Source organism: Carex rostrata, chromosome 4 (genome assembly GCF_964058835.1).
Source record: "Carex rostrata chromosome 4, lpCarRost1.2, whole genome shotgun sequence".
In the NCBI taxonomy this organism is placed as follows: domain Eukaryota; kingdom Viridiplantae; phylum Streptophyta; class Magnoliopsida; order Poales; family Cyperaceae; genus Carex; species Carex rostrata.
The window spans coordinates 14,320,911-14,455,846 of NC_135921.1; the positions used below are offsets into that span (position 1 = coordinate 14,320,911).

The 134,936-nt window shown below is 35.2% G+C and overlaps 8 protein-coding genes and 3 long non-coding RNA genes across 13 annotated transcripts; 7 read left to right on the forward strand and 4 right to left on the reverse strand.

Moving 5' to 3' along the window:
- Positions 1 to 1,939: 1,939 nt before the first annotated feature.
- Positions 1,940 to 4,785, forward strand: LOC144553558 (L-type lectin-domain containing receptor kinase IX.1-like). Its single transcript, XM_078301781.1, has 2 exons — positions 1,940 to 3,500; positions 4,107 to 4,785. The coding sequence occupies exons 1-2, from the start codon at positions 1,976 to 1,978 to the stop codon at positions 4,544 to 4,546; spliced, it is 1,965 nt and encodes a 654-aa protein (XP_078157907.1). The 5' UTR covers positions 1,940 to 1,975; the 3' UTR covers positions 4,547 to 4,785.
- A 1,479-nt stretch (positions 4,786 to 6,264) lies between these two features.
- Positions 6,265 to 9,306, reverse strand: LOC144553275 (uncharacterized). Its single transcript, XM_078301372.1, has 3 exons — positions 8,562 to 9,306; positions 8,026 to 8,336; positions 6,265 to 7,908 (listed from the first exon to the last, which is right to left on the reverse strand). Exons 1-3 carry the CDS (start codon positions 9,304 to 9,306, stop codon positions 6,265 to 6,267), a joined length of 2,700 nt encoding a protein of 899 aa, XP_078157498.1.
- Positions 9,307 to 13,966: 4,660 nt separating this feature from the next.
- LOC144553561 (calmodulin-binding receptor-like cytoplasmic kinase 3) lies at positions 13,967 to 17,671 on the forward strand. The gene is made up of 7 exons (XM_078301785.1): positions 13,967 to 14,168; positions 14,509 to 14,756; positions 15,039 to 15,304; positions 15,461 to 15,626; positions 15,726 to 15,815; positions 16,392 to 16,690; positions 17,183 to 17,671. Exons 2-7 carry the CDS (start codon positions 14,594 to 14,596, stop codon positions 17,375 to 17,377), a joined length of 1,179 nt encoding a protein of 392 aa, XP_078157911.1. The 5' UTR covers positions 13,967 to 14,168; positions 14,509 to 14,593; the 3' UTR covers positions 17,378 to 17,671.
- An 11,727-nt stretch (positions 17,672 to 29,398) lies between these two features.
- Positions 29,399 to 33,615, reverse strand: LOC144553563 (putative monogalactosyldiacylglycerol synthase 3, chloroplastic). Of its 2 annotated transcripts, XM_078301787.1 has the most exons (8): positions 32,901 to 33,615; positions 32,335 to 32,507; positions 31,221 to 31,382; positions 31,002 to 31,143; positions 30,349 to 30,573; positions 30,198 to 30,260; positions 30,006 to 30,080; positions 29,399 to 29,917 (listed from the first exon to the last, which is right to left on the reverse strand). In XM_078301787.1, the coding sequence occupies exons 1-8, from the start codon at positions 33,267 to 33,269 to the stop codon at positions 29,651 to 29,653; spliced, it is 1,476 nt and encodes a 491-aa protein (XP_078157913.1). In that variant the 5' UTR covers positions 33,270 to 33,615; the 3' UTR covers positions 29,399 to 29,650. The 2 variants fall into 2 exon arrangements, with proteins under 2 accessions (XP_078157913.1, XP_078157914.1); XM_078301788.1 differs by lacking the exon at positions 29,399 to 29,917 and having other exon boundaries at positions 30,043 to 30,146; positions 30,183 to 30,260; positions 32,901 to 33,613.
- LOC144553564 (uncharacterized) lies at positions 33,308 to 91,434 on the forward strand. The gene is made up of 7 exons (XM_078301789.1): positions 33,308 to 33,324; positions 89,482 to 89,614; positions 89,923 to 90,047; positions 90,277 to 90,373; positions 90,491 to 90,600; positions 90,842 to 90,916; positions 91,054 to 91,434. Exons 2-7 carry the CDS (start codon positions 89,545 to 89,547, stop codon positions 91,102 to 91,104), a joined length of 528 nt encoding a protein of 175 aa, XP_078157915.1. The 5' UTR covers positions 33,308 to 33,324; positions 89,482 to 89,544; the 3' UTR covers positions 91,105 to 91,434.
- On the reverse strand, positions 40,092 to 42,004 carry LOC144552908 (uncharacterized). Its single transcript, XR_013511266.1, has 2 exons — positions 41,912 to 42,004; positions 40,092 to 41,319 (listed from the first exon to the last, which is right to left on the reverse strand). It is a non-coding gene; the product is annotated as an uncharacterized LOC144552908 (long non-coding RNA).
- On the forward strand, positions 56,022 to 56,716 carry LOC144552381 (uncharacterized). The gene is made up of 3 exons (XR_013511098.1): positions 56,022 to 56,158; positions 56,289 to 56,468; positions 56,562 to 56,716. It is a non-coding gene; the product is annotated as an uncharacterized LOC144552381 (long non-coding RNA).
- Positions 56,773 to 57,391, forward strand: LOC144552431 (uncharacterized). Its single transcript, XR_013511140.1, has 3 exons — positions 56,773 to 56,851; positions 56,986 to 57,081; positions 57,242 to 57,391. It is a non-coding gene; the product is annotated as an uncharacterized LOC144552431 (long non-coding RNA).
- LOC144553559 (hydroxyproline O-galactosyltransferase HPGT2-like) lies at positions 59,638 to 62,429 on the forward strand. The gene is made up of 12 exons (XM_078301783.1): positions 59,638 to 59,929; positions 60,096 to 60,159; positions 60,289 to 60,338; positions 60,453 to 60,634; positions 60,724 to 60,784; positions 60,873 to 60,945; positions 61,078 to 61,201; positions 61,317 to 61,404; positions 61,521 to 61,571; positions 61,657 to 61,728; positions 62,003 to 62,115; positions 62,215 to 62,429. The coding sequence occupies exons 1-12, from the start codon at positions 59,754 to 59,756 to the stop codon at positions 62,235 to 62,237; spliced, it is 1,077 nt and encodes a 358-aa protein (XP_078157909.1). The 5' UTR covers positions 59,638 to 59,753; the 3' UTR covers positions 62,238 to 62,429.
- On the forward strand, positions 79,749 to 85,630 carry LOC144553562 (pyrophosphate-energized vacuolar membrane proton pump). The gene is made up of 8 exons (XM_078301786.1): positions 79,749 to 80,155; positions 81,932 to 82,506; positions 82,710 to 83,089; positions 83,172 to 83,258; positions 83,625 to 83,955; positions 84,377 to 84,787; positions 84,967 to 85,026; positions 85,143 to 85,630. Exons 1-8 carry the CDS (start codon positions 79,915 to 79,917, stop codon positions 85,347 to 85,349), a joined length of 2,292 nt encoding a protein of 763 aa, XP_078157912.1. The 5' UTR covers positions 79,749 to 79,914; the 3' UTR covers positions 85,350 to 85,630.
- A 1,564-nt stretch (positions 91,435 to 92,998) lies between the features above and the next one.
- GUS3 (glucuronidase 3) lies at positions 92,999 to 97,831 on the reverse strand. 2 transcript variants are annotated; one of them, XM_078301790.1, is made up of 9 exons: positions 97,393 to 97,831; positions 96,374 to 96,410; positions 96,076 to 96,259; positions 95,584 to 95,732; positions 94,387 to 94,620; positions 94,093 to 94,282; positions 93,849 to 93,974; positions 93,648 to 93,747; positions 92,999 to 93,557 (listed from the first exon to the last, which is right to left on the reverse strand). In XM_078301790.1, exons 1-9 carry the CDS (start codon positions 97,636 to 97,638, stop codon positions 93,186 to 93,188), a joined length of 1,638 nt encoding a protein of 545 aa, XP_078157916.1. In that variant the 5' UTR covers positions 97,639 to 97,831; the 3' UTR covers positions 92,999 to 93,185. The 2 variants fall into 2 exon arrangements, with proteins under 2 accessions (XP_078157916.1, XP_078157917.1); XM_078301791.1 differs by having other exon boundaries at positions 96,374 to 96,435; positions 97,393 to 97,826.
- Between the last annotated feature and the right edge of the window lie 37,105 nt (positions 97,832 to 134,936).

Consider the following 134,936-nt stretch of genomic DNA (forward strand, 5'->3'; position numbering starts at 1 on the left):
CATTTTATGAATCTAAGGCAATGCCCACAATACCTCTCTCTCTCTCTCTTTTTAACTTAAACTATAGTTTTAAACCATTTTACAAAAAAAAAGGTGGATCGTGGGCATTGCCTTAGATCCATAAAATATGAATCGTGATCCGTGCCGACAATCATACTATATTGGTTGAAAACGAAGTACTTTATCTGTTTTCGTACATCTAAATTTTATAATTACTATGAATAAAAAATTCTCGATAGAAAGAGACGGCTCTTAAAACTAAAAAGAGAGCGCATGAAAAAAAATATTTCGGTACTCTTCTGAAAAATGATATAATTTTGAGAGAGAAAGTACGGAGATAAATAACGGAGTGAGGGGTAAGAAAAATGATATAATTCTGTTTCGACATAAAAAAAAAAAAAAATTCGGTTTCATTTCCGTCTTCTGAACTTGAATGTATATTATGTATTAGACGAGGTAAATGTTGGGAATTGTATATTAATTTTGGATAAGAGATCGACACAGAAATCATGAAAGTGGCAAGCAAAGATTAGATTGTGAGGCTGCCTTGCAATTCGGGGAAAGTTGGGACACGAGTTGATCCGTTGATGTGAAATTTAACGACTCAATATTTGATAATTCAGATATCTCACTTTCTTTGTAATTGTAAGGCAAGAATTTAATTTGCTGTTGACTCGAGTCAACATCAGAGAGGTATTATTTATTTATTTATTTATTTATTTTAACTTTTATGAATCAACTAGACAACAATTTCTTCAATCCCAAGTTTTACATAAAACACAATTTCTTTTTATAAATATAGAACAAGAAGTTTTTTAACTCAGAAAAGGAGTTTTAGTTGGAGAGAATTTCCTGTTAAAATCTTATTTTTTTGAACAGGATGCCGTGTAAAATATTTCTGTCAACTAATTTTATGATGAATTGAAACGGTCATATGGCAATCATTTGACCTCTTTTTAAGTGGGATTTATTTATATGCGGCTGTGAGTCATCTTCAGCAGCCCCAACCGGGAAATAAATCTGTACCGGTACCCCTGTGAGTCATTCATTGGCACACAAACACAATGTCCTTCCGAATCTGTTAAGGATGGGTTCTCTGACATAAAAGTTGACCGGGAAGTCCAAATGTGCTCCGATTGTACTAACAAAATTTTGAGATTCATGTTGGTCATGTTGGTCAGGTGCAGACGACGAAACCCTAAACATTAACTTCGCACGGCTGTGACTCTTAATAATTTTGTTTGCCGTCAACTTTTAACAGCTACTTTCATATAACTATGAAAATCAATGCTCTCTCTCTCCACCGATCTAATAATTATCTGTTCACTTTCGTTTAAACTAGCTAGCTTTTTGTTTTTTCAATAAGAAATGACGAACACAATATTCGCTCAAAGATTTCAAAAACAGTCCCTTTCTACAACTAACTTCCATCTAAACAATCTAATCCTAGGAAATCACTCGTCTATGATATTAAAAAAAAAAAAAAAAAAAAACGGTCATCTGACATCCACTGCAAAATTTTGCTACATCTTACATTGTCTTATTTTCTTTTGAACAAGCTTTGAAAATTTGAATGAAATGGATGCCTCCAGTGAAATTGGTAAAAACTGGAGAGGACCTAATATTGTACAAGGAGCTGACCGGGTCAGAAAGGTCCACTAGTGATCAATCCTTCGTCAAATCTTTAAATAAAAATTAGGAGGTACAAGCCTTTCGCAGCCCCGCCCCACCTCCTGCGGTACCTACTAACTCTTACCACAAGTCAAAATCATTTCCGCGCCTATTTGGATCATGGATCCACTTTGAGATTCATGCCAGATTAAAACGAACGATCAAGATATCATTCTACACGGTACGGTACCGAAGCTCTCAATATGGTCAGCTGATGGCACTTTCTTCCTTTTTTACTAACACACCCATCACCATTCGTTCACCCACACTCTCCTTCGGTCCTTCCTCCTTCACACCGAATGCCATGGCAAGGCCTCATCCCTTCTCTCATCTCGAGCTCATCCTTCTCCTATCACTAATCCCTTGCTCTCTCTCTATTTCCTTCTCTTATCCCACCTTCGATCAAACTTCCCAGGGAATCCAGTACCAAGGCCAAGCCAATTTCTTCAACGACAGCATCCACCTCACCTCAGCCAAGCCGGATTCCTTCGGCCGAGCTGTGTACTACCAGTCGGTACCCATTTGGGACTCTCTGACAAGCAACGTCACCGATTTCACCACATCCTTCTCTTTCATCGTCGATGGATCCGACGATTCAGACGGGCTTGCTTTCTTTCTCGCGCCTTACCCCTCGGTGGCCCCCACCAAGTCGGACGGCACCTACCTGGCCTTGTTTAACGGTTCGCTTGACACCATTCAGCCTAGCAAGATCATGGCCGTGGAATTTGATTCCTCTGGAATTCCGCCGCAATCAAATAATCAGATAAAACAGGATACTGAGATAAATAATTTCTCAGTTACCACTGTTTCCCTCAATGCTAGTGTCAGCCAAGGGATTGTGGCTTTCGCCGTTGTAAAGTACATATATAGCACCAGAAATTTTACTGTAAGTCTCAGTTTCCCTTCTGGTACAGTCGGTCGCCAGAATTGGTCAGTTTCACATATCTGTGACTTAAAGGAAACCCTTCCTTCTGAGGTAGCTGTTGGGTTTTCATCTTCCATGAATAATGGATCGCAACCTCATAGGATTCTATCCTGGAAGTTTACCTCTACTCTAGAAAAATCACAACCAGGTGCAGAAAGGAAGAATGGTGGTAAATTAAGTATGTATTTAGGTGTTGGATTTGCTGTGGCTATATTCTTGTTAGCTTTGGTAGGGTTTGTTGTATGTTGGCGAAGAAAGGTACAGAAAAAGGAGAAAATGGGCCGATACTCCACGGCTATTGACCAGTCAATTCAAGCTTTTGACAGAGGTGCTGGTCCTAGAAGATTCACTTATGCACAGCTCATGCATGCAACCCGAAACTTCTCCGAAGATAGAATACTTGGCAGTGGTGGGTCCGGCGAGGTTTATAGAGGCAACTTGACAGAGCCGAGCATTCAAGTGGCTGTTAAGAGGATATCAAGCTCAGAAAGGGGGAAGAAGGAGTACATATCAGAAGTTACTATAATTAGCAGAATTCGGCACCGAAACTTGGTTCAACTGATTGGGTACTGCCATGAGAATAATGATTTGTTGTTGGTGTATGAGTTCATGTCTAATGGTAGTCTTGACGTGCATCTGTACAACCAGGATCATATTCTTGCATGGCCTGAGAGGTACAAAATTGTTATTGGCTTGGCATCAGCATTGCTCTATTTGCATGAAGAGTGTGAGCAGTGTGTGGTGCATAGAGATATTAAGCCGAGTAATGTCATGCTTGATTCAGATTTCAATCCGAAATTGGGGGATTTTGGGCTGGCTAGATTGATGGATCATGATAACGAGTCGCTGACAACTCGCTTGGCTGGGACGTTTGGGTATATTGCTCCAGAATATGGAGCTTCAGGTATCGCTTTCAAAATCAAAGTCTTTCTTTGTACACATTCAATTCCTCTGAGCTTGGCTGCCATAAATTTGATTTCAACTTTTTGGTTTGACTAGAAATGAATGAGTTTGAGCACTAAAACTGAAACTTTGCAATTTTTATTTGTTAGGATCTTTTTTGTTTTGTTGCTGAAAGATAACTTATGTGTGGCTGCTACCATTGAACCATGTAATTTGACTAGAGAGAGATGACTGGAGCTAGGCATTTTTCTATATATTTGTAATGCTACTTAAATGAAGCCATCTTTTTTTAGATGGTGCTTAATCGCATTTAATACTATAGTTAACAATTGAAATCTACACTAAATGAGGCTATTTGAAAATTCATCATGGTGCCATCAAATATTTGTATAATTCTGTCAATTTAACTTTTCAAAAATAAAGAAAGAAAGAAAAAAAATATCTTGGTGAGGTCAGTCTCATTCTTTTTTAATTACTAGGAAACTGTCAAAGTTTAATATACAAGCATTATTGAGCTGACTTGCGGACCACCATATTTTGAGGCTTTAATGTTTCTCTCGTGATATTACTTCCAGACTAGTTTGAAATTACTATTCTTCTAAAACAGGAAAGGCATCAAGGGAGACTGACATTTTCAGCTTTGGCGTGGTCACATTGGAGATACTTTGCCGGAGGAAGCCCATAACACGAAATGAAAATGAAGAGGCCGATTTGGTGCAATGGGTCTGGAACAACCATGGGAAAGGTGCAGCATTAACTGTGGTAGATCAAAGATTGCAAATGGATTTCGATGCTAGTCGTGCGGAGAGGATGATTGCAGTTGGGTTATGGTGTGCACACCCAGATTACACCCAAAGGCCAACAATCAGACAAGTTATAAATGCTATCAACTTTGATGGATCTGTGCCTGAATTACCACCACAGATGCCAGTTCCTATGTATCGCATGCCCTGCATTTCTGACGAGTCAAGCTCATCTCAGAACCATCAATCAGCTGATATGTTTAGCTTCTCGTCTGTTACAAACTCGGCTGTGTACGGTCGCTGAGTCCCAGGCTCCCAGCTAGGTATCTTTTTCTTGGGATGATTACAAGATATTCTGGCCTTCCTAGAGTAAACATATTTATTGGTTCCTGAGCTTGTAATGTGTATATATATATATATTTCCCCTGGTGATCAACTATTGTAGAACATTTCATTATAATGGATAACACAGTTAGAGGTAGAACTGCTACTCCCTGCTTTTGCAATCAACAACTGTATTAATGCAAAAAAGATGTAAATTTCGGCATAGGTTGCCCTTTATCATAAATTAGTCACTTGTTCCTATGTAGTCGTTGTACTTTTTATTTGTTCAAATCAAATCACTCAAGTTTATCATAAATTAGTCACTTGTTCCTATGGACCTTCTGGGGGGAAATTCGAATAAATGGTTTATAACAAATTGAATTGCAGATATCATTCTCAAATAGATACAAAATTCAGAAAGTTCTGCTGATCCTTTATTTGTGCGATTGAATGGTTGGTATAAATCTTGATTCTTGAACTAACAAGCTGCAAATCTGAAATGGGACTATCAACTATGAATTAGTTTCTCAATTAGATAATGGCATGACCCTTATTTTTCCTCAAAAAAAAAAAAAAAAAAACTGGTTTCACAATACTGTGCTGGTAACGAAATTAATATCAGCTCCTGTTATGAATTAGACCGGGTATTTAAAATGGATTTGCAAATATAACCGTGACAATAACAGCAGCCGAGATAGGGGTGTAAACGGATTGGATATTGTCCGATTTCGTCCGGATCCGAATTAGAAAAAAATACCTAAGTTATCCAATCCGTATCCGTATACGGATCCGAAAAATTATAACGGATAAGAATACAGTAAAACTTTTAACTATCCGTATCTGACCGTTTACACTTTTAAACCATAACAAATGTGCTATATGTTCTTAAATTGCATATAAATATATATTTTGATGAACAATATAACACTATGATATAATTAGTGACTAATATTTTAATAATATAATAAATGTTTTGTAACCAACGTTTACACCCCTAGGCCGAGACAAACTCTGCTTTGTTCACCTCACCTCTTTGCCTTGCCTCGCTGCACAGTATCAATCCGGGTCATGGATCATAAACAATAGAACCCAAGGTCTATGGCTTGAGATTTCACAGGCCCATGAACTTTATAAAGTAGGCCCGGGAACTAATTATGTATTTCTTAATGGAAATTTGCCTGGGCTTCAGTTTAAAAAAAAAAAAAAAACTACACGGACCGAATCCTTTTTTCCTATAAATTTATTCAGACGTTATTATCATTATAATTACATTGTGAAAATTGAGTTAAATATCTATAATATATTCAAGTAAACAAAAAAAAAAGTCTTATATAAACTGAATAACAACACAGATGTAATTTGATTCGGTCAGAATCGGTTCAATTTTTTTTTACAATTAATTATTTTTATTTTTGACTTCGTCATTATTAATTTTTTGTGTTCATCGTTTGATCAAATCATATATAACAAAAATTATAAATTGAATATTACAAATAATAGTAATGACAGTGACACTAAATCTATCTAACATAAATCTGTCGAATTTTTTATTTGTGTAATTCTGAATAATTCTTTTTTTTTTTTTTGATATCCGGGTAGTGACTACCAGGTGTACAATAATAGATGTGTTTACAACTTCATAATCTAAAGAAAAAATAAAAATAAAAGAACAACACCCCCCCCCCCCCCCCCCTTCTCTCAACCAAGTATAGCTACACCTCTACAACATTTCAACCACATTTCTGTCTCTTCCTTGATATCACGCTCCAACAACCATGGTGGTTTGCATTGTCGCCTGAAAATATATGCATTCCGTTGTTTCCACACACCCCATAGAACAGCCATAACCCGGGTCATCCATACCCGTTTAGACTCCCTGCCCACCACCTTGTAACTACTCCAAGATGCCTCCCACAACCTATCTGCCGAAACATCCAATTGCACCAATGATCCCATGCATACCCAAACTTGTCTAGCATAATTGCATTGAAAAAACAAATGGAATGTATTCTCCACTAGATTCATAGAGCACATCACACACGCAAGATCACAATTGAAACCCCGTTTAACCATAACCTCATGTGTAAGAATCCTATTATATAGCAAGAGGCAAGTAAAGAATTTAACCTTTGCAGGGGCATAAGCGTGCCAGAGATGTGCATGCCTCCATTGCTCATGGCCTCCTATAAGAAGTATTTTGTATATAGATGCAGACGTGTACTGGCCACTACCACTCCACCTCCAAGTCAACACATCACCAGAATCATTTAGGGAAGGGATATCATCCATTGCATGTGATAATATGCAAGGCCATCGCGTGATCATCTCCTTTAAAGAAATAGTTTGTTTGAAAGGCCTTTGTACACCATCTTTAAGTGATCTAATGGGTGGCAGTCCCCACGAATCATACCAGTAAGATGCCCGAAGCCCATCCCCAACGGCCCAAATTGCACACCAATGAAATAGGGGCTTAATTCGAACCAACTGATTCCAAAAAAATGAACCAGTAGCCATCCAAACTGCGGGACCACCATCAGAATGCAAACCTCGCAAAGAAGAAGCAATAACTGCCCAAAGACCTTGTATGTCAGAATACACCTTCCACCACCATCTCAAAAGCAGAGAGGTGTTTCTGATAGATAAATTAGGTATGCCTAAACCTCCAAATCTAACTGGCATACAACAAGTTTCCCAATTTAGAAGATGAACACCTCTGCCTTGACCAACCATTCGACCCCACAAAAAATCCCTACACATTTGCTCAATTTTACCAATTACCCATTTCGGAATAAAGAAGGAGGTCATCATATAAATTGGAATACTAGTGAGAACCGATTTAATGAGTTGAATTCTACCACCCCTTGATAAGAATTTACCTTGCCATCCATCAATTCTCATCTGAATTTTCTCCAACAAAGGTACATATGCTTGTCTATTCGGTTTGGAAATAGTCAAAGGCATACCAAGATATGACATAGGCATTGCCGCTTGAGAGCATCCCAGCACAACAGTGGCTCGTCGAATATGATTAATGGATAAGTTAATGGGAAAGAACGAGCTTTTATCATAATTTATAAGTAAGCCCGATACCTGAGCAAATAACCTCAAAGTCAACTTGAGAGTCACCAAAGTGGATGTGTCAGCTGTAGAAACAATTGCTGTATCATCAGCATATTGAAAAGGTAAGATTGGAACCTTAATTTTCCTTGAAATTACAGATGACAGAATAAGACCCGATTTTTCAAGCATTTTCTGTAGAACATCCACAGCGAGAATGAACAACATAGGAGACAACAGATCACCTTGACGGAGGCCTTTCTTATGCTTGAAATAATCGGATACCTGACCATTTAATACAACCCGAGATGAAGATGAATTTAATAGGACCCGAATCCAGGTAAGCCACCTATTCCGGAAACCTCTAGCTTCCATAACCCGAAATAAAAAATCTCAACTCACCGAGTCAAAAGCTTTTGCAAAGTCAAGTTTCAGAAAAATTCCTTTTACCTTTGCATGAGACATGTGTTGCAGCACCTCACGTAAAGCAACAAAATTTTCTGAAATTTGACGCCCCTTCACAAATGCAGTTTGATTAATTGAGATTAATTCGGGTAAGAATCTTGCTAACCTTCTAGCCAGCAGCTTTGAAATAATCTTTGAAATAAGACTAATTATGCTAATCGGCCGGAAATCTTTAAGAAGTACGGCATCTTCCTTTTTCGGAATCATTACTATGTTAGCCGTATTTAGAGCCTCAATATTCATTGTACCTTCATAGAAACCAGAAATTAGAGCTAAAATATCAGATTTGATATCAACCCAATACACTTTAGCAAATTCATTCGGGAGCCCATCGGGACTGTCTCCTCGACCTCCTTGCTTGAAAACGGGTCAGCTAGTGCATTTAGATTCGGCCCCCTCTCATAAAGAACCGAAAGATTAAATGAAGTAACCTGAGATTGCACCCCCCCCCCCCCCCCCCCCCCCCCAAATACCTTTCATATGGCTGAAAAAAGCTTGTTGTATTTGTTCTTGATTTGTTATGAATACCCCATCTATTTCCAAAGAAAGTACCTTGTTCCGTCTCAGACGCGAGGAAGCATAACTATGAAAGAATCTAGTGTTATTATCACCCTCCGATAGCCAACGACATCTAGCTCTTTGCACCCATCTTTCCTCGATGAGGGTAGACAGGTAGTACACATTCTCTATGCATCCTTGTCGGAATAGAAATTCCGATTGATTTAGGTGCCTTATTTCCTCTATCCGATCTAGCGACATAATTTTTTCCTTACAACTCTTGAGCTCCTGTTCTATTCTCCCCAAATATTCAACATGCCAACTACTCAGCCGAGATTGCATTTGGTTTATCCTATTGTGCACAGAAAGGTCAGTAATCGGCTCCACCACTTGCACCCAAGAATTTTTGACAATCTCCCTTGCCTCTTGATACCTTAACCATATTTTCTCAAATCTAAACTGCCTTGGAACTGATTCTAATTGCTTGCAGGTTAGGATCAGAGGTGCATGATCTGAAATAATAACCTCAAAAGCCATTAAATTGATATTTGGATAGTTATCAGACCACTCATCCGTTGAAAAAACTCGATCCAATCTAGAAAGAGTCGGTACAGGCCTTTTATTTGACCATGTAAAAGTTCTATTTTTCAAAGGCACATCAAGCAAAGCCAAGTCCGAGATTAAGTCATTGAATTGACTCATTAACTCAAACCCCCTCATGTCCCCTGATCGATCAACAAGCCATCGCACTAGATCAAAAATGTGTACCGGGACATGCCCTCAAGGAGGCGGCCAACACGATACAATTGAGCAAATTAAGAGATGATCCGGTTAAACCAGACACACGAACATCAATAACAACTTATGTAGAAAATCAACAAACCGCTAACTTGTAGGGTAATCACTGCTGGATTGATGGATCATTCGCCAATGCGGATCAAGGTGGGGCAGCGCACATTCTCTTCACAAATAATGGACTCCAGTGGTACCAATTTGAATTCATAAATCGAGCTTTCTCTGCCTTTCAAACAGAGGCATTAGCATTATTGAGAGCAATGCAGGCAGTCCAATTGAAAGGCATTGACACATGTACCTTCTATTCAGACTGTCAATTACTTGTAAGAACCTTGGATGCAGGGAAAACGATGCAGGCAATACAATCTGTCGATTGACAAGCTTACCACTTACTGATGACAATCAACATTATAATTAAACAACAACCTGACTACATTTGCATTTATACCCCTAGAGAAGGAAACAAACAGGCCCACACACTAGCAAATTGGGCAAGAATAATGAAGACAACAGGCGAGGGATTTACATTCCCACTAGTTAGAGAAAGAATAGCATATGGGATTGGTTGTTAGAATATTGTATAGAAGTTAGAAGATAATTAAAGGATTACATTTCTGGCATTGTAAACTGCTCAATATAAACTCCTGTAATCATTTTCACTGAATCAATGAATACGCCTACGGGCTTTGAATTAAAAAAAAAGAAGCTATAGGAAGTCTGTTATTCTCGGTTGTGTATTCTACTATTTTTATTTTTCTTGCAGCTACACATGCCTACGGACAATTCCAAAAAAAAAAAAAAAATTAGACAATGTTTAGACAATGTTTGGTGTCCACCAAAAAAGTCCACAAAATTAATCAAAATGACATATATGCTATTCTCTATACATTCCATCATACATGACATATGTTCAAATGATAAATTGTCTTCGTTTCATTTGTAAAAATGACGTCAATTGTAATATTAATTTAAGAATTGTGGAGTAATTGATAATTTAACGATATTGACGAATTAGCAATGCTTCTGAAAGTATCACATTAGACTTGATTAATACTAATTTTAAGAATACAATATTAGTAATCACAGAATTATCAATTCCAACAATATTTTTTTTATCATGACAGCAAAGCTATAATTGCAACTATTTAAGTCTTTTTTTTTTTTCATTTATATAGTTTTGATCCAACTATTTAAGTCTTGCACCGGGTTCATTGTCTCGCGTCAGCCATCCTTTTTCGAAAATAAAACCATTAAAGATTTATAAAATTAATTTATATATATCTTTGTTTTAGAAATAAAAATTAATAAACAATCACACGTCATTTATATAAATAATATTGAAAATAAATTATTGTGCGCATTTTTCCTTCCCTAACGTGACACTGGTATTACTATTAAATAAGCAACTTAATTTTTTTCAGTCTGTTGACGCTACAAGCAAAGATTAAAAGAATAAATTTATTTCTTAAGGCAGATGATTAGTTTTAAAGCTCAAGTAACACTTATTATTCACTTTGAAAGCAACATATAACATATTACTTGCCCGACAAAATTAGACATATTCAAGGATTGATAATGTAAATTTCTCTCTACTTTTCAGACTAATATCGTGATTGCGCATTGCAACGAAAACATATTATAAGAAAATAAAAAAAAAACATACAAAATGACATGTATTTATAAAAAAAATTAGACTAAATAACAAATAACACTTAAATGACATATCTACATGTAAATAATATTTCTTAAATGACATATTACGTGCCATATTTTTTTGTATTTTTTAACGTTTCTTTATAAAAATAATCTCATACAAAATAACATATAAAATGACAAATAACGTCCTTTGAATGATATAAAAAATAGAAGAAATTAAGCATGACCAATTAATGATCAATCAATTAAAAAAATTCATAAATGATATTTAAAAAATAGAAATAAATCATAATCAATTAAAATGATAATACAATTTGCATGTGACGAGTATGTGTCTAAATAAATTTATATTTGTATACATAAAAAAAACATCAAAAAGATGCATAAAATCAGAAAAAGACAGATATTTTAATTGAAGAGTTGATATTCTATCAGAAAATTCATCTTACAATCACAATAACCGGTGAATTAAAATATCCACGTGCTTAATATGAGAATGGTGATATGCAAATGGCTAACACCTTCTAACTTTTTGTCAATCGCTTTGAATCTCCGAAGTAAGGAAAATAAAATAATGAACATATATAATTTTTTGATGCATTGCGCAATAAAGTTCGAAGTATGTAGAAGTTTTATATTAATGGTTTAAAGGAGCTTAATCCTTTTTGTCGGTAAATAAAATTTGAATAGCAGCACATTTGTTTGAACAAAATACTTCTCACTTGCTTATAAATACCATGCACTAGTCAATTAAAGAAATTAAATGAACAGAATTAATGATTCTATTATAAAAGAACCGAATCATTAACTCAGTTTCTTTATATCTGTGTGTGCATAAATGTACTGTGCGATAATTAAAATAAACTGAATTATTAATTAGATTTCTTTAAAATTGTAGGTAATCAGATTGATGATTCGTTTTCTTTTGTAGGATCGAAATTTATAAACAAGGACAATCTATCAACTTTTCTATATTATTTTTGATTAATTTAAAAAAAAAATTATCTCCAAACATTTTAGATCTAAAAAAGTCGGTACATGAAGCGAACAGAGGCAAAACACAAAGAAAAGAAAAGAAAAAAAAAAAAACCCTCCCACTGAGCTCATCCCATCATGTTGAGTATCAGATTGAAGTAATGGATTAGTTGCAAGTGCTATCTCCTCTTCAGTGATAGAAGGACGAGTGGTCTCCCGTTTGTGTACATTAGGCATACCTTTTGTTTTTTAGTTTGATGTTTGTGTATTATTTTGTGCTGCTTTCTACCTCTTCTTTTGCATTTTTCTTCTCTTTTTGTTTAGAGATGACTGTCCTGAACCGATTGATTTAGTTTCTAATCTGATTTGATTCAATGTCTTCTTAACTGATAGGTGACTGTCCTGATCTATTCGATTTAGTTTCCGATCTAATTTGGATTCAGTGCCTTCTCAATCCACATGATGCATATACCCGTGCATTTTTAGTTTTAATTAGTTATATATTTTCATAGACATCCGTTGTTTAATCTTATGTAACAACTACTTTGTAATTTTTTTTATAAATACAATTACCTACGAATTTTTAAACAAAAAAAAAGTTGGTACGTGATCAGTCGCATGGAAATCTCGACAGAAAAATTTAGAAAAAAAGAAAAAGAAAGAAAAATCGATCAGATCCAAGTCATCGAACGGTTGAGAGAACTTCCTATACTCTCTGGTTTTAAATGTCCAGTTCTCCCGTGAAGTACAGTACAGTACATGAATCACCTGTAGAGAAAAGTTGGTGGGCCCACCACATGGGGAGAAAGTAATTTCTCCTATTTTTTCTGCGGCGACTGCTATTTCTTTACTCATGATCATATCAAGTTATCAACTTCTAAAGTGCTCGCTACACACAAAACCACATATTCCCAAGTATAGCAAATTGTTCTATAAAACAAAGAGAAATGCCGTTCGTTCGATCGAAATCTAGCACAAATTTAGCAGAATTCAACGATCGAGAGACGACGCTGGTGCACGTGCCGGGTCCGGATCCCCTTTGAGTTTTGGATTGTAACTGTCAGATTCGAATTCGTCGCTCGAGGTTGTTTCGTAATTCAAATTCATTTCTCGGAATGTGTACGCTCCACTCAGATAAATTATCTCAAATTTGAGTCTGAAGCAGCTCTGATATAAAATCCAATCTTTGAATTATTTCATTGGATCTGAGCTCGCACGTGTCCCTCGCCTCCTAAGGCGTGCTCCACAACGGAGAGTAAACCCCTCATTAAAGGGAAGGAAGGGGAGACGAAAGCAGACCGAAGCTGTTTGCCACGGTTACTAGCTCTAGAACGAAGAAATCGGAGAGGAGAGGAAGGGAAAAATGTTGCAGGGGTAACTCTCCGTTGAAAGTTTTCGAAATTCGTACCCCCCGATTCGGAGTGTAGACGGAGTAACACGAGCCGTGTTACCCTCTCTTCATCTCCCGTCCCCTTCCTCTGCACGACAGGTTCTGGAACACACTCCTAATGTCCCAGTTGTCCACTAGATTTAGAATTTAAGAGGCCGGAAAATATTTAAACCCTTAAAAAAGTAATAAAATTGTTAACACATGGCAAAATCTCAAATGCACAGATGTCGGTAAGGACTAAGGAGTAAGGAGCGTGAAAAGTCAACCCTTGGTCTACGGTCTACCCCCTTCCACGCCCCAATGCACCCAATGCACCCATACCATAAGTCATAAGATGAACTTCCCACCAGTTACCTCCCGACACTACGGTCCAAAACTCCACTCGTAACAACTCTGTGGGCGAGAGACTTTTGGGTCAATGAGATCGACCCCACCCAACTCCTGGACCCATCTGTCAGCCAGACAAGCAGTCCACTAGACGAGTTATGAATGCGGCCCCAATTTCCTTTTCCCACTTTACATTATCCGACGTTTTATATTCTTCTTCTGTCTGCCGTCTTTTTCCGAGAACTTGCCAAAGACTTTCCTTCGTTCCGATCAAATAACTTTTTGTTCCTTTTTAGTTTCTCGCTCAGTAATGAGAGGATCTGTGCTTTTTCGCTTTTGGAGGCTGATTTAGAAAGTTGTAGCTTCCTTTCGGACCATTGATCACGTTTTCAGAGTGATATTTGAAGTCTGCTTGGGGCTTCAAGACGATTATTACAAGGTAATTTTTATAGTAAGTTCTTGTTTTACTATTAAGAGAAATTTCTTGGTTTGGTTGGATTCCCTCGGTGACCTCAATTGGTACTGTGCTTTTTGTATGGAACAATTAGCGTTTTAAGTGCCCCTTGTTCTTACTTTTGTCAAGAAATACCATTGTTCTTCGCCTAAGTACTCTCATGTCACAATTTATAAGTTCGAATTGCAAGCTTAAATGACCCAAAGTAAAATTAAAAACATTCCTAGATATGTCTTATGTCCCTATTCACTTAGGATCTTATCTTTTCCCCATTTTTGCCTCTAAGAGCACCGCTGAAATGGTCAAATTTTGTTTTCCTTTCCAGTTTTGCAGATCTCACAAGGCCATGGAGAAATATTTTGCCTCTACTACCAGACTATCATGTTCAGTTGAATAAGCAACATTACAGAATGAAAGACAAGGAAATCAATAATGTAGGTGCGGGGTCGGGTCATTTTTTAATGGGTGTTACAGATACGGTTGTTATGTTTTATGGTTACATTTTCCCTTGCTTGGACTCCAGAAGTGTAAGCGAGGCTGGGGATTCTGTTCGGCGCGGAGAATCAAGTTCAGGTTTGCACACTCTTTCTCATCCCAAATGTATGTCAGTAATCCATATTGTACTGAATCTGGCATCAACCTACTGGATCTTTGATTAAAGTTTTATTTAGTACAGTTTGCTCAATTTAGGGTTATTCAGCCGAAATTGAGCCACTTCAAGATATATAAATGTATGGAGTTGTATAATTGTGGGATTTTAGGCTTAATTGTATCTGTATTTAAATAATGGAAACTGGTATTCATGCACTCAGTTTCTTTTAGCTAGCCAATAATTCCAACACTTTTATGTTGTAGAGCATTGGCCTTCATCTCCTAGTAGATTTCACGACAGCCCACTAAGAGCACCGCCAAGCCCACTAAGAGCACCGCTGAGCCCTTTTAGACTCAACTTTTCTCCACAACAAAGTAGGAGAGATCCTTTGAACCTCACTCTTTCTCAGATATACAAAATAACCCAGAACTTTTCCAAGGATCATATAATAGGTGTAGGTGGTTTTGGATCTGTCTACAAGGCTGAGTTGTCCAATGGTCGTATTGTCGCTATAAAGAGAGCAAAAAAGGTACTTTCAAATTTCTATTTTGTTTGTTACATTTTCACATGCAATGATAAGTCCCATGGATTGTTTAAAAAAATGATAATTTGTGCATATTGCATGGAGCTTAGAATATATACTATTGCCAGTAATTAACACCTTTTTATTTCATTAATTTGGAAGGAAAATTTTGGGGCTCTACAAGCTGAGTTTCGCAATGAGGTTGCTTTGTTAACTCAAATTGAGCACAAGAACCTTGTCCAGTTGCTGGGTTACATCGATGATGCAAACGAGCAGCTCATTATTTCTGAATATGTTCCCAATGGAACCCTAAGAGAGCATTTGGATGGTAATATACATACCTTGTCTTATTTTTTATTTTTTTTATTTTTTTATCTTTACAGAGGTCAGTTTATAGAACTGCTGAACTTATGAGCTAATTTGGCAGGAGAGCGAGGGGGCATTTTAAAATTCAGTCAGCGACTGGGAATAGCAATCGATATTGCCCATGGTTTAACTTATCTCCATAACTATGCAGGTTAGGCTGATGATAATTATAACTTGTTTAGTTTTACTAGTTCTTATTTTGAGAAGTTTGATGTACATGAAGGTGGGACTGCTTTTCCCTTTAAAAAAATAGCAACACTGGATTTTGATTCTTTGATGATCATACACCTAACTGGTATTAACAGCCTGAGCAAAATATATCGGTGCATCACCAGTCTGGTAAGACCAAGAAGTAATTTTCTGTTGAGGGCTAAAGTTAAGGAGGCCTAAGATGGTTATCATGATTTAGGCCGGCTTAAATTATTTATGTTTGGTTAAGGTCAAAAGAAGAGAGAGAGAGAGAGAGGAGTGAAATTTACAATAGTCACAGATAGTGGGCCCAGGATGCAACACAAATTTAAGGCACCTAGAGAGGCGGTTTAGTTTAGGTCAGCCTATTTAATGCTCGTTTGGTGGAATAACTAAGGCGTAAACCCCTTACCCCTTATTCCATGGTGTTAGACTTTAATCATTGCTTTCAGTTTTGGGCAATCATCACGTTCTTTTTTTGGTTGTATATCCTCTCATAGCTATGCTTATTATTATTTATTTTTTTTGTTTAATTAAGAAAATCCTATAATCCACCGGGATGTAAAGTCGTCAAACATCATGTTGACCACTACACTCGGAGGCAAGGTGGCTGACTTTGGCTTTGCTAGGACAGGCTCCACCAAGGAAGGGCAGAGCCATGTCAGCACAAACATTAAGGGCACTGCTGGTTACGTAGACCCTGAGTATCTCAGGACGTTTCATCTCTCTCCAAAAAGTGATGTTTTCTCCTTTGGGATTTTACTTCTGGAGATTTTATCTGGTCGCCGTCCCGTGGAAATAACTAGGAGGAAAGAAGAAAAAATTACTATTAGATGGGTAAGTGCAACCACATGCTTACCAAATATTTGATTAGAAATAAAGGATGAAATGAGAAATCTTGCATAGTCAGGATATCATACAAGAGAAAAATATCCTCCCTTTCCACTAGTAACAAGAGAAGTCACAACTCAATCCAGAAATTAAAGTTAAGCTGACACCTTTTGTTGCATTTGTTAATTGACTTCATCCATGCTCTAAATTAGAGGTGATGACCCAAAGAGCCTTCACAAAATACATTTAATTCCCTTTATCTAGTTTCTTATTGTGTTGGTCAAGAAATGTGTAATAGTTTTTAAGTAAATGTCATTTCCGTCATTTCGGTGGACTACATCTCAATATTTATCTGTTAAAATATTAGATTTACATGACTATTAACTAATAACAACTTTGTTCTGCATTCTTGATTAAAGAGGGACTCTTAATTAAACATTATGTGCAAATTCAGATTTCTCTTCAGCAGTTAATTGTGTGATTTTTCTATTCATGTAGGCCTTTTCTAAGTTTGACCGGGGTAACTACAAGGAAATACTAGACCCCCTGATGCGGGAAGAAGTGCCTGATGAGGTGCTAAAGAGGATCCTCAGCTTAGCTTTCCAATGTGCGGCCCCTTACCGGCGTGACAGACCCAACATGAGAGAAGTCTGTGAGCAGCTATGGAAGATAAGAAAAGACTATAATGCATAATGCAGGGCATAATATGTAATCAAGGAATCTTCAGTAAAAGATCTTTCTTCCCAAAAAAAAAAAAAATGTGCAAATGATATTTTTTAATTTGTAATCCCCTTGAAGCAGGTGTATTGTTTTACTGTTTGTTTGGTAGAAATCATAGTTTCTAATCCAAAACCTTTTTTAGGCTGAACTGTCCAAGGGTTGGTTCTTTTCTCATTAAATTTAGGCTGCACTGTCCAAGATTGGAACACTTGTATATAAATTAAGGTTGATTAGAGTGTTTTTGGGGTTGCCGTGTTGATGTTATTATGTGTTTTGCATGTCAAGCCTGTATGAAGCTAAATTAATTGGCTTAGGAAATCAGTCTCATAAATTATTTTTTGTTATTTTGTTGTTGATTTGTTCGGCATAATTGAATATCTTTAGCTAAATATAAAGGCATAATAAATTGGAATGGTGAAATGGTACACTCGAACGTGAAGGATCTTTACTGCCATGATAGTGATAGGGTTTCGTGGGTGGGTTGAAATTTGGTAATGATAGATATTTTGGGGGGTTTGTTGTGTAATTTGATGCAAAAATCAAAATGCAAGAGATGACAATAATTTCCCGATTCATTACAAAAATTGACAGATAATCTCCATAAGCCCTTTACAAATGCATAGATTTATTTGTCCCAAATTAAACATACATATTTAAGTATTGTACATAAAATTTTGCTAGAATGCATAGATATAGTTCGTTTTTGTGTGTTTGTTCATGTTTTTAATCAATTTGGGTTACATTAAATTAACATAAATCACCAAAAATAATAGATATCTTTATATTCGTCTTTTGAATGTGCCTAATTTTATTCGTGCAAAATCAAACGGGTAATTAAATGTTATGCATATAAGTTCTATTAGAATGCATCTACAATACATCTGTGTGTTTGTTCATATCTTTAATTAATTTGGTTGTATTGATAATCCTAACATCACCAAAATTGACATATATTTTCTATCAAGTATCTGTAGAGCAAGATAATTTATATGCAGGGTCCAGTATCTAATCAGGTTTAAATCTATTATGTATTAACTAATTAGGTATTAAATAAAAAATAACCAACATGCTAAAAAGAAAAAAAATCTGAACATGACATACAAAAAAGAAGTTCAGTAATAGTAACTGTGTGCTAAGTGCTAACCCCTAAATGTAAAATATAAATATATATATAATAAATTAAATGGAAAAAGAGAGAAGAAAATGAAAAGTCATTAGCAAACTCAGTATATCAAGTAACTATGTAACAGTGAAAAACAAATAGCAAATGAAAAGAAAACAGAAAGAAAAAAAAAAAAAGGGAAGGATGTTGGCTTGCACCAAGATAATTTAATATATTATGTTGGGCAGTGAGCACCGAATCTGTATCCTCCTAGGTAGGGGTGGTAACGAATCAAACCGAATTGAATTTACTCTAGTTTGAGTTTGATTTTAATAAGATTCGAATTGAATTTAATTTAATTTGTTTCAAATCGAAATAATTGCGAACTATACATTTTTCGAATTGAAGTCAATCGAATTACGAACTACAAATTTTTTTGACAGTCCTAATTATACCAGTAGTTTATGCATTAGTTTTCTTCTCGCGGAACAAAATTTACACGGTTTTCTTTTACCTTTCACGAATTCACACTAATGGATTATGGGTCATTTCAAGATTTCCTTACTTTTTACGCTGCTGGATTGATTAAAATCACGGTATGGACCTAGTCAAATAAAACTTATTCCATTTTTAATTTGTTACGTTGCTGAAACATTTTCCTATTATATTAACAATTTTGAACTGTGATATAAGTTTGGTTCCTGCATTATTAAAGATTAATGGTTGAATCCATTAGTTGTATTATTTGAGATTCAAACCTAAATAGTTCGCCAATCAATTTCGAACGAATTATATCTAGTTTGAGTTTGATTTGAATAAGATTCGAACCGAACTGGTTTGATTTGTTTCAGAACGAACTAATTTCAAATCGAACTAAACTCAAATCAAACTCAAATCGAATCATGAACTACGAATTTTTTTGCCACCCCTACTCCCAGGTACCTGATTCAACACAATTGAAACGGACGGCCCAGATTTACTCTCAGCAGGTTATTTCTCGGGATGGCGCAGGGGGCAGTATTATTTGCGATTCGTGTCAAGTTAAATATATCAATTTTGGGCCGTCCAATTCAATTGTAGTAAGTCTGGTAACCTGAGAGGATGTGAATTCATGCGCACCCCCTGTTCTCTCTCATTTAAACTTATATGTGGGTCCACTAATCCAAGCCAACCAGTACTGTCAGTAATTTGGCTCACGTGCTTCACGCTCATACAGTCGATCTCTTCTTCTGAAAAAAGAAAATTCAAAAATTAACATAAAATTGCAATAAAATAAAATTTACAGAGGAGAAAGAGAAGAGGGCAAAATTAATTGCTAAAATCTAATTCTTTGTACATAAAGAACGAAAAATAAACTCAACAGGGTAGAACATTTGTTTTTTTCCAGGATAGAACAAAATTCAAAAGCCTAGTACTTGAAAACTAATTTTGAAATTCCATGAATCCGCCTCTAGACATGTGCATGAGTTTATTTAACATTGAATCATAAATACATTAAATATTATGCATACATGATGCTAGAAGGCATTTCCACTGGTTTTATATGTTTGTTCATATATTTAATAAATTTAGACTACATTGTGGCTAGGGGTGCAAACGGATCGAATAGTGGTAAAATCATATATGTATCCGTTTTAATTTTTTGGATACGGATATTAGATGGATACGTACGGATACGGATCGGATATCGGATATCCGTAAATATATGCATAAATATTTTCATAATATATATTAAATTATATGGTATATAACTACTATTCGGATATGGATAATTAAAATTCAAAACCATATCTGTATCCGTATCCGTATCCGCACGGATATTCAGATATCGGATATCCGTATTTAATTTTTGGATATTATCCGATCCGTTTGCACCCCTAATTGTGGCTGTATCTGTTTGACAAAACAATTTCTATTCAGTGTCATTTATGAATACATAAATTTATTTAGATAGATATATTATGTATTGACTTCGGCTATAATGGATCACTTATGCTGATCTAAGCCATTTTTTTAAAATATAAAATTCTTGTGATCCAACATTGAATCCCATAAAATTTTATATAATGTCCTACTGTAGAACTCCATTCTTAAATTTGTAGTTATATTTATATAAAATATTCTGTTGAACACTTGAACCCATCAAACCATTCTTAAATTCATAGATATATTTATATAACATATTATGTTGAACCCAACAATAAATTTGGCTCCTCTCATGAGTGCAACAATACCAATTAGCCTGAACGTAGAAATTAATTAGAAGCACTCAAACTATAATCCGCCTGAAATGCTAAATGTAATTCATGTAACATGCAAGGGTGATACTACAATTTTATCAATCAAACAAATATTTATCTATGTCCCCACTAGGCACATGAAAAAAAACATTCAATTCCATCCGGAAACATGTGCAATTAATAAACCTCCATACCCAAGAGTTAAAAAGAGCCACAAATTTGTATTTATTTATGTAATAAAAGTTAACAAAAATAAATGAGCTGATCAGTGATCACACCAAAAATAGTTTCATTTTGATAAAATTTCCCCCCGAATTGACCGAATCAGAAGAAGGTTTTTGTGGGGTAAATTAGAGGGTCAAGGCAGGGGCATTTCTCTAATCAATTGGGACCAAGATTCTAAATAGCTAGCTATAGCGCCGCTATAGCGGTTTTGGACCCAGAAAGCTAAGCTACGGGCTAAAACTGCGCTAATCAAGCTACGACCGCTATAGCGGTAATAGCGGTCCGCTATGCTACATGGGTTATGATTTTGCAATTTTTTTTTTTTCTGAAAACATGATTTTGTAATTTTAATGGACCTTAATATCTAGATTGGTTTTTTTTTTTACTTTATTAAGCTATATCAATACAATGGAACATGTGCGGGCTATACCGCTATATCAATTAAATTTTGTATCATGCATTAATATATGGTAGTGGTATATTTTGAATATAAAATATATCAATAGTTTTTGAATTAGGGATATTTTGAATGACAATTTGAACTTTGTATTGGTTTAATATGAATAATATTAGAACTTCTTAATTAATTTGATATTTTTTTTCTTGATGAGACATTTTTACTAGGCAAAGCCTTCTATGGACATAAGGACCTATTTGTAAAATGAACATATTTTTATTTTTAAAGTTCAAACAGTCGATCCGAACCGTTTATCTTGTTCTCCATATTAATATGTGCTTGGAGACCAAATTTTACATTTTTCTGATTTTTTTTACTATTTATTAAGATGGGTACAAAATTCAATGGTTTGAATTTGATATTTTTTATACCCATCTTAATAAATAGTAAATAAATTCAGAAAAATGTAAAATTTGGTCTCCAAAGATATATTAATATGGAGAACAAGATGAACGGTTCGGATCGGCTGTTTGAACTTTGAAAATAAAAATATATTCATTTTACAAATAGGCCCTTATGTCCATAGAAGCATCACTCTTTTTACTATTAGTAGAAATATAAAATATAATTTTTGAAATAAAAAAACGCTATTTATAATAGCTTTCGCTATAGCTCCGCTATTCGCTAAAGCTTTTTTTTTTGTCTCCCCGCTACACCGCTATAAACGCTATTTAGAAGCTTGATTGGGACCTAGTTTGCACCCCAAGGAGAGTGGGTGGTCTAGGGGCGCCTAACTTGGAGATTCGAAACATCTCTCTCGTTCTAAGGTGGTGGTGGAAGTGGAAGGCATACACAGACTTTGAACACCTCTGGGCTAATACAGTGAAGGGTCTCAGATTAATAGGCACTCAAACGGATGGTCCAAAAATCTGGATTGTTGGCGGCTCTTTTTTCTGGCAGCAATTGATCAAGCTATCCCACCTTTTCATCTGGAGTACCAACTGGAAAGTAGGTACTGGTACGCAAATCTCCTTCTGGTACGATGCTTGGCAGGACACCCCACTGAGATGCCTAAAGGATGGCCTACCTAGACCGCTTTTTCAGAGAATTTCCTTGAGAGATGCAGAGCCCATAATCAATGATCTATCTCCCGAAACAATTCCATGGCAGACTTTCACAACAGAACCAGATACACTGCTGTGGAATTGGACAAATTCGGGCACCTATTCAGCAAGCTCATTCTATAGGGTACGCTCAATAGGAGCTTTGGTAACTTGGGAATTCTTTGAAATCTGGCACAGTCGCGTACCAGCAAAGGTCAGGTTCTTTGTATACCTCCTTTTGAATGATCGAATTCTGACTCATGAAATCATGCTCAGAAGACACATGAACTGCGAGGGGAAATGTGTGTTGTGTAATACATGCGATCTGGAGACTTCTGAACATCTTTTCTTTTCATGTTCCTATGCAACAAGAGTCTGGGAAGAGGTTGAAGAAAATATGGGACTCAAATTATTGCGCAGGGGAGAATCTGTTTGTCAGACATGGGAGGCATCAAGAACAAATTGCAAAACATTAAGCAAAGGGGAATGGTCAGCAAGATTCATGAGTGTGATATGGGGGCTATGGAAATAACGAAACGAGAAAGTCTTTCGCAATAAGAATCTACCACCTAGACTGCTGGCTCAAAGGGTTATAGAAGAGGGATCCTTATGGATAAAATTTTGTAAAGGGGTTGTCAGAAAAACAGGGATAGGCTAACAGTTAGATGCTTCACTGCATACTGTGCATGATAGAAGTTAGAAAAGAAGGATCTTTTTGCTTAATTTACACGATAGAAGTGGTAATTTAGGCAATTTGATAAGAGATGTAATCGGGTCCTCCACTGCATATTGTGCATGGAGAGCATCAGTTCAATACACCACTTAGTAGCTTCTACTAAGTTTTTCAAAAAAAAAAAAATTAATCTTATTTCTCAAAATACAAAATTAATTTAATCTTTTTTTGACTAAATTAACTTCAACAATTAATGATTGTGATACTTTAACTTATCCTCTTTTAAGATTTTTTTTTTTTATATTGACAAATTTAAATACATCAAATGTTGATTTTTCAAAGAATAATTTTGTTCATCTTAACAAATTTTATCTCCATTTAACTCCTTCCAAACATTTATTTTTTGATAAATACAACCGAAAATGAGACCATCACCAATTAAATACGGACTTGACTCATATTTTTACCCAAAAAATACAAGTCTTGGAACGAAATTTTTTTTCTTAATTATATTTGTCCAGAGTTAGTTAAATTCGGATATTCCGATTTAGATCAAGATCTACTTGGAACAAAATTCCTTTTTTGTCTATTTAAGCTCTCTCTGAGCCTGAGGCGGCCCATGCGGCCATATGCCACTTAAAGGCTACCGCTATTCTCGCCTCGGCCTCGCGCCAAACTTATACTAAAAAATAGTTGACCTTTCCATCAGCTATTTATGTTTAGATCCAGACATGCACGGGGTACTTTAATATTCGTGCGAGTCCTGATCCAGACATGCACGGTAAGTATCTTAACAAAAATATTTTGTTACCTTAGGTTAGGTTAGGGGTGTGAATTCCTCGTGTCCCTTCTTCCGGTTTCCACTTCCGACTTCCGACGACTTGTAGAGTAGTTAAGAACCAAAAAGCTCTTATGTGAATTCAATTGTGAATTTGTGATTCGTAAAACCAACCAAAGACAAGTAGACAACCAAATTCAGCAAAAACAAGAAACCAAACCAGACAAAAAGTACACACACACACAGAGAATTATAGGTGCTCTGATAAAAGCCCCTCCTTTCTCTCTCTCCTCGGTCCATGGAGGAGAGGGATTCAGACAACCAAGCGACCAATCACAATCCTGATATACTACAAGCTCTAGAGGCTCTCAAGCGCGCATCCAAGGAGGTCCAAGTCATTGCCACCACATCAGACGACGGTGGTTCTAACTCTCCTTCTATGAGAGCTCTCTTGGAGCTGGAAACCGGCTCCGACGATCTCTTTGCCGGTGATTCCCTGCTTTGCCCGCTCCGGAAGCTCCTCTCTCAACTCCGGTCACTCTCTGCATCCCTCCCTTTGTCGTCAAATAAGTCAATCGGCGCTTCCCTTGTTGATTCCATCTTTCGTAGACCAAAATCGCCACAGCATGCCATGATTTCACAGGTCGCTGGTTTGATTGCATCTGAAATTCAGTCGTGGATCGACCGGGAAACCCTCGACCGGCTCGTCTCCGCACTGCGGTACCAGTTTTCTGATGAAGAGCGTGCTACTCTCCTCCTTGCTTTAGAAACACGTGCCAGTGAGGGTTTTGATGGGGGGTTTCAAGACATGCTTCTCAAATCAGGTGCCTTTTCTGTTGTAGAATCAGTCCTGGCGGATCCAGGCTGTGCCCAGGTGGTGCGGGATCGGTGTGCCGCTTTAATTCTCGCGCTTGTGCGGTTCAACAAGGATGTATTTGTGGGTCCTGTGTTAATGGGGTCCACAATACAGTCACTAGTCACCATTGGGTCCCCAGCTACTCTTCGGGCACTAAATGGGCTAATTGCTGCAATTAGAAGCCCCCTAATTGATGAATTGCATTCTCATGGCGAGTTACAGAGGTTGGTATTTCTCCTCTCTTCTCCTGATTTAGAGGTTCAGATTCGTGCATTGGAGTTTGCATTAAGAATTGGGTACTTTGGTCGAAAGGAGGCTGTGGAGGCAATGCTGACCGAGGGTTTGATCAAGCGGCTGTTATGCCTCCAGCGGTCCGAACTCGGGGGATCTTTGATTGAAATAGACAGCTGGGATTTCTCCAAGGATGATAGTGGAAAGAATGATCACTGGATTCATGTAGGAAAATTCTTGAAGCTAAGGCAAGGAGGGAATAAACAGTTGCAATTTCTCGAGGCACGGCCATTTGCAAGTGCAGTTGCACGGTTCGCAATACAGATCGAGGTTGGAGAAGGCCTGAGGCAGAGAGAGAGAAGCGAGATCAAACAGGATATTTTGAAACGGGTCAAAGAGGCGGCAACCTCACCCGTCGAGGCTGCCAATGTATTTGCTGAGGTGCTCTGGGGGTCTACACCATAGTGATACTAATCGAGCCAGCGCAGAAATTTGCTGGTAAATTGTCAGGACTAACAAACAGTAGGAACTGAGAGTACCCCGCTGTGCTACCAGTATCACCGAACCATGCAACAATAGTTGTAATTGCAGGAAAGCGGGACCATGCTTTGCTTTAGGGATAGATGGAGATTTTTGGTAAATTTGGAAGGGTTTAGGTGCCAGATAGCCAGAATATAACATTGTCTGTTGGAGGTTGAGGTTGTACATCAGATTAAAGAAGAACTAATCATGATTTGATAATCATGAGATTGGTAAAGCTGGGGTAAGGAGGTTGGTAGTTGTACAAAGTTTTATAGTTAGTTTTATTCTAATGCAATTAATTCAACCAAAAACAAATTAAATAGCAGTAATCAATTTATTTTCCTCAATGTTTTTGAAAGCATATTGAATTGAACTTAGCATAATAATATACTGAAAGGATATTCTGGGGTGAATAATAAATGAAAGTGGGAAACTCAGCTTATCTCAAACGATAATTGGATAATTAGATAGCGATTGGTAGCTAGCTTCATTTTAGCTTACTGGAAACTTATAGAAGAAAAGCTGATAAGTAGATAGCGATTGGTAGCTTCTTTCTCACTGGAAATTTATAGAAAAAAGGCCTGAATTCTCTCTCTCGTGATTGTATAGATTTAGAATTGTGTGATAGATTGTATTGGAGTTTGTAACAACTTTTTAATAATTAATAGAAAGGAGTCACGTTTTGAGGCACTAACGCCACGTGATCTCTTGACTCTTGTCCAGACTCCAGACTACGTGTTCAACTGATTCCATTTTTAACTCTTATCTTATCTTTAAAAATTAAAATAATTCTTTTGATGAAGTCCCCCTTATAATTCTGCTTTCTATTACTTTGATTTTTCAAAATTTAGTTGCGCAGTTGTTGACTGTACAAAAGGGATTCTAAGGATGCTTGGAATATTCCTGAAAATGTAGTGACAAAACGATGATGTTCGGAGAAGGAAAATGGTTATAAGTTATAACTACTTGGATCCCATTAGTCGTAAAGTGACCAACCATTGGAGGATGACAGCCCGTTACCGTAATATAATTAATATTCACAAATCACAATATTTAATATATTTTAACACAAATAATCAAGCTCTCGAACTTTTATTAAAAATACTCAAACTGCCGAAATTTTTATTAATACCCAAAAAAAATATTAAATTACTCAATCTGTCCATTTTTTAGCAGAAAACCGATTATTGTCCCTTCCGGTTACTAAATAACTGAACAAATTCCTCCTTTCCGATAATTTAATCACTGATTCTAAAAAAATTATCCAGTTACTAAATAACCGAAAAGAAGTCATTTGCTCGGTTATTTAGTAACCGGACCAGGTTAATATGGTATATAAATTATAAAGTATGCCAGCTTCCGATTGTTGCAGCTAACTTTGGATTCATTCATTCATGCACAAAATAAATATTAAAAGAAGACAAATTTGTTTTGTTTTGTTTTGTGGTGTTCACCGTTCACCGTTCACCGAGATTGAAAATGTTGGCAGATAAGAGGGCTTCAAACACAGGTTAATTACGAAAATATCCATCTCACGTGGAGGATAATAGACTAAAATAGTGATGTAGCAATGGAAGACTGGAAGGTTAGCTAGCGTCTACACGATTCTTCTGTGCCGATCTTAGTGAGGCCCTCTGTTAACAATAACTGACATAGCTCTAATCAGAGCGTTTCTTAGTGACATTACACAGAGATAATCATATGGAAATTATTCTATATAATAATTTGTATAGAATGACATTTTTCTTAATATATAAAATTTAAAATGATATTTAACAAAAAAAAAATTTTGGAGTGATATTTTTTTAAATTTATCATTTTGAGGTGGCATAAATCTAATTTCTCCTAATAAAAATGTCGGCAGAAAACCCGCAGCAAACGTATCAAATTGAACTTCTCATTTATTCTGTGATTATCGCTCTGTAGTAATTAATGTAGCGGGTTAAAGTATCTGGATTAAAAAAGAAAGAGCAAAAAAGTATGCGGTTGCACACGGGAATTGGCGCAGAAACATGAAACATGGAGGCAAGTGGTGTGTGACATCAGCGATATATCTTGGAAATCATTCTGATGTTCATAATGTGTTTAGTTCTTCGTGTGGCTCGGCGAAATAAGCAATTGTTGCGGTCGAAATACAAGCAGCAAGATTTACCACACGACAAGCAAAACATAGTTTCTTTAAATGTAGACAGGTTGTTCCCGTTCTATGTAGTCATGAGATATACCACTTTTGGTGGTTTTCATTAGTTTAAAGCTGGTGCATCTATTTCGAATGCTGTTCAAGTGCAACCTGAGAAAATGACTCTTTTCCAAATTACTCACTGTTTTCTTTTTATATTTCTTCAAACGGAGCACAAACATGAACTATTATTTTTTTTGAGACAGAAACATGAACTATTATTGTTATGTAATAAACTATTTAAATAATTTGACAGTAGGACATTCTTAAAAGTTACATGTAATTATACAGTGAAATTAACCATGTTAAGATTTTCAGGTGTATCTGCGTTTAGGGGTGATTAATGAGCGAGTTTGGGTATGCTCAATTGCTCATGCTCAACTCATTAAATAAATGAACGAGTTGTTAATGAGCGAGTTTAAGCGAGTTGATAAATGAGCGAGTCGCGAGTTACATAATTTAACAAATTGTCATAGTTCATTTAACCTTTTTTTTTATAATAAAAATCCGTAATAGTATGAGCGCTTTAGGTTGAGGGTTTTGATAAGATTGAGGGCTTTAGGTTTTGCTGATTTTGTTTGGTCTGCCGAATTTGACGTATGATACACGGATTTAATGAGGCAGCGATGATTTAATGAGGCAAAAATTTAGTTTATTGATTTATTTGGAATTGGATGTGACAAATTCTTAATGAGTAAGTTATGAACGAGTTGTGGTATGCTCATGCTCAGCTCATTAAATAAATGAGCGAGTGATGAGCAATTTATTCACCCCTATCCGCGTTACTAGTCTAGCATATAATTTTTAAGTAGAGAACAGAGAAATTTCAGCACAGAGCTCTCTTATTTATCTTATCGGGATATATAAACGAAGAGAGAGAAATATATATTAATTTAACTTGTTCCACATGTCGGATTATCAGGGAAAGAAGATTTTTTATATTTGCTCTTCTCTGCTTAACCTAGCTAGACCTCCTTAAGCCTCCAGACTTAATTTCTTAACTTCAAGCCTCCATTTAAACAAGAATAGCTTAGATAAACGTAACTTGAAATTATCAATTTATGCCTAAATCAAACATGCCTAAAAGAATTTAATTTTTTTAATATATTTTTATTATTATGAGCATTATCATCGTTACAATGATCATATTATTATTTGCCACTATGTTGCCATTTGTCGTGAAATTTCGCTGCATGTTATTTTCTGACGCCTACATAGGCTTTGTTATATATATTAAATTGTGCTTGGAGATTAAATTTTACTATTTTTTTAGAATTTTTGAAAATCACTATATTTCAAAAATTATGGATCATCAAAAACAGCGATTTTCAAAAATTATAAAGAAATAATAAAAATGTTTTAAAAAATATAAAATTTTGGTCTCCAAGCACAATTTAATATGAAGATCAACTTGAACGGTTCGGATTGACATTTTGAACTTTAAAATCACAAAATATAAGTGTGAAGTAAAATACTCGTTTTAATTGGTGAATTATGATTTTTTTGGGGGACGGTATTTTTCACTGTTGATACAAGACCTTTTTTTTTTTTTTTCCTTTTTTGAGGAGAAACCTGTTGGTAGTTTTGATACATAACTCAAACAAGCATGACAAAACAGCAATTGAACACAGCTTTGGATGTGAAAAAAAAATGACCGAGGTACAATCATCAATCAGCCAATATCCATGTAGCAAAAAGAATAAAATGAAATATCAACATGCATAGTACCAACCGTACATACTTCACGAGACTACCAAATCAACACCTACGTATTTTGCATAGTTTGCCTTCCCGTCATACTTTTTTTGTTTTTTACTTGTGGTTTTCTATTTTTAATTTTCAATCCTCTAGGCCGAAGAATGGAGGAACCTAGCTGTACATAATTTTCACAAAAATAAAACTCCCAGAAAGAATCCAAGTTGAAACTATCTTCTTCTTTTTTAAGCAATGGGTAGTTGGTAGGAGGAAGAGGTGATAGGGTAAGCGATTTTAGACAAGGGGCCATGTCCTTGGGCTAGTGAGTGGATGTCTCGAACTATGTCAAAAACTGCCTCAGGCTGGGCCAATTTTAGCGCATTTTCTGACATCCTCTTCAGCTCTTCAGATTCAGACCCAAACCAACTAGCAACTAGTGAGGCTGTCTCTTTCGGGCTTTTGGAGAAGACGCCTGCTCCGTTATCAACCACATAAGGGACATTGCCAACTTCCTGTCGAAGAATTTGAAGTTTGGCATGACATCAACTATCTGCAAAATGTAGTTTATAATACCACTAAAAAAAGGGTTCAAATACATACCTGTCCGGGGATGAAGTCGTTAAGGATAATTGGGAGCCCTCTTATTAAGGCCTCTGCTATTGTACCAGGCCCAGCCTATAATTAAGAGAAAAGGTGTTATAAATACAAAAAACAGCAGGGAAATGGGATGATCACTATATTAATAGATGCAATAGATGCAATAGATGCAATAGATGCAATAGATGCAGATACCTTTGTTATAATGCAATCACATGACCCCATCCATTTCTCCATTTGGGTCTCAAATCCCCTAATCTGTAACATAGAAAGTTTTAATCAGATAACAGAATTGTTCCATTAATATAATATAACCTTGCATTCATTTTTGTAAGGTTTTCCACACCTTGACTGGAATTTTCCACTCGAGTGATTCAAGTGAGGAACTCAGAGTTTTGTTGCGGCCACAAATTACAATGAGCTGACCAATCGGCTTATTCTGCTCCTTGTCAAACAAAGCCTCGCCAAGAGCCTTGGCTGTCTTTTTGACGGGCCCCATCCCTTCACCGCCTCCCATCAGAAGGACAGCTGGCAGATCGGCATCCATTTGTAATTCTTCTCTCAGTTCCTCCTACAACAGTGGTGAAGTAAAATTTTAAAGGGCTGTACCAATAAAAAATTGTTGTGAAATTCCAAAGCATCTCGACACTAAAAATAAAAATAAGTCCCAGTTCTACTGAGAAACTAGATATCGAGTGTTAACTATATTAGTTATATTACAACAAAAGCATTCCGAAACACAAAGCCCCTCTGTCCTTTTCCTTTAATTACACATAATAAAAATGATGCACGACCCCTTGCACAAAGCAAAAGCTTGTTATAAAGGTTCATAGTTTGCGAGTTGAAACAATTGGTAGTTAACCTATTTAAATAAGGATACTTTCGCAAATTTTCTTAACTCTTATCAACGAGCACCATTCAGTTTCTTGGTATGTGTAGGACTCATATGCAAAATTTCCCAGAAACTTCTTTTTCTATGTAAGAAGGTCTATGCCATACCTTGACGAGAACGGCACGGCAGAAGGACGGCCGAATTGGCAAGCCAAAAACTCGAACCTGAGAAGGCTCAAGCCCTTCAAGCAAAGCCCGCTTTGATACCTCTTCAGAGGGGCAGTAGCATCTATTGACACCAGCATGGAACCTGAAATTAATTTCAATTGTCATGGAACCAAATAACATGTGGGATACACTTATTGTATGCAATCAATCTTACTGTACCATGTGGGATGGCATGTATTGAGGTCGGTTATGACAGTGACAAATACGACTCTGTTTTGAAGACCTTGCCATTTGAGCACCCATAAAGGAATATGTTGCATGAGCGGATGCACGCTAATTATTATATCTGGCTTGTATTTCTTAAGGCCAGCCTCCACCTTCCTTCACCACAAGAAAAAAAAAAAATAGAAGAAACAATAAGAAGAATATTTAAGGGGTACAAAAGGTGACCCTTTAAAAAATGTGGTAGGACTATTCTGGGTGCAAGTTGGGCCAAATTAACCATAGCAAATGATGAACTTAATATAAAATTAGATTGATGTAAACAACGGCCTCAAAATGGTCCTATCATTATCAGAGATATTGCTCCATTTTTTTTTTTTTTCGGCTTTCGCCAATTAAGCAACAAGTTGGCTTTTAGTGCAAGTTGGTGGGGGTATGAACAGATCTGGTTTGTTTAAAAATATGCCTAATCACATTTATATAATTGAACATGCCAACATGGAGCATGTTTTCGATCAAGAGCAACAAAGGAGACAGATCTACAATTGATAAATATTAGCAAGATATTTCACCCCACCCCACAGCCAAATGTTTCTAGAGCAACTGTATTCTTTTTTTTTTGTTATAGATCTGTATCTCACCATGCACACCTGGTTCCATTAATGTTGGATGGTTAGTAATTACAAAGACTGTTTCCACTAATTACACTCCGTAATTCCCTAACATTCTCCAAATTTCAATTATAATTTTTAGGAACCATAAGTTTTGAAAACCTAATTGCAGCTTGATGTACTCCTTTCCATCTTGAGCTAAAAATTAAGAGCATGTTAACCACTTTCACTAAAGAAAATGCCCAGGCACATGACACAATACAATTGCCTAATAAGTATCAATTATTTCAAGAATATATAAAAAAAACATTGATACAAAATGCCACCAATTTTACCAATAAAATCCTGCCATACTTGAAGGCATTTTTTCTTATCATGGCCACAGTCTCCATTAAATTCACAACCAGATGAGAAGGTTGCCAATGGCAATGAAGTCTGTGATGGCTACTAATCATGAAATAAAAAATTACAGCGAAAAAGATGAACAAATAAATGCTTACTTGGCGTAGACGGCAGCAAGAGCAGCAAGATAGAGACAATGGACCCAGCGAGGGGATGTGCCATGGAAGGCAAACTTCCATAGTTGGACATGTTTCACCATGAACTTGTATGAGCTCTCCATGTTGTTCAGTGGCCACCCAGCATGATCTTTGCACAGATCCTTGACAAACACCTGCAAATTCAAGATTTAAAAAGTTAGAAACCAAAGACGAAAGGTCAAAACCATCGGACAAAGCTGGCCCAATACATGCTAGCCCGGTTGACTGGAACAATTATTTGGTAAAACATAGTCTCCATCAGGAAATCCCAAATTAAGTTAAATCTAAATTTGTCAATAACTTGCATAATGTGAAATCTCCATGTTCAAATTTGAATTGTGGTGGTGTTAAGGATCAGGTATGAACCACTTTCGAAAAGGGGAACATAAATTATTTACTATTATTATTCAACAAAATCTTCTTGTGGAAAATGTACCCGAAATTTTTCCTCTTTACCTCTTTCTAGACAAAAGGTAAAATCAGAAACGATAGAGCACAAACCAAATAAAAATCGAAAGTTATCTTACCTTATATTCATCACCGTACTCGATCTGAAACGCATTTCGAATTGCCTCAGCTGAAGCACGGTGACCCCCGCCAGTATCGCTCATTAAAATCAAAACGTTCTTGGTTTTCTCAGCTCCGATCTGCTCCAATTCAACAATTCCTTCTTCTTCCTCGCCCCAGCTACACCCCATCTCATCTTCATCGAGGTCGCATGAACCAGTACCACTTGTGCCGATCCCAGCCAAGCCACCACCTTCGCCGCTGTAGGAGAAGCTCTTCTTTCGGTACTTCTTCTTCAGTCTCTGTTGTTCTTGGTAGTCTTGTACGCTCTGTAGCACGACTTCCCTAATGGATCTCCATTTCCCAGGGGTCTGAGTATCGACCGACATGACTGCGGCCGAAGCTTCTCTCCGCTCCTCTCTCGGAGTCTTGGTCTTCTCTCTCTGACGCGCGTGTGTGTGTGTGTGAGAGAGAGAGAGAGAGAGAGAGAGAGAGAGAGGAGAGGAGAGAGAGGAGAAGAGGGAGGTTAGGGCGTTGGAAAGGAAGTTGGGAGAGAGAAGAGAGGTTATTTATATATTCGGGGACCAACGGTTGTGAGCTTGTGCAGAGCTGGGACAATCCGAGCTGGCACCGGACAAATTTGGGGGGAGGGGGAAGACTCAGAAGAATGAATGATTTTGGGAAGGTAAATTTATGAATTATACGAGGAACGAGGAATAATATCTGTTTTAGAGGCCATTCTTATTAATACCTCAAAGAAAAAATGAAAATTTTAAAAATGTCCCTGTCATCTTTTTTTTTTTTTTCAAAATTGTCCCGACCGTCAGGCAGAGGCGGGTCAGTCCACTAGTAGACCGCCCCCTGCAGAGGCGCTCCTCTGTTTTTTTTTTTTTTTTTTAGAGATATTAATATTTTTATTTAAATAATTTTGTGAAGAAAAAATTTTCTTGTTTAGAGTGTACACCAGAAAATAAGACATTTGATATATTTATAAAGTGATGTCGTAACTCTTTACTACGATTTATACATGATACGCGCATGAGATATAGTTATGAAGTTTTCTTAGCCTAGATTCTTAATAATTTATTTTATTCAAATATAAACAAGGAAATATAGTTAGATTGTCTCAATAATGTCAACTTCTTTTATTTTTTTTAGAGAATAATTGGATTATTTGATTATTGTCGACATATACAATTTGCTCGGAGATAGACAAATGAACACAATAAATAGTAAATGCATTTTAAAATAAGTATATGAATAATTCTTGAATAATCTCTTAGGCTTTTGACTAAACAAAATACCGATCGTTGTACGTCTACCATTGAACGAAAACTTAAACTGAATTTTTGAGACACTAAACAACGTTTTTTTTTTAAAACTTTGATGCTTCGGATGCGACGATGCCCGGGACTTTTCCTGGGCAAAATTGGATCCATCTCCTTCCACCCCCCCTTCAAAAAGTGGTCATACGCGCAAATCCGACTTTCCTAGCTAAAGTTATGGATGTTTAAAGTTTTTTGAAAGCTAAACTTTGGAAATTCATAACTAACTATAGAAAAATCCAAATAAATTGAAATTTGTATCAATTCTGTGTATTTTTTAATACTCTATATGCTGGTGTAATCACTTTTGCATTTTGGTCCCTATATCAGTCCAAACCTCTGCTGGTAAATCAGTCCAGACTGGCTAGTCTGGACTGATACAGGGACCAAAATGTAAAAGTGATTTGAGTAGCACATGTGACAGTCTGAAATATCTAATAGGATCCTTGAGTGTGGAATTCAGATCCTAGATACCTAAGGTTCAATTATAAAATATGAACTGTTTTTTTAACTTGGCACGCATCTTGAAACAGACTCTTATATTTTCTTAAGACATTGAATTTATTTCGGCTGAGAATTAATCTGGACTGTCTATATAAATTGCACCTCATGTCCCATAAGATACAGATTCTTTGAGTGTGGTGTTCCGGTTTGCTCTTTTATTTTTTTTAGTGATGATTTGACGAAAGTAAAATGTTGATTTGACAAAAGTTAAAACAATACATGTGAGCTGCAGATTTGATTCTCATGTGCGTATCATGTATAAATCGTAGTAAATAATTACGACATCACTTAAATATATCAAATGTCTTATTTTTTGGTGTACACTCTAAACAAGAAAACTTTTTATTCACAAAATTATTTAAATCAAAATATTAATATCTCTAAAATAATAAAAATAAAATAAAAAATAGAGGACCGCCTTTGTAGGGGGCAGTCCGCTAGTGGACTGGCCCACCTCTGCATGGGGCGGTCTGGTGGGTTTATTGGGTCGCCCGTGGGCCTAACGGTTGGGGCAATTTTGAAAAAAAAACATATGGCAGAGATATTTTTAAAATTTTCTTTTTTTTTGGGTATTAATAAAAATGGCCGCTGTTTTAGTTAGAAGGTAAAAGATAAAGAGCTCAAGTTTTAACTGTAGATAGTAGATACAAGGTATACATGATTATTTTTAATTCGCGTGTACAACTTAAGTTAACCAGGTAATTGTAATATTTTAGTTTAGATCCTCAACTTGTGTAAATTGATACGCTTCTTTTACTTGTTCAATCTTTTCCCAAATAAATTAATAGAATTAATATAATTGGTGAGGTTATTAGGATAAAGAGTCAAATAAATAGAACCATATTCTTGCACAAATTGAATTTCACTTATAAGAAGAATATGAGAAAGAAAGGGGGTATGAATGTAAAAGAGGAGGGTGAAAGGGACCCAAAAAAACAAATGGCGACCGTGTTTTAGATACTGGAATAATTCCTCTGGAACGGGAATATAGAGGCACCGGGTGCCGCGACAGGTGGTTTGTGCTGGAATGTGCTGGCCGTTAGATTCGCATCTTCTTCTTCGGGGAAAGATGCTCCGTGCGGTGCATGACACGACGCGTTCGATGCGAGGGAGGATTGTTAAGGAACAGGTATTGACTCGTGTAAACCGAGTCTTTGTTTATTTGACTATTTTTACGCGACTTGACTTAATGTACAAGTACTTTGGCATTGAGTGTGGCGGTTGATTTCGAATTCTTACCCTCTGAGATATCTCAAACTTTGCGTGACTTTATGGAAAATCTCAAAACACACATAATACTGACCTCTACATCACCCACCGGACACGTCGGTCACGCAAAAGTTGAGATATCTCAGAGGATACGCACTCGTTGATTTGGGACATGCTTTTGTTGGAACTTGGAAGGGATGTACAATAACGGAAGTTTGTTACTTATTTTTACCGCAAATAAAAAAGAGGGCACGCAGACGCAGTGGAAAGCCAGAAGCATTGCCAAAGTACATTGCAGGTAACCATTTATAGCTGCTGTTATTCGTCGGAGTACAAGATAATATTTTATAGTTTGCGGATCCGGACCGTTCATTTAACTTGCATGAATCTCAAAGCACAGTAGTACGTATTGATCCCTACGCCATCCCAAATAGATTTCGTTTTTGAGGTAATTTAAAGCCGTAAACTAGTGGGTCCTACCGTTCAATATCCTTTCTTTTTTTTTTTTTAGAAAGTAGTGGAGATATCCATCAGTTTCATGTAGAAACTAAAATGTCTGATATGACCAAAAAGAGGTGCCAATATCAAACACACAGAGTTTTACAAATATTATAAAATGATACTAGTCTAAAAAACACAAAAATTAACTGTATCTAAAATACCAGCAAAACAGAGAACTTAGAAAATCCACACACAAGCTAACAAGAAACAAATCAAGTAATGAACTAATAATCAAGCTAATTCCTCTCAGTTAACTCGATCCTCTTCACTCTGTTCTTCTCCAAACATTTGATTTTGGTGGCTGCCAGTTCCAGAATCCTGCAAATTGGTTTCCTCTATGGAATCCTCCCTACCTATTGATAGTAGAAGGTCCACACCATCTGAGTTGTGTCTGGACTGCTGGCTTCCTCCTCCATTAACATTTCTGGTAGGTCCTTAACATCATTAGACTTAATTTAAAAAGGAATCATTAGCTCTAGATTGACACCAGAATTACATTGCTACAAAAGGTTAATTACTAACACGTTATTAGCCACGATTCCAAAAATATTTTAATGAACCGTGGGTAAACAAGTGAGATGGTCAGAGGACATATATAGACGGTAGGACCGTGGTTACTGTGGTTCAAAAAGCTTTATATTTACCCACGGCTTGATTGGATGAACTGTGGGTAATGACTAATGAGGTGTGAGTAGAAAAAAGTTCAATGATCGGTGAGTAAAAGGGGTGTGAGTAAAGGAGTGTGAGAAAAAGTTTGAGCCGTGGGTAAAGAATCAAATAAAATTTTGGTTCCGGCTATAGGTCAAAAATAAAATTTCTTATTTAAAAAAATATATGATTATGATCTAATTGGACGAGTAAAATGAACTATCGCCAAATCTAGCAACACGTGTCACCGCTTTATTCAAACTTAGGTGCTTATGTGCTAAATTTTCAAAAATAAAATGCAATATATATGATTCATTCGTATATATCATGTCATGTGACATAAATAAAATAAATTAATGACTTTGATATTATAGCAAAGAAATTTTCAAAAATAATAAATTAAGAAAAAAAATACAAAATGGCCCTCTTGGCCCATTTCAGTAAGAAAATATTTATTTAAAGATATATATATATCTTTAGATAAATATTTTCTTACTGAAATGGGCCAAGACCCATTTTGTATTTTTTTTTCTTAATTTATTATTTTTGAAAATTGTTCTATTTATTTCTTTGCTATATATATAGAGAGAGAGAGAGAGAGTGACTAATATGCATTCGATAGCATATGGGACGATATGCATACGGTCCAAATTTGAAATTTCAAAATCCAAAAAGTCGATTTGAGCCGTTCGCATATCGGTCCATATGCTACCGAATGCATATTAGTCTCTCTCTCTCTCTCTCTCTCTCTGTATATATATATATATATATAGTAAGGCTTGGGTGGTATGGATAGCATAGAGGGCTACGGTGCTACGACTCAATTAAACCGGATGAACGGTGCTACCGAAGTAGCATAGCCTTACTATATATATATATATAGAGAGAGAGAGAGAGATGGGCTACGGTGAGTTGCGAAGTAAAGCGACTATTTTACTTTACGCTCATATTTTGCAATTTTAAAGTTCAAAACGTCGATCCGAACCGTTCATCTTCTTCTCCATATTGAAATGTGCTTGGAGACCAAATTTTACATTTTTTGGAATTTTTTTACTATTTATTAAGCAATTTTGAAAGTCGCTGATCTGATGGTCCAGAAAATTTTACTGTTTTTCACTGTTCACAACAAAACAGCAATTTTCAAAAATGCTTAATAAATAGTAAAAAAATTCCAAAAAATGTAAAGTTTGGTCTCCAAGCACATTTCAATATGGATTAAACATCTAACGGTTCGGATCGGTCGTTTGGACTTTCAAAATAAAAATACGGCGTGAAGTAGAAACACGTTTTACTTCGCAACTCACCGTAGCCCATCTCTCTCTCTATATATATATACATATTTTGTATTTTAGTTCTATGCTCATTTTATGTAATTATTTTTGTAATATGACAAAGTTAATATTGGAATGAAGTTGCTATTTTTCACCCTCTCATATTTTTTTATAGTATTTTTATAAAAAATAATTCTAAAAAAATAACGAATAGAAAATATTTTCATTTTTAACATATAAAGTCCTACATAATTAGAGGGGACGATCAAGTTGTCTTCTATTAATTGGTGATACACAGAATAAATTTGTGAAAAAGGTGATTCTCATTATTGTCAAGAAAACTAGCATTATGTTTCACGGTGAGTTCTTCAATAATTTTCATTGTTTTAACTTTTAGTCAGAATTTTTTGTCTTCTCCATTTAAAACTTGTTATTTCTAATTAAATTGGTTTGTATTTGTAATTGGTAATTCACAGTAAATTTGTAAAAAAAAAAAGGTAATTCTCATTAAAAAAAAACTACCATTAGATTTCATGGGTGAGTTATTCAATAATTTTTAGTGTTTTAATTTTTAGTCGGATTTTGTTGTATCCTCCATTTAAAACTTGTTATTTCTAATTAAATTGACATGTATTTGTAACTTTGATTTTTTTCATCAATAATTTTTTAATCTGCAACAAAAAAGATATTTTTATAATTTTTTTGGTTAGAAAATTCACCTTCCATTTCTCAAAATAAATAAAATAAGAAACAAAAAATATATAAATTTGTGCATACTTCCAATGAGAAGAAGAAAATAAACATATCGTTATTTTGGAAATGTGACAAATTAAGTTTGCAAATATAATATATCATTAATTTTGGAAAATATAATATATCGTTTATTTTGGAAATGTTACAAGATAATTTTAGGAAATATAATAGAGTATGGCTAATATAACATCAGTGTCATTTCAATCTATATAACACCAACTCCAAAACCTATCAATTCGAGTTCAAATGGTGAATCCAAACTGTTCAAACCAATTTACTTTATGAGTGATGCGTTTACATGCAAACTTTTTATATTTTCAAGTTATTTTAGTATCAAATCAAGCGGCAAAAATTTTGAAAAATGAATGTATTAAAATTAACTTAAAAACTCAAACATTTGACCGCTTGACTTGATATCAAATAAATTTGTCATTGACCCGAATAACGATAAATGACGCATCATCCTTTCTGGGAAAAGACATATCGTTGGAGTTGAAAATGTGGTAGACGAAGAAGAGTACGATCATTTTGACAAACTACTTCCATTTTCTATTGGCATGCAATCTGACCAACCTTCAAGTGATGATACTGACAAACCAATTTATGTGAGATCCGATCACACAGAAGGACATGGGTTGATCGATTATCGTGCTTGATGAAGCTTGATAGATACATTTAATAATAATGTTTTATTAAATTATAATATATTTATAATTTATGAATTACAATGATTATTTGTTATTGTGTTTTTCAATGCATACCGAAGAACATAAGCCGCAAATTGTTGTACTTTCAATAAGTGTTAATCAAGTTTTCATGTGTTAGACAAAAAAATTAAAAATATAATTTTAAACTCTAACATGTAAATTCAACTGTCACACCCCGAGGCCCACGAGGCATGACAGATGCTCCTGCCGTAGGCATACGGTTGCCCGTATACCTACTAGGCAATTACGATATGATAGAAAGTAAAACATAACGCGCAAACAAAACCAATAAATAACATAAACAGATCACAAATCCCAGCTGGTCAGGTTACAGTATACAAAACCCGTATCTCGATGGATACGCATCACAAAATGACATAGAGAATATATATATATAACCAAAACATAACTATATACATAATCTCTAATGTCACAATACCAGACAAGCTAGGCAGCGGTGAAACCAGGGCCTACCGACCTCGTGCCTCTCCCGGATCAGCCGAACCAGCACCTGAAAAATTTACCCAAAAGAGGGGATGAGAAATAAATTCTCAGTGCGATAAATTGCCACAAATCGTTCCTGGACTTGCAATCACAGATTATATTCAAAAATAAAACACAAATAAAGCTCCTATCAGTTTATAACCATATATAAACAAGAATGCATAAATCCAACAACATACATCCAAATGAAATCACAATTCAGAATTGTCAAGATGAAATTCAATCACACAATATTTGGTTTAACTCGGTTTCAGAATATCTGGTAGTAACTACAAATGTTCCACCAATCTGGACCCCAATTCGTTCCCTCTCATCTGTAGGGTTACAGACACCTACAGACGGCTGCGCCAGGTAAAACCTTTTCTCATGACACTCATCTGTAGTTACAGGCCTAACCGTTTAATTAAAAGTCTGGTTTCAATTCACATCCAGAAAATCCATATAAAGCAAATTGACCATCCAAATGCATTACCCCCTGGGTAATGCCTCTGATGCACAAGTCACATATAACCACAATCATAATACAAAGTCACTTACCCCTCGTCCCAACCGGTACTGGGAACTGCCGAGGGCCAGACGATCTAAAGCTTTAGAACACTGGGCATCAAAGTCTCTGCAGAGACTTTGACAAATCCGATTTCACCCCCTGGGTAATGTCATCACGGTGGATAACAATAATACCATATCCACCAACCAATGGTGATATGAAGCACGGTGACTTTAATTCCAAAATCAGATCATTCAGATCAACACAATTAATAACCATACCAGCATGCAAATCAATCAGATAAAACAATTCAAGTTTCACTTATTTGGGCAATGCAATGCATATGCAACACAATCCGATAATGCAATTCAATCAATAATCAACATGTCAATCGAAACACAGTTTAATTCTGAATATAAAATATCAAACAAGTCCAGAAACCCCGCACCTGGTTATGAAAAGCGTATCTCGCACTTATAGTTCGGACGTCTCGAAAGATCCCGCAAAATCTTGCTCAACCGAGCCTACACCTATATTAACATACATACTTAATTAAATATTTGTTCGACGATTGATATGCTTACTTGAGTGATATTATTTTCTATATACTTTCCTTAAGATAATCCATTTTGGAATAAGTGATCAAGCCTTTCTCAATAAATATTAAGCCTTTCGGAGACAATATTAGCACTTCATCAAAATATTATGACTTTGTTTAATTATCACCATACACAATAAATATTAAGCCTTTCGGAGACAATATTAGCACTTCCTCAAAAATATTATGACTTTGTTTAATTATCACCATACTCAATAAATATTAAGCCTTTCGGAGACAATATTAGCACTTCCTCAAAAATATTATGACTTTGTTTAATTATCACCATACTCAATAAATATTAAGCCTTTCGGAGACAATATTAGCACTTCCTCAAAAATATTATGACTTTGTTTAATTATCACCATACTCAATAAATATTAAGCCTTTCAGAGACAATATTAGCACTTCCTCAAAAATATTATGACTTTGTTTACCTATCACCATACACAAAAGAGGGAACAAAGAAAAGAGATCAACACCAAATTAATTTCAGATATTAAGAGAGTGAGAGAAGAACTTACCAATCAACACCTTTGTTTGTTGGATTAGACTAGACAAATCAAAATATTTCTCTAATTTTCGGATTTGAACCAAACCCTAGATAGAAAATCAAGATTAAGATAGAATTGGGAAGAGAATCACTAAATTAACAACCTAGAAGCATAATGGAGATAGATTACTCATCATTTATACAAACATTTCAGATTTGAGCAAAACCCTAGCAATAGAGATAAAATTCAGATTTTTGATGAGAGAGGAGAGAAAGGGAGTACCAATGGGGAAGCTAAATGGCCACTAGAATGAGAGATTCTCAACAATTTCCATTCTTTTCTTCAATTTCTCAAGGTTTCTTGGTGGATTTTTGAGAGAGAAGAGATGATCTCTCCTTCTCTTTCTTTTGGCAGCAAACACACAAGGGAGCAACGAAGGGAGAGAGAGGGTTGAATTGTTTACATGCATTTTGGACATTTTTCAAAATAGACCCTCCACTTGTTTGATATTACTAAAAGAAGAATATACATATATAGATATGTATATAAAAATCTCCATATTTCTTAATAAATCTTTAATTTATGTAAGGTATAAATTTCAAGATTTGATTAAGTCTGACTGTTTCGAAATTTCATACTAATGTTATGTTATAATTGTTTTAATCTTCAACTCCTAGTTCAACAACAAAATATATATATATATTTTTTATTATGTTTTAAACATTCTCATTATTATTATTATTTTTCTATTATAAAAATTTTCTTAACGTAACATCAACAGTCATTTATACTTCTCATTTTGTATTTTTTATAATTTATATTTATCATAATTAAGCAAAATTCAAATTTTCTTCATTTAATACACTTTTATTTTCATACTTTTTCAATAGTTTCATCTTTAAATAAAAATCAAGTGTATTGTGAACAAAATATTACTTTTTTTTGTTCTTAAAATATTACTTTTTGTATAATGAATTGAAACACATGCATAATCATATATAGTGGCAAACAAATAATTCGTCTTTTGTTTGGCGGGGTAAAATATTCGTGATTCAGGAATAATTCAGGTATAATTTGAAAATGATTTGGTACCACAAGGAAGCAAAAAGAAAAAAAATCAAATAAAACTCCAAAAAATATATTTTGCGTTTTGTTCGCAAATAATCGTTATTCACGTTTTATCTGCGAATAAACCTAATTCGCATTTTATTCGCGAATAAAACATATTATATATATTTTTTAAGTTTTATTCAGAATTTAGTTCAAAAACATAAAAAATAAAATAAACACAAATAATTCGCAAATATATCGAACCATATTAATATATTACTATGTGATTGCATGAAATTTATTTGTTACATAAATAAACCAATTACGCATATCCGGTTCTTTGATTGCTTCTTTTCATATAGATTATTTATGGTTGACACATATTTATTGTGAACAAAAAATAAATGTCTTTTGTGTAATAGCTTAAAACTTTAAACAATAGTATTATACTAGGCAAAGGTCTCGCGTTGCTTCGGCAATTATTTTTAAAGCATTTGAGAACACTATATGCGGAAAGTTCTGTCTCTCTCTTTCTATATATATAAAAGCAAGTTATGTACAATTGATGTTGTTGAGTTGCACAAATATATTACAAAAACTATATATGTTTCAAGCATTTGTTTATGTAACAAAAACTTAAAAATTGAAAATAAGTTATATTTAGAAGAGGGATAATTGTTTTACATAAGCATGTTACCCCTTTGAAACCAATCTTATGTACAATTATGAGCACAAGGGAAACTGGTAATTGGGACTGTACACATATAATAACAGTATATTAAGTCATGCACCTCACTTGTACAAGAAGTATAAATTGAAAATTTTGATTTTAATAATTAACAAGAATTTTCCATTTCAATATCATGATTCCAGTAGATATAAAGAAGCAAACAATTTCAATCAGACTTGGTAGATATTCGTATATAGAAATTTAGGCCTCAAATAAGATTTATTTTGGGTGTTGTTGTCTTATAATTTCAAACATATTTGATCAGTTACGGAATTTATTTTTTAATTAAAAAATTAGCCAAGGCCCTAATATAATACTATCTATTAAAGATACAGTATTTCACAGTAAGTAAATAGAAAATAATTTTTTTCCAATCATTAATTGAATATTTTATTGTAAGCTGTTAAATATGTCTTGTTAAATTACAGATTGGTTAAACCTAGGTCAGATCCATGTCAAATCAACCTAGAAATAAAAAAAATGAGGTCCTTCCTCGTACAAAACTAGACCAAATGAATTAATGACGGATGAGAGTTTCAGTGCTTAAGTTGATAGAGCACAACCTAGAAAAAAAAGCGGCCCTACCCTCTGCAAAAATCAACCCGATGGAAAGGAATTGAATATTGAGTGGGACGAATATTGGAGACTCGTGGGTAAAAATGCGGACAAATGCGCAAATTGGGTGGGATTAGAGGCTAGACAACAAGTAGATATCCTTTATGATAGCTAGGAAATGGTGGACGATGAAAAAAGAGATAAATTCTGGGAGGTGGTCAAGGTAATATACATCTCAATCAATTTTTTTAACATTGTCATTGTTTTAAGAGAAATTTACAATTATTACAATTTTCTGTTATGAATATATCAGGTTCATTAGAGGAACCCGCACAAAGAACCAATACACCATACACTTAAAATTATGAATGAATCATGGAAACAATTAAAAAGCACGCTTGTGACGAAATATCTCAATAAAAATAAAGACCCCCTCTCGGTATGGATGGATCAACAAGTATGAGAGGCGTATAAAAAATTGAAGTCCACAATTTAAGGTATATTGGTTGATACACATGTACATTAATTTTTGTTCAAGTACTATTTGTTTTAAATTTGATTTGACTATTTGTGTGAAGAATAAAGGCAAAAAGGGAAGAGAGGCCCTTAGCCATAACAAGTACCCACACCACCTAGGATCACGGGGATAATCTGGCAAGCAAAAAGAGTGGAAGAAAATATTGAAAGCGACTGGAGACTCTAAAAATCCACTATTTTCAATACACGACAAAAGAAGTCAAAATTAGTTATTTGGCAGACCAATCATATGAGAGGACGGTTCACTTATCCTTCCTGAATCTTTGAGACCTGTGGCGGAGAAAATTGTAAGTAACCCTATTTCTTATTTGTTTTCTTTACATTATTTAATGATGTGCTCAATGCAGCGCTAGAGAAACCATAACACACGGGTCGAGTGAGGGGTGTCGGGCACAATGTGTCTTGGAAAAAAGGCTTGGAACAACCAGAAGAGCACAAACAAAAATGTAGTGGTAAGGAAGCTGAGCTTGAACAATTAATATGTGCCGAGTATTACACAAGATTTGCTAAGATGGAAAGAATACTGATGAGCCGCTTACTTGCATTGGATTAAAACATGGTACCAGATGCTGGAAGCCCAGAAGTACAACAGAGTAGTGCATCTAAGGTCCGCGTAGATGGTTTGGACTTGATTGAGGTAATGTAATGATCTGAACTTTTCTTCTTAATTATGTCAAAATATGAGTGTATGCTTGTGAATTTTTGTTATAAACAATGTCAGAGGGTCAAAACTAAAAAAATTAAGGGAAAACAAGTAAAACAATGGGCTTTCAGTTTGCTGATTTTATATAAACATTTAATTGTTCTTATTCTGTTGGGCTTTTAGGTTATTGAGAAATTTAAAGAAGCGGAATTTTAATGAATTTGTATTTGTACTTGCAGATACATGCCCCATGTGACTTTATAATTTTTGAAAATAATGTTGCTATCACCGGGGATGGTTTATCCACCGCCCTGTTGGGGTTTTGCGCGGGGTGCTAACCGGAAACCCTTTTAGGCTTAAGTTGCGGAATGACCGCAGAACAAAAATTTCTACGGCCAACTTAAGCTCAGGATTAAACGGGGTATGTCAGGAAACTTTCCAAGGCGGTCCACCTTCAGTATTCCTTTGGCATCAAAACCCAATTTAATCCTTTTACAGATCTACTCCATGATTGATTTCTAAAACTTTAATCTACTTACAAATTAAATAGATTAATATAACATATTTATACCTTGTTTCCAAATCACAGTTGGAATGCAGACCGAGCGAGTAGAGCCTCACCAGGGAAGGAATCGACTCGGAACGGAGCATCAGACGTCTGATGCCTCTATCGGTTATCCACCAGGACTAACCGGAGAGCGGTTTATTTCTTCTGCCAGAAATACCATAAACCGCAGAATTCTGCAAAAACACTATTCACGGGGAAAAGACGAAAACCCGTAAACACAAATTTTCGGTTGCTCAGTTTCATCAATATGCAAAACTGACATACCGCTAAATTCGGTAAAACACTATTCATCAATCCCGTAAATATTCTCCACAACAACCCGCAAGATTATACGTCAACTACGTATAACTTTCTTTTCTCAACCGAAACACTATTTGGGAGAGAAACCGAGAAAGAGAGAAAATACCGATTCGTTTCTGCACGAAAAGATACATGTGAATGTGCATATGTATATATGTATATATGTGAATATATCTTTTTCTCTCTACCCCTCCACCCCTATTTATAGTGTTTAGATTCGGTTGCAAAAGACCAAAATGCCCTCCAAGTTCGGCCTATTTACAAGATATGCCATTGACACCTCATCCTTTTATATGTGAAATGACCAAAATACCCCTTCCACACCCTTCCACATTCTTCTCCATGCTTCTACACATGCAAGGTGGCATAGGTGTGAAATGACCATTTTGCCCTTGTGGATAGGATTGATGACATGTCATCTGGATAGGATCAATGACGTGTCATGCGGATAAGCACGAATCTGAAAAGACCCGAATGCCCTCGGCCCGAACACAAATAATATTCGTATAATTATTCTGAACAATTATATATATATTTTTCTTTCGGTTATTTGTTTCGGTATCGATGACGTGTCATCTGGATAGGATCGATGACGTGTCATGCGGATAAGGACGAATCTGAAAAGACTCGAATGCCCTCGGCCCGAACACAAATAATATTCGTATAATTATTCTGAATAATTATATATATTTTTCTTGCGGTTATTTGTTGTTTCGATAATTTATACAATGTGTCCTGCACATTTATAAATTAACCGGTTAACTTTTATACAACGTGTCATACACGTTTATAAATTAACCAATGTTTTTGCTTGTTATTTTTACATAACATTTATAATTTAATTATAACACATATAATTAATTATAACCATCTTAATATTAATTATAATCAATTTATAATTAATCAGTAAGATTCTCCGAGTAGCTCCTATATGGTGTGACCCAATAGGATCTGTGTTATGTTGGTAAACAGAGTTAAAACTGTTTTAACTTCTGTTAGTCATGGGTGGCATCTGGCAACACATCATGACCATCCAATTACACAGATGATGCTGTACTGTACAATATCACGATCCAGTAAACAATTTACTTGTGTCTGTTCTTCTGTCTCATAGCTATCAGATTAGTTTCAAGGTAGATGTGTGTCATCCTTGCTAACTTAATCTTTTCTTGATCTTGAGCAGATTATCAAATATAATTACTCTTGTAATTATACTGCTAGCAGATAATCTTACTCTATCAAGGGGCCCAGTGATGCTATAGCTCGTATAGAGATACGAGGGACAAATAGTATTCTTGGTAAACTATCACTTCCTCAGCTAAGCTATACATATGGAAAAGCTACCGTTATGACTGCTTTTTACGGACAGCGGTGGATAACAATCACACATACATATTTCTCAGTGGGAACGATAAATACCTCATACTGTAGAACGTGACACTGAATGAAAACATAAATGACACGAACACAATTCTATTTAATGTTTCATTCGGGGTCTGTCAAATACCATGTTTCTAAAACATGTATCTATGTGATTAAAATGACATCTCGTGTCAGGTGGTTTGTAAAACTTAACCATCTTTTAATCCACATACTAACCTTATCGCGGTAATTAGTGTTCCTGCTAATTACCTTGGTCAGTGACCTTTTAAGAGTATATATCATCTATATTATGGAGTTTCACAATTTCAGTCATGAACTCGAAATGATCCATAAATTCAATAATACTCAAGGCAACAAAATGCTATATAAATAAACATTCAATTCATGAACAAAGCTTTATGATAAATTATCGTATTATTGACTTCTAGATTATTACAAACTAACAATCTCCCACTTAAGCTAGGAGTCAATCATCGTAGACCCTACTTATATACAAAACTCTTTATTCTCTAAGATCTCGTAGATCCTGAGAAAATCTCACAGCCAATCTTCTATGTGTTCCAGACCCATAGAAGCATTAAGCATCTCGTGCTTGGCTTGAGGAAGAGATTTTGTGAGTGGATCAGCTGTGTTGCTGACTGTGTCAACTCTACTTATCTTTACATCACCTTTATATTAATTACATCTTTTATAATCAATTATAAACATCTTATGATGTTTATGATCTTTCGTATTAGGTGATAACGTTGTAGACGAGAAACATATCCTTAGTTCTCCTCAAGAACTTAATGATATTCTTTACAGCATTCCAGTGCTTTATGCCTGGATTAGCCTGATATCTACTCGTCACACTCAAAGCGTACGAGACATCAGGGCGAGTGCACAACATGGCGCATATGATAGAGCCAATAGCCGAAGCGTATGGTACTCTACTCATAGTGCTTTGCTCATTAGTTGTCGAAGGAAACTGAGTCTTGCTAAGCAGTGCACCATGATTCATTGGCAGGAATTCTCTCTTAGAATCCTGCATGCTGAACCTATTCAGCACTTTGTCAATGTATGTGCTTTGACTTAATCCTATAAGTCTCTTTGATCTACCTCAGTAGATCTTTATGCCCAGTATATAGACATCCTCGCCCAAGTCCTTCATCGAGAAAACTTTTCTTTAATGAAGACTTGGCTAATTGCAATAGAGGAATATCATTTCTTATTAAGAGTATGTTATCTACATATAAGATCAAAGAAATGCGATGACACTCCCACTAGTTTTTCTGTACACATAAGATTCTTCTTCGCATCTGACGAAGTCAAGCTTTTTGACTTCTTCGCCAAATCAAAGATTCCAACTCCGTGATGCATGCTTCAATCCATAAATGGATTCAAGAAGCTTGCATACCTTCCCAGCTTTCTCTGGATCTTCAAAACCCGTAGGCTGTGTCATGTACACATCCTCTTCTTAAATTTTCATTTAAGAATGCGGTTTTGACATCCATTTGCCATATTTCATCATCATGAAATGCGGCAATTGCTAGGAGTATCCGAATTGACTTAAACATAGCCACGGGTGAAAAAGTTTCATCAATTCCCAGAATTTGTTTGAAACCTTTTCGCTACTAGCCGTGCTTTGTAAATAGTCATATTGTCATCCATGTCTGTTTTCCTTTTGAAAACTCACTTGTTAGCTATGGGTTTCACCCCATCAAGTGGTACAACTAAGTTCCAGACCGTGTTGTCATACATGGACTATATTTCGGATCTCATGGCCTCCAGCCATTTATCAGAGTCAGGCCTATCCATTGCTTCCGCATAGGTCAGAGGATCTTCAGTGTCAAAAACTGAGACCTCGTGCAGTCTCATGTACCTCTCGGGTGCATGGACTATCCTTGCTGACCTACGTAGCACTTGTTCTTCTGGCTGTCGAACTTCATCCACAACAGTGTGCAGATTTAATTCTTCTTCAACTTGAGTTGAAGCACTTGAGCTCGGGACTAGAACCTCTTCCACAGCTACTTGTGGATTTGGTTCTTCCAGATGCTCATCAGCCGAAGTATCAAGTGGTGGGTATATCTGATCTAGTTCAGATGTATTATTGTGTGATGTATCTTGAATTTCTTCAAGTATTACATTACTCCCACTACTTCCTTTTGCAAGAAACTTGTTCTCCAAAAGTATACCATGACGAGCAACAACTAATTTGTTCTCGGACTGGTAATAGAAGTAATATCCTTTCGTTTCCTTAGGATACCCTACGAAAAAGCACTTGTCAGATTTAGGATCAAGTTTGTCAGACGTCAGGCGTTTGACAAATACTTCGCAACCCCATTTTTAAGATAAGACATATTTGGGATTTCCCAAACCATAACTCGTATGGAGTCTTTTCAACTGACTTGGATGGAACCATATTTATCGTTAGTGCGGCAGTATCTAGTGCGTGTCCCCAAAATGATTTTGGAAGGGTGGCGTCACTCATCATGGAACAAATCATGTCCAACATGGTTTGTTTCATTTTCTTGGCAACACCGTAACATTGCGATGTCCCTAGAGGTGTGAGTTGTGAGATTATCTCACATTCCTTTAAGTACATTTTGAAAACCATAACTCAAGTATTCGCCTCCACGGTCCTACCGTAATGCCTTAATACTTTTGTTCAGTTGATTTTCTACTTTAGTCTTAAATTCCTTGAACTCGTCAAAGGATTCAGACTTATGTCTCATGTAAGTCAATACTTTCATGAAACGTTTTGAGTCTTTTGTTATTGATGTTAAACACGGAGTTTTCCATTTCTAGCATATAAAGACCATTTAACAAGTAAGATGATCCATAATATGTCTCATTTTTATAAATAGAACATCTATTGTCCTTTATAACAAACGAGAAACCATTCATCTCTAAACATGAGATTGATATGATATTTCTAGAAATGGTAGGAACAAAATAAACATTTTCTAGTTCCAGAATAAACCCGCTAGGCAAGTACAATTCTATCCTACCGACTGTAACGGCTGCAACTTGTGCTCCGTTTCCAACTTGGAGTTGTACTTCCTTATTGCGTAACGTCCTCTTAGTGCGTGCATATTCGTGCAAATATGAGCACATGATCCGGTATCCAGTACCCAATCATTAAGAGAGGTCGCAACATTAATTTCAATAACATAAATACTTGAGACTGAGACTTTTGAGACATTCTCAAACTTCATATCTCCAAGATACTCCGGGCAGTTTCTCTTCCAGTGACCTTTGCTATTGCTAAAATAGCAGTCAGAGTTAGCAGAAACATTTATCTTGGGAGAGTTCGTTCCTGGAACCAACTTCCCTTTGCCTTTGTACTTAATATCCATTTTTCCCTTTTGCTTTCTTGATCTTCCTCCCACCTTCTTGGATCATGAGGACATGAGAGCTATTCTCGATGTCTTTATCAGTGATCCTCAGCATCCCTTGGGGCTCCTGCAAGCTTTTATCCAACCCCTTGCTTTATGGGAGTTCACAATGAACTCCGAATAGCTGAGAGGAAATAAGTTCAGGATAACTTCCGTGGCCAACTCGTGGCTCCACGGACAGTTAAGCTTCTTCAGTTTCTCATCATCGCTTGTCATACGAAGCGTGTGAGTACTGACAGAGCTGCTCTCTACTATTTCAGCAGGGACCGGTGTATTTAGGATATATTCCTTTTTCTCACGTATGTCTACCTTTCAAATAGAGAGCGTAAAGAGAAAGACGTTTCTTTAACCATATTTCTACAACGTTTAAAGTAAAGATTTTAGCTTTGTTCATGTAATGTTTTATTCCAATAATAAAACTCCCACTGCAAATTTGTTATATTCCCGTTTGCAGTAGGACCAAGATCCATGTTTTCACCAATAACCAAGGCAGTGTATGCATATCATGGCTATCAGTTATCTTAGGTAAGCAAACTTGCTAATCACATCTCTTTGTGATTCTTGGTTTCGTTAAAACATCACGTGTATTTAACGAAGACTTTGCCCCGAGCCCAAAACTGTTTTGGAAATCATCGGTAAGTAACCTCACTCTATTTGGTTTGATATGTCGGACATAACCCTCGACCACCAAAGGTAAAAGGCGATGTCTACTGAGTAGTTTACCCATCAACCAATGAACAATGGTTTGAGGAGGATAGAGTGGGAAGGGCATACTACTTAATATTTAATGGGTTGGTGTTTATGCTTAACAGTGCCAGCAATCTCCAAAGGGGTATGTCAGAAAGAACGACTAATGTGATTCTATTCGTATCTTTATAGCGACTTCTTTCATATGCTTCATTAAGCAATTATGGAAAGGAAGTCTTGAATACTGAATGTGATCTCCATTTCTTTTCTTATCTTATGTTAGAAAGAACGATTAATGTGATTCTATTCGTATCTTTATAGCGACCTCTTTCATATGCTTCATTAAGCAGTCGTGGAAAGGAAGTCTAAAATATCGAATATGATCCCCATTACTTTCTTTTCTCAGCATATGTAAGAATGACTAAATGTGATTCTATTCGTATCTTTATAACGACCTCTTTCATATGCTTCATTAAGCAGTCGTGGAAAGGAAGTCTTGAATACGAAATGTGATCTCCATTAGTTTATGTTATTATCAGTACCTCTTTTATACGCTTAGCTTTGTTAAGCAGTCAGTTCTTGTAACTGACTTTAGACACGTGAAAGTCGTCTGCCAGAAAGACAACGGTGAGTTCCTTCACAAATCTTTCTTTGACATCACGTTCTTTCACGGTTCCTTTGAAAGCAATAAATCTAATTTATTGAATTCATATCAAAGCAGTAAATCTAATTTACTTATATACAGGAGCAAGTCAGGTATATTATTTATCAGTTCCTAATTCTTTATTTTGCAGCTATGCTCAGTTCTTATTTATACCATTTAAAGCACATAAACAATTTATATGTTTTAAAATCAGATATTCTTTTCGGTCCATAAAGCAATTTGGTAACGTGACAAAGTTCCTTTTGGGCCAGCCATTAGGACACGTGAAAGGGGCTCCCAGGAAAGATTGGGGTCACGAGGACCGCTTAGACTCAATCTTTCCTAGACAGAACCATCTCTTTCTTGTGTGGAAATGACAGCTCTTACTCAGGTAATTTATTGCTTCATCACATTCTTCGATGAACTTTACTTATCCGAAGGTTTTCGAAAAGGCGAAAAACTTACACTAAATTTTGCCATTTCAAAAGCGTTAAAGCAATTTGGTAACGTGACAAAGTCCCCTTTGGGCCAGCTATCAGGACACGTAAAAGAGGGTTAGACGAAAAGCCGAGACTTTTCTTGTCATTAACCTTGTCTTTTACGGGTGGAGATTAACAGCTCTTACTCAGGTACTTTATTGCTTCATCACATTCTTAGATATACTCAAACGCAGTTGAAAGTTTTGAAAACGAAAACATAAAGAAAGCATAAAATCCTATTTTATCTTTCTCGGTCGGAAAACCGATCCAAGAAATGTAAAAGTTTACATTTCATAAGAAAGCATAAAGAAAGCTTAAATCTAATTTAACTTTCTTAGTCGGTAGAACCGATCCAAGAAAATCTCATTTCTAATCGGTTTTGGACTTAAGCTGCAAATGTAAGAATTAAACTGATATGCGGTATATGCATCTAATTTGCATAAGTTATAACTTTTAGAAAATCAATCAGCGGGAGAGCCTTGTGCTCTGATACCACTGTTGGGGTTTTGCGCGGGGTGCTAACCGGAAACCCTTTTAGGCTTAAGTTGCGGAATGACCGCAGAACAAAAATTTCTACGGCCAACTTAAGCTCAGGATTAAACGGGGTATGTCAGGAAACTTTCCAAGGCGGTCCACCTTCAGTATTCCTTTGGCATCAAAACCCAATTTAATCCTTTTACAGATCTACTCCATGATTGATTTCTAAAACTTTAATCTACTTACAAATTAAATAGATTAATATAACATATTTATACCTTGTTTCCAAATCACAGTTGGAATGCAGACCGAGCGAGTAGAGCCTCACCAGGGAAGGAATCGACTCGGAACGGAGCATCAGACGTCTGATGCCTCTATCGGTTATCCACCAGGACTAACCGGAGAGCGGTTTATTTCTTCTGCCAGAAATACCATAAACCGCGGAATTCTGCAAAAACACTATTCACGGGGAAAAGACGAAAACCCGTAAACACGAATTTTCGGTTGCTCAGTTTCATCAATATGCAAAACTGACATACCGCTAAATTCGGTAAAACACTATTCATCAATCCCGTAAATATTCTCCACAACAACCCGCAAGATTATACGTCAACTACGTATAACTTTCTTTTCTCAACCGAAACACTATTTGGGAGAGAAACCGAGAAAGAGAGAAAATACCGATTCGTTTCTGCACGAAAAGATACATGTGAATGTGCATATGTATATATGTATATATGTGAATATATCTTTTTCTCTCTACCCCTCCACCCCTATTTATAGTGTTTAGATTCGGTTGCAAAAGACCAAAATGTCCTCCAAGTTCGGCCTATTTACAAGATATGCCATTGACACCTCATCCTTTTATATGTGAAATGACCAAAATACCCCTTCCACACCCTTCCACATTCTTCTCCATGCTTCTACACATGCAAGGTGGCATAGGTGTGAAATGACCATTTTGCCCTTGTGGATAGGATTGATGACATGTCATCTGGATAGGATCAATGACGTGTCATGCGGATAAGCACGAATCTGAAAAGACCCGAATGCCCTCGGCCCGAACACAAATAATATTCGTATAATTATTCTGAACAATTATATATATATTTTTCTTTCGGTTATTTGTTTCGGTATCGATGACGTGTCATCTGGATAGGATCGATGACGTGTCATGCGGATAAGGACGAATCTGAAAAGACTCGAATGCCCTCGGCCCGAACACAAATAATATTCGTATAATTATTCTGAATAATTATATATATTTTTCTTGCGGTTATTTGTTGTTTCGATAATTTATACAATGTGTCCTGCACATTTATAAATTAACCGGTTAACTTTTATACAACGTGTCATACACGTTTATAAATTAACCAATGTTTTTGCTTGTTATTTTTACATAACATTTATAATTTAATTATAACACATATAATTAATTATAACCATCTTAATATTAATTATAATCAATTTATAATTAATCAGTAAGATTCTCCGAGTAGCTCCTATATGGTGTGACCCAATAGGATCTGTGTTATGTTGGTAAACAGAGTTAAAACTGTTTTAACTTCTGTTAGTCATGGGTGGCATCTGGCAACACATCATGACCATCCAATTACACAGATGATGCTGTACTGTACAATATCACGATCCAGTAAACAATTTACTTGTGTCTGTTCTTCTGTCTCATAGCTATCAGATTAGTTTCAAGGTAGATGTGTGTCATCCTTGCTAACTTAATCTTTTCTTGATCTTGAGCAGATTATCAAATATAATTACTCTTGTAATTATACTGCTAGCAGATAATCTTACTCTATCAAGGGGCCCAGTGATGCTATAGCTCGTATAGAGATACGAGGGACAAATAGTATTCTTGGTAAACTATCACTTCCTCAGCTAAGCTATACATATGGAAAAGCTACCGTTATGACTGCTTTTTACGGACAGCGGTGGATAACAATCACACATACATATTTCTCAGTGGGAACGATAAATACCTCATACTGTAGAACGTGACACTGAATGAAAACATAAATGACACGAACACAATTCTATTTAATGTTTCATTCGGGGTCTGTCAAATACCATGTTTCTAAAACATGTATCTATGTGATTAAAATGACATCTCGTGTCAGGTGGTTTGTAAAACTTAACCATCTTTTAATCCACATACTAACCTTATCGCGGTAATTAGTGTTCCTGCTAATTACCTTGGTCAGTGACCTTTTAAGAGTATATATCATCTATATTATGGAGTTTCACAATTTCAGTCATGAACTCGAAATGATCCATAAATTCAATAATACTCAAGGCAACAAAATGCTATATAAATAAACATTCAATTCATGAACAAAGCTTTATGATAAATTATCGTATTATTGACTTCTAGATTATTACAAACTAACACGCCCAAAGGCGACGATACTATCAACCATGACAAGCTACAGTCTAACAATGCGAAGGTATAAGTGGATTTGGTGATATACCTCTCCCCGTCCAAAATAATGAAATGTGTTATCTTAAGGATGCATTAGGTTTTTGGACAAGGTAAAATATGTACAATTCTTACTATCTACTTTTATATTATATTTCTCATTTTTAAAATATGTACATTTATGAAAGCAAATAGGGACGAATGATCAAGGCAAAACTAAGGCCATCAAAGTAGGCGGAGGAAAAAGAATCAACAATGATGAGAGGCCACCCTCGCATGACCAAACTTTGGTTGAGGAAGATAAATTTATGTTCCTGCCGTCAGACTTGAAAACACTTCACACTTGTTTGATGAAGTTACCTGAAGATCGGACGTCCTTTTTTGTTGAAGTTCCACAATGAGAGTTCTACCATGACGGTGGGCCAATTCTGACATGTGGATGGCTCGATATCTCGATTCTGACTGTTTTCATAATGTAAGTTTGTTAAGTTGTTGAATAGTATCAAGCATTTTTCTCTATTTTAATTAATTATCTACTAATTTGCAGGCACTTAAGCAAGTTGTGTTCAACAATGGAACAAAACTTTTGTGTTTTTCTGGATCCCGAACTCATTAATGAGGCCTCTCTTCATATGGCGCCTAAACAAGCAATAGATTACATATGCGGTGCCCTCCTTCAATCCCAGGCCCAAGGGAAGCCATTTGTCCTCGCACCAGTTTTTCAGGAGTCAGTTGATTAGATTTATATCTACGACTACAACTTTTAATATTTAATTAATCTTATTTGGTGATTAAATATTAAAATTATTTAAAACTACAGTAAACACTAGATCTTCTTCTTCTTTTGTCCTTGTAAAAATAGTGTGTTTGTGATGGATCCAAACTAGCCAATAGATAAAACAGATTATAAGATCATGAAGTATTACAAGCAATAAGCAATCAATTAAACTATCTTTTATTTGCATTCTTTTAAATAGTTATTCTTCTAATTTCTGATTAACACTATTTTACTATCCTTTATTTTTCTTAAGGGCTTTTGTAAAGTACACTAAAGAAGGAGGACCGCATGCTAAAGAGCTTAATTTGAAAATACATTGGAGATTGCTCAAGGTTAACACACTAACTTAAATCTAATACAGTTGTCATATTTAGTTAGTTTTAATCTGAATTGGTTTGTTTATTTCCTTTGTACAATTACCAAAAAAAAAATTCAAACTAATAACCTTTTTACTTTTGCAATTCAGTGCCAGCAGCAGTACTTGGGTTGGGAGTACAGATATTATGTGATGAAATTCATGCACTCATTCGTCACAAGGCATCAAAAAATATTTCCAAAGAATGTATGTTAGTTCTATTATACATTATTTTATCTAAGGGCATGCAATGGCCTTACTATTGCACAATATCCCTCTTTAGTTCATACTTAGGTTTTCTAAGAAAATCATGGGGTTTTTCTAAATTTACTTGAGTTCATTTAACATTTTATAATCTTGCATGCAGTTTCCCTCACCAGGTGTTGCACCTCTTCCGATGGATCAGCTCCATGAAATAAGGGGCATGTGGGCTAGAGTGTTCATGGATGAGCACTTCAAGTGATTAGCTATAAATACTTAATTTTAGTTATGGTTCTAAATACTTTGTAATTCTTATTGTCTAACTGTGTCTAGTTTATGTATGTGGGTTATATAGTGTAGGACAATGTTTATGGAAGTTCAATTACAATGTGGTCTTGAGAATTGTCTAACTCTAAATTGTATTATGTAGTGATATTTTGTTCAAATTGCGTGATTTTTGGTATTTGCAATTGCTACTAAATATTGATATTGTTAGTCAATTGAAAAACAGATATTAATATTAAAACTAAATTTGTGCTAAAAGAACAACCATTGTTAAGGGTGTGGCTAAAAGGGTGAAATGAGTTAGCTGTGGGTGAAGGATGTGACTAAAATGATGAAATGAAACGCTAATCAGATTGGAGAAAGGGTGTAGCTAAAAGGGTGAAATGAGTTAGCCGTGGGTAAAGGATGTGGCTAGAATTGTAGGGCAGCGTTTCGCATGATATAATATGATACAATAAGAGGTACAGAGTTTATACCTTGCTTGAAAGGAATTTAGATACCGTAATAGAGAATCTTTTAGTATTATTGTATTATTGGATCTGGACCATTCTATTTAACTTGGTACGAATCTCAAAGTCCAATAATACCTGTCCTGCGCTAGTCCGAATCTCAAAGCGACTTAAAGTTAAAGAAATATTTTATAATATTGGAGAGGATACTTGTCCGCTTGAAAGCATGCTGCAGGCTGCAGCCGAACGTATTTGTAGTTTTATGCTATTGGGACGGTTGAATTTCAGCATTCCGTCGAATTTACATTTCTAGTGAGAAGCGTATGGTGGAATTTGCATTAGCTGAGGTAACAAAATATTTGAGTTTAGATCTGGACTGTTTGATCGTATTATACCCTATACATTTTATCTCAGATTGACCCGAATTTGATCAGACGGTTCTGATCTAAACTCGAATATTCTGACACCTTAGAGGATGCGGACTCCGTACGTAATGTTGGATAGAGTTGTCCCTTTCTCAATATTTTCCTCTTCGAGAGAAAAGAGGAGAATAATCCATTGATCATTAATTATCACACCATAAGTGATGATTAGGAACTTCTTAATAGATAGAATGGTAATTTGCCACTAACCTTAAAAGAAAAATTAAACGGTTTGTAAAAAAAGCAAGTAAATCAAAATGAGGCAAACCTGTCCATTCCTCCTCTCTTCTTCTACGTCATTTTCTAGAACATATCTTAAAGTTTGGTGACCAATCGAAGAAACTCAAGTCAATTAATTAATTCTATTATTTATACTAACTGTATCTAGACTAGAGTTGGTCAAATATAAATAATCGACAATGAGAATATGAGATCATGACTCATGAGTATTGAAATATAACCAGTGTTGCAAAATGCGGTATGCGGAAGGGCACCGCATACCGCATATACGGTATGCGGCCGCATATGTGGATTTTTATGCGGACTAATATATGCGGATTTTAAAATAAGAATTCATATATAATTTGTATCATTATATGCATAATCTCACAACAAAAATAAAAATACAAACATAAATGTGAAATAGTGAATAGCTATAGTCAACATATCAGTTATCACAGGCCACAACTCACAAGTCAGTTATCACACAACTCAGTTATCACAACATAATACATAAATTTCATAGCATACAAACATAATGCGGTTCTATGCGGCCGAATATGCGGCCGCATATGCGGCCGCATATGCGGAACCGCATATTAGACCGCATATGCGCCGCATAGAACCGCATTTTGCAACACTGAATATAACTCATCCACCTCATCAAGTTCGAATTAAATCTTCTTAAATCTCATTTCTCTCTTTCAAAGCATTCATCGACCTATTTTTTAAGTTGGAATTAAATCTTCTTAAATCTCTTTCTCTTACACAGCCCAACTTCAAAATCTCATCGCTCCTGTAACTGTTACACGAATTCGCATCCTCTGAGATATCTCATATTTTGCGCGACTTTTTGGAAAATCTCAACCGTTCTAATACGTTCTGCGCGAATCTCAAATAATACTAGCCCTGCGCTATCTCCGAATAAGCACCGGACAGGTCGGTCACGCAAAATATGACTAGACAGGCCCAACCCGTTAGGAAACGCATAATGCGACCCGCATCAAACGCAGTAGAATACTCACGGCCGCACCAAAATCAATTCGGTGATTATTTGGAATACAGAATCTGTTTCAAGATTCGTGTCAGATTAAAAACGACGACTCAGATCTCATTCCACCCGGTCTAGTATTGCACAGGACAGGATCTAAATTGACACAGACACCAAAATTGCTCCCTGATCTGATATTCTGATGCATCTCTTTTAACGAATCACCAAACATTTGAGCTTGGCTGGGATCAGAACCCCGCCAGTCCCTGATCCCGATCCCGACCCCGTCACTCTTTTCCGGCGAGATCGGAAATGGATATCAGCGGTGGAGGTCACCTGCCCGGGCGAGAGACGCTGGCCAGCGCCTTGAAGAAGGAGCGCCGATCGAAGTCGCATTTCAAGTCTTCCAGCTCCAATTCTTCCTCCGGGAAGGCACCGCTCATCATGGGCTTCTTGTCTTGCCTGGCCTGGCTTTATGTTGCTGGGAGGTAATTTCTTAATTTGGTTTAATTTTGTTATCTTACTCAAGTTATTTGTGTGAGATGGATCTTAGGAATTGAGTTAGTATGCTTTGAATGTGAGGTGAGAATTCAAGTTTGGCATCTGAATATATCCAGATTTGATTGATTTCCTTTTTTTTGTATGAAATTCCAGATTGTGGCAGGACTCTCAGAACAGGATCCTTCTCTCAAGTCTTCTTGAGAAAAATTTGAACAATGTATGGATCTCTCTCTCTCATGCACAAGCCAAAATATTCCTTGTTTTCAAATTTCTATTTGATTTTTGTATATATAAACCTTAAGTCTTAAGATGAAATTTTTGTTTTATTATTTTGATAATGATTCAGGTCCCCAAAGTTTTGACAACCGAGGATAAGCTAAGAACACTTGGATGCGAGTAATTTCCCATCACTGTAACAAATTTCAATAAAAAATAGCTTCACTATTTTTTTCAACAATTTACTTCAGTAAAGTTCAGAGAGCTTGTTTCTTGACCCCTTGATTAATATAGTGACATTGGGAGGAGAATAGTAGAGGCTGAGATGGAGTTAACACTTGCTAAAAGCCAAGGTTTCTTGCACGGCAATGCATCTGCTTCTTCAGGGAAGAAGCTTCTTGCAGTGATTGGTGTTTACACTGGATTTGGGAGCCATCTGAAAAGAAATGTCTTTCGTGGTTCATGGATGCCGAGAGGTTAGTCTCTGACATAAAAATTTAATGTAAGTTTTGCCTATTTGTTGTTAATTTTGTTTGCCCTTGCTTTGGGCTAATTCAAATTCTAGGAGATGCACTAAAAAAGCTTGAGGAAAGGGGTGTGATCATACGCTTTGTGATTGGCCGCAGGTTTGGCTCCAATAACTTTTAAAGCTTTTCAATTCAATAGCCATTCAAATTTGGATTAATTTACCAGTGAGTTATTCTGAATTTGCAGTGCTAACCGAGGCGATAGTTTAGACCGTATAATTGACGAGGAAAACCGTAAAACAAAAGATTTCTTGATCCTTGTAAGTATGTTGGTATTTCTATTTATCAATATAATAAAACAAAGTAATAAAAATTTAAATATATTTTTACTTGGTGCATGTTTGAAAAGCTTAGCTGTCTTGCTTGCTGGACCTTATTTATTGTTACTGTAGGAAAGTCATGAGGAAGCAACTGAGGAACTGCCGAGAAAGGCTAAATTTTTCTTCAGTGCGGCTGTTGAAACATGGGATGCTGAATTTTACGTCAAAGTTGATGATAATATTAATATTCAATTAGGTTTAACACCTTTTCTATTTAAACTAATCAAGTATTGTCCTTTTGTCTTTTTTTATTCGTTGCTATTTGGATAAATTAGTTATTATTTTAGCTTGACATCCATTTTTTCACAAAGATGGTTTGATTGAGATTCTGGAAAGCCGCCGTGGTAGTCAAGGCCTTTATATGGGATGCATGAAATCTGGTTCCGTTATAACTGAAGAGTATGTTCTTAACTTCCTATAATAGGATATATGCTGTTATTTCTTTCACAAAATATCAGATTTGTTGCCTTGATCCCTATGTTTCTTATTTTTCACTTTTTTTTTTCTGTTTACAGGGGGAAGCAATGGTATGAACCTGAATGGTGGAAATTTGGAGATTCAAAAACGTGAGTGAGCATAACATTTTAATTGTCAGAATATATGTATTTTTTCCTTTTTAGAAATGCATTGGCTTATTTTGGGTTTGATCAGATACTTTCGGCATGCTTCTGGCACTCTGTTTATAATATCAAACAATTTGGCTCGTTATATCAACACAAACAGGTATATTGCTTCTTTATCATGTCTCTGACTATTATTTCTTTTTCTAACATGATTGTAACAACACTTTTCCCTGGTTCTACTATTTTTCCTTGATTAAACAGCAGTGTATGGTATATAATATCCCTATGTGTTTTCTGAAATTCAAACGAAATTAGTATTTGCAGAGAAACTTGGTATATGGTATTAATATGAACTAAGAACTACAATAGCACTTCCTTTTGTTGTTTATCTTTCTACTCAATAAAATATATGTATATATTTTTCTGTTATGAAGTGCATCACTTGGGACTTATGCGCATGACGACACGTCGGTGGGGTCATGGATGATGGGTGTTGATGCAACGCATGTTGATGATGACCGTCTTTGTTGTAGCAGCTCAAGACAAGGTAATTTTTTTATTTTCGAGTTTAATCTTAACGTACTTTCACGATCAAATTGTTTTGTGCTATCTAATGATTTGGGTTTCTTTGTTTTCTTTCCTGCAGAGAAAGTATGCTCACTGGCTTAAGAGAGTTAATGCGAAGAGCTGTGTACTTGATGCCTGTCCTAATTGGTAGTGTTTTGATTCAGCGATTCTCAGCTTCTAGAGTGAATTTGTAACATCAGGCTTACAGCCTTAACCGCAAAAACATTAGAAAGTGTAGAATATATTAGCTGGAACTAGGCTTTATCAATTGAGGAATAGTTGTTATGGATTGCACTTTACCGTGTTTTTATTTTGGGCTTTTAGTTTGGTTGGGCTATGTTGTAATATTTGGGATTTTAGTTTGGGGCAGCATGCTGACAAAGCAACCTATCAACGCTGTCGCATGGCTGATAGCTCCGGCTCCGTGCCTCTGTCGAATGACGTGGCACCACTAGGCCGAAAAGTATATGATAGCGAAGAACTCGAACACAATTAGAACACACTTACCTAGGTTGAGCCTCCCCAGTACAAGAGAGATTATATAATATAAAATTAAAATACAAAAGGTAATCTAGTAATGATGATTTTGAAAAGCTTGAATGAGATGTTGATGGCTCAATAAGAGGAATTGCTGCCACTTGGTTTTTCGAATAAGAAAGATCACAAGATAAACAGACAACAGGTGTTTTCTTTCTAGAAAAAGTATATAAAACAAAAAAAATGATGCTGCCGTCACTTTCAACTGTTAGTAGGAGAAGTGTAGTTACACTTTCACCTCAATTATTTGTCCAGATTAAAAAATTTGAGCACTACGTCTACGGTGAAATACAGTGAATCAGGTGAACTATTTTCTTTTCTTTTCTTTTCTTTTCTTTTCTTTCCGAAAGCATCCAACAATATAACTTTCAATGGGATTACGGCTTGCCCTCAATTGCAATTAAACAAAAAAGTTATGCAAGTACACGGATATGATTTAGACCATGCAAACAAAACTTGTTAAATTTGTTAATTTATATAGCTAGCAAAACTTCTCAAAAACTTGTATACTTTTTATAAGAGTTTTGACTCGGATTAAAAAAAAAGAATATAAAATTACTAATTTATTTTATTGTCAATGAACCTATGAACTCTTCAGTTGAAAATCATGGATTCAACTTGATAAGCACTGCCGGTCCTTTGCTCCTGGTGTTTGACCAGAACAGTGAAATGGAATATGGATTCAGTTGTTTTCATTATTTTACTGTGCTATTTTTTTTATTATCGATTAATCCGTTATTTTTAATATTCTATCGAGCTACTTTTTTATTTATTAATTAATTCTCCGGTGACCCTTTTGTTACAGTGGTGTATTATAAAGCAGTCAGATATCTGGATGATGACGTGGTGCCAAACATAATAGCATACAATTTCTACATGAAATGAAGCAATCATGGATTGATGGGCATTGGCCATTGGCATTGCTTTGTCTTTTGTTTAATCTAAACAGGTGCTATCTGGGGAAGGCATTTCGCATTTCCATTTCCATTTCCATCCGTCGAAGAGAGACTAGAGAGTAGGAAGGTGATTCTCTTTCTTTCAAATTAATTACATCTGCATGCCAAGCATCAAGCATATGCTAATGCTCCATTGCTCCCGGTTAATTAATTATTTCGCAATCATTTTTAAATTAAAATGCTAATTGACACAATTATATTAGCAATTGCATACTATTATTGCTTCGTTTTGGGAGTCCGGATCCTCTGCGTTACTCAATTTTTTAATTAAGATCCGGACCCATCCGAAACACATGAGGGATTCCCAATTCAAGGGATGGATCAGCACCTATTCAAGGGATTGGGGGTGCTATAATTCCAAAATATTTTTTTTATTGTACCATACAATGTTTTTTTTGTAAAATAAATGAAAAAACTTATAAATCCTTATTAATATATATTTTTGTACAACTCAATTATTCGGAAATAATCCGCGCCTCTTATTGTAATTTGTAAGCATAAATAAATTGAGCCGCTGAAGACCTCAAGTTCATTTCTTTTCTTCTTTTTTTCAAAAGAAAAAAATAAATAAATAACATTTAGAAATTGGTTTGGATGGGACAGGTCACAGGAGGTTGGTTATACCAACTGATTGAAACAAAAGAGATCTTAATTGTTATACTTATAATTTTGGCACAATGGCACGTGATATTAAATCATCTCGTTTCCAACTTCTCAAACATCCAATTCTTTTTCTTCTTCTCCGTTTTTCTTGTGATACACCGCACCGCACCCCACGTGCAGTTCTATTTTAAATAAACCCTGGAAAACTTCAAAATTTGCTACACGTTTTAAAAGGGGTTTCACTTTCACAACGAAAGATTGTCGGTGTCACAATGATTTAATTACTGCCAAATTAAGGAAACCTTTTTGTAAATTTTTAATGAGAAAAATTAAAATAACTAATGAATCTGAGTTTCTGGTCTTATCATTCTTCATATAAATATTCTTAATGTAAAGTTTTTTAAAAAATTTGAGCTAATTTTGTACGATAGATAACATGAAGTACATTAAGTTGACTCTAAAATTCATTTATTTGTTTTAGATCTTTTATAAAGTAAACTCGAAAAGTATAAATTTTATACTAAGAGAACAATTATAAAAAACTAAAAGTAAAAATAAAATTTAGATTTGTATATCATATATCAGAGACCGAATCGTCTGCCCCCAGAGTCTTTGCGAGTGGGGCCTCATTTAAAAACAGTAACAATAGTTAAACTCTAAACAGTAACTGGTACCACCCTGCAGTGACTCTGGGGGCAGGAAATTCCTGCCCCCCGCGGGGCAGATGATTCGGTTTCCATATATCATATAACCGTACTCATAATTCATTTGAAAATATCTGACGCCCTGACAATATTTTGAAAGTACAGTTGGCAACTTTTATTTTTTATGTTAATGTACTTCATGTTTGCAAAAAGAAGTTGTTAGGTACGCAATTATGATTTCTAGAAGTGCAGGTACCATTATGTATTAACCATTTTCGAAATTGTATTTTGTCCGTTATTTGCTTTGCCACCCTTGCAAAAATAAAAAATAGAAAATGTGGGCGATGAACCATTGCTGTCGGTGATGGCGGGGTTCATGGAAGGCAAAATAATGTTAGGTTGGACAAAATATCACCGGTCTCAATATATATATTTTTATTTTTAAGAACATATAATTATATTCACACCACCCATTCTAATTTGTATTGGGACCATTTAAAAGCGCGTAATGTATTTATAAATAAAAGAAAATAAATCTTAATTGATCATTTATTATGAGCAGGGATCCATTTACATCTTTTTTTTTATGACACCGGATTACATCCTACATTTTCAAAGTCCAAACAGTCAATCTAAAACGTTCAACATGATAGATATATTAAAATGTGTCTGCAGATCAAATTTTATGTTTTTTTGAATTTTTTTACTATTTATTAAGATAGATACAAAAATTCAATGGTCCGAAAACAACGATTTTGTAAAATACTTAATAAATAGTAAAAAAAAAATGTAAAATTGATCTGCAAGTACATTTTAATATATCTATCACGGTGAACAGTTTGAATCGACTGTTTGAATTTTGAAAACTTTAAAAATGTTGGATGTAATTTGGTGTCACCAAAAAAGAATGTAAGTAGATCCCTCCTCATTTATTATAGTGTAGTATCAAAATAATTAAAAATAATCACATTTTGAGATGTCATTTTATAAATTTGGCAGTCTCTGTCAAGAATTAAAAAAAAAAATGCTATCTCTGTAACATTTACAAAGAAATTCAACAATTTTTAAAAAAATCAGCACATGATTAAAAAAAATTATTGGTAAAACATTGAATTAGCTGTCCTGTCATGCATGATGTAGAGCAGTAGAGATAGGGAGAGCAACATGCCTCTCTACGATTTTTTTAAAAAAAAAGCGTTTAATTAATGGTTATTTATGCCTCTCAAGGAGGAAAATAAATAAAGAGAAGTGCAATTAATGAGGATGAGAGATATATTAATTTTTGAAAAAGGAGAGATATATTAATTAACGAGAGTATTGAATGATGGTAAACATTTATAAGATTATTTTAATTTTACAGTCCGGATTTATTCTAGATAAATAGATTAATTTTTCGAATGTCCAAAACTTAGCTCCTTCTAAATTTTTTAAATTAAAGTCTTAGTACATTTCAGCATTTCTTAGATGTTATTTTTGAAAATTATATCTAATTTAAGTTTGCAATTTTTATGTACAGATTTATATCATGTATAAAAATTTATCAATAAATGTGAAATCTATAATTTGTTAGATAGATCTGAATTCTCATGTACATTCCAATATATACGATAATTTATTGGATTCGTGTATAGATTTGAAAAGAGAAACTTGTTAAAATCATATCTGGATCAATCAAAATTCATTAAGTTTTCTGCTATTTAATCTCAAATATAAAATATGTTTTGAGTTGTTACTATAGTTATATATTATATATACGTATAATTAATTATTTTCAATAAAGTTAATTATGTATTAATGTAATTAAGAGGAGGGTTCAAATGCCTCATATTTTCATACCTTATCATACCTCATATTTTATATTTTATTTTCAAAGTTCAAACTCCAAACTATCGATTTAAATAGCTCAACGTGATCTTCATACTAAAATGTACTTGGAGAGCAAATTTTATAAATTTTTTTTTTTTTTTACTATTTAGAGACAAAATCATTGTTTATGAGCAGAGTGAAAAGGAGGTCATATTCTCACCGAACAAAAAAAGAAGTGAGTAAAATTAAAAAAAGTGGAATTGGCTTTAGAATTTTTGCACTTAAGCTCCCTATTTTTTTATATTTTGGTCCCTTATCTATTCTCTATAAACCACTCCCAATTTCATGCGTGAAAAATGTACAAGAGAGGAATTAGTATTTTTCAAAAGATGGATCTGACTCGTTTACCAATATTTTTCCACCATTAACTAAATATGATCGAAATACTTAGTAATTAAACATATTTCAAATTCTATTTGCTGTCAAACTTGTCTTCAAATGGCATGGGAAAAGGAGTTTGGCAAGATGATTGTGGAGACCAATTCTATAGAAATTTTCCTACTTTTACAAAGTGAAATTAAAGAAACTGAAAACAGCACTTTGGAGCAAATACGGGTGTTGTTGGTCAAAGATTGAGAGGTGAAGATCATGCGAACCGAGAGAAAATGAAACGGTTGTTCTAATCTATTAGCAAAAAAATGCACTTTCAAGTGGCATTATTTTTAAATCCTTAAGTTTTATTTCTCATTTTATGAATATGTTGTATTGTATGAATATATTAAGTGCAAATTGTAAGAATTTATTTAATTATGTTTAATAAAATGGGAGGTATACTTTTATGGTGGCTATGCCAATGAGAGGTGTGCTTTGTTCCCTTGTTTGATCCCAAAAAAATTTCATGAGATTGGAGAAGAATTGATGGTGAAGGTCAAACAGCCTTTATGGGATCTTATTGGCCAGTGCTCTAATTAAATCAATTAGGTACAATTCAAGATGTCAATTAAAATGTGACCCTGGCACGTACTTCTGTTTTTTTTTTTTTAATTATTATTATTTATAAAAAAAAATGACAGGCTACATAAAAAAAAATACATCCAAATTGAAATTGAAGACAGAGATAGCAGTTGAATTACATATAAATCCAAAACAAAACTTTGGGCTGCCTTAGGTTTTTGCATAAATTATATATATATATATATATATCTTTTTTTCTCTCCTATTTTCTATTTCCAATGTGGCCATGCATTATATTTATACCAACAAAGAAAAAATTATTAGAAAAGAATTGAATCTAGGTACAGAGTTTGTCAGTTTGGTGACATTGACACAGCAACAATGACATATTTGGGAGTTAATTGGTGCACATCAAAGGCTGGAAATTGGTTTAAGGACTCTTTTCTCAGTGGTTGGTTTTGTACTTTTGTTAGCAGGACCATTTCTTCTGGTACGCATTCATTTATTTAATTTTATTTTATTACTGGTGAACTGAGAAAGTTTGATTCTCCTCTGCATGTATCAACCGCAACATACTGTGGGTTGATTCATTTCACCAATTATATTGAGTTTGATAACTCACCAATTTAGTTTGTGCAAGTTCATTTCTCAACTTCTAATTTTGACAATAAATTAATTTCCAGACTATGCAATCCAAGATAATAACTCCCACAATTAATTTACTCAATTTTAAGTATGAAACGATCATAATTTCCTTAGATGTTTATAGTATAAGGCATAAAATATTTATGATCAATAATTTTATAATTTGTGAAAAATTATATTTTTTTTTCTGAATTAAATATTCATAATACATGAATTGATAGCTATTTTATTTTAGTTTTAGTTTTTTGGCTTTGTATGTTTCATTTTATTTTTATAGTATATATATAGTTTCATAAATAATTCAAATTAATATAACTAATTTTGTACATGAAAAATGCAAACATTATAAACTAAGAGTTTATTAAATTTAAAATTGATATTAAAAATTACAAAGTATTCTCATTAATAAAATATGTCAACAAGGATAAATTATCAAGAATATTTGAGCACTAAATAATAAATTAACAGTTGGTGGTCATTATCACCAATTGCATATTGAAAAGGTGAGGAAAATAACCAAAATTGAAATTTTGGAGGTCAACTTGTAACAAACAAAAAAAATTGAGAGCTTTCTATGATATTTACCTTTTTTTTTGTCGTTCTTTCCAATTCCACTTCTGCATCACAAGATGGATGTAAATTGTTTTTTTGGATTATTGTTGTCTTGTAAATTGATGGTTGCGATGCCAAAAAATAAATATTGAAGTGGAAAATAAGAAAATATGCTCCATCAGAATTTTTATTTTATTATTTTTCAAAGCATAAATAAAATCATTCTACATACAAAAGGTTAATATTTGCTCCGGAAATATAACTATTGATTTGTATCAAAATTACCAGAATAATCTGATTTAGTTATTTTTTCACATTTTGAGTATTCAGAAGATGTGATTTGGGGACTTTGTTTTGTGCTAAACTCTCTAAAACTTCACAAACTTTTTTTGTGCATATTGCATGCCTTCGTATGTCGGTAGATATTTCACAGTTTAAAGACTTTAAACATTATAAAGGTAAATAATACCAACCATTTAAAAAAGAAAAAAGAAATAGTACAATCATGAATTCATGATGATGACATTTTTATATTGCGTGCTTCCAATTTCCAAATAGAAGTAGGTCAGTTATTAAAATTCAGTCAATTGAGCTTGTTACTATAGTTGGGTGAGAAAGGAAATGTGTATTTGGCTTCCCAACATGATATTTATTGATTAATTTTTTTTTATGTGATAATGATTGATTAATATATCGTAATTGAAATTTCAAATCAATTTCAGATGCTACTCACTAGCATTATTGCAGAGGATTATCTGAAGTAACTCAAATTTTGAGTTTAAATCCCGGTCGTCTGATTAGAATCAAGATCAATTCAATCCGAAGTGAAATTCACAATAAACATATAATATTCACGCTAAAGCAGACTTGACGGTCCAGAACTCAAAATTTGAGTTTAGATAATATGAATTCACAGTATTGACGAATTTATATTATTTCAGAATTTATATTTTTTTAGTAAAATTTGTTGCTTCTGAAATTTTATTTGTCTTCTTCTGAGATTCTGATTTGTAATTTAAATTAAAATTAAGATAAATTCCTTAAATTCTTATTGGTACTTAGAACATTGAAAATTAAAGGTCAGAGAATTGAAAATTATAAGTTAAGAGTATTATTATTTTTAATCAAATCAGCTAATGAATTTGAACCTTATTTTTTTATTTTTTTTTGACCCCTCCCTCTCTCATTATGAAAATTCTGGATCCGTCCCTGAATTCGAAGATGCGAGCTCCCATATGGTGAGTATTGCCTTTGCCACTAGACCGAAGACTGGTTCTCGTTTCGGAACACATTTGAAAGAAAAAGAAAATGCTTTAAGATTTGTGCAAAACTGAAATTAAATAATCTGAATATAACTTCACACGATGAAGTACCTCACCTCTTAGAGACAATTGCCAATGTTGCTTGCGTAGGTTAGGATTCAAAGATTTCAAGTGGTCAAACAAATTGCTGGTGTGTGTATGTTTTTTTTCTTTTCCCTTTTTTGAACTACCAAACCAGAGTTGGAAAAATGGCAAGGCGGAGCCGGTTCCGTCACGGAACAGCACAACACGTGTTACTGTTCTGTGTCATAATTTGCGTGTTATGTGCTGTGATCATTTGCGTGTTGTGATCAGTTTGTAGAAAATTTGACACGGTACGTCACGCGAAAGATCCGGTCACGGCACGGCACGTAATCACACGAGTCACATGTAATTAGAACCGTTAGGTCTTAATCAAATGATGAATCTTGAATAAACTAACTCAAATTAAAAAAAAATAGTTAAACGTGAGAAACGTGACCAGTTACATTTGGACACGGTACGCGAGTCACAGCGTGACTTACGTGCCGTGACCACCCCTCGACATTTTGGTCACAACACAGGTCACTATTCACTTTGTCACGGCACGAAACCAAAATCACAGCGTGTTAGTCATGGCACGGCACGTTTTTTCCACTCTATACCCAACTAATTTTTAATAATTTATTTGATTCACAACTTGACAAATTTACGGTATATCCTCCGTTTTCTTGCACGGAATAGTAGTGTTCCCACCTCAATGTTTGAAAAAATTGCCTTAATATTTTTTTCTTTGTTTTTGATAAAAAAAAATATTCTCCATTAATATTTTGATTTTCTAATTACAGTAATTAGGTGTCAGCAATTTACAATTTGATTACTTGTCTTGTCGGTACAGTTACAAAAAAAGTTACACAAAATGTTAATAAAATATTGATAACAAATTTATTAAGACAACTACGGCAGCCATAGTCAAATCTCGTGACTTATTTGCAAATAATTCTTTTTTTGGTGATGGCAAACCCAACGTTAAATTATTCATTTGACCGAATTATTCGCGAATAATACACAAATTTTATGAATTTTTTCTGAATATAATTATTCCCGAACTTTTTCCAGAACATTTTTATTTTTATTTTTGCTCCCGCTCCCTTGTTGGACTGGGATCTCTAATCTAGATAATTCCGAATCATTTCCGAATTATACCAGTATTATTCTCAAATCACGAATTTTTAACCCCGCCAAACGAAACCCAAATTATTTAATTGTCACCATGACGGCAGCTAGTGCCAAAACTTGACACACACACACAAAAAAAAAATTAACTGTAGATATGTTTTTTTTTGTTAGTTACATAAGTTTGGTATCAAATTTGAACAATTTGAAAACATATTAGTGTTTAAGTATCCAATTGGTGGGAAATTTGACAGTTGACCAGCATGATTATTGATTTGCATTTCCAAATAAACATGTTTTTCACTAAACTCCATCAAAAATAATTTTATATGGAATTAGGATACAAAAGATTTTTTAATGTCTCTTAATATTATAGGTTGTTGGAATAAAAAAAAATATAAAAAATAAATAAGGAATTTGATATTACATGGAGAGCGCAAATCCTCTTGAACACTAAAGCTTTTATTATTCGGTTAATGAGGACAAAAGACCCTGATGGACTGATTAGGGATAATTTAATTAAGAGGGGTTGATAAGGAAATAATACACATGTTATCAGTCATAGTTCTGAATTCGGGAAAAATGTTATAATTTAAATTAAAATAATATCTAATGAAAAACATTTCAATTTAAAATGTTGATTCGTACTTTTATGGACACAACACATTTTGATATTAAAGTAATGAAAATGTTCCCGAAATATTTATTAATATCCAAAAAAATTAATAAATTTCAAATTCTACCCACTTTTGTACATGATTTTGAAAATTGCCCAAACCGGTCAAAATCTTACCAGTTTCCCAAATTGAGACCGATGAGATTTTGACGGGTTTCAATAAAAGAAACCGGTGAGATTCTCACCGGCTTTTTTTGTTTTTTACAAAACAGAATTTTTTTAATTTTATTTATTTTTTGTATTGAAATATTAGAAATATTTAATATAGTTTTTGAAAATAGATGGAATGCAATATAATTTGATTTATTAGAAAGACTGTGACAAATAATCCGGATCAACATTTTTCAGGCCAGATTTTTCCCGACTATAAGAAAAATTAACATATTTCTTTATGTGTTATTGGAAAAAAAAATACTTTGAATTTGAGTTATTGATCGTGGTTTAAAAGTCATTTCTAAGTAATACAAAAAATATTGTGATCTTTCTAGTACATTTAATTTCTAAAAAGTTGTATCTATTTTGAAAATTCTTTTTGAATAATAATTATTAAATAATTTAAAGTTTTTTTTTTCAAAAATAGATAAAACTTTTTAGAAATTAAATGTACTAGAAGGATGACAATATTTTTTGTATTTATTTAGAAGTGACTTTTGAACCGGGATCAATAATTCAGAATCCCAGCATTTTTATGTTTTTCCAATAACACATAAAGAAATATATTAATTTTTCTCACAGCCGCGAAAAATGTTGATTCGGATTATTTGTCGCAGTTTTTCTAATAAATCAAATTATATTGTGTTTCATCTATTTTCAAAGAAATATATTAAACATTTATAATATTTCAATAAATTTTTTTTAAAAAAATTCTATTTTGTAAAAAAATAAAATAAAAAATAAAACCGGTGAGAATCTCACCGGAAAAAGATTATAGAACCGATGAGATTCTCACCAGTTTGGGCATTTTCCGAAAATATTTTTGGATATTAATAAAAATTTCGGAAAATGTTCTAACTTAAAAGAAAAAAGAAAAAATAAACTTTAATCGATATTCTAAGTATAATTTAATTATTATATTTCAGTGGATAACTAAATCATTAAGTGTGATCAAAGAAGAACTTCTATAGAAAATACCTAGATATTTTTATTTAACAAAATACACTATTAAAAAAATTAAGTCAACACATTAAAAAAATTGTATTATTTAAAACAAAAAAAAAACTAAGCAGATGAGGGCGAAAGGAAAGACAGGTTCGCAACCCGGATGAAATTCATATTAAATAAAGTTGTAGATAGAACCTATGATACCAAATAAACGGTATTATATTAAAAAAAAGGTTAAAAATTCAGATAAAGATTTTTTTTTTTTAGATATTGAATATTTTAGTGGGAAAACTTTAAGTCTGAAAACAAAGCGGTTAATATTTGTCCGTATCCAACGGAAGCAGAGCTGTTATTAAAAAAAATTATGGGAATAAAATAAAAATAAGTGTTAAAAAGAGAAAGTTTATTTTGATTTTATTCTCATAATTTGTATAGAAAGCTGATACTTATATTTTATTTTCAATTTTAAAACAGATAATCAATTAATAATTTTTACATAACAAATACCAGTCAAATTATATGAAATTTGTATTGAATCTTTAAGGAACTTGACCAATTGTAGATGCAAACTGAAGAGGTATCCAGTCGGTGGATACCAAAAGTAGATCATTTGATTTGTAATTAAATATAATTCTCATATAATAATGCCTCACGAGGCCACGATCGATTAAATTAAGCACAAAATGGTACTCAACATGTGTAAATTTAATCGGACAGCTAAGTCGTCGGATCATTAATTACTGTAATGGTACTCAACATGTCTAAAATTATGACCGATGTGAGAAGCCATTAGATTAGCGATTGGAAAAAGAAAATCAGGCTGAATATTTTATTTTATTTTCGTTTTCACTGTCGTTGGATGGGAAAAGTTGGGCATTCTTACAAGGAAAAAAAGAAAAAAATCTCACCAACTCAATTTTTTTAAAATATTCCCATAACTATGATCTTATGGAACGAGTCCCAAGTTTATAACCCCACCTCAGCATAGTCACAAGTAGGGAATCAGATTTTCTGACTCCAGAGTCACTGCGGGGTGGGCCCGGTTACTGTTAAAGAGTTTAGGGTTAAAATAGTTTTGGGTTTAGAGTTAAATGGGGGCCCACTCTGGAGGCAAGAATTTCCTGCCCCCAGGGAGGCAGACGATTCGGTTCCCACAAGTAGGGCTGACAAAAAAAATCGTAGTTCGTGATTCGATTTGGGTTTTATTCGAGTTTAATTCAATTCAAAATGAGTTCGAATTGAAACAAATCAAACCAGGTTCGGTTCAAAATTAATTCAAACTAAACTCAAATCTAGCATAATTCGATCAAAATAGGTTCTAATCGAACGGCTCCGATTAAATATTAGACGGAATGACTTGGACAGCATGATAGAATATATAAAGTTGTCTTTTATTAAAAAAAAAATAGTTAATAAACTAAAGATAGAGATACAGATTGAAGTCAATAAAAATAATAAAATGGTAATATTGGATAAGACCGGCGTGACCTGGCAGGTAATTGCTTGAGAGGTTGATTAACCTTTACACTTTACAGCATTTGATAAATGATAGTGAATCTTGAATTGACGACAGTCTGACACGACTACCCCCGTCGGCACTATAAATTACACGATTATCTCAACACCTCAGCACCTTATCTTCTCTTTACTTACTTTTGTCTAACACAAAAATTAAAAAAAATTTAGTAAATCTTCTTCTTATGCTCTCTAGGGGCGGTCTATAGTCTATACAAATAATGAATAAGTACTTTCTTCATTATGGATTGTGTACATCTAAGATCAATCTTGACAGGTTAATTTGCTTAAACGAAGCACTCACCCAACAAACAAACAGAGAAAAAAAAAGGAAAGAGAAGATATGAGATATTTTTAGTTCCAACAAGGTACTTCGGACGGCCGATTCAATTAGATAGTATTATTCTAACTAATACTAAACTAAATTTCTCTAATAAACTGGATCTGGTCATATAAACTTAGTTTAATAAACATATATAGTCTTTGTGTATGCTTTGGATTGCCATGCATATTATTAAAAAATGATAAACCATGATATTACATGTTTGGTTTGTTATAATATGATTTTTGCGGGTCCCTCTTAGCATAGGGTTTATGATTCATTCCTAAACCAAGGTATTAAACAATTGCACTTTAAAATTAGAAAGAACAAAGTACAAATTTCCAAAATTGGTCTCAACTTTTCCGAAACTACCAAATTAATTTCTAAATTGAACCTTGAGTTTGTTTTAAACAGAGTCAAGCTTGTTTATTTTAACTTATCAAAAGAACTAAGTTGAATTTTCAATTTCTCATTAAATAAAAATATTAATTTTGTTTACAATGACTAATAAAAGAACTCCCTTAATTTATTTAAAAAAAGTTCATAGACCACCTAATTATTTTTTATTAAAAAAAGTTGAAATATTAATGTAGTGCAAATAGAAGTTTAAGAAGCAATTTGAATTTTTGTTATAGACCAATTTGATATAAACACAAGTTGAAGAATTATTAATTTATTTGATAATTTTGAGAAACTTACTGAACAAAGTGGTCCAAGTTTAAATTTTTTTTGCAGCTGTTCCATGCTATAAATTTCATTTTGTAGTTTTGTGGACGAGGAAAAGAGACATTGTTAATTTCCGATGTGGCGTGGGCGCAACTACAATTATTAGCTGTACAGCTGTAGATTTTCTCTCTTATCACGAATCACGATATATATATATATTCTGTAATTATAGGACCATAAACTGTGCACTCCCACAGATTTTATATTGATCATTTTTTTTTTAATTTATTTTCTCCCATTATTTGACGTGATTCGATCATAAACAGTGCACTCCCACCTTGTGTGTATTTTTTTAAAGAATATATATTTATTTTCTATACCAGTGGCTTTAACATATATATTAACTTATCCTATCCAATAAAAAAAACAAACATTGTATTTGTAGAATGAGAAAAGGTAATGTCCCCCGGGCTACAGTCCCCCAAAAATTCTCGTGTATAAAAGTCTTCTTTTTTTAGCTTAGTTCTAACGCGTTTTTAACTGCCACAACTGCCATAATTTCAACTGTTATAATTTCAAGTACACTATGTATGTTTACAAAATTATATGTGTATGTTTATAGGATAATATGTGTATGTTTACAGGATAATATGTGTATGTTTACAGGATATTATGTATATGTTCACAGAAATAAAATGTAATGTTCACATAATTATATGTGTATGTTTATAGGATAACATGTGTATGTTTACAGAATAATATGTGTATGTTCACAGAAGGTGGTCCCCAACAGCTGTCACGCGTTTTCAACAACTTTCACGCGTTTTTAACAGCTTTCACGCGTTTTTATGTTTACAAGATTTGTTGAATTAGTTTACAGGATTTAGTATTGATGTTTACAGAATTAGTTGAAAATCTCCGGGGATTTTTGGGGGACTGGAGTTGGGGGACTGTTAGCGGCTTCCTTGTAGAATATATACAGTTAGAAAATTTACAACAAAGAATACATATATATAGAGTAGAAGTAGGGTGTTCTTGAGTTTATCAAGTCTCTTGGTGAACTCAAGTCTAAAATTCGTCAAATCAGTTATAAATGACGAATGCGAACCGTTGAAATCCGCTTACTTTATAAGTGATACATCTATATGTGAAAATTTTAAACATTTAAATTAATTTAGTATAAAATCAATAAGTCAAAATTAGAAGGTTAATAAATCAAGAGAAACTAGAGAAGCAAAACACATATTGATTGTGGATAATCTACCGCGAAGGTTGTACGCTGAGGAAATCAAAACTCGCTACACATTGTTCCACACGAGCATTATAACAAGAACTTTTATGGGAAACAGGGAAAGGTTAGCGAATCACTGCCGTTCGATTATGATTAAGATTGATTGATGTCAATCCAACGTGTTTTACGAGCCCTAATTTAAAGTCAACACCTTTTCTCTTTGCCGAAAACTTTCCATATCAGGAGGAAGTAATTCGACTGCAATCAGCATTGCGACATTTATTTTTTAAGAGAGAAATTTAATAATATTTACCATTTACTTAATTTCAATTTACATCGGGCTTAGCATATATTATGCAGATATTACCGTTATTTGATCAGCATCATATATTCAAAATTATTCGAAATCAAAGTGTCTAAGTTTGACCACACGGTCCCATTTAAATTTTAAAATGACAAGTGTGCCCATCTCTACTTTTAGTTTTAGGGTCCACGTGGTGTTTTTCGATTTGCTGCACACAAAATGTAAGTTTCCAATAAATTTTTTCGTAACTGAAAATCTTTATACCAGAGAGCCAAAGAGATAGTCCCAAAATTATGGAAATTTGAAGGGACAAATCCGGAGAAACTTGAACGACTTGTGAGTTATGAAAACAAAAAAGTAAAATGGATCGAGAAGGATCCAAGACTCCAGAGGGGGTGAAATGTGAATGGATAAGATAAGCACGCAATTCCATAAAACGCCTCCACCCGTCTTACTCTTACATCAGCAGATCAGCTCCAACAATATCTCCATTCGATCCCACCCGTTCGGCCGTTCCTCTCACCTCCTTAATCTGACCGTTCATTTATTACTGTCACAACGGCTGTCAGTACAACTCATTTCTCCCTTGAAGTTACTACTTACTGATCGTCCATTTTTACAGTTGACTCGGTCAAATCCAGGTCTGTCGCGCGTACTTCTTGCCTGTTAACCAACCGGAAAGCGACACGCTACCAGCTAACTACGTGCCACTCACCACAGGCGTTCAAACCACGCGATACCTTCCTCAAGATACCTTTTTTATTCCCTTGGCATCAAATTTTACAAAATTTCGATGTTTTACATGTCGGACCCCCTGATTTTTTTTATATTTTTTTTCCAATTGTATGGGTAAGGGTCGGATATACTGTTCCCTTCAAATGCAATTTTGTTTCAGATATTTTCAGTTTTGTCTCTATTTAATTATTTAATATTAATTTGGATATTTTTAGGGGACATATTTGTTAGATTTAAACACTTTACAGTTTACGCCAACACCCCTTGTAACTTAAATGACCACCTCGGTCTCGGTGGGTCTTTAATTTAATTTAACCCGTTCGTGATTCGTCACGTCACCGTCATGTAAAACTTCTCCGTTTTTAGAAAACTGGAGATGAACATATACCATGTTGACATATTTATTCCATAAAAAGCAAACATCTCGTGTTTAAACAAACCTTGAAAAGATTTCTTTTATTTGCTTTTAAAAGCTTGTTGAGTTTCGTTGTCTAAATTTAGATGTTTTTGTAATATAAACATAGAATCTGTGTTCAAATATGTAATAATATTTACTTCCAAAATTAGATAAACATTCAACGTACAGTGATTACTGATTAGTGAATGCTTTCTAAATCATACACTGAACAATATCGATTAAAAATAGAAAATAATCCGTTGTACCTACTCTACTTCTTACATTGAACGTTATTAGTAAAAATTTAGAATCAATCTGTCTTTCTTGAAATAATAAATAAATATTCAAAGATTTAAATTCATGCATAGGTGAACATGTTCATCCTTCGTAACAAAATCACTTGTAAACATTAATTAGCTCTTACAATTTGCTAAATGTTTGTGTTGTTTGAATCAAATCATCCCATCCAAACAGATCCGGTTGTTTTTTTTTATGTCGACATATATTAATAATAAAAATAAGTACGACACGAGAGGAGGTTCAAATAATGCCCCTATTTCTAAAAATTTAATAACTCAAAATTTAAATCATAAACATCAAAATAAAACCGTTAGATATGATCTATGTTATTTTCTCTACGTGCTCATAAAAAATTATCACATTTAAATTTTGTTTTCACGTGAATTGATAAGTTGAAAAATCAACGTCTAGAATTATCCACATTAGTACATTTTCCCAAGCTCTTAATGACAACCAAAACAAAATTGAAATGTCATAAAGTTTTACACGTTCATAGATAAAATGACGTAGATCATATCTAACGGTTTTATTTGACTATCAAAGTTTTAAATTTTGAGTTATTCAAGTTTTAAAAAATGGAGATATGATGGAGACACAAAAAATGAAGGCATTTGAACCCTCCTCGTGATATAAATATGTTTTATTTTTTTAGAAAAAAAATCGGTTCATGATTGTCCATTTTAATGCCATGGTTTCTCGAAATTTCAAAATTAGTTGTGACATTATTTGGTGTAGATGATGTTGGAAGTGATATTTAAAATATATTTTTCACGTAATTGATAATAAAATATTTTTGCTGACGTAAACATACTTCTTTCTTTAAATGTAAATAGACAGTGATATGAATATTTATTTTGCAGATTTTTTCTAAGTCAAAGAAAATATTTATATTAGCACATTGTATGTTTTTGGATGAAAAATGTAATATAATTTAAGTGACCAATTTTGTTTAAAAGATAAAAGTTTAACCTATCAAGAAATTTATCAAAGGATTTCCGTTTCGGTTATTATTTTGTAATCAAAATTATGTGCTTTTTGTCATAAATAAATCACCCTAAATAATATCAGTGAATCAATTCGTTTAGCTGTCCAATCTGTCTGTCTGGATGGATAAAAAAAGGTCCTTTCAATCCTATCCGAAACGGACAACTCCAGTGAAAGAAACTGGAGGGGGTGAATCCTTGGGTTAACTTAATAAATTCCTCTCACACCAGTCTCGCTTCCTCAGTCCAGCTCGAGGGGCGCTATAAAAGGAGACCAACCAGACCTAGCTCTCTGCCCATTCCTCTCTTTCTCTCCTCTACATTTCCCAAAGAGATTGACATTCGACCCTTTTTCTCTCGCCTCACCTAGGGTTTGATAGGCGCTCGGCGACAGAAATGGCGGCGCTTCTTTCGGATCTGGCGACGGAGATACTGATACCGGTGGCTTCCGTCGTGGGAATTGTGTTTGCGTTGGTGCAGTGGGTAGTGGTGTCCCGTGTGAAGCTCTCACCGGAGAAACAGTCAGCCGGAGGGAACAAAAACGGCTATGGCGATTATCTGATTGAAGAGGAGGAGGGCCTTAATGATCACAATGTCGTGGTTAAGTGTGCCGAGATCCAGACCGCCATCTCCGAAGGTTAGCTAGCTCGGTTATTTAATTATTAGGGGTACTTAATCTGTGTGCGTGAGGGGTAGAAATGGGGAAGGAGAGATCTTTCTCTTGTTTAGGTTCTTTTTTAGAGTGTGATTAGAGTCTTATTAGCTAATTTGATCTGTCTCAATCTTTTTTATTTGCTCACTTTAGCTCCAGTACACGGCATAATTATATGTTTGATCGCGGAATTCAATTTTAGAGGTTGTAGTGTGGAGCAAATTGGCCTTAGATCCGGTGCTTCTTTGATACGAAGGATTGTGTTAATATCCTTTTTTCTTACTTCTCCTTTCATTTCTCAAATAAAGGGATGTACATACATCTTTACTGAATTGACCTTTAAATAATTTGTTTTTAGTTCGTATTTTTTTTTGGGTGGGAACTAGTCCTGCAAACGTAATTTTTGAAGGAACATCGATCTCAGATTTAGGGACGTAATTTTTTATGTTATACTTTCTATAATCCTTTTTTTCCTTTCTTTTTTATCAAAAATAAGATAATCAAAGAAATAGGCATATTTTGGTAAAATATTTATTTATATATCTGTGTAATCAGAAAAAAAAGAAGTTTAATTCTGTGGTCCCTTGTTCTTCGTAAAGTAACAAATTTGGCTAGAAGTGAATTGGTACTCTTTTATGAAAAGTCGTTTCTTAATGAAGTATGCTTGTAGTGGGGCCTGCGCTTCTTTTGTTGATCATGTTGTACACATCCATTTATTTGTCCCTTGTGGTTTTTGCAGGACCATGGATATTTAAGATCGATCTATTTATTTATGTTCCTTGTATATTTTTTTTTTGGGTTTTGAATTCTGTTACCAAATTGCAAATTAATTATTTTTACAATTTTTATTGTAGATCTATAATTTGCTATAGTTATATTGATCTCTCAAATATAAATCTTATTAGTTCTAAGCAATCATCCTTTTATTCTAGACTAGAATTGGGAATAATTTATTTGAGAAAATCTTTGTTTCTATGTTTAGGTCTGACCATTGACTTTTTAGTGGTGCAACGTGGTTCTTTGATTTTACACTTGTATATGGAGATTTTCTCACGTAAAGTATTCCTAGTTTATGGTGCTGAGAACATGGTCCTCGGATCTTTGACCAAATATTTAATGTTAGTGTGACATTGGTGCTGAACTGGCATGAACATGATTTAGTTGTACTATTATTATCTTTTATATGTGCCTGGTAGCAAAAGCATTGACTCATTATTCTTTCACATAAAAAAATGGTTATTTGACCACTGATTTCCATGAAGCATCAGAATACAGTGCATGTTTTGTATTTCATGGTTTACTTGTAATAGGAAATTCAAATGAATATCATATGCCATAATAATGTACTTAAAATGATAATTCCTAATTGCATGTGAAGAGTGCAATATTCTACTATACAAGTCACTATTGGGGGGCCAGGAAGATGTTTTATACAGGGTAATTTCTTTTGAATGTGAATCCACAAAAGTTACAGCTTTACAAAGGACTCAAAAAGTAATCAAATAAGATGCTGTATTCTGTGTGGTCTTTTGCTTTGGGAAATTTTTCTATGGAAAATATTAATTTATCACAAACGAGATGGAGATTAGTTATGAAAAGAATTGCACATTGCACTTCTAGAAAATATATTGTGATTTTAGAAGAACATATTGCAACTGTTTAAGAGGATCTCTCATCTAACAATTAGCAATCTGTGTATAAACATATCATACTGATCAGAAGATCTCTCATTTAACAAATATTTATGTCCTGAATTTACAGGAGCAACTTCCTTCCTCTTCACTGAGTATCAATATGTGGGTGTGTTCATGGTCATCTTTGCCATAATAATTTTCCTATTCCTTGGTACCGTGGATGGCTTCAGCACCAAGACCCGACCCTGCACTTACAGCAAGGACACCACCTGCAAACCAGCTCTTGCAACTGCTCTTTTCAGCACCATCTCCTTCCTTCTTGGTGCCATCACCTCCCTTGTCGCTGGTTTTCTTGGCATGAAGATTGCCACTTATGCCAATGCTCGTACAACACTCGAGGCTAGAAAGGGCGTCGGCAAGGCCTTCATCGTAGCATTCAGATCTGGTGCAGTTATGGGTTTCTTGCTTGCAGCTAGCGGGTTGCTGGTGCTTTATATCACAATCAATTTGTTTAAGCTGTACTATGGTAACGATTGGGAAGGTCTATTTGAGAGTATTACTGGTTATGGTCTTGGTGGGTCGTCCATGGCTCTCTTTGGTAGAGTTGGTGGCGGTATCTATACCAAGGCTGCTGATGTTGGTGCTGACCTTGTTGGTAAGATTGAGAGGAATATTCCAGAGGATGATCCAAGAAACCCAGCTGTGAGTCTTGCATTTTTTTAATCACTATTAATGTTTCCAGCTTAATGCCCCTATGGATAGGAAAGGAAAAAGTAAAATGGAAATATACTGCTTGTGTACTGTTAGATTATGTCCTGAACCAGTCATGTTTATTACGTTGTATGCCATGTATGCCATCCTGTGGTTCCTGGTTGATTTTGCTAATTTTGTATAATCTCTCACAGGTGATTGCTGATAATGTCGGAGACAATGTTGGCGATATTGCTGGCATGGGTTCTGACCTCTTTGGATCTTATGCGGAATCTTCCTGTGCAGCCCTTGTTGTGGCTTCTATCTCATCGTTTGGAATTAACCATGAATTTACTGCCATGATGTTCCCTTTGCTTATCAGCTCCGTTGGAATTATCGTTTGCCTAATTACCACTCTCTTTGCAACTGACTTTTTTGAAATTAAGTCAGTTGAAGAGATTGAGCCTGCTTTGAAGAAACAACTTGTTATCTCCACTGCCCTCATGACTGTTGGCATTGCCATTGTTTCTTGGATTGGTCTTCCAGCTCAGTTCACTATCTACAGTTTTGGTACCCAGAAGGATGTGACTAACTGGTGAGATTTCATGGCCCTAAATTATAATTTTATTTGACATGGGAATGATTTGTAGATGTTAATGTTTCTGCTTCATTTTCAGGCAACTGTTCTTCTGTGTTGCTATTGGTCTCTGGGCTGGTCTTGTTATTGGGTTTGTTACTGAATATTATACAAGCAATGCTTACTCGTAAGTCTCTAACCTTCTTACTGGACTATTATTTAGTAGGTTTCTTGCTTGTTTACACCATCACTTTCATTTTTTATTTTTTTGACATTATGGAACTGTTTTAGAAGAGATACTAGCCACCTTTTGAGCAGTTCATTTTGAAATTAAATGTAAATGTTTAGTTATCTATAATGCTGGTTATATATATATATACACACATTAATATTTTGATGAGTTATGCATTTTATTGCACGACCTACATTTATGAGTTATGGTATGGTCATCTACCCACACATAGAATGCATAAATTAATTCATACTTGAAATAGTATATCTTTATTGGTAGATACTATACCCTATTTTGACGCATCTTGAAATTAATTTGCAGCCCTGTTCAAGACGTTGCCGACTCATGCAGGACTGGAGCTGCCACTAACGTTATCTTTGGTCTTGCTCTTGGATACAAGTCTGTAATCATCCCCATCTTTGCTATTGCTGTTAGCATTTTTGTGAGCTTCAGTCTTGCTGCCATGTATGGCATAGCGGTTGCTGCTCTTGGTATGCTCAGTACAATTGCCACTGGCTTGGCCATTGATGCTTATGGGCCCATCAGTGACAATGCTGGAGGTATTGCTGAGATGGCGGGCATGAGCCACAGGATCCGTGAGAGGACTGATGCTCTGGACGCTGCCGGTAACACCACTGCCGCCATTGGAAAGGTAAATTGTTTTATTATGTTGTATGTATGCATTTGTTATATTAGGTATAGATAATTGTCCATGGTTTGATTAAATTGTCCATGGGTCGATTAATTGTCTTCACTCGGAAATCCTGTAACCATCTTACTAGCATTTGAAAGAAGTATTGCTCAACAGTTATAGAAAATTATGTTAGATACCTTGAACTGATTTTTTTTTTTTATTATTTTGAAGAATAAATCTGTGCATCATTAACTTGCAAAAAAGGAACAGGTACATTTAGATAATAGTTGACTTGTATTTTGCAGTTGTCATTTTTAGTTTACACAAGCACGACCATCTGTTTTAATAAACTTCAAAACTACACAGAGACATTATTATATTCCTTTAAATTAATAGTTTTGTTAATTACTTCCCTTTCTGCCACCTTGTTTTTATTTAGGGTTTCGCCATTGGATCTGCTGCTCTCGTCTCCCTTGCCCTATTCGGTGCCTTCGTGAGCCGTGCTGGTATCTCTACTGTTGATGTGCTTACCCCCAAGGTCTTCATTGGTCTGCTTGTTGGTGCCATGCTCCCATACTGGTTCTCAGCCATGACAATGAAGAGTGTTGGCAGTGCTGCCCTGAAGATGGTTGAGGAGGTGCGTCGCCAATTCAACACCATTCCTGGCCTCATGGAGGGCACCACCAAGCCCGACTATGCCACCTGCGTCAAGATCTCGACTGATGCCTCTATCAAGGAGATGATCCCACCTGGTGCTCTTGTGATCTTGACCCCACTTATTGCTGGAACTTTCTTTGGTGTTGAGACCCTCTCTGGTGTGCTTGCTGGTGCTCTCGTCTCAGGCGTTCAGGTATGGGTTTAGTTGTTTTTTTTCTAGTAAAATATGTTCATTTGATTTAAGTTTGCCATGGTTGATTGGTATGGAACAAGAATCTGCTATTATACAAACTGATTTTTTAGATTCCTTTTCAGTTATTCTTGAGAGAATTTTGCACTAAAAGGGTACCCTTTTTTTTTCACCTTTTCCAGATTGCCATCTCTGCATCTAACACTGGTGGCGCATGGGATAATGCCAAGAAGTACATTGAGGTACGTATTCACTTGGTCCATTTTCTTTTATTTGATTTTGTTGGATTTAAAAGTAATTTTTTAATTAGATTTCTGAGGTGTAAATTATTAATTTTTTTTTCAATTGCAATGAATAGGCTGGTGCAACAGAGCATGCACAGAGCCTCGGCCCAAAGGGATCCGACTGCCACAAGGCTGCTGTCATTGGTGACACTATTGGAGACCCGCTCAAGGACACATCTGGGCCATCACTCAACATCCTCATCAAGCTCATGGCTGTCGAATCACTTGTGTTTGCTCCTTTCTTTGCAACTCACGGAGGCCTTCTCTTCAAGTGGCTGTGAGCACTTGAAATAGTAAGAAACAAGAGAATTTGAGAAAATAACATTTGTATGTCGCCATTTTGTTTTTATGTTGCTTTACATCATGCCTCTTGAGGCAATTAGCTTTTGAAAGTTTTATGTAGTTTTGGTTAGAATTTGCCCGTTGGCCATGTGATTTTGAGGTCTGGCAGTTCCCTTTCTTTTTTGGTCCGTTGATGATGAATTGGTTGATAATGACGATCATAATTGTGTTAAGGTTTTTAACCTTTGCATCATAATATAAAGTTTTTCACTTTTTGGCATTTCATGGTTGCTGCTGGGTGATGTGTTTGTAATTTTGCTGCCGCACATCCAGTTCGTCATTCCAAAATCCCAAGTTAAATCTTCCCGTACTTGTTTTATTGGTTTCCTTTTGATCTTGTACATTGATTTATTTGTGTGCTGAGATGTGATATAGTTGTGACATGCGCATGACTTTTAGGTATTTTACAATTTTACAATACATTTGAAGTGGAAATTAAAGCTGGAGGGGTATATAGTAGTCTGAATTAGTGTAGCGGATTACCTGCTTTGGTTGGCTTTACTGACATACAACAAGCACTACAAAATTAAGGTTACTGATCATAGTAATTCAATTTCAAATCAGTACTATTCTTGTTTTTTTTTTCCTATTGAGTTGTTTAAGTTTCATTCCAGTCACTGTGATAATTAACTAACAACAAGACATCCATAACAAAAAAGGTTCCACATTTCTTTGTTTTACTATACCCTGTATGCATCATAGCACATGTTACCTATTCTTCATATATTAACCATGCATACCCTGGCCTGAGCTCTTTCTCATGTACCCTTCAAGAGTTGTTGAATTTCTTATTTATCCTTCTACTCTTAGTTATATCTCACATATCCCTCAACTCTTATTTTTCTTTTCTATTTACCCTTTGAAATAATAACCCAAAATTAAATATTATCTAATTTATTTGTTTTTCATTATACCCTTATTCTTTCTCTTTGATTTAAATTTTGCAAAGGGTACCATTATTATGGACTCTTTATTTCATCTAAAATTAATTTTTCTATTGAGTTGAGTTTTGACTCTTTAGTAAATAAAATTATTTATTGCTCTTAAAAGGATTCATATCCTGAATGACGCCTTCATTGGGCCACTTAATTAAATTTTGTTTAAAGGTTCGTGAGTTGCTGCTAGTGATTTGTTTACATCTCCAGTTTGTTTTGATTAGTAAGTACATAACGGGGAGCCATTAGCCATAGCACTGCACGGATGCCAATTTTCAGAATGTTTCAATACGAGTTTGGTCAGCGTCAAGCCGTCGACAATGTATATACCTTAGACCGTAACACCTAGCAGCTTATGATTTTGGGTAAAGATTTTAGTAGAGCAGTTTTGGCTTCATAAACTGCGGTTTTGATTCTACAGTTTGAGCACCGCATAAAGTCTTGACCCAACCAATCTATTTATCCTCCAAGATTTCTTGCAGTGCTCCGGCTCACCTTAAATCAAAGAATATGAATCCTTAAGAGCAATAAATAATTTCATTTACTAACAAGTCAAAACTTTAACTCAATAGTGAAATTTTAGATGAAATGAAGAGTCATGAAGATACACAACAATGATGCTCTTTACAAAATTTAATTCAAAGAGAAAGAATAAGGATATAATAGAAAACAAATAAATTAGACAATATTTAATTTTGGGTTATTAATTCAAAGGATAAATAAAAAAGAAAAATAAGAGTTGAGAGATATGTGAGATATAACTAAGAGTAAAAGGGTAAATAAGAAATTCAACAACTTTTGAAGGGTACATAAGAAATTAACCCTTTGTTTTATACATGAGAATTTTTTTTTTTCACAAAACCCATTCATTAATTAGAAATTAACAATTCAGCGTTGCATGGGTACCAGTCTACCAGAAGCCTTTTCAAGCAATGACAATCAAGGACAAGTGTTGGTACTGACTAGTGCCAGAAACATACCAGCGTCTTAAGTCTTGTTGTGGTTGAAAATACTGGCTGGCAATAATTTTGTTTGAACTAAGCACAATTCTATATAACATGTGTAACAGGTCAGAATTTTGTAGATTTTAAGAAGTTTTAGTTTAAACAAATAGTAACTTTTCCTGTACCCCGCGAGGTATAATTTGCTCAGGAAACTAATCAAAGATGTAGTTTATAGCACAATAATATTTCTGCATTGCAAGAAACTAAAAGTCTCTGAAAACAAATGACAATTTTATACAAGAAGTAACTAAAAGGCTAATTCCATTCAAGTAACATCGTTTCTTGAACCAACTAATTGGTTGACAGGATGCCTGCAGTTCTTGCTTACAACTTCCTGCCTGTTTGAGTAACAGAACCTAGTGACAAACTCTCATGAAGTGTTTCTTTCCCATGGTTACAGCTGGAACTGGAGAGAGTCCGATTGTTCAAATCCCCCTCGGGCAGCTTCAATGACCGTGCTCAGAACCACTAATTTCTAGACTGAAGATAAGTTGCTCCCCAACCTGATCCCTAGCTACAATTAGACAATTAGTTCAAGGAAACACCTGACCTTTCTAATTGCAGCCCATTTTCTCATCTCCATTCTAACCAGTTGGAACTGGTATCAGATTATTGCACCCAGCCATTTCTGTTGCACTAACAGTAGATTTGAACATCCGTATACTATGTATCAACAGTAGATTTGAACATCCTGTGGCAACCTTCTAACAGTAAATTTGAGTTCAGGTTTCCTCCATCTGACAACTCAAATTCAATGACTCAGTGGGTTCATCATGCCAGTAGGAGGTAAAACCTAAAACCTAAACCCTACGATATCCAGCATTCAGATCAACCTCTCCCGTGTTGACCACAAAGTAATCATCAAATTGGACAGGGAGACCAGTCTACAAATAACAAAAATTTAAGGAGCCATATGGTAAATGTGAAAAAAAAACAACTAAAAAAAGAATATAGAACGACAAGTGCATTGCAAAGGGTCGTCACATTGTCTTTCGAGGATGCCAGGATTCCAACTGCAGCATGACTAAATATTTTGAAATTTTGAACCTTTTGGTTCAGTGTTGGTTCTCTACATTTCACTATTTTGACCAGTGAAACTAAATAGAACTTGTGAAATTAACCTGTCCATGTTGAAGAACCATTGATTATTGGATTATTTATTTTGAAGGAGAGATGCCCAAATAAGATGATGATACAAGTACGCTGAAAGGAGCTCCATAATATTTGAACTTCAAACAAGAGTATTAGTTGGTCAAGTTTAATATTTTAAGTGCCCCTTCTAATCAAACATTTTATTGTCTGATGTAGTAAATGATCAACAAGAAATAAGCACACTATACATCCCCACATTTTTTTCTTATGCATGCAGAACTTAAATTGCATCTACCTACAAATAAACAACAATTACAGCACCGTCTAAAAACATTTATGAACAAAAAACTTTCTGGTAAAAAAGGGTAGAAAAGTCATTTGGCCGAAATAAAAATAAGTGTCCTACTGCCTACAGACCCTGAATCAATAGAAAATGAGTAATCAATACTTGGTATGTATGTAGTTATTGTGGTATCAAGGGATAAGAGTAGGTGGAGATGAAGGGGTGCTAACACGAATTCCTATCACCTAAGGTAACATAATATTTATGTTTGGATTTGGACTGTCCAATAAGAATCCACACGACTATTAAAGCGGCTCATGCGTTCCACCTCAGGCCGGATTGGCCCGGATTGCGATTGGACGGCTGTGATCCAAACAAAAATATTTTGTTACCTCAGAGGATATGGATTCGTGCTAACACCCTCTTATAAAGTGAAATTTTAGTTTTATTATCTAAATTTTTTTAATTTTTACAAAAAAAAATATACTACTAGTTTCCTCTCATAAAATAAAATCACATAATATAATATGTATTTATCCAGTCTCCGATATTAGAGTTGTTGGAAACTTTGAAACCAGTGTTCTCAATTTTTTGATTCCAAAATGAGAAACATATATAATTTGAAGATCCAGGGCCTGAAGAATAGGCCCAATGGGCCTAGAGAAAGTTTTTTTTTTTTTCTTTTTGCTTGTAAAGCCCGTAGGCAGGAAATTCCTTGTTTCTTGTGAATAATTGGTAAACTTGTTCTTCTCTCTTACCGGCCTCGCCAATCTCTCTTCCCCTCTTCCGACTGAGAAATTCTCAGCGGTCGCCAGCTCCGATGGGCAACGCTTCTTCTATCCTGACTCAGTACGATATCGAGGACGTCCAAGAGCACTGCCACTACCTCTGTAAGTCCTCCTCCCAATAAGATTGATTTCGATCGGATTGTATGTCACTGTGTATTTGTGTTGCCATAGGTTTAGCTGGTAGTGATGCACCAGTTCCCTTTACCGAGTAGCTTTGATCGATCTTCTTATGATAACATTTGATGAAGCCACTTGTCATCGCAGCTCGGTGAACAGAAGCATGTTATAGTATTGCATTGCAAGATTGTACTGAAATGCTGAATTATAAGTTGGTAGATGTTAAAAATTGAACTGGTAAAATGGTAGGATTTGTTACTACAACTAAAACCTAGTGCTATCTTTCTTTTCAGTTTCTCAGGAGGAGATAGTGGCACTGTATGAGAGGTTTTGTCAGCTTGATCGCAACTCCAAGGGATACATTACCTCAGACGAGTTTCTCTCCTTACCTGAATTCAGCCTCAATCCTCTCTCTCAAGTATATTTCTAAGAACCCCTAAAATTTCTTTCTATTTTCGATGATAGGAAATTTCCAATTTTCAATCCCCTTTGCTAGCAGGTGTAGAACCGTACAAGTCCTTTATTATTTGTTTGCCCCAAAGGATTTCTATACCGGAGAGCTGATGGTTACTTCTTGAAAAATATAGATATTTGAGTGTCTTTTACCACCATTTTTTTTTTTTTTGGTTGAACTTTTGATTTTTCAGAGGTTAGGACACATGGTAGATGGATTCAATTTTAAGGAATTTGTAGCATTTCTCTCGCCCTTCAGCCAAAAAGCTACCATTCAGCAGAAGATTGAATGTAATGAACATATACTATAATATGTATATATAGAGATTCATTTAATGGGATTAATATTTTTTCTTTCCATTTTTAATTTTGGACTAATGTTTGTTTTCCCTTTTTTCACATTTTCAGTGATATTCAGAGTTTATGATACTGATGGAAAGGGGAAGGTGACATTCAAAGATATACTTGAGGTGCTTCGTAATTTGACTGGTTCATTTATGACTGAGGAACAAAGGGAGGTAATAATTTCTAAATGCATGTTCCTTTTTGCCCTCATATTTTTGCTCTGTTGTATTTATCTGTGGAATTATATGGCTCATCTCGTATTATCCAAATTTATTCTTTAAATATGGTGTTTCTTATTGTTGTAAACTTGTAATTCATGTTCAAAATTCATTTTGTGCATAAACAGATTTTTTTTTACAGCGATGCATGAACCATAGTTGTTAAGATTTGGTTTTTGAATGTGATACTTTTTAGCAAGCAGTGAGCAAGTTAATGAAAGATGCCGGCTATGAGAGAGATAGTTCACTTTCTTTGGAAGATTTTAATAAGGTACTTATAAAATACTTTCTTCATGACTTCACAAAGCTCGCAACAAATTTTTACTGCTGTAATGTACATACGGGTTTCAAAGTTTCTTTGGTTATCTGATTTGTGAAGATTTTTAAACCTGTTTGTTTTTGTGTCAGATTCTGATAAATCCCAGTTTAAAGATGGAGGTTGAGGTACCAATAGACTAAAAGATATATCATCCCCATCTATCTCCAAATTTGTCAGATTCCTTTTGTATTAATCAGGGTTTGCAAAAAAAATAAAATATAGCTCCTTATCAAGAATAATTAGACTGTCAAAGTTGTTGTGGTTAATACTCGCTCTTGTTCCGCAACATGCCCAAGTCTCTTGTAAATGGGATCAGTTTTCCTGTTATGAACAAAATCTCATTTATTGTATCTTGTAGTGCTCAGTAAATTTCTCTTTCCCTCTTTTTCTCATTGTTTGTACTTGTAAATTTGATAACATTTTATAATTTTCATGGTACATCAATCTTAAGATATTTTTACTACAGCAAATTATATTTAGACTTATGTATAGTTCTTCTGGAGCTAGTATATCTCTCTGTAGAAATTACAGTTCCATTATTCTGGATACAATTACTTGCTGTGGCTGTGGTCCTTAAGGCTAAGATGTGGAGGTTAGAGAAAGTCTAATATCCAGCATTAAACAGTGCTGAAGAATGAATATTAAGTTAACAGTTTAACTTCTAAACTAGCTTTTAATGTTTCAATTCAGTTTAAGATATTTTTAGAAAAAAAATATGAGTAAATCTCGATTTCTAACACAATTTTGTGTAATCTGAAGACAAGCTGGCAAGTACAGGCCAACAGCATTAGTTATTCAAGTCACAAAATTTATGGAATATACAGGAAGTTCCAAATTTTATGAAGCTCATTTTTCAACAGATCAGATAAAATAAAATAAAACATCATCAAACATCTCCTGATATTATTTTCCTTTTTTTTTTTTTGAGAAAAAGATTTCCTAATCTGAAAAGGCACTGGCCATAAATAGTTGTTTTCTTACGGATTCCACCAAATGTAGAAGTTGAAAAATCTGAAAACAAATTGCTCATGGTTCGTAGACGCATAATAATTAGATATAGCTTGGGGCAAAAAAAAGAAAAAGAAACAGAGAGATCAAAAGGTACTTGTGCCTTTATAAGTATATTTCCTTTAGATAAACAAGCCAAGTAATCTTTGACCCAATTTTTTTTCTGTAGAAATTATTTTAAAATAATATAGACTATTAGATGGATCGCACAATACCGGAATACCCTACCACAAAAAATCTATCTAATATCCTGAAGGAACCGAGAAAAAGTTAAGACTATTAGATGGGTTGCATCCATTTTTCTAGTTTCTTCTACGGATCGAAATATATATTCAATCAATCTAATAACCTAAATTATTTTATTATAATTTTTCTAAATGAAAAATCTGAATTTTACCATGCAGTGGATTCAACTTTCGACTTTGATTCTCTGTATGGTATGGTTAACTGGGGGACCCCCACTGGTCCCGGTATGGCTGTGGTACGGTACCAGGGACCTGAATTTTAGGACCACAAAACAAAAGTTTCGATTGCGCCATGTGACCAACTGTAGTGTTGCTAATAAGGTATTTCTGAAAAAAATGCACACAATCGTGCAAGTGTATATTAATTGCATTCATAAATTTCAATGGCTAAAACCTGATGTTTTCATAAAGTTCGTATCTTTTTATCCTTTCCTTTTCAGTTTATTTAATTTCGTTAAGATGGAATATCTTTCACCCCAATTGTCTACAACCAATTTAGCACAATGACAGAAACCTTGTTTTTTACGGCAATTACCATTTTATTGTAATATAATTATTTAAAAGGTGGAAAAGGAATATAACGTTCATATCTATAATTAACAATATCTCATATTTGCAAAAAAATGATGCCATACATATTCGGATGCTATTGTCTACTTTTTGTATGAGGATAAATCTTTATTATGTCAGATTTATTTATTAATTTATTTTTCCCTTTTAAAAAGAAAAGAAGATAGTGGAGATCAAATATTCCAAAATCCAAGACTTGAAAGAGAAGCCATTTGTACAATTGCAAATCTTATATTTCTATTCCTCTCAAGTCGTTTATTATCCAATCAAACAAACGAGAATTAATACAAATCTTTCCAAGCCTTACAGCTTGGCAATAAATCAGACAACTTAGTTGTCCAATTTATGTTAACTTAACAAACAATAAGGATTAAGGACCCTCAATTAACCTTGCTATGCTACCTACAAGCTGGTGCATAGAAATAGGGAATATGTACAAAAACAATCGAGTATGGGGCAACCGTTATCGGCTGTGTGGCCTCTAATTCGATTGGCTCCAATTTGGGAATATTACCGCTCGAATCGATGCCCAAAATCTTGTTGTTTAATAGCATTGTTTGGCTTTGAATGTTGCCATCTTTAGGTGTCAAGTGATATTCTTCTCTTATGAAACCCATAGCTCTTTCACCAAATCCCTTTACATGTTTGGTTTTTTTCTTGGAATGCCTTTCATGTTGCTTTAGAGGTTTATACGCCTTGTTATTGGCTGAAATTGAGACTTCGGATGTTGTGTTGCCACTTAGGTTGATCAAAAGCAGAGTTATCCCTTCCTGAAATTTAGTTTTTTCTTTTTTTTTATTATCATTCGAAAGCAATGATATAGTTTTTGGAGATATATTAATTGTTCATGTTCAACTCACCGATCCCTTTGCACAGTGTGCATATGCACGAATTTTTTCTGTTCCGCTGAAGTTTGCTTTGAGAACGTTTTTACCCATTAGCCGATGCCATAAAAGAGCACTGTATAAAGAACAAGAGATGAATTTATGAAATTTTCTTTTCAATCCAGTTGCAAAAGGCATACACAGAGAAGAGGGAAGAACAAAGAGAAAAGAGATTACCTATAATAATCAGGGTTTGGTGCAAATGTTGTTCTATTAAGCAAGCCATAATTTCCACCTACTAATGACTGTCGGCAATATGTCTTGGTGTCATACTTTGCTGACATCCCGAGTTGATCCAGATACCTGAATATTAACTAATTATCAGAATTGCCACATATTGTACTCACACACGCTATTACAACTGTGATCATCATCATCATCATCATCATCATTAAGAAAATTTTGTTGAAGTTTAGCTCACCAGAAGCTGAAGACAAATGAGTCACTGACAAGGTGGTGTCCACTGTTGTAGGCCCCACCAGCCTCACCGACCCATGCAACAGTAGAGGTCCCTTCATTTTTTAATATACCTTGAAGGTTGCTAAATGTGTTTGCCATTCCATCAAGATAACTCGGATTAAGGATTTTATCAATGAGATGATTATCAACACCTGAGATGATTACAATAATTAGGTCATAGTGACAGTCTTGGTAATAATATGTTTACTGTTAAACAGACAAAATAAACACTAATTTGCGATTGAAATATACCTACCTGGTCCGAGGTTATATATATGGTGAGTCATCACATCTAGTGAGTTTGGTTTTGTTTTGCTAACAAGCTCTGTAAACCAACTCGCATCAAAAAAGCCGCCTGGTGCTATTACCAATGGCTTTGTTTGAAACCCTTGGTACGCTGTATCGACTATTAATTTTAGATTAATTACATCTGCAGCATATGTATCTGCATCTACTCGCGTCCCAACACCACTTCCAGAAAGTTCATTTCCTGTAAAACAAGTTGAACAATTTAGACATAAAAGGGTTGTGATTTACTAACTGTATATATATCAACTGCATGAACGGTTATGATTGATTTGTTTTTATTAAAGGCACTGGTACACCTGGCATTTCTTAGATGTTATTCTCGAGAATTGAATCCGCATCTCTCCGTAGAGAGATGGGGCTCACGCCACTGCGCTAAGCCCGCGGTTCCACGGTTATGATTGATAAATAATAAACAATGTTTATTAATTCATTTAATCAGATGTTTGGTAACTACTTGTTGTAGAAGGAATGGATAAAGTGTTAGTTGGGAAAGTGATATCTAACAAGTGATTCTTGTGTTGTAAGATTGGGCCAGTGAGCCTGATATTTATGTTTTTCAGGTTTCTGGTAAGGTGGGGTCCAGCCATGCTGCTAGTGCTTAATCAAGCTGTTGTTATTTGACTTTTTGTTACTAGTATACCAAAGTAGCCTAATGAATATGCTTTCATGATTTATACAAAGCTTTAAGAATTTTGGTTGTGGATAGGACCCAAGTAATTACCGGACCTGTTTTCATTCCAAATCACAAGTCATACATAACTTGCTATTATTTTGGTCAGATTTGTTCTAGCTTAATGCTTGCTCAGCACAAAATAATGCAACTTATAAGATGATTTACAATCTAACAGCACAATATTCTGAATTCAGAACCCAGCTTCAATACCAAAAAGCTAAAACAGGTTCAAACAATGATTGATCTCAAACAGGCCTTGATATTATAGGTTTTTCTTATTGATGAGTTGGTAAGCAGACCACTTAATTCCTCTTTTGGTAGCTGGTGTATAAGAGCACCACAAGTTACTAGTGATAATTGGTCTAACTAACCGATTAGAACTTTGATTTGATGTGTTCTTTTATAAAACCACTATTATTATCCTTTATCCGTGACCTTGAGGTTAGCAAACATGATTACAAGTTATCTCACCTAGTTCCCAACCATGGATTGTGTAACCCTTGTTAACCGAGTAGCGAATGAGAGATGCCGCATTAGAGGAATCCCAAGGGCCTCCATATGAACCATCAGACATCGGTATCCGTCCATTTAGTGCATTTAAACCAAAGTATATCTTAGCTCTGTCGAATCAAATATAAGTTTAAACAGAATTTCTTGAGGCTTCAGTACAGTAGCAGTAACAATTTTAATTTACAACCGAACCGACGAGAATAAATTTATTATTAACCAGTAAAAAGAACAGTACTTAAATTATGGACCTTCATTTATGAAGATATGATGTAGCAAGTATGATAATAACTAATAAGTAACCACCTCCCTTTGGTCCCGACCCAATCCTACTTGTATGTATATACAAAAACAACAAAAATCAAATTGTTCTATCAAAATGGACCCTCTCTGGAAGCTAATGTATTTCTTCTCATTATTATATACCCATAATTTTAGGTGAAATAGCAAACATACCCAGCCTTTTTGAAGAAATCATTCAGCTCATCCCATCTTCCCATAGGGAGGCAACCATTAGAGAAACCAAACAGCTGAGAAGCATTTTTGGTGAACTGGGGACAATTTTGTGGAGGCACCCTGGTATCATATATCACCTTATCTTGTAATGTACCGCCGAGTCGGATCTTTAGTGGAGAAAATTCTACAAAAATAAAGAAAAATCAGAATTAGTGCCATCAATACAAAGCTACCACATTTTAACTGAACTTAGTTATTGAACTAACCGAAAAAAAAAAGAAAAAAAGATTGTGGCCACCTTTGACGGCATTCAATAAGATGTTATTGGAAAGATCCTGCATGAAGGAAAAGATATAACACCTGTGTCAATCACCATTTAAAAAAAATGCTTATTTACTGGTATTTTTTTAAGGTTTTTCTATGAAGAAATAATGGGACACAAAAGGAAATTGTGTCCAATAAAGGCCCCAAAAAAAGAAAAATAGTTGCATTTTTTTTTTTGCCCCAAAAGATTATACAACAATAAATTACTAATAAGTGATTGTTCTTGCATTTAATTTCCATGTTACCCAATTTTCAAATATTAAATTGGGCACGCCAGAGAAATTTACTGTGGGTGTCAGAGACGCTTCTTTTAAAATAATGTACCAAGTAGATAGGTGGGCTGTATAATTCTCTCTCAAAAAAAAAAGAACCATTCTGACATGCTTGTTATAAAAATAATCTGTTGGGAACATAAGATAATTAGTTTAGTACAAATATTGGACAAACTTCAAAAATTCCTGAGTTTATTATTTTTAAAAAATATTATCAGCGGATGGACCAAAAAAAGTATCACAACTGTTTTAAGGGGCCTTTTTGAACTTTTTAGTCCCGCAGATTTAATTACAACTAAAAATGAGGTTCTCCCGGGGACTTAAATGGCTCTCTAGCTTATATCATTTAAGGGGATTTATTAACAAAGGGAAAACTGCCTTTCAAAACTTCATTTGACCTCTATGTTTGGTATTACCTTTGTTTCTCTGCAAATTTGGAAATGCTGATGAATGTAAAGAATACATAAGATGGTAAAACAATTGCCCACGCCTTTGAAAAAACTATGAAGGTAAGAGATTCTTATCATTCTACAGTTCTACCTCTAAAATAAAGTTTTCAGAGTATGATTGTGAACCCAATTGTGCAAACCAAAAATTAAGGAAAAAAAAAATTACCTCATAAACCATTAATGAAACCAAAATTACCCAGGAAAAAAAAAAAAACTAAGTTGAAAACCTGGCTACAATGCAAACGAAATGGAAACAAGAAGCAAACACTGACTAGATTAAGCATGGAGGCGAGGCCCCAGGCACAAGTCCCATAGTCACATTTCTCTGGGGGCCACCAATCCAAGGTGGCGCACACAAAATCGTCATCAGTGGTAGCAATGGGGTTGGTACCGTCCACTATGACCGCCGCACCGCCTGTGACACCATTACCACCTGCTGGTGCTACAGTGGCAGAACCCACCAGCAACATAAATGCCCCCAAACAGAAGCCCATTAAATGTAGCAGAAACCCACCCATTTTGAAAATGTACAGAGAGACGAAAACGCAATGCCCAAATGCCCAATGCCCCTGGAGAGAAAAGGAAGATCGAGAAGGGGCAGGGGCAGGGGCAGGGAAAGTATGGTGGTGGGTTTATCTCGTTTGGTGGGTAAAGATTGGAATTTTGTGGGAAGGAGGGAACAGAGGAAGGTGAAGGAAGGAAGTGTAGAAGAACAGTGCTTCAATGGGTTCTTAAATTTACGGGGGGTGACTGGACCCCACACATATGTTCTTTCTTTGCCTTTTTTCTGACCCTTGTCGTTCGTTCGCTGCTGGAAAGTGGAAAGGAAATAAATCTGCTGTTATTTCTTTGGAATAACAAGAGCTGTTATTACGATCTCAACCATTGATCTTCACTGAGAATCGCATATGTAAAATTTACTTCGTTAATATTCGTGCATGGAAAAGTTTGAACGTTTGAGATTGAATAACAGATTCCTGTTATTCGGAAGAAACAACAGGAGATTTATTTCGTGCTGGCAAATACCAAAAGGTTGCTTGATTTTACTTTTATGTCCTTGATCCTTGAGAAAGTTTTCAACTTAGGCAAAAGTGATTAATACTGCCACTAGATGATAATACACGAATTCACTGCATTACTCTTCAACTCGGGCCAACTTTGCAAATGCGATCTTTTCATCTTTGGCAGGGGCGGAACACACAGTGACAGTAGTGAGTAAAGGGATTAAGCTTCCTCTGTAAATTGAAATTTTATACTGTAATTCATTAAATTTTGTAATTTCATATGTATTAATATCTTTTAACGTCTTTTATAAAATAAAATTATAAAAATATAATCTCTATTTTTTAATTTCGCTCTTGATCCTTCGATTTAAAGTTGTAAACGAGATGACATGCTGAGTCGAGCTTTGAATTCAAAGCTTACGTTAGAACGAACTGAGTTGAGTCAAGTCAATTACGATCCGAATCAACATAAGTTGAATTAGGTTAAATTTGAACTCACTAGTTATGAGTTGAGTCAGAATCCAACGAACTCATTACAAACTTTTCTTTTTTGTTCTGAATTGGTAGCGAGCAAGTCATCAGCTACGAGTTTTTTTTTTTTTTTTTTATCAATAACTACTAGAATTACTCTTGTTCAGTTATCAGAATTTTTGCTAGATGCTCTAAAGAGATACTCAATATCATAATTATATGCCGTGTCCCGTGTGTCCGTTTCGTTTGATTCTCAACCTTATAATACATACAAAATATCATTTAATTGACTAATAAATATCATTAAGTGACTGATTAAAACATTACGGACAATTTTGTAATTTCATTAATCTATAAACAACCAAGGATAATTAATATTCACTACCATGATTATTATATTGTAAAGTTGATTCAAAAAAAAAAAAAAATCTTACAATCGTAATTTATAAAGCCGCAAATCATCAAAATTGTAGTTCATGTATAAAAGAAATACAACACTTAAAGAGTAATGAATACAAGTTCCAAATAATAGCCTAAGTAGATCTTTATGAAGAAATTTACCATTTTTAAAATTAAATTGACAGTTTATATATTACATTTACCTTGTTAAATAGTTCTTAAAGTAATTATCCTGGAAAGATATTGTAATACTAGAGACACCATTTCCGACAAATTAGTGTAGCTGCCCAACATTAATTGGAAGTTTGCAACACTACCAAAAGTGATGATGGATCTTGACCTTCTATTATTAGAATGAACAATCCAAATCTATTAATGACTAATCATTTTTTTACTATTTAAGAACAGTCAAACCCAACAAATTGCTAACTATTACCTATATTATATGCTGTATGCATCAGTGTATAAGACGAGTAAATTTAATATTTTCATTATTATGGAAAACCACATCCTTCTGGAAGAGAGTTGCAAAAAAATAAAAATAAAAAGCGTAGGGAATATCATCTTAAATTACATTTATGAATTGGAATTTAAAATACAATATTTGCCTTTAGGTAATATTGTATAATTTCTTTATCATTTGTTATTTTATTTTATTTTATGAGAGGACGGAAGGTCAAGCCATCCAACGCTCTTTTCAAATCCATGTTATTACAATAAAATATTTTCTCTATTTAGATTTCGAACTCATGACCTCCGATATTAAAGATTATGTGTCTTTGTCACTAAATCAAATGTTAATTATTTATATCATTTGTTATTTAATTAGACGTGATCAATTTTTTTAACACATAATAATATAATATTCATTACATGTAGATTTATTAGTAAACTCCAAATTAAACCTTCTTTTAGTTAATACAGTTATTTAAATTATAAATTTATTCATTGTCAACAGCAGTTTTCAAAATTGCTTAATAAATAGTAATTTTTTTTTTAAAAATGTAAAATTTGGTCTCCAAGCACATTTCAATATGGAGATCACATCTAACGGTTCGAATCGGTCGTTTGGACTTTCAAAATGAAAATACGGCGTGAAGTAGAAACGACCGATCCAAATCGTTAGATGTGATCTCCATATTGAAATGTGCTTGGAGACCAAATTTTACATTTTTTAAAAATTTTTACTATTTATTAAGCAATTTTGAAAACTGCTGTTTTGCTGTGAACAGTAAAAATTTATGGACCACCGGATCAGCGATTTTCAAAATTGCTTAATAAATAGTAAAAAATTCCAAAAAATATAAAATTTGGTCTCCAAGCACATTTCAATATGGAGATCATGTTGAGCAGTTCGGATCGGTCGTTTGGATTTTTAAAATAGCTAAAATAAGCCATGGTAAAAAAAACGTTCAAAAGAATGCACTAAAATTAATTTATTAACCTTTTTAATTTTGACCGATTGACTTTATACTAAACTAATTCGAATGTTTAAAAATTTCACATGTAGACGCATCACACGTAAGATAGGTGGGTTCCAACAGTTCAGATTCATCATTTGAAATCGATTTGATGGGTCTTGGAGTTAAACTCATCAAACACTTTGGTGAGGGTAAGAATACCTTAGTTCTACTCATATATATATATTGTTGGTCCCAAAGGCACCTAGAGGGGGGGGGGGGGCCGGGGGTGAATAGGGCCTTTTTATATTTTTGATCTAATTTATAATATTATAGTGTGTTTATAAGTTATTCTTGGCGGAAACTAGAATAACTTTGTCCTAAACTAAATGTAAAGTAAATAAAGTAAATAGCAGAGTTTAGAGACACTTGACATGAGAGTTATTTACGGAGTTTGGCACTAACGCCTACGTCTCCGGGGCTCGCGACCTTCTAGATGGCGTGCCTTTCTTTACCCAATGAGAAAGGAGTCCAAGGTGGAACCGGTGAGCCCTTACAATTCTTCTGGGAAGTCACACGGCCCTAACAACACAATCTGAGTCGCAAGGACTTCAAGGATTGCAAGGTGAGCACAAAGCTCAAAGTAGTAAATGATTCGATCACACATGATCACTCTAGGAGTTGGTTGATTGATTGAATAAGCTTGAGTTTGATTGTGTATATTGAAGTTGGAATGCACAAGCAACAACGGCTTTCTCTAGATCTGTAAATACGAAATATTAAAGTTGGAGGCGGCTAGAGTGATAATCAAAACCTTGGTATAGCTTCTATTTATAGAGAGCTGATAAAAAAGAAGTAAGTGGTGCTAACCGTTGTAACAGTGCAGGGGACCGTCACAACGGTAAGTCCATCAGAGTGGTTTGGAGTATAACGGTGGTCACTGTTGATCACGGTAGATGACCGTGACAACGGTTCCCATCACGGAAATCCTTTGGAAGAGTTAGCGTTCGGTGATGCTAAAACTATTTGAAGCGTCACGAGATTTGTACATGATTATTTATTCTGTTATCACGGTCACTGGACCGTGACAACGGTAGGCCTCACTTAAGTCAATCTCAAGCCTATTTTACCAATCTTACTATACGTTATCCTTAATCTTGAGTTAAAGCTTTAGCTATCCAGTGTCTTGTGCCTTCATGACCACATCCATGATATTGTATTGCAGTGTGTTAATTCATTCTTGATGTGTAATTACTAGTCATTTACTTGTCATGAACCTGCACAAATATTCAAGATAAAAACTGTAAAATGCAATTATGTATGTTTTGCAAATCTAGTCAAACAGATAAGTCGAGGGCTCCCAAAAGCCAACATATATATGTATATTTAATATATGTATATATGTAAATGAGTTTATAATAAAAAAAATCATTTATGGAATTTTTTGTTCCAGTTTTGGGACTAAAAATCGGAAATGGATACCGGAATTTTTTTTTCCGGTTTTAGACATGAATTTTTGGATTTTTTTTCGGTAATTGGTGCTAAAACCGGAAATTTTTCCGATTTGGATAGTTTTAGAAAAACAGCAGCTGTTTGGTTATTTTTCAAAATTTTATTTATTTTTTAAATATAAATAAAAAAATCGGACCTGCTCCAGTTGACAAACAAAACCTGCTCGAGTACCTAATACTGAAAGAGCACCGTTTCAGACAGAAGCAATTAATCAATCATACCTGATCAGATTACAAGTTTTGTTAGCAATTTTTTAAGGAGAAAAATAAATCAAATCAGAATTTGATATTGAAATTGGTAAAGATCAGATACGAAAACGAAAGTATGGCCCAGCCAACAAAAGACATAAATTTAAGCTGAGTATAAAGTCAAACATGTAAGTTTCCTTTTACCTTTTTTAGTAGTTTTCTCAGTCGCTTAATCATTCTGAACACTAGCTCCTTAGCAAGAATTAAGATATATTTTTTTAATTATTTTTTTTTTTACTTGAATCTCAATCTTCTGAGCCTTGAGACATTTCTATCTCAGAATTAAATCTCCTTAATTTTTATCTCCGGATTAAGATAACCGAACATAAGCTCTTTAGCACAGATTAAAATTTAATCTTATTTGTATTTCTGAACAGCGCCAACCGGACATTTTTTTTGTTTTTTTTTTTGAGGTGATGACCGGACATTCAATATCTGACCGAGCAGTCAGGTTTCAAAATACGCCCCTCTCTATTTTCAGTTATTTCTAAATTCAATTCTTAAATGCTAATTTTATTATTATTTTTCTTCAAATATAAAAAATATTGTTTTTGTTAGTGTACTTGCTCCTTGTATTTAAATTAAAAATATATAAGATGTGTCAACTGGTATGGTACAGACTTAGTATAGATATTTTTGTATCCATACTAGGCATTTGCTAAACCCGGAACGGGTAGAACCCGTTTTGCCCGGCCCGTACCCGTTACCCGTGGTACCCGTACCCGTTGCCCGGGTACAAACGGGTAGACGGGTACGGGTAATAAACGGACCGGATAACATGATTTAAAAAATAACCCGTTGTACCCGTACCCGTCTACCCACCAACCCGTACCCGCCTACCCGTACCCATCTACCCGCATACCCGTACCCGTTACCCGTACCCATCTACCCGCATACCCGTACCCGTTACCCGTACCCGACCCGTTTCACTTCAAAAAAATTTGAATTTTTTTGAAAAAAACAGAAAAAAAAGGGAAAAAATAGAAAAAAAAAAAAAAAAAAAAACGGGCGGACCGGACCCGTACCCGTCAACCCGCAACGGGTACGGGTAATAAACGGACCGGATATAGGTTTTGGCCCAATTACCCGTCTACCCGTTACGGGTTTTACCCGTACCCGACCTACCCCTTTACCCGTCCTACCCGTTACCCGTAACGGGTCACGGGTTACCCGTTAGCAAATGTCTAATCCATACCCATCTAAAATTAACTTTATATGTAACTTAAGAGTAGAACTAGGGTGCTCTTAAGCTCACCAAAGTTTTGGTGAGCTTAACTCTAAAACTTATCAAATCGATTTCAAATGACGAATCCGAACCGTTGTAACCCGCCTACCTTATGTGTGATGCATCTACATGTGAAATTTTTAAACATTCGAATTAATTTAGTATAAAGTCAAGCGGTCAAAATTAGAAGGGTAATAAATTAATTTTAGTTCATTCATTTTTTGAGCGTTTTTTGACCGCTTGACTTTATACTAAATTAATTCGAATGTTTAAAAATTTCACATGTAGATGCATCACACGTAAGGTAGGCGGGTTTCAACGGTTCGGATTCGTCATTTGAAATCGATTTGATAAGTTTTAGAGTTAAGCTCACCAAAACTTTGGTGAGCTTAAGAGCACCCTAGTTCTACTTGTAACTTAATATTACATGTTAAGCATTAGTCTTATCTTATCCATACTTTACCATCATCAGTAAAATTTAAAAGATAACGAATAAATAATGAATAAATATTAAATAAATTGATATGACCTAAAAATATAACAAAAATATAAATATATTATTTTAAACTTAAAAACATCTAAGAGAATATCACAAATATAATTATTGTTCTCATTTCATCAAAAATACAAATTAAATATAACCTATAAAATAATGCAGAACTCAACCCTATCATTAATTATAGTATGCATTAAAAAATTTTCATATATGATTTTATAATGTATTAATTACTTTATGCTTAACATGTAATAAGTATAAAATAGCTCTTATCTATATTATTATAGATTCAAATAAAATTATTTTTGTTCTTGTTTTACTTTAATAAAACAGTTACAGATATATGTCCATCTAATAAAATACAATATAAATAAGTTTAAAAGTTTCATCGGCACCTCTATTAACAAAATTTATCCAGAAATCGCACTTTCAATGTTGGTTGGTTTCAGAACGGGTCTTGTAACCTAGTTTTAACGTTAGCGAAGAGCGGGTGACCTCACAATCACATACACACAACACATCTAATTTAATACTTTAATTCACTTGGAGAGTAAAATGTTAAAAAATATATATCTTTACTTATAACAGTGAATTATATAAAATATATCTCTACTAGCAAACTGTTCAATTTTTTTGTGTTATGGAGTATAGACCGAGTCTATCTATAATTATCGTATTAGTCGAGTTAAAAAATAGCAAGAGAGAATGTATTTTTCGGTGGAGAACTGGAGATGGATGGAATAATTAATCAAATTAACTATTGTCCACTTGGTCACTAAAAAATAATATATTTAGCTATTTCGAGGAAGGATTTCTGGATAAGATAATTTAATTACTGGATAATGTGATTGGCGAATGGCGAGAACAGTCGGCGATGGGGCTGCACATTCCCATGTTGATTCTCTGATTAAATCTGTGCCGTTCATTTTGATAGAAATCTGATGGATTCAGAACTTCAAATATCGCAAGTGTGAAAGACGAGGGTTTGAGTGTGAAGATATTAACAAAGCAGTTTTTGCTTTACACAGCAATCGTATGCTGTATGATTATGAAACAAAGCTGCTCTGTCAATATCTTTATCCGATGATTTGACCGGATAAAACCAAGCCTCCTTTTCAGAGACTGCGGGCGCTAATTATAAGTTATAACCCATAACGTATTAGGTGAGAACTGAGAACATTATTATATGTAGATGAGTAGATCTAATTAGATCTTCCTTATAGTAATTGGCTAGCTAGGTGCAAATAAATTACTCATAATATTATAAACTTCTAACGGCTTATTCGGCGCCCCATGAAAAATCAAGAGAATTGGATAAGTGCAGAATAATAAATGGAATATATATGAAAGAGTTTTATGAATATTTTTCTTTTGTTGCAAATAAGTCCGTGGATAATTAATTACTAGTATAGTTTTTTTTTTTTTTTTTTTTGAGTAAAGGTTGGAAGTCAAGCTACACAACTATTTAATATCTTTGTAATATAACAAATAATTTTCTCTATCTGAATTATATAGACCATGTGCTTTTGCTATTAGACTAAATGCTAGTTCTCATTACTAGTATAGTTATTTTTTTTAGTCTTTCCTCAATAATGCGATAATTACTATGTAGAATCTTGATAAATAATAAGGACTAAAAGTGCCACTGGAATGGATTTGACCCTAAACATTTATCTTAATTTCACACTTTTTCAATCTTTTAAAATTGTGTTTAATTTTTAATCTGTTCGCACCCATTTCAACATTATTTTAACACATTTTTTTTTTTATTCTCCTCTGCTGAACAACGCCCTCAAGTTTCAGCTGTTTTGACATTATATAACAAACTTTCACATAATACTGATGTTAATTTTGAAAATAAAACACTCGCACAAACTCCTCTGCAGATGATGCGGACTCGGGGGTAGGTACCGATTGTAATTGAGAGTAGTCAGCAAAGATACAATCATAGAAAGCGTTTTTGGAAAATTGGATATCTTATTTTCCAAAGCTACATTACAAAGATGTAATGTTATTACATTATGTTTTCTTTTTTTTTAAAGTTTAGATATTCGATTTAATATCCAAAACCTAAATTTAACCTTTGAGATAAAAAATTAATTGGTGCTACAAGCAGGAGATCCTTAACAAGAACATATAATATTGTCCTCTAATTAATAGTGCGTCAAGTCGATGGATCAATTTTCTTGTAATTTTTTTTAAGTGTTTAACAGAATTACATAATTTGTTACGAAAAATATTAGTTAGGAAGTCTTTATCGATCTTAAATCTTAATGCAATTTCAACGAGATACTTTTCCCCCTTTCACAGGAATCACTTGACAGTTGACACGTTCAGACGCCCATCAAGGCCTATTTCTTAATTTCCTTATCAAAGTAGTTCGGATTATGTTATAAATGATATGATATGGGATCATTTTCTGATTTAGGTCATGTTTTTAAAGGATCTGATTTGAGATAATAATTTTTGGATTTAGGTCATCCTTCGAAGCTTGTAATTATCTCAGATTCAAATCAGTTTAATTTTTACAAGTTATGAAATTAATTAAACCCGACAGAATTTTCAAATCTCATCAAACTTTGTCACTAGACATTACATTACATTTCAAGTCGAATCGAATGATGAATTCTTCGGATTAAATTCAAGTTTTGCCACCTCTATAATTAAGTCCGCATGCTTTCTATCTTGTTCCTTCAGTGACACATTACCTAAGCAAGACTTGTACATCCGGGCAATTAAAAGAAACGTGTACATGCGTGCAACACAGCTGATTTCTTTTTTGCAACAACTTAGTTTTTTCGTCAAAGCAAAGTTAGAAGTTGGTAAGATATTCTTTGATTCTAGTGTGGAGGTATATATGTTTGAATTAATTAAGAAAAGCTATTATTTGCTAATAATTAATCATTGTAATTTGTATATATATTTTACTAAATACCTAGTTTGTAATATGTTCTGTTTTGATACTGGCACCAAAGAGATGATACCAGCTGACATTGTAATGGTTTTCATATTAATAAGAAACTAACTTTTGAAAAAAAAATATAATAATCATTGTAAATATGAAAAATTTAGTCCGTCATGCTCTAATTATTGAAGAAAGAATCTGTTGTAGAAACACACAATGATTGTTATGAACTAGGCTGCCTGTTGTCCATGAAATCAAGGTGGTCTGATGGGTATTGGACCAAATTCGTTCGGTCCAATATCCGATAAGGACCGTTCGATCCACATCAAAATTGTACAAATGACTTTAAAATTTGTGCAAGAGCAAGTGCACACAAATTTTAATGTAAATCAAATGATTTTAATCAAACCTGAAACTAAATTTAATTTAATGTCCATCGAACCATTCTCATTGTCTTCCATCCCAATTTCCATAATATGATATCAAGGAAAAGGAAAAAACATATCCACATTATTGTTTTTGTGGTCCAAAACTGAAATACTATGTCTGATATCAAGGAAAAGGACTGATAATTGTAAATATGACAATTTTAGTTTGTCGTCCTCTAATTATTGATGAAGAAATTTATTGTAGAAACACGCAATGATTACTATTAACTAGGATGCATGTTCTCCATCCCAGTTTCCATGATATGATATCAAGGAAAAGGCAAAAATATATCCACATTAATTTGTTTTGGGGCCCAAAACTGAAGTTCTATATCAAATTTTGGGTCGGTTTCTAAGCAGAAGGGTCCCTCCACCAAACCACTGCTAATTCATATCACCTAAGATATGAATCCGATCCGGTTGTTATATATTAGCACAAATTTTAAAGAGGCCTATGTATTATAAGTTCAGACCGGATTGATTCGAATTCTGATTGGACAGTCGGGATTTAAACTCAAATAGTGAGATAATGTAGAGGATCCTGACTCAACCACAAACACGAGTATGCTCTCCGGTGTGTGTAAAAGATTCCTTTCACTTTACAGTTTGAGATTTACTCTTGATCGGGATGGGGCAGGGAGCCAGTATTATTTGTGCTTTGAGATTCGTGCAATGCTAAAAGAATGGTCCGGATACACTAATTCTAAAATATTTTCTTTTACGGTTCCGGAGAGGATCCAAATTCCTCAATAACTATCTTTGTTGGAAAGGAACATACCACAAATCTTAAAGAGATTCTGCATATTACAGATTTGGATCATTTGATCTGAATTATGATCGGACTAACTGAATTTTTATTCAACTTGTGAAATAATGCAAAAGATCCGGACTCAACCACTATCCACATTGGAAAGAATCAGATGTACAGATTGGGGCAGGAGAGATTGGCTTCCTTGACTTTTGTTTGTCGGCGTTATAGTGAGAAAAGATGCGCTGTTCAATTATTTAGACTCAATTATTAGACTGGAAATTTTTTTATATAACAATGATACATGCATTGACTATGGTTCTAGAAAATATTTAAATGAACTGGTAAACATGCTTTTTCTTCAGTGCAACCTAAAGAGAACTTTCGAAAACTCCAAGAAATAGATTTTTTTTTAAAGATTACACGTGAGAAAAATGTCACAGGATAAGATCATCAGCAAATGATTGTTGCCTACGGGCTAGTATTGTAAAGGAGTTGGATTATTCAGCGGATATCCGATTTGAATTTGCTTATAATCTGAATCTAAATTAAACGGATTTAGATAATTCCTGAATTCAAATTCGGATACTTATCAAATAAGAGGAGGACATCTGGATTCGGACACAGATAATTTATTCAACTTGTAAACAGATTGAATATCCGCATATATTCAGATTTGCCCACTCCAAATTATCGACTAGCTCTCCTTTCTCCTCTTCTATCCAATATACTCTTCAACATTATCCGCTTCTTTATATACTGTTCATCCGTTGTGGAACTAACATTAATAGTTAGGGTCCAATTCCTTTCTTTTCCACTCTAGCATGCACCTATCAGTGTAACAAAATGCGGCCGCATATGCGTATGCGGTAGCGAACTGTAAAGAAAAGTAATATGTGGTCTAATATGCAGTTCCGCATATCCGGCCGCATAATTTTGATTGCATATTATCTAATCGGTCGCATAAAATCCGTATACCGCATAAAATTAGTGTATACGGGTCGCATATTAAATCCGCATCCAATAAAATACGGATTAGGTATCCAGCTTTAACCAAAACCCACTCACCCGGACAACTCTGTCAAGTTAAGTTGTTCTCCATTCGCAGTCCCCAGCCTTTTTTATAAGCTACGGAGCGATTTAATTTCTTTTATTTGTAGTAGTGGGACTAAAGAGTCTTGATTTCTCTCCAAACCAATCCGGACGACATGTGCGCACGCAAACTGAGAACAAAAGTCGCTTCATATCCTTTGATTTGGGTTGGGCTACTGCTGTTGAATATCTATATGATTGTTGGGCTTTATCAATATGGGTTGCTCCTGTTGAAAACTCAAAAATAGATTCATTGTTGGGCTTGATCTTTATGAAATATGTGTGGGCTGTTCAAAAATAGATTTATTGTTGGGCTGTTCAAATTTATGCTGTGAGATTATGCATACAATGATACAAATTATATATGAATTATTAATTTTAAATCCGCATATATAAGTCCGCATAAAAATCCGTATATGCAGCCGTATACCGTATATGCGGTATGTGGTGCCCTTCCGCATACTACATTTTACAACACTGCCTATCTGACACATATTTTAGATTTATTGTGGGCTTCCCTAGACAAGCTACTCTCATATTTATTGTGGCGCATATTTTATTAAAACAGATATGTATTCGTGGATTATCCGCTCTGTATCCATATCCGTTTAAAGTGGATTATCCGCTTCGTATCCATTTAAATCGGTACAAGATGAAAGACAAAAGAAAAGAAAAGAAAAGTGCAACAAAGAAAAGATAGAATAGTAAAGAGAAGAGCTAAATTTCAACTAAAATTAACTTTATTTCAACCTAAAAATGTATACATAGCACAACCCCAAGGGCTTTACATCTCTTATGTGCTAATTACCTAATTTCTTTGCTTTTACAGAGAGGGAAAAGGAAAAGAGCTCATAACTTAGCTAATTATCAAGCTTTTTTTTTTCTTTTCTATAGGATAGCTTTTTAGCAGAGGTTTGGGGTGTATAAACTTTTTTTTTTTGAACTTCGCTAGGGGTGCTCTTTTATAGGCAACAAACTAGGGTTTAGGTTTGGCTTCAGTTGAGGTGTCTTCATCTTGCACATCAACTGCTTGATCAAGGTCTTATACTACTTGAACTTGATTAAAGGGCTTACTTGGCAGGGGAACACATCAAGCTTTTTTTTCTTTTCTAGAGGATAGCTTTTTAGCAGAGGCTTGGGGTGTATAATTTTTTTTTTGAACTTCGCTAGGGGTGCTCTTTTATAGGCAGCAACTAGGGTTTAGGTTTGGCTTTAGTTGAGGTGTCTTCATCTTGCACATCAACTGCTTGATCAAGGTCTTATACTGCTTGAACTTGATTAAAGGGCTTAGTTGGCAAGGGATCACCTAATTGCATTTGGACATGTCAAAGATCATTGACTGTCTTCATCTTGGCTATTGGATTAGTCTTGGGTGCTGTGCATTGCACCTTAGCCTTTGATTGACCAGCCAAATAAGGCATGGTTCAATAGTCATGTTCCTGCACCTCTAGAGAAAAATATTCATCTTCTGGCTTCATGCATGGAGTGAGCAACACGTGTCCAAAGGACCAACAACCAATTAACAACTGTTAAGGCTGTGATGCATTGTGCCCGAGCTAGGTAAGGCTTAACATTGGCCTACTTTGATTTTTTCTCTCTTCAGGGGCTTGAAGGAGTGACAGGGAGCATCTTAGCATATCCCTTATCATGTACCTAAGAACAGTTTACTGTTTTGATGACAAATTATGTCCTCTCCAGCTATGTCGCACTCGGGTTCATGCCATTTTCACAGGCCTGCTTAATTGCACGATTTCTCAATGAATTGACATGTCTAATAGCGTCGCCTATCCATATTTGGCTAGCTGGTTGAGTTTCGACAATTTAGCAAATGGCTCGAGTTCCTTTCTTAACCTATCTTTTCTTCTCAGCCAAAATTAGAACTTGTGAAAGAGAGCCGTCAGTAGAGACTTAGGTAGAAGAGAAGGGATACAAGCCATTGTTGATCTCAGGTGAGAGCTTGTATCAAGCCTTCTTAATTTCTTTGAATTTCGAGTGTTAAATCTTGGCCATGGCGCGGCGCAATGGAGAAGAAGGAGAAAGGGAGAGTGATGTCAGCAGGGGGACCCGCTTGTCAGCTCCCCAGAGCTGCAACGTCCTTCTTCTACCTCTTTTCCTTTCCTTAGCTACATCTCATGCTTGATACACTCGAAAGCATAGTCTTGGTGCGGCACATAAAGCATTGGGAGCATGCGACTTGAAGGGGTAAAAGGCGTTGGGTTTAAATCTAGCGACATTCAGTCGCTCTTGCATAGTCTTGGCACATGGTGAGCCGAGGCATTGACAGCTTGGTGCATAAGAACATGAAAGACAACTAGAAAAAGATGAAATACAACAAGTAGTAACCAATTAAAGATGAAAGATGATATCTCCATATTATATCTAAATTACGACCCTGATTTACACTGAAACCTGTACTTTAAAGCCTATAAATGTGGACTTTTTACTTATATTTCGATGAAATGTGGTACTGCAATGCTTTGTTTGGTATTTTGCAGGAAAAATGGCGAAAAACTGGATCTGACAATTTTTCATACGGCCCGTATGACATTCCCTACGGACCGTACAAGATCTGCCCAACCACACAGAAGGTTCCACAACAGAAGCACAAAGTCTCCAAGACAAAGCACAGGCATACGGCCCGTACGGGGTCCCATACGGCCCGTACGACGCTAAATTGGAAAATCCAGCTGGAATATGAAATCAGCTTAATTTAAGGAGGCCGAAAAGGAAGCCTCTGCAGACGCAATCTGGGTCATTAAAGGAGATATTACACACCAGAAAAAGGGGGATTAGGTCATGGAATAAATAGAATCCTTCTTGGAGAGATCAGGGGGCATGAGAGAGAGGGAGATCATTCCTCATGATGGGGGGATCAACCTAGGGTTTGGGAGCGAGGGCTTGGCTTGGAGAGCAAGTAGAGAGGAGGAAAACAAGAGTTTTGCGACGGATCTTCTTCCTTCTTCGAGTTTTGCCATGAGCTCCCTTATCATTATCTTTACTCATTTTATTTGCTTTCTTTTCTTTTAGTTTCTAGGGCTAAGATGTAGTTTCTAGTTTGGTTTTGTTTGCATGCTACTTGGATTTTGTGTTGAATGCTTTGTTTTTACCTTGTTGTGTAGTATTTTGATTGCTTTATTTGTGCTTGCTTGAATCGATTAGTCATCCCGTTAGATGAATGCGCACATCTAAGTGTTAGGAGCCAAGTCTATGACATTTAATCCAACCGAATAAAGTATATGAAGTAGGGTGAAACCAAGGAGTACCCGAAAGGTGAAACTTTCCTTGAGGCGAAAGTCCTTGGATACTTTTAGTAAACCGACAAGTAACTTGGATAAATTAGGCCAAAATGCGAAAGTTGAGGTTTAACGCATCTAAGAGGGAAGTATTTGAGTCCGGTAATCGGGTACTAGGCCAAAATGCGAAAGTTGAGGTTAGGTATCTAGATCTGGTCGATAGAAACCCTAAACATTAGTATCAACGCAGGAAACAGTAGCTGCAACATCAACTCGGGGTCCCCTACGGGCCGTACGGGAATCCGTACGGGCCGTATGCCTCGGGACTGGACAGAAATGAAATCTGAACCCTGGAAACGCCTTTTTATTCTTATTAAACAAAACCTCAAAAATATTTATTGTTTTGAATATCATTATTTATCTTTTTAAAACACCAAAATCACATTTGCAACTTCTAGAGTTTATTTAATTTAAGTAAAGTCCAGTTAAGTTTCAACCGTCCCTGTGGATCGATACCTGATAATACTACGCGATTAGGATTGTACACTTGCAATCTGAGTCGAAAGTGTAATCAAGGTTAAAAGGTACAGCTTGCTGTACTGAAACTTTGTGCATACTTTTGTGTGAACAAAAGACAACCAGTGAAACATGAAAGATAGCCAGTAGAACACGAAAGACAACTAATACAAGATGAAATACAACTAACTATAAGAATATCAGTATCTTAGATACAAGTAGAATATACCGACAAGGTACCTGCTTGTATTCGAACTACAGTAAAGAACCTATTAGTTATGGTTTAGCAAACAAACGTCGCGTTCCATGATTAATAGTGGAGTAATCTTGATTATTGGTATTGTGAAATATTAGTAATTAGGACTTATCACAAATCTTCATGCAACTGAACTAAGTACACCGATAGGGGCTTACTCAGTTAGGGTGTTGGTTAGACCGACGAGACGGTCAACATTAGAATAGCATTAGCAACTCTCAGATTGCATTGATACAAGTACAAGGCATGTGCGGTTCAGGCCAAACCGTGTGCGATTCCAACCGGAGTAGAAACCAACTTTTGTACGGTTTACCCATGCATGTGTGAATGGTGACAGAGCCGCATGCTACTGAGTAACTTTATAACTGACAGGTATTAGCAGTAGCATTCGGTTAGTGACAGACCGTGCGCAATTATTATGACAACCAGAACCTAGATTAAACGAGTTTGAATAATAGAATGTCTGATTTCCTAGAAGCCCATCCTCTAAACACTTAATCTACTACTACTTCTCTGTTGTAATTCAACATTACAACCAAGCAACCAACAATCCATCAACCAACCTAAATGAACCAATAACCTAGACCTTAGTTTACATCATAGATCTCTTAATACACCATTCTTGCGGATCGACACCTCAATCTATACTATACGATAGATTCATACACTTGTGGGATAGTGGAGTAAACATTAGGGTTATAAATATTATTAGCATAGATTTTCACCCTATCAACACTACAAGAGTGCCCTAAACACCTTTAATTGGAGTGTTGTATTAGGGTTGTAAATGTCCTATTATCTTGCTATATAGAGACAAAACAAGAGTGCTCCAAACATCTTCAATTGGACTGCTGTATTAGGGTTATAAATGTCTTATTATCTTGCCATCTGGAGACACAACTAGAGCGCTCCAAACACTGTTCACACAAAAGTATGCACAAAGTTTCAGTACAGCAAGTTGTACCTTTTAACCTTGATTACACTTTCGACTCAGATTGCAAGTGTACAATCCTAATCGCGTAGTATTATCAGGTATCGATCCACAGGGACGGTTGAAACTTAACTTGACTTTACTTAAATTAAATAAACTCTAGAAGTTACAAATGTAATTTTGGTGTTTTAAAAAGATAAATAATGATATTCAAAACAATAAATCTTTTTGGGGTTTTGTTTAATAAGAATAAAAAGGCGTTTCCAGGGTTCAGATTTCATTTCTGTCCAGCCTCGAGGCATACGGCCCGTACGGATTCCCGTACGGCCCGTAGGGGACCCCGAGTTAATGCTGCAGCTACTGTTTTCTGCGTTGGTGCTAATGTCTAGGGTTTCTATCGACCAGATCTAGATACCCAACCTCAACTTTAGCATTTTGGCCTAGTACCCGATTACCGGACTCAAATACTTCCCTCTTAGATGCGTTAAACCTCAACTTTCGCATTTTGGCCTAATTTATCCAAGTTACTTGTTGGTTTACTAAAAGTATCCAAGGACTTTCGCCTCAAGGAAAGTTTCACCTTTCGGGTACTCCTTGATTTCACCCTACTTCATATACTTTATTCGGTTGGATTAAATGTGCGCATTCATCTAACGGGATGACTAATCGATTCAAGCAAGCACAAATAAAGCAATCAAAATACTACACAACAAGGTAAAAATAAAGCATTCAACACAAAATCCAAGTAGCATACAAACAAAACCAAACTAGAAACTACATCTTAGCCCTAGAAACTAAAAGAAAAGAAAGCAAATAAAACAAGTAAAGATAATGATAAGGGAGCTCATGGCAAAACTCGAGGAAGGAAGAAGATCCATCGCAAAACTCTCGTTTTCCTCCTCTCTACTTGCTCTCCAAGCCAAGCCCTCGCTCCCAAACCCTAGGTTGATCCCCACATGATGCAGAATGATCTCCCTCCTTTTTTGGTGTGGAATATCTCATTTAATACCTCAGATCACGCCCCAAGAGGCTTCCTTTTCGGCCTCCTTAAATTATGCTCATTTCAGATTCCAGCTGGATTTTCCAAATTAGCGTCGTACGACCCGTAGGGGACCCCGTACGGGCCGTATGCCTATGCTTTTTCTTGGAGACTTTGTGCCTCTGTTGTGGAACCTTCTGTGTGGTTGGGCAGATCTTGTACGGTCCGTAGATAATGTCATACGGACCGTATGAAAAGTAGTCAGATCCAGTTTTTTGCCCTTTTTCCTGCAAAATACCAACCAAAGCATAGCAGTACCACATTTCATCGAAATACGAGTACAAGGTCCACTTTTATAGGCTTTAAAACACAGGTTTTAGTGTAAATCAGGGCTGTAATTTAGATATAATATGGAGATATCAAACACCTTCAATTAGAGTGTTGTATTACAGTTGTAAATGCACTATTATCTTCCCATATAGAGACACTACAAGAGTCCTCCAAACACTTTCAATTAGAGTGTTGTATTAGAGTTGTAAATGCCCTATTACCTTGCCATATAGAGACACTACTAGAGTGCTTCAAACACCATCAATTGGAGTGTTGTATTAGGGTTGTAAATGCCCTATTATCTTGCCATATAGAGACACTACTAGAGTGCTCCAAACACCTTTAATTGGAGTGTTGTATAAGGGTTGTAAATGCCATATTATCTTCCCATATAGAGACACTACAAGAGTGCTCCAAACACCTTCAATTGGAGTGCTGTATTAGGGTTGTAAATTCCCTATTATTTTGCCATCTGGAGACACTACTAGAGAGCTCCAAATACCTTCAATTAGAGTGTTGTATTAGGGTTGTAAATGCCCTATTATCTTTCCATATAGAGACACTACTAGAGTGCTCCAAACACCATCAATTTTTGTGTTGTATTAGGGTTGTAAATGTCCTATTATCTTGCAATCTGGAGACACCACCAGAGTGCTCCAAACACCATCAATAGGTGGGTCGTATTAGGGTTGTTAATGCACTACTATCTTGTAATCTGGAGACATTATTAGAGTGCTTCAAACACCTTCTATTGGAGTGTTGTATTAGAGTTTTAAATGTCCAATTATCTTGCCATATAGAGACACTACTAGAGTGCTCCAAACATCTTCAATTAAAGTATTGTATTAGGGTTGTAAATGCACTATCATCATAGCATATAGAGACACTACTAGAGTGCTCCAAACACCTACAATTGAAGTCTTGTATTAGGGTTGTAAATGCCCTATTATCTTGTCATCTAGAGACACTACTAGAGTGCTCCAAACACCATCAATTAGAGTGTTGTATTAGGGTTGTAATGCACTATTATCATGCCATCTCGAGACACTACTAGAGTGCTCCAAACACCTTCAATTGGAGTGTTGTATTAGGGTTGTAAATGCCCTATTATCTTGCCATCAGAAACACTACTAGAGTACTCCAAACACCTTCAATTGGAGTGTTGTATTAGGGTTATAAATACCCTATTATCTTGTCCTATAGAGACACTACTAGAGTGCTTCAAACGCCTTCTATTAGAGTGTTGTATTAGGGTTTTTAATGTCCGATTATCTTGCCATATAAAGATACTACCAGAATGCTCCAAACACCTTCATTTATAGAGTTGTATTAGGGCTGTAAATACACTATTATCTTCCCTTATTGAGATACTACTGGAGTGCTCCAAACAACTTCAATTGGAGTGTTGTACTAGGGTTGTACATGCCCTACTACCTTGCAATTTGGAGACACTACTAGAGTGCTCCAATAACCCTTAATTGGGGTGTCGTATTAGGGTTGTAACTGAACTATTATCTTGCAATATGACACTACTAGAGTGGTCCAAACACATTCAATTGGAGTGTTGTATTAGAATTGTAAATGCCCTATTATCTTGCAATATAGAGACACTACTAGAGTGCTCCAAACGCCATCAATTCAAGTGTTGTATTAGGGTTGTAAATGCCCTATTATCTTGACATCTGGAGACACTACTAGAGTGCTCCAAACGCCTTCAATTAGAGTGTAATATTAGGGTTGTAAATAACCTATTATCATCCCATATAGACACTACAAGAGTGCTCCAAACACCTTCAATTAGAGTGTTGTATTATGGTTGTAAATGCCACATTAACTTGCCATCTGGAGACACAACTAGAGTGCTCCAAATGCCTTCAATTGGAGCGTTGTATTAGGGTTGTAAATATCCTATTATCTTGCCATTTCGAGACACTACTATAGTGCTCCAAACACTTTCAACTGGAGTGTTGTATAAGGGTTGTAAATGTCCTATTATCTTGCAATCTGGAGACACTACTAGAGTGCTCCAAACACTATCAATTGGAGTGTTGTATTAGGGTTGTAAATACTGTATTATCTTCCAATCTGGAGACACTCCCAGCGTGATTCAAACACTATCAATTGGTCTGTCGTATTAGGGTTGTTCCTGAACAATTATCATGTAATATGGAGACACAACTAGAGTGCTTCAAACACCTTCTATTGGAGTGTTGTATTAGGGTTTTAAACATTCTATTATCTTGCCATATAGAGACACTACTAGAGTACTCCAAACACTTTCAATTAGAGTGTTTGATTAGGGTTGTAAATGCACTATTATCTTAGCATATATAGACACTACTAGAGTGCTCCAAACACAGACAATTGGAGTGTTGTATTAGGGTTGTAAATGCCGTATTATCTTGACATCTGGAGACACTACTAGAGTGGTCAAAACAACTTCAATTAGAGTGTTGTATTAGGGTTGTAAATGCCCTATTATCTTCCTCAATAGAGACATTACAAGAGTGCTCCAAACACCTTCAATAGGAGTGTTGTTGTATTAGGGTTGTAAATGCCCTATTATCTTGCAATCTGGAGATACTACTAGAGTGCTCCAAACAACTTCAATTGGAGTGTTGTATTAGGGTTGTAAATGCCATATTATCTTGCCATCTGGAGACACTACTAGAGTGCTCCAAATATTTTCAATTGGAGTGTTGTATAAGGGTAGTAAAGGCCCTATTATCTTGCAATCTAAAGGCACTACTAGAGTGCTTCAAACACCTTATATTGGAATGTTGTATTAAGGTTTTAAATGTCCAATTATCTTGCCCTATAAAGACACTACTAGAGTACTCCAAACACCTTCATTTATAGTGTTGTATTAAGGTTCTAAATACACTATTATCTTCCTATATAGAGATGATATTGGTGTGTTCCAAACAACTTCAATTGGAGTCTTGTATTAGGGTTGTACATGCCATATTATTTTGCAATTTGGAGACACTACTAGAGTGCACCAAACACCCATAATTGGAGCGTTGTATTAGGGTTGTAAATGCCCTATTATCTTGACATTTGGAGAGACTACTAGAGTGCTCCAAACGCCTTCAATTAGAGTGTTGTATTAGAATTGTAAAGGGCATATTATTTTGCTATATAGAGACATTACTAGAGTGCTCCAAACACCATCAATTCAAGTGTTGTATTAGGATTGAAAATGCCCTATTATATTTCATACAAAGACACTACAAACGTGCTCCAAACACCTTCAATTGGAGTGTTGTAGTAGGGTTGTAAATGCCCTATTATCTTGCAATCTGGAGACACTACTAGAGTCTTCCAAACACCGTCAATTGGAGTGTTGTATTAGGGTTGTAAATGCCATATTATCTTGCCATATGGAGACACTATTAGAGTGCTCCAAACACTTTCAATTGGAGTGTTGTATAGGAGTTGTAAATGCCCAATTATCTTGCAATCTAGAGACACTAATAGAGTGTTTCAAACACCTCCTTTTGGAGTGTTGTATTAGGGTTTTAAATGTCCTATTATCTTGACATATAGAGACACTACTAGAGTGCTCAAAATACCTTCATTTATAGTGTTGTATTATGGTTGTAAATGAATTATTATATTCCCATATAGAGACGTTACTGGAGTGCTCCAAACAACTTCAATTAGAGTGTTGTATTAGGGTTGTAAATGTCCTATTATCTTTTAATCTGGAGACACTACTAGAGTGCTCCAAACACCATCAATTCAAGTGTTGTATTAGGGTTGTAAATGCCCTATTATCATTACATCTGGAGACACTAATAGAGTGCTGCAAACACATCCAATTGGAGTGTTATATTAGGGTTGCAAATGTCTTATTATCTTCCCATAAAAAGACACTACAAGAATGCTCCAATCACCTTCAATTTGAGTGTTGTATTACGGTTGTAAATATCCTCCTTTCTTGCCATCTAGAGACACTACAACAATGCTCCAATCAAATTCAATAGGAGTGTTGTATTAGGGTTGTATAGGCCCTATTATCTTGCCATATAGAGACATTATTAGAGTGCTCCAAACACCAAAAATTGGAGTGTTGTATTAGGGTTGTAAATGCCCTTTTATCTTGCCATCTGGAGCCTCTACTAGAGTGATCCAAACACCTTCATTTGGAGTATTGTATAAGGGTTGCAAATGCCCTATTATCTTCCTATATAGAGAAACTACAAGAGTGCTCGAAACACCTTCAATTGGAGTGTTGTATTAGGGTTGTAAATGCCCTATTATCGCGCCATCCAGAGACACTACTCGAGTGCTCTAAACACCATCATTTGGAGTGTTATATTAGGGTTGTAAATTCCCTAGTATCTTGTCATCTGAAGACACTACAAGAGTGCTACAAACACTGTCAATTAAAGTGTTGTATTTGGGTTGTAAATGCCTTATTATCATGCCATCCAGAGACACTGCTAAAGTGCTTCAAACACCATCAATTGGAGTGTTGTATTAGGGTTGTAAATGCCCTATTATCTTGCCATCTGGAGACACTACTAGAGTGCTCCAAACACCATCAATTAGAATGTTGTGTTAGGGTTGTAAATGCACTATTATCATCCCATATATAGACACTACAAAAGTGCTTCAAACACCTTCAATTGGAGTGTTGTATTAGGGTTGTAAATGCCCTATTATTTTGCCATATATGGACACTACGAGAGTGCTCCAAACACCTTCAATTAGAGTGTTGTATTAGGGTTGTAAATGCACTATTTTCATGTCATATAGAGACACTACAAGAATACTTCAAACACCTACAATTGGAGTATTTTATTAGGGTTGTAAAAACACTATTATCTTCTCATATAGAGACACTACAAGAGTGCTCCAAACACCTTCAATTGGAGTGTTGTACTAGGGTTGTAAATGCGCTATTATCATCCCATATATACAAGAGTGCTCCAAACACTTTCAACTGGAGTATTGTATTAGGGTTGTAAATACCATATTATCCAGCAATCCAGAGTTACAACTAGAGTGCTCGAAACATCTTCAATTGAAGTGTTGTTAATAACTTGTACTACTAGAGTGCTCCAAACACCATCAGTTGGAGTGTTGCATTAGGTTTGTGAATGCTCTATTATTTTGCCATCTAGAGACACTACTAGAGTGTTCCAAGCACCCTCAATTGGAGTGTTGTATTAGGGTTTTAAATGTCCTATTATCTTCCCATATAGAGACACTAATAGAGTGCTCTAAAGGCCTTCAATTGGAGTGTTGTATTAGGTTGTAATTGACCTATTATCTTGCCATCTGGAGAAACTACTAGAGTGCTCCAAACACCTTCAATCGGAGTGTTCTATTAGGGTTGTAAATACCCTATTATCTTGCCATATAGAGACACAACAAGAGTACTCAAAACACCATTAATTGGAGTGTTGTATTAGGGTTGTAAATGCCGTATTATCTTGCAATCTGGAGACACTAATAGAATTCTCAAAATACGTTCAATTAATTGTATTAGGGTTGTAAATGCACTATTATCCAGCAATATAGAGACACTATAATAGTGCTCCAAACACCTTCAATTAGAGTTGTATTAAGGCTGTAAATGCCCTATTATTTTGCCATCTGGAGACATTGCAAGATTGCTTCAAACACCTTCAACTAGAGTGTTGTATTAAGGTTGTAAATGCAATATTATCTTCCAATATAGAGGTACTACAAGTGTGTTCCAAACACCTTCAATTGGAGTGTGGTATTAGGGTTGTAAATGCCCTATTATCTTGCCATAGAGACACTACTAGAGTGTACCAAACACCTTCAATTGGAGTATTGTATTAGGGTTGTATATGCCCTATTATCTTATCTTGCCATATAGACACACTACTAGAGTGCTCCAAATACCATCAATTTGAGTGTTGAATTAGGGTTGCAAATGCCCTATTATCATGTAATATGAAGACACTACTTGAGTGCTCCAAACACCTTCAACTGGAGTTTTGTATTAGGGTTGCCGTGCCCTATTATCCTCCAATCCAGAATAACTACTACAGTGCTCCAAACACTATCAGTTGGAGTATTGTATTAGTGTTGTGAATGCCGTATTATTTTGCCATTTAGAGACACTACTAGAGTGCTCCAAGCACCATCAATTGGAGTGTTGTATTAGGGTTTTAAATGTCCTATTATATTCCCCATATAGAGATAATAAAAGAGTGCTCCAAACGCCTTCAATTGGAGTGTTGTATTACGGTTGTAATTGCCTTATTATCTTGCCGTCTGGAGACACAACTAGAGTGCTCCAAACACCTTCAATAGGAGTGTTGTATTAGGGTTGTAAATGCCCTATTATCTTGCCATATAGAGACACAACTAGAGTGCTCCAAACACCATTAATTGGAGTGTTGTATATGGATTTTAAATGCCCTATTATCTTTCCATATATAGACATTACAAGAGTGCTCCAAACACCTCCAATAGGAGTGTTGTATTGGGGTTGTAAATGCCCTATTATCTTGCCATCTAGAGACATTACAAGAGTGCTCAAAACACTTTCAGCAAGAGTGTTTTATTAGGGTATAGATATGGAAGAAGATGATATAATTCCAATTATTCTCGGATGACCATTTTTAGACACCTGTGGAGCAATCATAAATGTCAAGAACGGGAAGATGTCTTTGAATATCGATAACAAGAAGGTTGTTTGACATGAAAAAATCTATGAAGTACCCTGTCGAAGGCACCAAGCATGCATTTTGGAAGATGACACGATCTCAAACGAGCTAGCAAGCGACAACGAGCTGGATTATTAGGATATTAATGAACATGGGTCATACCAACCTCTCAGATAATAGGGCATTTACAACCCTTATACAACACTCCAATTGAAGGTGTTTGAAGCACGCTAGTAGTGTCTTCATATGGCAAGATAATATGGCATTTACAACTCTAATACATCACTCCAATTGATGGTGATTGAAACACTCTTGTAGTGTCTCCATATGGCAAGATAATAGTGCATTTATAACCCTAATACAACAATCTAATTGATGGTGTTTGGATGTGTATATATGGCAAGATAATAAGACATTTACAACCCTTAAACAACACTCTAATAGAAGGTGTTTGAAACACTCTAGAAGTGTCTCCATATTGCAAGATAATAGGGCATTTACAAACCAAATACAACACTTCAGTTCAAGGTGTTTGCAGCAATATAGTAGTGTCTCTATATGCCAAGATAATAGGCCGTTTACAACCCTAATACAACACTCCAATTGAAGGTGTTTGACGAACTCTTGTAGTGTCTCTTTATGGCCAGATAATAGTGCATTTATAACCCTAATATAACACTTGAATTGAAAGTGTTTGGAGCACTCCTGTAGTACCTCTATATTGAAAGAAAATTTTGCATTTACAACCCTAATAAAACACTCTAATTGAAGGTGTTTGGAGCACTCCAGTAGTGTCTCTAGATGGCAAGATAATATGGCATTTACAACCCTAATACAACACTCCAATTGACGGTGTCTGGAACACTCTTGTAGTGTCTTAATATGGGAAGATAATAGTGGATTTACAACCCTAATACAACACACTAATTGAAGGTATTTGGAGCACTCTAGTAGTGTCTCCAGATGTCATGATAATAGAGCATTTACAACCCTAATACGACACTCTAATTGATGGTGTTTGTAGCACTCTAGTAGTGTATATGGCAAGATAATAGGGCATTTACAATCCTAATTCAACCCTCCAATTGAAGGTGTGTGGAGCACCATCAATTGTAGTGTCTCTATATGGGAAGATAATAGGGCATTTACAACCGTAATACTACACTCTAATTGAAGGTGTTCGGAGCACAATAGTAGTGTCTCTAGGTAGCAAGATAATAGGGTACTTACAACTGTAATACAACTATCTAATTGAAGGTGTTTGGAACACTCTAGTAGTGTCTCGAGATTGCAAGATAATAGGGCATTTACAAACCTAATATAACACTCCAATTGAAGGTGTTTGGAGCACTCTTGTAAAGTCTCTATATAGGAATATAATAGTGCATTTAAAACCCTAATAAAGCACTCCAATTGAAGGTGTTTGGAGCACTCTAATAGTGTCTATATATAGCATGATAATAGGGCATTTACAACCCTAATACAACACTCCAATTGAAGGTATTTGGGGCACTCCAGTAGTGTCTCTATATGGGAAGATAATAGTGCATTTACAACACTAATACAACACTCTAATAGATGGTGTTTGAAGCACTTTAGTAGTGTCTCCAGATGACCAGATAATAGGGCATTTAGAACCCTAATATAACACTCTAATTGATGGTGTTTGGAGCACTCTTCTAGTGTCTCTATATCACTACATAATAGTACGTTTACATCCACCATACAACACGCCAATTGAAGGCGTTCGGGGCACTTTAGTAGTGTCCCTATATGGAAAGGTAATAGGGCACTTTAAACCCTAATACAACACTCCAATTGAAGGTGTTTGACGAACTCTTGTAGTGTCTCTTTATGGCTAGATAATAGTGCATTTATAACCCTAATATAACACTTGAATTGAAAGTGTTTGGAGCACTCCTGTAGTACCTCTATATTGGAAGAAAATATTGCATTTACAACCCTAATAAAACACTCTAATTGAAGATGTTTGGAGCACTCCAGTAGTGTCTCCGGATGGCAAGATCATAGGGCATTTACAACCCTAATACAACACTCCAATTGATGGTGTTGGAGCACTCTAGTAGTGGCTCCATATTGCATGATAATAGGGCATTCGCAACCCTAATACAACACTCAAATTGATGGTGCTTAGAGCTCTCTAGTAGTCTCTTCAGATGACAAGATAATATGACATTTACAACCCTAATACAACACTCCAATGGATGGTGTTTGTAGTACTCTAGTAGTGTCTCCAGAAGGCAACCTAATAGGGCATTTACAACCCTTATACAAAGCTTTAGTTGAAGGTGTTTGGAGCACTCTAGTAGTGTCTCTATATGACAAGATAATAGGGCATTCACAACCCTAATACAACACTCCAATTGAATGTATTTGGCATACTCTTCTAGAGTCTCCATATTGCAATATAATAGGGCATTTGCAACCGTAACACAACACTCAAATTTTAGGTGCTTCGAGCACTCTAGTAATGTCTCCAGATGGAAAGATAATAGGGCATTTACAACCCTAATACAACACTCCAATTGATGGTGTTTGTACCACTCTAGTAGTGTATATGGCAAGATAATAGGGCATTGACAATCCTAATTCAACACTCCAATTGAAGGTGTGTGGAGCACCATCAATTGTAGTGTCTCTATATAGGAAGATAATAGGGCATTTACAACCCTCATACTACACTCTAATTGAAAGTGTTTGCAGCACAATAGTAGTGTCTCTAGGTAGCAAGATAATAGGTTATTTACAACTGTAATACAACTATCTAATTGAAGGTGCTTAGAACACTCTTGTAGTGTCTCGAGATTGCAAGATAATAGGGCAGTTAGAAACCCAATACAACACTCCAATTGAAGGTGTTTGGAGCACTCTTGTAATGTCCCTATATATTTATATAATAGTGCATTTAAAACCCTAGTACAACACTCCAATTGATGGTGTTTGGAGAACTCTAATACTTTCTATATATAGCATGATAATAGGGCATTTACAACTCTAATACAACACTCCAATTAAAGGTGTTTGGGGCACTCTTGTTGTGTCTCTATATGGGAAGATAATAGTGCATTTACAACACTAATACAACACTCTAATAGATGGTGTTTGAAACACATTAGTAGTGTCTCCAGATGTCATGACAATAGGGCATTTACAACCCTAATACAACACTCCAATTGACGGTGTCTGGAGCACTCTTGTAGTGTCTCTATATCACTACATAATAGTACATTTACAACCACCATACAACACGCCAATTGAAGGCGTTCGGAGCACTCTAGTAGTGTCTCTATATGGAAAGGTAATCGGGCATTGGAAACCCTAATACAACACTATAGTAGATGGTGTTTGTAGCACTCTAGTTGTGTCTCCAGATTGACAGATAATAAGGCACTTACAACCCTAATATAACACTCTAATTGAAGGGGTTTGGAGCACTCTAGTAGTGTCTTTATATGACAAGATAATAGGGCAGTTACAACTCTAATACAACACTCCAATTGAAGGTGTTTGAAGCACTCTTTTAGTGTCTTCATATGGCAAGATAATAGGGCACTTACAACTCTAATACAACACTCCAATTGAAGGTGATTGAAGCATTCTTGTAGTGTCTTCATATGGCAAGATAATAGTGCATTTACAAGCCTAATACAACAATCTAATTGATGGTGTTTGGATGTGTATGTATTTGGTTTGTAAATACCCTAAACCCTAAACCCTAAACCCTTAACCATATGGCAAGATAATAGTGCATTTACAACCCTGCAACAACACTATAATAGAAGGTGTTTGAAACACTCTAGAAGTGTCTCCATATTGCCAGATAATAGGGCATTTACAAACCAAATACAACACTTCAATTGAACGTGTTTGCAGCAATATAATAGTCTCTCTATATGCCAAGATATAAGCCGTTTACAACCCTAATACAACACACTAATTGAAGGTGTTTGACGAACTCTTCTAGTGTCTCTTTATGGCCAGATAATAGTGCATTTATAACCCTAATATAACACTTGAATTGAAAGTGTTTGGAGCACTACTGTAGTACCTCTATATTGGAAGAAAATATTGCATTTACAACCCTAATAAAACACTCTAATTGAAGGTGTTTGGAGCACTCCAGTAGTGTCTCCAGATGGAAAGATAATAGGGCATTTACAACCCTAATACAACACTCCAATTGACGGTGTCTGGAGCACTCTTGTAGTGTCTTTATATAGGAAGATAATAGTGGATTTACAACCCTAATACAACACACTAATTGAAGGTATTTGGAGCACTCTAGTAGTGTCTCCAGATGTCATGATAATAGGGCATTTACAACCCTAATACGACACTCTAATTGATGGTGTTTGTAGCACTCTAGTAGTGTATATGGCAAGATAATAGGGCATTTACAATCCTTATTCGACACTCCAATTGAAGGTGTGTGGAGCACCATCAATTGTAGTGTCTCTATATGGGAACATTATAGGACATTTACATCCGTAATACTACACTCTAATTGAATGTGTTCGGAGCACAATAGTAGTGTCTCTAGGTAGCAAGATAATAGGGTACTTACAACTGTAATACAACTATCAAATTGAAGGTGTTTGGAACACTCTAGTAGTGTCTCGAGATTGCAAGATAATAGGGCATTTACAAACCTAATATAACACTCCAATTGAAGGTGTTTGGAGCACTCTTGTAAAGTCTCTATATAGGAATATAATAGTGCATTTAAAACCCTAATAAAGCACTCCAATTGAAGGTGTTTGGAGCACTCTAATAGTGTCTATATATAGCATGATAATAGGGCATTTACAACCCTAATACAACACTCCAATTGAAGGTATTTGGGGCACTCCAGTAGTGTCTCTATATGGGAAGATAATAGTACATTTACAACACTAATACAACACTCTAATAGATGGTGTTTGAAGCACTTTAGTAGTGTCTACAGATGACCAGATAATAGGGCATTTAGAACCCTAATATAACACTCTAATTGATGGTGTTTGGAGCACTCTTCTAGTGTCTCTATATCACTACATAATACTACGTTTACATCCACCATACAACATGCCAATTGAAGGCGTTCGGGGCACTTTAGTAGTGTCTCTATATGGAAAGGTAATAGGGTATTTTAAACCCTAATACAACACTCCAATTGAAGGTGTTTGACGAACTCTTGTAGTGTCTCTTTATGGCTAGATAATAGTGCATTTATAACCCTAATATAACACTTGAATTGAAAGTGTTTGGAGCACTCCTGTAGTACCTCTATATTGGAAGAAAATATTGCATTTACAACCATAATAAAACACTATAATTGACGGTGTTTGGAGCACTCCAGTAGTGTCTCCGGATGGCAAGATAATAGGGCATTTACAACTCTAATACAACACTCCAATTGATGGTGCCTGGAGCACTCTAGTAGTGGCTCCATATTGCATGATAATAGGGCATTCGCAACCCTAATACAACACTCAAATTGATGGTGCTTAGAGCTCTCTAGTAATCTCTTCAGATGGCAAGATAATATGATGGTGTTTGTAGTACTCTAGTAGTGTCTCCAGAAGGCATAATAGGGCATTTACAACCCTTATACAAAGCTTCAATTGAAGGTATTTGGAGCACTCTAGTAGTGTCTCCAGATGTCATGATAATAGGGCATTTACAACCCTAATACGACACTCTAATTGATGGTGTTTGTAGCACTCTAGTAGTGTATATGGCAAGATAATAGGGCATTTACAATCCTTATTCGACACTCCAATTGAAGGTGTGTGGAGCACCATCAATTGTAGTGTCTCTATATGGGAACATTATAGGACATTTACATCCGTAATACTACACTCTAATTGAATGTGTTCGGAGCACAATAGTAGTGTCTCTAGGTAGCAAGATAATAGGGTACTTACAACTGTAATACAACTATCAAATTGAAGGTGTTTGGAACACTCTAGTAGTGTCTCGAGATTGCAAGATAATAGGGCATTTACAAACCTAATATAACACTCCAATTGAAGGTGTTTGGAGCACTCTTGTAAAGTCTCTATATAGGAATATAATAGTGCATTTAAAACCCTAATAAAGCACTCCAATTGAAGGTGTTTGGAGCACTCTAATAGTGTCTATATATAGCATGATAATAGGGCATTTACAACCCTAATACAACACTCCAATTGAAGGTATTTGGGGCACTCCAGTAGTGTCTCTATATGGGAAGATAATAGTACATTTACAACACTAATACAACACTCTAATAGATGGTGTTTGAAGCACTTTAGTAGTGTCTCCAGATGACCAGATAATAGGGCATTTAGAACCCTAATATAACACTCTAATTGATGGTGTTTGGAGCACTCTTCTAGTGTCTCTATATCACTACATAATACTACGTTTACATCCACCATACAACATGCCAATTGAAGGCGTTCGGGGCACTTTAGTAGTGTCTCTATATGGAAAGGTAATAGGGTATTTTAAACCCTAATACAACACTCCAATTGAAGGTGTTTGACGAACTCTTGTAGTGTCTCTTTATGGCTAGATAATAGTGCATTTATAACCCTAATATAACACTTGAATTGAAAGTGTTTGGAGCACTCCTGTAGTACCTCTATATTGGAAGAAAATATTGCATTTACAACCATAATAAAACACTATAATTGACGGTGTTTGGAGCACTCCAGTAGTGTCTCCGGATGGCAAGATAATAGGGCATTTACAACTCTAATACAACACTCCAATTGATGGTGCCTGGAGCACTCTAGTAGTGGCTCCATATTGCATGATAATAGGGCATTCGCAACCCTAATACAACACTCAAATTGATGGTGCTTAGAGCTCTCTAGTAATCTCTTCAGATGGCAAGATAATATGATGGTGTTTGTAGTACTCTAGTAGTGTCTCCAGAAGGCATAATAGGGCATTTACAACCCTTATACAAAGCTTCAATTGAAGGTATTTGGAGCACTCTAGTAGTGTCTCCAGATGTCATGATAATAGGGCATTTACAACCCTAATACGACACTCTAATTGATGGTGTTTGTAGCACTCTAGTAGTGTATATGGCAAGATAATAGGGCATTTACAATCCTTATTCGACACTCCAATTGAAGGTGTGTGGAGCACCATCAATTGTAGTGTCTCTATATGGGAACATAATAGGACATTTACATCCGTAATACTACACTCAAATTGAATGTGTTCGGAGCACAATAGTAGTGTCTCTAGGTAGCAAGATAATAGGGTATTTACAACTGTAATACAACTATCAAATTGAAGGTGTTTGGAACACTCTAGTAGTGTCTCGAGATTGCAAGATAATAGGGCATTTACAAACCTAATATAACACTCCAATTGAAGGTGTTTGGAGCACTCTTGTAAAGTCTCTATATAGGAATATAATAGTGCATTTAAAACCCTAATAAAGCACTCCAATTGAAGGTGTTTGGAGCACTCTAATAGTGTCTATATATAGCATGATAATAGGGCATTTACAACCCTAATACAACACTCCAATTGAAGGTGTTTGGGGCACTCCAGTAGTGTCTCTATATGGGAAGATAATAGTGCATTTACAACACTAATACAACACTCTAATAGATGGTGTTTGAAGCACTTTAGTAGTGTCTCCAGATGACCAGATAATAGGGCATTTAGAACCCTAATATAACACTCTAATTGATGGTGTTTGGAGCACTCTTCTAGTGTCTCTATATCACTACATAATAGTACGTTTACATCCACCATACAACACGCCAATTGAAGGCGTTCGGAGCACTTTAGTAGTGTCCCTATATGGAAAGGTAATAGGGCATTTAAAACCCTAATACAACACTCTAATTGAAGGTGTTTGGGGCACTCTAGTTGTGTCTCCAGATTGCAAGATAATAAGACATTTACAACCCTAATACAACACTCTAATTGAAGGAGTTTGGAGCACTCTAGTAGTGCCTTTATATGGCAAGATAATAGGGCATTTACAAACCAAATACAACACTTCAGTTGAAGGTGTTTAAAGCACTCTTGTAGTGTCTCTATATGGCAACATAATTGGGTGTTTATAACTCTAATACAACACTCCAATTGAAGGTGTTTGACGAACTCCTATAGTGTCTCTTTATGGCTAGATAATAGGGCATTTACAACCCTAATACAACATTCCAATTGATGGTGTCTGGAGCACTCTTGTACTGTCTCCCACACACTAATTGAAGGTGTTCGGAGCAATCTAGTGGTGTCTCCAGATGGCTTGATAATAGGGCATTTACAACCCTAATACGACACTCTAATTGATGGTGTTTGGAGCACTCTTGTAGTGGCTCCATATCCCTAGATAATAGTGCATTTACGACCCCAATACAAGATGCCAATTGAAGGCGTTCGGAGCACTCTAGTAGTTTTTCTATTATGGAAGATAATAGGACATTTAAAATCCTGATACAACACTCCAATTGAAGTAGTTTGGAGCACTCTAGTAGTGTCTTCATATTGCATGGTAATAGGGCATTTGCAACCCATATACAACACTCAAATTGATGGTGCTTGGAGCTCTCTAGTAGAGTCTCCAGATGGCAAGATAATATGGCATTTACAACCCGAAAACAACACTCCAATTGATGGTGTTTGTAGCACTCTAGTAGTGTCTCCAGATGGCAACATAATAGGGCATTTACAACCCTTATACAAAGCTTCAATTGAAGGTGTTTGGAGCACTCTAGTAGTATCACTATATGACAAGATAATAGGCATTCACAACCCTAATACAACACTCCAATTAATGGTGTTTGGAGCACTATAGTAGTGTCTCTATATGGCAAGATAGGCAATTACAACCCAAATACAACACTCTAATTGAAGGCGTTTGGAGCACTCTTGTAGTGTCTCTATATGGCAAGATAATAGGGCATGTACAACCCTAATACAACATTCTTATTGAAGGTGTTTGGAGCACTTTATTAGTGTCTCTATATGGCAAGACAATAGGTTATTTACAACCCTAATACAACGCTCCAGTTGATGGTGTTTGGGGGCACTCCAGTAGTGTCTCAAATTGGCAAGATAGTAGGGCATTTCCAACCCTAATACAACACTCCAATTGATGCTGTCTGGAGCACTTTTGTAGTGTCTCTATATGGAAAGATAATAATGGATTTACAACCCTAATACAACACTCCAGTTGAAGGTGCTTGGAGCACTCTAGTAGTGTCTCCAGATGTCATGATAATAGGGCATTTGTAACCCTAATACGACACTCTAATTGATGGTGTTTGGAGCACTCATGTAGTATGTTTATATGACTAGGTAATAGTGCATTTATGACCCCAAAAGAACATGCCAATTGAAGACGTTCGGATCACTTTAGTAGTGTCTCTATAATGGAAGATAATAGGGCATTTAAAACCCTAATACTACACTCAAAGTGATGGTGGTTGGAGCACTCTAGTAGTGTCACTAGATGGAAAGATAATAGGGCATTTACAACCCTTATACAACACTTCAATTAAAGGTGTTTGGAGGACTCTAGTAGTGTCACTATATTTCAAGTTAATAGGGTATTTACAACCCTAATACAACAATCCAATTAATGGTGTTTGGAGCACTCTTAATAGTGTCTCTATATGGGAAGATAATAGGCCATTTGCAACCCAAATACAACACACTAATTGAAGGTGTTTGGAGCACTCTTGTAGTGTCTCTATATGGGAAGACAATAGGGCATGTACAACCCGAATACAATACTCTAATTGAAGGTGTTTGGAGCACTCTATTATTGTCTCTATATGGCAAGACAATAGGGTATTTACAACCCTAATACAACACTCTAATTGAAGGTGTTTGAAGCACTCCAGTAGTGTCTCCAGATGGCGAGATAACAGGGCAATTACAACCCTAATACAACACTCCAATTGAACTCATTTGGAGCACACTTTTAGTGTCTCTATATGGAAATATAATAGGTCATTTAAAACCCTAATGCAACCCTCCAATTGTTAGTGTTTGGAGCACTCTAGTAGTGTCTCCAGATTGCAAGATAATAGGCATTTGTAAACCTTATACGACATTTTAAATGATGGTGTTTGGTGCACTCCAGTAGTGTCTCCAGATTGGAAGATAATAAGGCATTTACAACCCTAATACAACACTCCAATTGAAGATGTTTGGTGCAGCCTTGTAGTGTCTCCATATGGGAATATAATTCACATCCCCAATACAACACTCCAATTGATGTTGTTTGGAGCTCACTAGTAGTGTGTCCAGATGGAAAGATAATGGGGCATTTACAACCCCAATACAACACTCCAATTGATAGTGCTTGGAGCACTCTTGTAGTGTCTCTATATGAGAAGATAATAGGACATTTGCAACCCTTATACAACACTCCAGCTGAAAGTGTCTGGAGCACTCTAGTAGTGTCTTGAGATTGCATGATAATTGAAGTTGTTTATAGCACTCTAGTAGTTACTCTAGATTGGAGGATAATATGACATTTACAAGCCTAGTACAACACTCCAGTTGAATGTGTTTCGAGTACTCTTGTAGTGTCTCTATATGGAAAGATAATAGTGCTTTTACAGCCCTAATACAACACTCCAATTGTAGGTGTTTGGACTACTCTTGTAGTGCCTCTATTTGGGAAGAAAATATTGGATTTACAACCCTAATATAACACTCCAATTGAAGGTGTTTGGAGCACTCCAGTAGTGTCTCCAGATGGCAAGATAATAGGGCATTTACAACCCTAATACAACACTCCAATTGATGGTGTCTCGAGCACTCTTGTAGTGTCTCTCTATGGGAAGATGATAGTGGATTTACAACCCTAATACAACACACTAATTGAAGGTGTTTGGGGTACTCTAGTAGTGTCTCCAGATGGCATGATAATAGAGCATTTACAACCCTAATACGACACTCTAATTGATGGTGTTTGAAGTACTCTTGTAGTGTCTCTATATCACTAGATAATAGTGCATTTACGACCCCAATACAACATGCCAATTGAAGGCGTTCGGAGCACTCTAGTAGTTTATCTATTATGGAAGATAATAGAGCATTTAAAACCCTGATACAACACTCAAATTGAAGGAGTTTGGAGCACTCTATTAGTGTCTCCATATTGCATGATAATAGGGCATTTGCAACCCTAATACAACACTAAAATTGATGGTGCTTGGAGCTCTCTAGTAGTGTCTCCAGATGGCAAGATTATAGGGCATTTACAACCCTAAAACAACACTTCAATTGATGGTGTTTGTAGCACTCTAGTAGTGTCTCCAGATGACAACATAATAAGTCATTTATAACCCTTATACAAAGCTTCAATTGAAGGTGTTTGAAGCACTCTAGTAGTGTCACTATATGACAAGATAATAGGCATTCACAACCCTAATACAACACTCCAATTAATGGTGTTTGGAGCACTCACCAAGAGGGTTTGGTGAGCACAACTTCAAAAGTATATCAGACCAATTTCAAACGTTGAATCCAAACCATTAAAATCTATGTACTTCATAAGTGATGCATGTATATACACAATTTGAAAAGTTTCAAGTTTATTTACTACAAGTTTAAGCTGTCAAAGAAATGAACATTTTATAAGTTGTTTTATATATTCAATTTTTATCATTTATTTGACCGCTTGACCTTTTAGCAAATAAACTCGAAACTTTCAAATTTTTGCATGTACATGCATCAGTTATGAAGTACATGGATTTCACCGGTTTGGATTTGACATTTAAAGTCGATTTGATATATTTTTAGAGTTGTGTTGACCAAACTCTCTTGGTGAGCACATCACATCGATCGTAGCTTTCCTCTTATAAATTATGATATTATTGTCCGAGCCAAACACCAAAATGTGTTAGGTGATTGTCAGCATACTTCTTATAATTAGGAGTATGATATTTTAAAAATTACCAGTACTATAAGCAAAGGTATACTTAAAAATATATATTCGATAAAATGTATGACAAATTTATAGAATAAAAAGGTAAGATATTTTTAAAATTCATCCTAACTGTAATCTGTCCATTTTAAACATCAGGATATCAGAAAAATAATTTAATTTTAATTTGAGACAAATGCTATTAAATATATATAATGTGACAAAACAAATATATAATTTGATAGATAATCATACACTGATGTAATTAATTTTGTACATTAAATTATGTATATCATACATAATGATAAATAGTTATTAAGTATATAGCATCACCGACATGACAAAAAACATTTATTAATTTGCAAAATATAGAGGCTAGCTTATTGCAGGAACATGACATGTAACAGCCATCCTTTTGTCTGTCCAGATCAAACTTATCAACTAGCAAATAGCAATAGCTTATCCTACAAGATATATATCCATGTTCTCTAGTCCTCTTGCATCTAGCAGTACGTAGCCTGTAATTAAATTAATCCCCCATTGGATGCATAAATACTAAATAGACACAACTTGTCTGTTACTTGTACGCTCCATTCGAAACACACACAGATTGAGATGGAGACCTAAATAGGAATGCTGTTATTTTTTCTTTCCATTTTTTCTGTTTAAAGTATAAAGTAACGGTGTGGTGTGGTCAGATCTTGACAGTATAGCCACAAATGGATGTATATATTAGGGGTGATTAATGATCGAGCATGAGCAAGTTAGGGTATGCTCATGCTCACTCATTAAGTAAATGAGCGAGTTTAAATGAGCGGATAAATGAGCGAGTTATGAGCGGCTCACGAGTTATGACTTATGACTCATAACAAAATTATATAGTGTGCCCACGCATAACAAAATTTGTTAAAAGTCATCATAACAAAATCCAACAAATTGTCATAATTCATTTAAATGAGTAAGTTGTTATGACTATTACTTGTTTTGGGCTTTAGGCGGAGGTTTTGGTTCTGCTGATTTACAAAAAAAAAATGAATATGAAACTATGAATATTAGTATATTACACAGGATTAAATGTTACATTGTGC

Excerpts from the sequence above, each read along its gene's own strand:
- LOC144553558 (XM_078301781.1), top strand. The coding sequence starts at position 1,976 with ATGGCAAGGCCTCATCCCTTCTCTCATCTCGAGCTCATCCTTCTCCTA. Across the intron at positions 3,501-4,106 it reads TCCAGAATATGGAGCTTCAG|GAAAGGCATCAAGGGAGACT; the intron begins GTATCGCTTTCA and ends CTTCTAAAACAG.
- LOC144553275 (XM_078301372.1), bottom strand. The coding sequence starts at position 9,306 with ATGAGGGGGTTTGAGTTAATGAGTCAATTCAATGACTTAATCTCGGAC. Across the intron at positions 8,337-8,561 it reads TTTTTTCAGCCATATGAAAG|GTACAATGAATATTGAGGCT; the intron begins GTATTTGGGGGG and ends GTTTCTATGAAG. Across the intron at positions 7,909-8,025 it reads TTGCAAAAGCTTTTGACTCG|GTATCCGATTATTTCAAGCA; the intron begins GTGAGTTGAGAT and ends TTAAATGGTCAG.
- LOC144553561 (XM_078301785.1), top strand. The coding sequence starts at position 14,594 with ATGAAAGACAAGGAAATCAATAATGTAGGTGCGGGGTCGGGTCATTTT. Across the intron at positions 15,627-15,725 it reads CCTAAGAGAGCATTTGGATG|GAGAGCGAGGGGGCATTTTA; the intron begins GTAATATACATA and ends CTAATTTGGCAG. Across the intron at positions 15,816-16,391 it reads TTATCTCCATAACTATGCAG|AAAATCCTATAATCCACCGG; the intron begins GTTAGGCTGATG and ends TGTTTAATTAAG.
- LOC144553563 (XM_078301787.1), bottom strand. The coding sequence starts at position 33,269 with ATGTCGGTCGATACTCAGACCCCTGGGAAATGGAGATCCATTAGGGAA. Across the intron at positions 31,383-32,334 it reads CTTGCTGCCGTCTACGCCAA|GAAGGTGGAGGCTGGCCTTA; the intron begins GTAAGCATTTAT and ends CTTGTGGTGAAG. Across the intron at positions 31,144-31,220 it reads AATACATGCCATCCCACATG|GTTCCATGCTGGTGTCAATA; the intron begins GTACAGTAAGAT and ends AATTAATTTCAG.
- LOC144553559 (XM_078301783.1), top strand. The coding sequence starts at position 59,754 with ATGGATATCAGCGGTGGAGGTCACCTGCCCGGGCGAGAGACGCTGGCC. Across the intron at positions 60,635-60,723 it reads TGGTTCATGGATGCCGAGAG|GAGATGCACTAAAAAAGCTT; the intron begins GTTAGTCTCTGA and ends TTCAAATTCTAG. Across the intron at positions 62,116-62,214 it reads TTGTAGCAGCTCAAGACAAG|AGAAAGTATGCTCACTGGCT; the intron begins GTAATTTTTTTA and ends TCTTTCCTGCAG.
- LOC144553562 (XM_078301786.1), top strand. The coding sequence starts at position 79,915 with ATGGCGGCGCTTCTTTCGGATCTGGCGACGGAGATACTGATACCGGTG. Across the intron at positions 82,507-82,709 it reads ATGATCCAAGAAACCCAGCT|GTGATTGCTGATAATGTCGG; the intron begins GTGAGTCTTGCA and ends AATCTCTCACAG. Across the intron at positions 84,788-84,966 it reads CTCTCGTCTCAGGCGTTCAG|ATTGCCATCTCTGCATCTAA; the intron begins GTATGGGTTTAG and ends CACCTTTTCCAG.
- LOC144553564 (XM_078301789.1), top strand. The coding sequence starts at position 89,545 with ATGGGCAACGCTTCTTCTATCCTGACTCAGTACGATATCGAGGACGTC. Across the intron at positions 90,374-90,490 it reads CATTCAGCAGAAGATTGAAT|TGATATTCAGAGTTTATGAT; the intron begins GTAATGAACATA and ends TCACATTTTCAG. Across the intron at positions 90,601-90,841 it reads TGACTGAGGAACAAAGGGAG|CAAGCAGTGAGCAAGTTAAT; the intron begins GTAATAATTTCT and ends GATACTTTTTAG.
- GUS3 (XM_078301790.1), bottom strand. The coding sequence starts at position 97,638 with ATGGGTGGGTTTCTGCTACATTTAATGGGCTTCTGTTTGGGGGCATTT. Across the intron at positions 96,260-96,373 it reads CTTATTGAATGCCGTCAAAG|AATTTTCTCCACTAAAGATC; the intron begins GTGGCCACAATC and ends TTATTTTTGTAG. Across the intron at positions 93,975-94,092 it reads TCATTTGTCTTCAGCTTCTG|GTATCTGGATCAACTCGGGA; the intron begins GTGAGCTAAACT and ends GTTAATATTCAG.